The 144,179-nt window shown below is 44.4% G+C and overlaps 1 protein-coding gene across 1 annotated transcript; it reads right to left on the reverse strand.

Annotated features, from left to right (window-relative positions):
- Positions 1 to 8,040: 8,040 nt before the first annotated feature.
- On the reverse strand, positions 8,041 to 101,856 carry GRAMD2A (GRAM domain containing 2A). The gene is made up of 11 exons (XM_078684538.1): positions 101,741 to 101,856; positions 97,706 to 97,816; positions 87,263 to 87,320; positions 70,975 to 71,047; positions 63,737 to 63,840; positions 61,952 to 62,050; positions 53,740 to 53,811; positions 53,181 to 53,243; positions 52,943 to 53,099; positions 9,804 to 9,915; positions 8,041 to 8,152 (listed from the first exon to the last, which is right to left on the reverse strand). Exons 1-11 carry the CDS (start codon positions 101,854 to 101,856, stop codon positions 8,041 to 8,043), a joined length of 1,077 nt encoding a protein of 358 aa, XP_078540664.1.
- Positions 101,857 to 144,179: the final 42,323 nt, after the last annotated feature.

The following is a 144,179-nucleotide window of genomic DNA, read 5'->3' on the forward strand; positions in this document are numbered from 1 at the left end:
AAAGAAAAAACACACAAGTGTAAAGAAGAGCTGCCAAAATAAGAGAAGACAGAGAGCAGATAGGGTGGCCAAGCGTCCATTGTTACTTCACAGGATGCTTTGCATGTGTGGTCACTTTGCATTCAGGGAAACATTTTGGACTCACGGACAAATCAGAAGACGTTTATCGAGTGTGATTACTATGTCATGCTGTATTCGAGTTCAAACTCATTTACCACTTCTTCAAACAAGATTGACTGCTTACTGTTTGCATGTTTGGATAGACGCATTCACAAAATGAATAACTCTGTTATCGAAATGGAATGAAATAGTCTTAAGACCTGAAACACAAAAATGAAGGAAAAGGTATTCGCCTGTAATCATAGTTCTCTTCCAGGGGAATTCTCGTCAGAATCCTATACACTGAATAGTCCAACCCAAAGATGGTCATCCAGGAGTACACTACATATATGTGTGCAGCCTAAAGAAAGGCTAACAATGGCCACATTTTGTTTAATTTTCATTTAAAAAAAGAAGTAAATTACATAAAACATATTCACTGATAAAGAAGTGCACGTAGAAAATCTTTCACAAACATTTTTTTAAAGAAAAGTAAAGGGCATAGGCTACAAAGGACAGGAGAGAAGAACTGGCACTGTGCCTTTAAGAACATCACAATGCACCCTTTATTCCATCATGTCCCACAGGTGCCAGTTAGATCAGGCCATTTTTATGAAGATCAGAGCATCCTGGGTAAAAATTGCTGTAATTTGTAGCACGTCTTCTCCGGGGATGTGGGAGTGTTGCTAATGACTTTAATTAGGAGTCCTGTGAAGGAGAACTAGGATTACAGGAAAGTAACTTTTCCTTCTCCTCCTGGTGATCCTCATCAAAAATCACCAAACTAAATAGCAAGCCCATCCAATAAATAAAAGGATACGAAACCTAGCTGATATGAAAGTAGTATGTAGAAAACTACCTATGTATACATGGACTGCTTTGTTGAAGGTACGCCTGTTCCCACTGGACTGTAGTGTACGATTCTCTTTTATCTTGAGCTTTGTCTAAATAGAATTTTTGAACTTTTTCTACATCTAGAGAATGTAAATATCTCTACTGAAGTTGACAGGCAAGGAAAGAACGTAGACAAAGAGCTGGCTTGGTAAATGTGAAAATCTGACACAACCTTAGGAAGAAAACTGGGGCATGTTTGTATTACCACTCTCTTTCTGTGGAATACTCTGTATGATTCAGTAGCGCATAAAGCGCGAATTTCCGTATCTCTGCATGCAGAGGTGATAGCGACTAAGAAAGCTGCCTTCCATGTAGGATGTTGTAAAGAACCTTTGTGAAAACCTGGTTACTTAAGAGGCTAAACCATCACAAAACCCATTTTCACTCACCTTCACTGAATGGGAAGCCATGATAGCCATTTACAACAACAGTCAGCCGAACTGCTCAAACTCCACCCCATTAGAGACCCGTCTACCTGATCACACCGGCTCCACTGTAAAGCTAAACAACTCAGAAGATGCCTGGGTAAGTTTGCTAAGAACACTGCAAATAACAGTAGACACCCTCAACTACCAGTCCACGAAAATGGACACCCAGATCAAGCTACTGAATACATTGGCACTCTTCACCTCAGGGATTGACACAAGGATAGCCAGTCTCAACTGTCTCATAACCAAAGTTCAAAAAGTGTCTGAAGCCATGGGGCCGGAAGGTCCCTGTGTGTGCTCGCTGATCCTAGGCAAACTGGAGACACTTCCTTCAATCCTGGGCTACATCCTACAGGACTAAAGGAGGCCTAGAAGCCGGCAATCTCAGCAAATGACCACACACTACATGCCTCTAAGGGTCCTACTAAGTTTGCTCTCCACTTGACACAAGACGACACAAAGGGTACCTCAAGTACCAGACAGGGCCAAATGTCCCAGATTCCATCAATGCCAACAGGGTTAATAGCCCCCCAGTGATTAATGTAGAAGCTCCAGCCAACTGCCCGCTCACTGAAGGGCTGATCTCTAGACCTAACAAGTTGTAGATTTCCTGAGGTTCATCCAAACACCCAACTTTTTCAGATTGTTGAGGCATATTTGAAAATGTTTCAATGTCTCCTCTGAAGTTCTACCTTTTATTAGCCAGTCATCTAAGTAAGGATAGACAAAGATCTCTTATTTCCTTTGATGTGCTGCAAAGACGGCAATTTATTTTGAATATGTTTGAGGAGAAGACTTTAGTCCTAAAGAAAGGACTTTTTATTGAAGATGTTTGGAGCCTACTATGAATCAAATACATTTCTGATACTTTGTTATCATTAGAATGTGGAAGTAGACATCTTGAATGTCTATTACATACATCCAGTCTCCTTGATGTGCATGAGGATAGACCTAGTGTAAAACCAACATCTTAAATATTTCTTTCTGTAGGTACTTGTTCAGTACTCAATGATAATGGAGTTGTTAGAATTCTTCTTTTGGTCCTTTTTGAACCACAAAGCATGAGGAATAAATTCTTAATCCTTTTTGGTGATAAGCAACCTCCTCTACTGCATTCTTCTCTAGTACAATGCTGCTTCCTTCTCCAACAGATTTTGCTGATTAACCAATATTTTGGCTGGTGGAACAGTACGATGGGGGGACTTGAAATTCAGAGACTATCCATTCTGAACAATATTCAAGACTCATGTGTCTGCAGTTATGAAATTCCACTCTTTTAAATGTTTAACAATACTTCTCCCCACTGGAGTGACTAACAGAGAAAAGTGATGTAGTGTATCGTTGTTTGGTAGGAGCCTTTTCTGCAATGGCTGATTGTTGATGTTGGCTTCCTTTTCCTCTGGAGGGTGTATCAGGGTGGTAAGGCTGCTTCTGTTGCTAGTGCTGGTGATGAGACTGTTGAGGAGTTTGAAACCTGAGGAAAATATCTCCCATCATAGGGCCTAAACCTCCTTCGATATTCTTTCTTTCCCCCAAACCTACAGCCTTTAAAGTGCCCATTTCTGTCTTCATGCAAGACATTTTGTCATCTATTTGGGATCCAAATAGAGTGTTTCCTGAAAATGGCAAAATGAGAATGTGATTTTGTGCTTCTGGTTTGATTCCAGTCAATGTGAGCCAAAAACGTCTCTTTGCACAAATTCCGTGGCAGTAGCCATAGGCAAATAGGTCTGATGTGTCAGCTGCTGCACTTATTATTTTACAAGAGACTAGGCTGTCCTGATTAAGGATTTCTTGAAACTCTTCTTTGTCCTATTTTGGGAGTTTTTCAGTAAATCTTTGGAGAAAATCCCAAAGAGACCTATCATATCCCCCCAAAATGTTGGTAGCACTGGAAGCCTTCATTGTAGATACACACGAAATGGCCCTTCCCCCTTCAGTTACTCAACATGATATTTAGGTATTCTTGACAAGAATCATGTAATACAATAATGGTTAACAATTTTCCCAAGAAAAAGTGAAAGGATGGCTCTACAGTTGTGTTCAATTCTTTATTTAATTTTCTGTTTAAAATGGATAGCCAACGCGTTTCGTCCATTACAGGACTTCTTCAGGGCTATAAAACTATACATTTTTTTTTACTCCTAAGCACACGTTTTAAAGTAAGACAACGTTTCCCTTTAAGTGATAAACATAAAAATTAATACAAAGACACATTTGAACAGGTTTTCTTTCTGATTCTCCTGATCACGTTTTATTCAGATTTTTCCAGCAACAGCCAACGCGTTTCGTCGCAACAGGGTGTGATCCTGCGACTTTCTCAAGGCTATAATGTCCAGAATTAAGATTTTTGTGTGCAGTGACACTTCCGACCCACACAGGGGTTCTGATGAAAGCAATAGTCGCTACATGTGCGTCAATCCTTTTAAAATCAATCCAGGTTGTCCACCAATTGTTTTGTTTCTCTCGAATCGCCAAACAGAGTACTGCAAAACGTATCTCCTCTCAGCTTATCCCGTGTTCATATAAGATGGCTGCCTTATCCCCAATGCTTTTAACTTTAAACTTTATAGTGGGCTATGGTCTGTACATGACAGGGTTATGATAGGAGACACCCACTTATGTATCGATAATTTGTAGTACAGGAGCGGCTCCAAAGTGAGGTGTGACTATGGATATAGTGCGGTTTGATATCAAGCGATTTGCAAATATGGTTGTGATATATTTATGGCCTTATATGCTCCTAAACACCTATGTGCATTTATTTTCTTATCTCACTTAGGATCGATACTTCATTTGAGAAACTGCACCTGAACTTTATTTTGTCCTTTGAGAAAGATTCTCTTGACCACTTATCTTAAAGTAAGTTTGGGGATAAAAACTCAATACATGGATAATGATTGGCATCATTTTATTTATAGATTGACTGATTATTTCCAGCAGCTAAAGATTTGAATCACGGCTGTCATGATGCCAACAAAGGTATATATGTTTCTTGCCTAAACATGTTGAGTACATAAAAGGCTTTGAAATGTAAAAAATAAATTAAAAAAATTGAAAATCTTTGTGTAATATGTTAATGATGTTTTTTGTGACATAAATAACTGTATGAGCATAACAACTGTGTATATAGGGTCCCTGATGCCAACAAAGGTATATGTCTTTTTTGCCTAAACATGTTGAGTACGTAAAAGGCTTTGAAATGCAAAAAAATTGAAAATCCTTGCGTAATTTGTTAATGGTGCTTTTTGTGACATAAATAACTGTATGAGCAAAACAACTGTGTATATAGGTTCCCTCGTGACATTTTTGGATTCAATGTCTACAAAAATTTAGGACAACAGTTTTTGACTAAATCTATGTGGATATAATTGTTAGGTAAAGATGTTTTCCCAAGTAAGATAAAAGACTTGTTGTGTATTATGTGACTATGGACATACATTGTAACATTTATTTCTGTTTTTTTGGTACAAGTTTTTATAACAATGGTATATGTATGTCTGCACTTTTGTAAATAGCACTTTCGTGTTTTATATTTTTATAGCCCTGAAGTCCGGTAACGGGCGAAACGCGTTGGCTATCCATTTTAAACAGAAAATTGAATAAAGAATTGAATACAATTGAAGAGCCTTCCTTTCACTTTTTCTAGGGAAAATTGTTAACCATTGTTGTATTACATGATTCTTGTCAAGAATACCTAAATATCATGTTGAGTAACTGAAGGGTGCAGGGCTATTTCATGTGAATTTTGCTGTGGGGATAGGGGTGCAGTCACCTTTACCCTTATTGGAGGTATAGGGATTACGTCCCTGACCATTAGCACCTTTTTTGAGATTCATACTTGTGGAACTTCAGTACTGGTGCAGGCCCTCTAGCCTTGATCTCTAATTTCTGTTGGCTTCATTGTAGATACAGATAATCTACACATCATCTTCTCAGGCGAATCTATCTGCTTACTCTCTTTATCCAGTCGTACTGAAGAGGAAGGAGCAACAGTAGTAGACTTCTTCGCTGCGGCTACAATTACAGAATCTGGAGGAGGGTCTGCTTTTAGGAACAGAGAATCCTGATCAGGTGGTTTATTTTTCTTGAGCAGTCTAGATAGAGCAGACTTCACAGATGCAGGCATGATACATTCCTGCATTGTAGGCTCAAGTAGGCCTGGGACTAGAGGAAGAAGAGGTATTGCTGTCACTCTGGTATGTAGTTTCAAAACTAACAGAGGCTGATGTAGCTGGAGTAGGCATGGTGATATTTAATTTTTCTAGTTTTGGAAGTCCTCCCAGAGTTAAATCGAGATCTGGAGTGTTGGTGCCTTCTTTGAATTCTAGATCTTTGAGACTGTCTAGTTGGAGGCGTAGATTGTTGTGAACTTCCCAGAGGTCCATCTGGAGTAGTAGAAGGAGCTTAAGGCTTCGTAATAGGTAGTGTGCCTGAAGAACAATGAGCAGATGTTGGTCTACTAAGTGATAGAGTACTTGAAAGCTGGATGTCAATTGAGATGTAGAATAGGTGCAAGAATAATTTGAATGTGATGTGTGTGGCAAACTTTTCTCTTGTAAAGTTTGAAGCCATCTTGGTGACATATTCAAAGTAGATTGTAACCTAGATCTCAACGTAAAATAAGTCTCAGGCTCTGTTTGAGATGGTAATGTTGATGTTGAGATGTCCTTTGACATTGAGATGTGCTTCAACGAAGAACACTGTGGGACTTTCAACGTCATTGGAGACTGTGACATTCAGCTGTACTTCAACAGAAAACTTTGATGGGCTTTAGGCATCACTGGTGGCTTTGACGACGACGGGTGCTTTGATGGCGAAATTCGAGAATGGTTTGACGTCGAGTGGAGTCAGTCTCAACGGCATCTTCCACGATGTAACTGTCAGTAGCGAACAAACCAGTAGTTTTTCCGTTCTCTATGTCATGTTTCTCAATGTCTAATGGGAGCGTTGACTCTTCCTCTGGTGGTGTTTCTCTCTGGATCTCTCGTCTGTGAGTGTCCTTGGAGTGAGAGGAGGAAGGACGCTCTGGAAGAAGGTTTAACTTCCCAAAGGCTTCTTGTTGACACAGTGGGTACAAGTTGCTGATGGTCTTCAGGAAGGCAAACAATGCAAACAGAGTATGGATCTCTCTAGGCCTTCTGTTTCCCACAAGAACTGCACTTCACGAATAGTGAAGGCATTTTAACAAGAAAATTATTTATTTTCTTTCAGCAAAGGTAGGCCCCGTAGAAAAAAGCCAGTTTGTTAGTTGCATACAAAATGTGGTCTCAAGGGAATCTGATGAAATTCGCGAGGGAGCACATTCCAAGCTTTGGTGGTACGATAAAAAAAGGCTTTGCCGCTCCTCCATTCACGAAGAGTGTTATTGGGATCCAATTTGGTTATCCATTGTGCCAACATAAATTGTGTGAACTTGGGATCCTAAGAGTGCCCACACGAAGTGTTTAAGTACAGACACTGACTGCCTGATTCAAAAATGTGACTTGTGTAAGTTACATTTTTGAGAAAATTTACTACTTTTAGGCTCAAAATACATGTGTAGATTTACTCCAAATTGACAGTCCTTGGAGCTACACACTTTTGAGTAATTTATAGTTTTGAGTACATTTACTACTTTTGGCTATTCACAAATCCGAGTGTAAATTCACTTCAAAAGTATAATTTACACTCGGATTTTGTGAATAGCTAAAAACTAGTAAACTTACTAAAAAAAAGTAAATTACTAAAATGTGTAAGTTACCATTGTGAATAAGGCCCTTTGTCTGCTGGGGTGGTGGTGAGTCTTTTGGCAGTGGTTCGAATGTTGTGCTTGCTCGAGGAATTTTAGGAAGCATAGGCATTGTTTTTTTGCATCCTGTGGATGATAGATAGAGACATTAACTCACTGGCATTGAGTGGTGGGTAGTGGATAAAAAGATGTTTAAAAGAAGAGCTGGTGGTTGATTTTGGTTTGGTGTTTTATGTGTCCACGGAAAAGATTGCACACTATTTGTAAATGTAACCATTAGTTCTGAGTTAGCAGCTTGTTTTGTAGGGGTTGGAGCGGTCTCTGAGCCATATTTCTGGACGTCCGAAGTGGTGGAACTTATGAATATTGATAAAGTTGAGGGTTATACGAGAACAGGGACAAAGGAAGAAGGAAGGAGCTGAGGAGACAGAGAGCAAGAGAGAGAGAAGCGAGAGGGAGATGTGATAGAGAGTAAAAAAAAAGATAGACTAGAGAATGGTGACAGTTGGAGTGGAGGACAGGGGAGACATGAAGTACAGGATGAATGCGGGCAGAAGGACAGACGAGGAGAAAAGGGCAGAAAAGAGACAATAAATGGTTGATAGAGGGACAGAGGGAACAAACAGAGAGAAAGAAGACAGAACAGGTTCAGAGGAGGAGAAAGGATATAGAAAGGAGGTGATGATAAAGACACAAAATGGAGCTACGCGGAGATGGGGAAGGAGAAGACTTGGACAGGAGATAGAGGAGGAAGCTAGAAATAACAGATAAGAAAGAGGAGGGCAGAGAAAGCGAGTCCATATGCAATAGTGGGACTGAAGATGATGGGGTATGGGGGTAGGAAAGAGGATGACAGCACAGAGTATGATGATCATGGTGTTTATCGTATTACCTGTTGTGCTGTCTCGAGTGGTATCCCTGGTTTAGAGAGTAAAGCTGCTGCTCAAGATTTAATATCCGAAATGCCAAATAGAAAGAGGACACGACCAGGATGCAAACGCTAGGAAGAAAAAAAAGCGACAATCACACAAAGGACTAGATGACATGAACACGTGTCAGAAATGTATCCGAGACAGACCTGGGCACACTGCATCTTAAGAACATGGATTACAGTGGCAGCAGGATGTGGATTCCCCAATAAGACTAGAGAAACATGAACAACTATTTCCAAAATGTTAGTGCTGTTACTCCGTTTTGGGCTGTGTTGCTAAATAAATCAGAAGGAAAATGATGACACTAGTTTTATTTAAAGATATCTTCATCTCATGCAAACTTAAGGCTAGAGGTACTCCTTACAATCTCTCATTGGGACCAAGAAGCATGGTTGTAGAGTGACCAAGAGCCCATAGACCAGTTAACCCCCCTCACAAGTTTATAAACAGGAAGAAATTAAAAGTCCTATGTACCATGCAAAAGGCTTTCCATGCTACCTACAGAGGTTGCCTTCTTTCTATATACCGACTCTAAACCTCCGACATGAGACCCTAACAATTTATCAACCCATGTTCAAGTCACAAAAACATGGAAAGGCTACAGTCCGGTGGGGAGAACCCTCAGACTACGGACTACCCTCTAGTACATGCAAGATGGAAATTATGTTGATGATGTGCCACCAAACATCTCATTTACAAAAGACAGAAAACTGATGTACTGATTTTTCATGAAAATGAGAAACTATTATTTAGGGCATCTGAGTTTGTTTTAACAAATGAAAAGATTCTATTTGATTGAAAAATATGTGAGTTTTCATAAACTGAAAGCTGATATTGGATGGCAAAATGAATAAACTAATGCTGTCTGAACCGCTAATATGTGAGATCAGTGTAATCGGTCTGTTGTTGAAGCCTTTAATGGAATTGCACTTCCTGAGATTGCAAGATTGTGTATTTTTTGCTCCTCTACCCCTTTCAAGAAGATTCTCGATTACAACATATGATTGAGAATCTTCTTGGCAGGTGCATGAAAGGAAGCAACTCATATAGATGTAGTTAGACGCTAAGGTAAAGGCTAGGCCAATGAACACCGCATTTTCTGAGGTATCACTTGCAGCTTTTTAGAAATTGTGCTAACCTTTCATCACCAAATCTGACAATTGTGTAGGGACGAATTAAATCTACAATTCTTCTATAGGTGTCAGGATTAGTGTTTCAATACATTGTGGTACTGTTCATTTTTCCAAAGTCATCCCTGGCGTTTTTTCTGTGTTTTATGCTTTTACATGCTGCTATATACACACCGGTACAAAAGGGGGTGGTGATGGACGGAGCATCTGAACCAATCAAACACTCACACCCAGTCAAAAGATCTGGGTTTGATCCATCACCGTTCTTTAGCCCACTCTGCCACCCAGTTCAGACATGGCTATATGCAAATCAGTCTGACCCTGTGCCTCATGGGAACAGTTCAGCCCGAACTGCCAATCCATGCCTTCCCTGGAGCGGAAACAAGCTTCCGAGGACCGGTTTCTGGCATTACAGCCGTCTTCAGCCCGGCTTGCTTGAATCCAGTGCCAAAGTGAGCAATCACCCATCATAAATACGAGGGAAACAGCAATAAAGAGAATAATATGATGCATGAATGGGAGCAGACATCAGTAGTGCTCATACTACTGACAGATAACGCAATGCAGCGAAGGAGGCGCGCACACTCACAGGGCGATGAAGACCTTGAGGAGCTGATATTCGGAAGGCCTCAGCTCTGAGGTGCAGTCCATCTCCACCTCTTGGTCTGGATCGGGCTCTTCCTTTGTGGTTGCTGCATTCTCTGTAACAGGAGATGGGGACACCCTGATGAGCACCTCTAAGTTGAGCAGCACAGTGCAAGTCATCCAAAGGTGAGCAGTACAATGCACAGCATCCTAAGGCGAACAGTACAGTACAAAGCATCCTAAGGTTAGCAGTACAGTGCACAGCATCCTAAAGTGTAAGGCATCCTAATGTGAGCAGTACAGTGCAAGGCATCCTAGGTGAGCACTACAGTGCAATGCATATCTAAGGTGAGCAGTACAGTGCAAGGCGTCATAAGGTGAGGAGCATAGTGCAAGGCATCCAAAGGTGAGCAGTACAGTGCAAGGCATCCTAAGGTGAGCAGTACAGTGCAATGTATCCTAAGGTGAGCCATACAGTGCAAAGCATCCTAAGGTGCATAGAACAGTGCAAGGCATCCTAAGGTGAGCAGTACAATGCAAGCCATCCTAAGGAGAGCAGTACAATGCAAGGCATCCTAAGGCGAGCAGAACAGTGCAAGGCATCCTAAGGTGAGCAGAACAGTACAAAGCATCCTAAGGTGAGCAGTACAGTGCACAGCATCCTAAAATGAGCAGTACAGTGTAAGGCATCCTAAGGTGAGCAGTACAGTGCAAGGCATCCTAGGTGAGCACTACAGTGCAATGCATATCTAAGGTGAGCAGTACAGTGCAAGGCATCCTAAGGTGAGGAGCACAGTGCAAGACATCCTAAGGTGAGCAGTACAGTGCAAGGCATCCTAAGGTGAGCAGTACAGTGCAATGTATCCCAAGGTGAGCCGTACAGTGCAAAGCATCCTAAGGTGCATAGCACAGTGCAGAGCATCCTAAGGTGAGCAGTACAGAGCAAGGCATCCTAAGGTGAGCAGAACAGTGCAAGGCATCTTAAGGTGATCAGTACAGTGCAAGGCATCCTAAGGTGAGCAGTACAGGCACGGCATCCTAAAATGAGCAGGGCAGTGTAAGGCATCCTAAGGTGAGCAGTACAGTGCAAGGCATCCTAAGGTGAGCAGAACAGTGCAAGGCATCCTAAGGTGAGCAGAACAGTACAAAGCATCCTAAGGTGAGCAGTACAGTGCACGGCATCCTAGGTGAGCACTACAGTGCAATGCATATCTAAGGTGAGCAGTACAGTGCAAGGCATCCTAAGGTGAGCAATACAGTGCAAGGCATCCTAAGGTGAGCAGTACACTGCAATGTATCCCAAGGTGAGCCGTACAGTGCAAATCATCCTAAGGTGCATAGCAAAGTGCAAGGCATCCTAAGGTGAGCAGTACAGTGCAAGGCATCCTAAGGTGAGCAGAACAGTGCAAGGCATCTTAAGGTGATCAGTACAGTGCAAGGCATCCTAAGGTGAGCAGTACAGTGCAAGTCATCCTAAGGTGAGCAGTACAGTGCAAGGCATCCTAAGGTGAGGAGCACAGTGCAAGGCATCCTAAGGTGAGCAATACAGTGCAAGGCATCCTAAGGTGAGCAGTACAGTGCAATGTATCCAAAGGTGAGCCGTACAGTGCAAAGCATTCTAAGGTGCATAGCATAGTGCAAGGCATCCTAAGGTGAGCAGTATGGTGCAAGGCATCCTAAGGTGAGCAGGACAGTGCAAGGTATCCTAAGGTGGGCAGTACTGTGCAAGGCATCCTAGGTGAGCACTACAGTGCAATACATATCTAACGTGAGCAGTACAGTGAAAAGCATCCTTAGGTGAGCAGCACAGTGTAAGGCATCCTAAGATGAGCAGAACAGTGCAAGGCATCCGAAGGTGAGCAGTACAGTGCAGTTCATCTCTAAGGTGAGCAGTACAGTGCAATGTATCCCAAGGTGAGCCGTACAGTGCAAAGCATCCTAAGGTGCATAGCACAGTGCAAGGCATCCTAAGGTGAGCAGTACAGTGCAAGGCATCCTAAGGTGAGCAGACCAGTGCAAGGCATCTTAAGGTGATCAGTACAGTGCAAGGCATCCTAAGGTGAGCAGTACGGTGCAAGTCATCCTAAGGTGAGCAGTACAGTGCAAGGCATCCTAAGGTGAGCAGCACAGTGTACTGCATCTCTAAGGCGAGCAGTATAGTGCAATGCATCCTTCGGTGAGCAGCACAGTGTAAGGCATCCTTAGATGAGCAGAACAGTGCAAGGCATCCGAAGGTGAGCAGTAAAGTGCAGTTCATCTCTAAGGTGAGCAGTACAGAGCAATGCATCTCTAAGGTGAGCAGTACAGTGCATTGTATCCTAAGGTGAGCAGTACAGTGCAAGGCATCCTTAGGTGAGCACAACAGGGCAATGTATCCTGAGGTGAGCAGTCCAGTGCAAAGCATCCTAAGGTAAGCAGCACAGTGCAATGCATATCTAAGGTGAGCACTACAGTGTGAGGCAGCTCACAGAGCAGAAGAACGGACAATTCAATGGACATGCCTTTCCATAGAGATAAATATATTGACAATGGAGTCCTCCTTTACCAGTCTTTATTACAAAAAAAGCTAAGTGCAACAAGGGAAAAGTGAAATTACAGCTGGCTTTATAACCGCATCTTAAAAGTGTATGAGGTGCATATGTTTGTCTGTGGCTTTTTAACTGCACAGGTGGTCTTATCCTCTGCTACAGCCAGTTATTTGTATGTACTTAGTAAAGGGGTGTTCCTACGCCGATTCGACCTGGCAAGGGAAGGTGGATGAGACTAACCACAGACCAGCCTTCAAGCAGGGTCTTCGTGAAAATATAAGCTGAAGACACTATTGACCCCAGTATGCATATATGTGAATCGTACTTGAACCGCGTGTTCCTATGTAGACAGCAACAGAGCACTGTTGTTAGAACTAGTGGCACGTTTCTTCAGTAATAATTCATTTTTAACGGTGGGAAAATACTGGGAAAGAAATCCTAATTAGTCAGTTTTCCTTGGATCTCAGATTTCATAGGGTTTATGGACCTCAAGCTCCAGGTGTAGGAGGAAGCAGCTCCTACACCAGCTCCTACACCTAGCCCGCTCATTCTCACTTCTGGTACTGATATGGCAAGACCTGGCCATGTATTTACAGTAGGAATATGTTGCGAGAAATCCTAATTAAGCAAGGAAATGTAATATTGACTATATTTCTCAACTTGAAAGCAAACATCAGCCACCACTCAATATGCTGGATAGTGCTTTTTTTGTATGCTACAGTAATTGTGGAAATATGGTCTTTTCTTTAAACATGGTGTAGCATCCTCCCCAGCCTGGGTACCCACCAATGACTACGCCACACGGAGCTCAATATTACATGTCTCTATTTGTCTGCGTGTAACGGCAAACTCACCACTCTAAATCTGTCTTCATTGCATTCCGCTCTAACACTTACAACACAGTTCTACGTAGTCTATCAGGAGACAAAAGGGATCCATCATTCCTACTTCGAAAAACACTACACATAGCAGGTCTTAAACATCATGGGTATACAATGCTCTCGATTTTTCAATATTTAGTTTTGTTTTGGTGACAGTGCAGTGGTGCTTTTAATTCAAATTAAGTACACCAAAGCCTGAACATTTCCTAACACCTGCTCTTAATTGGGCTATATTTTTGTTCAGAAGGTGGAACACAATTGCAGAAATCCTCATTTAACTTGTGGATATTGTGAAAATACAGTGCCTTTCATTCTCCTTTTTCAAAATTGAGTGCTGACCTATCGCATATGTACACAACATTTTGGTACAATGTACAATAGAGTGTCCTTTGGCTGAACAAAGTTACAGCCTACTGAACATTTACAACAAATTCTGATAGTCAGAGGAAGGCTTGCCTTTCTTACTACAACTATTCCCAAAGAAGATAACCTTTTACATTGTATTTTATTTCTACCTTGTAAGCTCTATTTAGCAGAGTCATTATTATATGTTCACCACTGTCATAATCGAATGCAGAGAAAAAAGAGTACTTCTAACTCAATTGAATCTTCTTACAGAAACCACCCTCACAGGTTTCTTTAGTAATCTGATAGAAATATGCCTATATTGAAGATACTATCACTATATGCATTTTCAAAAATCTAAATATTTCACTTCCATCACCAGAAAGAAGGAGGAGCAAAGAACTGATCCCTAGACTATATAGACCAAAAGCACTGAGTGTGAGGACGATATATACTGCTCTCCAATGATTTCCTGGGTTCTGACCTCCACCACAGTGTCCAATCTGTTTGTGTCCCTCCAAGTCCAGTCCTGATGGAAAAGCTGCTTCCTCGCATTAATTGGCTACCAGGTCCTCAGGTTTCCTTGGGCAGAGGGTGCCATTGAAGGCAGGTGGCAGATTGATGAGGTATGATTCGGAATAGAAACATTTATGAAATTACAGTTGTAGAAGCAATTGTCGTCTGGTACCACAAAATTAACATCAGCTACACACGTCCCCACCTCCGCATGGATTATCAATCAGATTCAAAATATATTATGAAAGTGCAATAATTTTGGCCCCTAAAATCAGCTTTGTTTTCTGAAAAACAAAAAAGTCTTCCCAAAAATACCAGCTTTCCATTTTCAGAAAAATCGAATCCCCAAATACATCAACATCTGCCTGCTATTTCCATTCTTCACAATCACATGCCATGGATTCCCATGTCATGCTAGCCTTAGCCACCAAATGTCACAAATGCCCACCTTTTGTCAGCCAATATGAGCTGACCTATGACAGTGCCATCATATGTCCTAAATGCCCATAATATGCCACACACTAGCCTGTGTTAAGTTCTCCATAATGACTAATATAATCACCACATGGTACCGATGCTGATTTGTTCCAGGACCACCAGAAGGTCCAGAATTCAGTTTCAAGTCTTTCTTTCTCAAACTTTCTTTGCATTTTTGTATTTCTATTCTGATTTTTTCTCCTTTCTTTTATCGTCATTTTTCTTTTCTGATATCTTCCCATATTTTGTTTCTTGTTTGCTTCCTTTTCTGTCTTTTCAATTTATTTTTCTATCTCCTTCTATTAATCACTTTCTATGTTTCATTCATTTCCCCTTTCTTTCCATCTCTTTCCTTCTTTTTATATTTATGTCTCAGCCTGCCTTATTCTTTCTTAGTTTCTATTTTTGTTACTACAGTATTTTCTTTTATCTCAACCTCTTTCTTTTATCTTCACTTCATTCCTTCATCCATCATCTTCATAATATTTATCCTTTCTTCGATTTTGTCATCTCGCCTAACACTCTTTACTTTTCTTCTTTCTTTAAGCTATTCTTGCTTTCTTCATGCTTTTCACCCTTGCTCCTTTCTTCATTTCCTCTTAACGTTTTACATCCTTTTATTCATGTTTCATTTCTTTCATCATTCACTTCTTACTTTTATCTTTACTTCTTTCATCCATTTTCATATTAAATATTTCCATTTTGTATCCTTTATTTTATCCTTCCTCTCTTTAACCAAATCTTTAATCAACTATGACAATCTTTCTTTCATCCTATCATTTTGTATTTCTTTTTTCTGTCCTTTGTTGATAGCGGCATCTCCAAGCAAAAGTTTAAAATGTGACAAAGATCTGTAACAGGTGGTCCAGCTATAACCCCCGCGGCCACTCCTCGGTCTTCAAAACAGCCTTGCCCCTGTGTTTAGTCTGTTAAATATGCCTGAAAGAAAATTGGACTACTGCTACCTTACCTATGCCTATTGTGTGTGTAATTGAAACTAGTACTGTTAGCAGTTTTTGGAGTAGTCCTCAAGTTACCAGTAGCAAATGGGATCTGGATGTGCCTATCCAGACTGGTAGAGAGAGTAGTTATTTTGTAATTATTATGTGAACCTCAGGCGAGTTCAAAATTATTATTAAAAAAAAAGAATTGCCTATCTACACTAGTAGAGATAGTAGAAGAACTGAATGTATTGTTCTGTCTTTCCAATTCAAGTCTGATAAGAAGATATTGATCTCAGATTGATGGTCCTTTTGCATATAGAACGGTGCCATTCATGACTTGGAAATTTGTTGTTTAAGTGCTGTAGTATAGACTGAAACCAAGCCTTTTATGATGACACTGATGTTAACTTGGTTTCTTTAGATGGGTAGAAATTGCCTACCTAATAATGGTTTGTATAAACAGTAGGTTTGTGATGGGCAGTAGTGGCAGGTTTGAGGTTTCCTTATTTCAATAGCGAGGGGATCTTTCCAGTTATTACCTTATCGGGAAAGATGCCTTGTGCAAGGGATACATTGACCATGTCGAGGGCTGTGAGTGTTTCTCTGTGGGCAAATGTTTAATGATGATTATTGGGAATATGTTGTGACCTTATGTAGTGGATTTGAATGTGGTAATGTTGTTATTAATTTCTGTTTGAAGAGGCAATCTTAAGGAGGTCCACATCCGTACATTGCATAGTGGAATGAAAGAGAATGTAGTTTTGTGTTGTATTAGATTTGGTCTTATCTTCAATGTTTGATAACATTGAACTGCAATTTCCAGTTGAGTACAGTATCATGGGGGTCTGGGATGAAATTGAGACAATGCCTCATAGTACACATAATTACTTTGATGGCACTGAAAATGCTGCAAAATGGTTTTCCTTACTGATTTCTTTGGTATTAGAGATATGTCTTCTGTGTGACGAGCAGACAGATTTCAGTCTTACAAGTAATGTGTTGTTCTTTCTTGCTCATAGCTAATTTGCTGTCAGTGAGCTCTTGGATGCACCATGATGGGGAGAGGTTTATTTACAGAGAGTTGATATCTGCTTTGAAGTCAATTGTGACTGCCAGGGTGATGAGTTCTGGCTTGAGTGTTTTCAATTGCAAGTCCAAGAAGAAGCTGTAGTGTGGCTTGGAGGGCTTAAAATGACAGTGATGGGTTGCTGATGTAGGGTGACATGGTCTAACCAATCCAATGTGATTTGGAAGGGTGCATGACTAACAATGTTGGTCTGGTGTTGTTCAAATGGTTGTTTGAGACTCTTGCGGTCAAGAAGCTAGAATAACGCTGCTTTCAAAGCCATGCTGGAGGAATCACTTGGGAGATTGAAGTCGAAGAGAAATACATTGTTGATTTGGATGATGCATGAGTTGGTGCTGTCAATGTAGATTTTGCTGGGGTCAGGTCTGAAGATGAGGTGCTAAAGTTAAAGGCTTATAGAGCCTCCTAAGTACACAGAGCAGCGGTAATAGTAGTTGTTTCTTAGACAGGACATGGCAAGGACAACATGTGGATGACCACAAAGTTGTGGAGATATGTATTGAAATAATGGATGTGGTGAGTTAGGGGTTATGGCCACATAAGACTTTCCAATTGTTGAGGCATGGTGTGAGGAAAAAGAAGTAAGGAAGGTGTGATGGATAGTGCCCAGCACATGAATGTAGATGCATGAAAGCAGTTAAAGTGTGGGTAAAAGTAGACCTGGGTCACTCAAACACTCTCTCCTGAAAGGTTAATAACAATCAATACACCAGTACTGCATTCATTTATTTCATTTTATGCTTAAGTCTCCGAAAGCAGCGATTGTGTAGATCAAGCACAGACAGATAAGGACATACGTGTGTGGATGCCAAATATATGCCTTTAAGTGATGAATGAAATATGTACAACTGGTTAAGGATTATGGACTTCAACTGAATACTGACAAAAACGAGGTGGGCAATAAGGGCAATAGTGGGGCCAACAGCTGGTGGCCGGGCAACATGGGGCAAGTATCCATTCCATCACTAAAATTGAGGAACCTGGGAGTGATTTTCATCTCTAAACTCACTTGGGCTTCCTAGATCACCAAACGTACAGCGGCTTGTTTCAGGCCACTAAGAACCATAAGGAAATCCTTCCTTTCTTGCTAACTGCAGGAAATTATAGCTCAAGCTACCATCATGTCCCACACGTTAATTATTTCTCTATAGAGCTACTAAACCATCTATTGGCCAGACTTCAAATGGTCCACAATATGGCAGCAAGACCAATTTTAGTGTTTACTATAACAGATTCAGTTAGCCAACATCTCACCAATTTGCATTGGCTGCCTGTCTAGAAACTTGTGATCTTCAAATGTCTCTACCTAGCATCATGCCCTCTGTATTTCAGACACTATTTACGTACGTGAAAATGCAATATATTCCTTCTTGCTGTTTTAGACCTAAAACTGTGATGTCTTTTGAAATTCCCAAAATTCAAAGGACTTGATCTAGTCGTAAAGTCTTTTCTATCAACAATGCCAGATTCTGGAATCAATTACCATTTCAGTTAAAAAAGGAAGTAAATAATTTCAAGATTTGGAAAATCTTCAACTACTTTGCAATTTGATGATTCTCACTGCAGATGATATTGTCTGTTTCCTCAGGTTCTTTGTCTCAGTTTTCTCACCTTGGTGTTTATCCTTTTTTAGTGGTCTTTGTTTTTCTTCGAGTATTTCGCCAATGCTAGGATGACCTTTGAGGCCACTGAAATGCTTTATAAACCAGCTTTCATTCATGTTGAAATCCAGCATTAGGAGTTCTATCTATAAAGTACACACAGACTTCAGCTGTTAGCTTGGCGAAAAGCTTGCAGGGAGTGATAGCATGTATTTAATAGTAACTGATAGGTCTTGGCATAAAGCAAACTTTCCATGAAGAAACCAGAGTTCCAAGACATTTTTCTAATCAGATATAGTGGTATAGCCATCTAGCTGCCCCAATCCCATTTTACATATGTGTATAGCATGGTATTTTACTGTTCTGTTAGGAAATAATAGCAATGGGCATATTATTGTGACAAGGCTTTGCTAAAGAAATAACAGAATAGTTTCTGTTATTTCTTTAGTAGCACTAGTAATATGATTTGCCCTTTTTCTTCTTTCTGAACTTTATTGTATTTATTTATCTATGTATTCATTATCTTTTATGTGTATTGATGAAAGTGCATGTTTTTGTTTCATTCTCATCTATTCAGAGTATAATCATGCTTTGGTTTAAATTGATGGCGCATCAATGATTCATATGGAATATATTTCTGCGGTGTGATTTATAGAAGGAAACACAATGCGGTTGAGTAAACATGCAAGAAAATTCACAAGTTTCTTTTTCACATCTTACATCACGTGTTGAGGCCCATTTTTCACACAACAGTGTTGGAAATCAGTATATATCAGGAACAAACAGGAATATCCCACATGACCGCCACCAAATAAATTGAGAAAATTACACAAGTCATAATAGGAATCTTGAATTCTGCACAGCTTACTTGCCACATTATGCTTGAGTGAAGCCCTTGTACTATTTGATGGTGCCCACCTTTTCAGGAAAGAATTGAACAAACATGTCTACAGGTATTTTACGTAGGCAGCAGGCGGACATGTTAAAGACAAATAATCTTCAAACATCAGACAAGATAAGCCTAGTAATTAGGGTTGTTCCTAGTACTTCATGGTAAACCTATGTAGTTTATAATAAGGAACAGAGGAACCCCTTTCCCCATAGCTTACACATCACATCACATTTGAACACATCTACCGAGGAACGATTTACTTAATTGAGACCATTCTCACGACTGCACTGTGGGCCATTTTGAAGGCGCATCCTTTCGGTACAGTGAAAACAGATTATCTCCATACCTACACTTGAGGTGGGTACTAAAACAAGCATCTCCAATTTGAATGCATTACATGTGCACATAGTACAATAGGACTCAAGACCAAATTATAATGATATAACATTTGAGTATGAGTCCACACTTGGAACACAGGAATGTTTTCCAATATCAACAGGCAATCATCCAATTCTACATATGTTACCCATGTACAAGTATAACAGCATATTCTTTATTGACAGTTCAGCACAGCTTGCTGTTGGTACTAAACAAAAAGTTTCCACGGCATGTGCTGCAATGCATGGTGACTTTCAAGCTGTCAACTTCAAGGCACTACTTACTTACACGAAAACGTCAGGGGATTAGACTGCATAAATAGTTGAGATTCATGCCACTAAAAAGTCTTATTTATTGTCTCCCACACTCATTGTGACAGATTCAGTATTCTGTGTATAGTCATACCACACTGGTGTTCACATGGACTCAAGATATTTAAAAAGAAAGTTGATTACAACTAAGCAGCTTTGGGGAAAGATTGGTGCCTTAGAAGACAAGATACCCTTGGCCCACATTCAACATACAACCACTCATAAATGTGACACAATTCACGTGAAAGGGAACTGTGTAAGAAATATAGCTGCAAAGACAGCTGTATAAATATTTAAGGTGACTGCTGCCACTCAATCTCACATGAAGATCAATTCAGATATTATGGTGGCAATAGAGGCACCACTGAAAGGGGAAATGAATTCTGAAGAATTCCCTTCTACATAAGGAAGCATTCTCACCAAAGATAATGTTTCTATGTTTTTATCCCAGGGATAGGCACATACCTAATGAGAAAGTTAGGTGAGATTTATGTATGGCAGTTCATGAAAGGATAGCCTCTGCTGATACTGGCATCAGTGCTACAATATCAATGTTACAGCAATGATATTGGTAACCATATACACCAAGAAATGCTAAAATGTATGTCAACAAATGAAACAGCTAATTTTAAAGACCAGTGTCTACTCCCTTTACAAAATCCACTAAGCCCTTTGTTGTTGTGTACGTTGACCATGTTGGCCCATTGCCAACTGTCAATTAATATAAATATATATTAATTGCAGTTGATTACAAATCTAGATTCCTGAGGGTTTGGCCACAAGAGACTACCTCTGCTTGAGTGGTTGTAAAAGAATTATTATTTTACAACAGTGCCAACTGACAATGTGAGCAGTTCAAATCTTGCATTTGTGCAATGGACCTGCACTAGCCTCTAAGATATTAATGGATGCTATGTCGAGTCTGGTACTATCATTGGTGTTCTTGCATCGATTCCATCCATAATCGAACCGAGTAATCGAGTGAGCCAACAAAACCCTTAAACAAACCTTGACTGCAAGGGCACTGCATTCAGGATTGACTTGGTACCATAACGAATACAGATCTCAGCGAGCACTCGTTAATTTGCCTAGAGAATTACTAAATGGTCGTACACCGTACGAAATGCTCTTTGGTGGGAGAATTATCAAATTATTGGATACAAAATATCGTGTGACATGAACGTTGAGTCAAAAATATTCTGACTACCAAAATATTATGTCACAGAATATCTAAGGTAAAAGTGTTTTGTTTTTTTAATAGAATTCTATTTGTTTGATTACGTAAATTCATTATATAACAAAAATACAATCAAGAGGACAAATCGCAAACATTTTGCAAACATATTGAGAGGATGAATTTCATGTATAAACTATATTGACGATTGAAAGAATCATAAAAATCATAAAAACGGGGGATTATAGTTAGATTCGACAGAATATCTATGCCCCATTAACTGCTAACTTAGATAAACACACCCAAAACGAATAATTTGTTTAATAAAAAGTGGTTGTACCAGTGCATAGATAAAGCGAAGCATACTAAATGTTGTAAGGGCCACGTAAATCACTTAACATGACACTCCAATAATCTAAATAAAAAGTACATTGTGCTATTATTATCTCTATTGAAACTAATTATGCAGTTAGCCAGCCAACTGAATAAATGCTAAAACTTTGTATAATCCATATGAAATCGAAAGTTCAACTCACTTTGAGTCAATTTTAAAAATATTAATGGCCTGACTACCATTTTGCGTTCTGGGAGTGGTCAGCCATGCTACCGCCTTGCTCCCACACCAACAAACTCGACCACCCGCCAGATATGGTGTTTTCTCCTGGACTGGCGGGCGGTGCCATGCTAAGGCTCCTATTTAAGCCTTAGCACGGCATCGATGTGGGACCGCCAACGCAGGTTCCTGCACGGCATTGACTGGTGCATTCCATGCCTTGCAGGAACATGAGTGCATAGAGGAACAGGGGTGCACCCTCATGCACATGGGCAACAGGGGGCCTGTAGGGCCCCCTTAGTTTACTGACTGCCACACTTTTCATGACGGTTTCACCGCCATGAAAATTATGGAGGTCTTGAAACTCGGAATATACTTGCCGGTGCCACAGCAGTACTGCCAGCATAGTACTACCCAGGACCGTCGCGCTACCGCCGAGGGATAGTGGATCCTCAGCGTTTGCAGCGGTACTCTGGCATTCCGACAGCCATACTAACAATACAGCGGCCAGACCACCGATCCAGCGGTAGCTGTCCTGCCAATGCGGGTATAAACTCCTAATCAGAATCTAGGTCTGCAGTGTGACAAGAGAGTGTGCTACAGAGAATAAAAGAAGCTTTTCCAAATACGACACTTACAGAAACTTGAGCACATGGGGATTGATTTGATTCTCCTTAACGTATTTATTTTGAATCAAAAATTCATCTCAGCTCAAATCTGATTTAAAGACATTAAGCCTCCAGTGTGTAAAAAGTAAATAGTATGGAAAATAAAAAAGGCTATATTGACTATGACAACTATATTGAGATGAACACATTGGAGACTGAACTGATCTAACCTGTAAGAATTTAGCAAAATTATGCAGTTCGGATATATCTTTGGTGTTCAGGCAGTGGGTTACGGCTTCCTTCAAGTGGTTAAATTGTTCAACAACATGATCTGTTTGATATACAGATTCCGTTCACCACTCACAACCTGACAGCAGCATAGAAGGCGAGCGAAGGACTTAAGTTGGTAAAAGTACAGCCTGCAACATAAATCAAAATACAAAGCTGAAGACCACGACGCTCTGAACTCTGTAATTGCAAACAACTGGAATCGCATTTGCACAATTAATTGCCCCGCCCAACTGTTTATGTTTGCATATAAATAATATTGCGCATGTAAGATTCTAGAATTGGCGATACAAACTTATCCTTGGTGAACTCCGCCAGGTCTTTTTCCTGACTTATTAATAACACTTAAGTATCCAGTGCCGCTTAATAAGACAGGCTTTTTGGATTCTTATTCCATATATCGGTGATTCTAGTGATTTAACTGCTTTGTTTTGCCATAGTTTAGAAGATGAGTTATCTCCACTATCCAAAAATGAGTTGACGATAGACTTCAAACTCCTCTGTTTTGCTCAGTGAACCAAGTAGCTGTATTTTAAAAAGTTATCTTTGCAGTCAAGCTCTTGCTTCAGTAAGTTTAGCTGGGAAGCAGAAATAGTTTCAAATGTATTTTCTACATTGTATCTGGTCAAAGGTCGAGTCAATCCTGCCTTGAAACCACTGGTGCCTATAAGTCAATGCTATCAATAGTAACACTCTGGTCATAGTTAAAATGGGGGCCTCTGATGGGCTAGGGAGTTTAGTTTGTTGTCTGCAGAGACCATAGGTGAAACTGGCTCCCTTACTCCTTAATTTTGCCAGGTGGAGTTTGGTTGACCCTTTCTCAGTTAACCAAGCTCCAAAGTAATTATAAGCAGCTGTATAGCTAGGGTAGCAGTTTTGTAATTTATGTTTATATATTATTTCTACATCAGTAGTGTGAAGTATTAAATACAAATTACAACTATATAACATTATATCATTGCTTAAAGTAAATTACTTTCAAGTCAGTATTTATTTTAAAACAAAAATATATGCTTACCCGTTTCTTGGCTGTATTTTCTTATACAATAACTTTGATACTATATTTTGATTGTTCCCATTCTAAGTATATGAATAAACACAAAATATGGTAAACAATATTTTTGACATAATATTTGGGTCTCTCGATATTTTTAGCCCCAATATTCAGTCAGATAACCCTCTGCAGTATCCATGTATGTGCTCGATCTTGAGTTCCTGGAAGGGAAGAGTAAACGATTGATTCATCTGAGCAGATCTCATGTGTCCATCTATTGCCCATCTATTGCAGTATTTCCAGGACGTCAGCAAAAACCCTGTAAACAAGAACAGCTTGACTCTGATGCTGAAGAAAAGGCTGCTGTAGATGACTGGCTGCCAAAATTGGGAGAACTAGTGCTGTGCAACTAAATTTCTAACCTTCCTCTAGACCACCAGTGCCAATTCCTTGGGGTAGAAGGCACATAAATTATAATCCAGCCATCATTGCGTGGCACAAAGAAAAATAGGAAGGTGTGACTCGATCACATAAAGAAATATCATGTGGACATTCTGTCCAACAGTCCCCAGCCAATGCCAAGTTATCTCCAGATTCCTCAAGAATGTCCTCTGCCTATCCAGGAGGTAATATAATAAGTGATAAGCCAAATTGAAATCATATGTCCTATTCTAGGGCCTTCCGAGACTGTAGCTTTACTACCATTTTCAAGTACATATCCAGTTCTGGTGCAAGCAACATTTTCAACAACTGACCTGCTGTAACATCGAATATGGCTGGTACAATTGTCACAACTCCAGAACCACTACCATTAAATGCATTTACATCTAGTATAGATGCAGGACCTTCGCAAGAAATTTCACTGTCAGGAGAATAAACAAGGGTTATTTTTATTCCATCTCTTCCACCAATATCTGAAATGAGTCAACACTACTGATAGATTCATACCAGTCGCTGGGTCTGTGACATGTATATTCCTCCACCATGGCTATGCATGTGAGTATTTACTACAACTTCATCCGTTCTTTTGTTGATTGCCACATTAATTATTGTTGTGCATGGGTACTATCTAGCTAAAATTTCTCGCTGATCTCTTCTGGAACAGGATTTACAGCACATTTTTTTCTTAGCATTAAATGAGATTATCATGCTGTTAACATTACTCCGTATACATTGCCTAATGGTGTTTTTCGGCAAAGTATGCCATATCAAATTATAGGTCCTTCAAGTCAAAGTAATTTAAATCCTAATTTTTTAATGCCTTTCATTGGATAAGATAATAACACCAGGTCCTTATACAAATTCATGGGATGTCAACATAGTTAAACAACTTTTGAATGATTTTCAGTCATATGCTTCATTAGCCAATGAAGATCCTTATCTGTATGTCAAAAACTATCAGGATGTTCTTGTTTTCTTCAAAATAGTCATCATTGTATCTGTAGATAAACTGGTCAGTGGTTAGGTAATACTGTCAGGTGGGTGCCTTCAATTGGCAGACCTAAGGCATTTTAAGAGTGTTTCAACTACGTTAACAATTAAAGTAAATCTGATCCATTATCATGTTATTATTTGAATAATCCCGAGAAATTGAAAAAATAATTAATAACCATCCACAAAGTAATGTATTCTCCACAATTTATTATATCATTGTGGTACAGTGTTACACATATTGGCAAGGCATAATTCAAGAAATTTTTTGTTTAGAGCAGAAGATTGTGGCAAATCAGATAATATGATACCCTGTTTCTTGCATGCCTGTGTCCAAAGTATTCATATTCAGTTCAGCAAACTTTGTTTCAAGTGCAGATTTGAAGAGACTTTTAATTACCAAAATTATTTTTACAAATTTTCCAGATTGGAAAAGGAAAAGTAATATATCTAATTATTCAGAAAGGTACTTTTAACATGACATCAAACTATTTAAATGGAATACTTTATGGCCATTGTATGATAATGTGTGTTTGAAAGATTCTTGTCTAGAACTATAGGTTCTTTAGCAATTAGACCAGACATTAGTGGCCTGATTACGATGTGAGTCGGACAGCCTCCAACCAGAGGCCGGAGGCTTTCCGACTCACATCATAGGTTTCACTTATGATCGCCACATTACTATACTGGCGGTCGATAGTTAAACCTAGCCGGTTATTCCGGCTAGATTCCAAAGGGCTCAAGGAGCCCATCGGCCTGTTGGAAGCCTCAGCACAATTACTAAAGACGGCCTTTCCGCCGTTGTAATTATTATGTCGGTTTCAGACCGGATTTTTATGTTGGGCTTTCTGACATAGAAAGCCTGTCGGAAACTGACTTTGGGGGCCCTGCTCCATGGCCTTCGGTTGGGGGCCGAGTGGGCACCTATGGTACATGCCATGCAGTGCAGGGATTAACAGAATCTCTTCTTTTTCTTTGGGATCTTGTGCTACGGCCAATTTACGGCCCATAGAGAAACCGGAGAATGCGACCGCACCATGTGCGGTCACATTGTAATAGTGGTGTTGGGACCGCCAACCAAAGGTCGTTTGGCCCCGAGACCACAACGTTGTCGGCCGACATCAAAATCAGGCCATTAGTATTCTACATATTCTCCGGTTATGAAGTTACAGTTGAGTCTCAGTTATGTGACATAGCAGAGGTTAAAAATAAGTAATGAAATGGATTTGATGATTTTCTTTTAGGTCCAAATCTCAATCTTTGCCAAGAAAAAAAGATCTAATGCCAAGGGAAATTACCACAGCCTAGAGGTATATAATTCATGGCAACGCTAATAGTGCAGATTTATTTGATGAGTATTACTGAAGCCTCTACAGGCCACATTGACACCACCAGAGATACAGGATATCTTGGCTGGAACTAACATACCAAGACTCTTGCGGGAGCCCATGGTGGGCCTGGAAGGAAACATTAATATAGATCGACTTACTCAGGAGGTCAGAGACCTGCAGCTGGGCAAGGCATTCTGCACCAATGGTCTACCACTGGAGCTGTATCAATACCCTGCAAATGTTTATATAGGCCTGTGCAGAGGACCTGCTCCCATACAACCTGCGCCACTGCATGATACTGATAATAACTAGAGAAGTTAAGCAGCCTGATGACTGTGCCATTTACAGACCTATATCTGTGCTTAAAGTAGAGATTAAGATTTTGTTGAAGGTAGGGGCAACGCGGTTGAGCAGAGTGGTCACTTTCCAAGTACACCTGAACTAATTGAGTTTTATGCCCAATAGAAGTATTTCATATTAATTTGCTGTGGCTGTATGGCATGCTCGAAAGGAGTGTTGAAACATTACTGGACATGGCCAAGAACCTCAACACTCTTTAATGGCCTTTTAAGTTTGAGTTCTTGGCTAGGATGGGATTTGGGCACTGATACAGACAATGGGTCAAACTACGGTACTAGAGACCACTGGCAAGACTGAAGATCAATGGCACTCTGTTCAAACCGCTCCAGCTGGCGCCCCCATCAACCATGATATTTGTGCTGACATGTTGGATCCAGGAGGAAACCCTGGTGAGTGGACTGCGGTGGGATGGTACATGGGATGAGAGTATCTCAATCTATGTGGATGATGTGCTTCAATATGTGGCACAGCGAAGCTGTCCATTGACAAACTTCTACAGTTTTTACGATCTTTGGTAAATATTCTGGATAAAGGATATACGGGTTGAAGTCCCTGTGGTTCCCTCTGACTCAATTATACAACTGCATACTGGTGGTTTCTTTGTGGGTCTTTCACTACCTGAAAAGCAGAGGAGTTTCTCAGACTGAACATGTACACTATATTAGAAATATTTAAGGATGATGTTAGACATTTGGGGTCCCTTCTATAGACCCTGCTGGGTCCAGAAACCATGTTTAAGATAGTAGTCTTACTCTAGTTACTCTTTTCTTCAAAAACCTAGAAGCAGACCTTTGGCTTCTACTCTGGAATGGGACGCCACTGCTTATTGCAGTCCATAAACTAACAAGTAACAACTAAAAAGAGTATAGCTGAGCGGAATTTAGCTCCCGGATATAAGAAACTACTAATCCTTGGCTCAAATGGTGGTGGTCAATGAATGGGAGTTCTTTCCACAGGAGAAGCTGGCTCACAGGGTTGACAGGCATGCAATAGGATCAAGGGGATACCCTGCAGGGACAAGATGGATGGGGGACGCCTACACATAGGGTATAAATCCTCAAAGTCTGGAAAGAGGCAAAAAGGTATTCGGTCTGTGATGAGTCCTGCTGGATGAAACACCACTTTGGGAAAGCAATGCATTGACGGAGGTGGGAAAACTGAAGGGCTCCTGAAAGGTGACCAAATCAGAATCAGTAGGTTAGGGAACCTCTGGAAAGAGTACCAAATTGCAGACCTGCAAAACTACCAGTATATTCAAATCAGAAGTGCTTGTGATCAATGTAGCTGTGGGCTCAACCATAGATGATAAGTCCCTGATGGAGGACAGGGTCCTCTCTGAACCTCTGCCCAAAAAGCCTTCTCCATGATTTACAGGAAAATAATTAATAAGTCCTCTAATATCGTAAAAAAACTGAGAAGCGACTTAGAGCGAGAGTTAGGCAAATAGGTAGAGACTCTCAGATATCCTAGGAAAATGGTAATTAGAGCAGGATTCCAAATCATACAGCTGCCGATATAACATATTCATAATATGCAAAAGACACTCCCCTGAGAAAGGGGAGGGTAGACACTGATAGGGACAAAGAGGATACATTCAGAGGAGCAGCTTCATGCACATACTATTGCCTTGTCCCCTGGTGGAGTGTTTCTGGAAATGGGTGTCAGAGTGCTTGGGGCAAGATCTTGGTTCACAGATAAATTGAGAAGCAAAATTATGACTTCTCTGTATAAGGGGAGATGAAAGCCAGTGGAGACATGCCAGAATTCTTGGCAATTTAGGCTTATTTATGGCAAGGAGAAATATCACCATATGGCGGCTCACCCAATCTTGCTGTCTCTGGTAAAAACAAATATGAAAAGATATGGTGGTATGAAATGTTTATTTCAGAATGTTAATAAAAAGATAATTTTAAAAATGATTAGAGAACACCAGTATATGTGTGAAATTATAAATCAATCACCATGAACCATCACACTTAAGCATTAAGTAGCTGTGGCAGGAGATGAAGGGCCTTTTTGAGAGTTTGAAGGAAGAGATATGCTGTCAAAATGTGGTGAATACTTATCCACCATATTACAAGTATCATAGGCTATAATGCCCTTTTAATACAGTGAATGGGATATCCGCTACTTTTTGACGTCCATAAAACTCTAAATAAGCCCTTTCTGTAGAAAAACATGCACAGTTTTGATTGCCCTCTTCACCCAGATTACAGAGACCAATTCAAGGCCCAGCAGACAAATCCTCTCCTCAATAAATTCCCACAGTCATCATCCTATGCCTGTCTTCTATGATCCCTTATTACCTATTTATTAACAAGCCTCATGATAGTCATCCCCTGCCAAATATATGTAAAGGGAAGGTAACATACCCCTAGAGCATGTAGTTAGTTGAAACTGTTTTGTAGATGTCCATCAAGTTGTTAAGTAGATCAAGGTCTTCATTTGGAGTTACTCGTCACAGATACTGATATGCTGTACACCATATTACAAGTGCCAAAGGATATAATGCACTTGTAGTATGGCGGGTGGGATATCCGTCAGTTTTATGATGGAGTAAACCATCCACCAAACTCTTCATCAGGCCCTAAGTCTTCTTTCTGTCATCTCACACTCGAGGATGGGTTTTTCCAGTAGGCCAGAGCTAAATTCCTATGGCCACATACCTATGCACCACCATGCTTAACAAAATTCATTACTTCCAGAGTAGTGGAGAGGGTAGTACAGGACTTTCAATAATTGGAAACAGTTCTGAGACTACATTAAAGCAATTTGAATTTACAAAAGCACATAACCACACAATCAGCCCGATTCACAAACTGCATGTTGTAGTACTTAAATTATCAGTACAGTAGTGCTATTTACTTACTACAAAAATAGAATTCACAAACCTATAAGTGGAAACTCTCTACCTCTACCTCTCCTATCTTTTTTATGGGAAGGTCTCCCCACATTTAAGTATGCGACTTATGGGTCGATTACGATGTCGTTCGGAAAGACACTTTTCTGAACAACAGACTACTGGAACTGGAAAGCGTTCGGACTGTCTGACTCGGTTCCGAAAGGCATTGGGAGTGACCAAGTCAGTCAGAGCCGAATCGTAGGGGTCTACGGACCACGTTTACAGCTGAGCGATTAGGATGTTAGATTCGGACAGCCTTTCCAAATCGATTGTTCTGACACAGATCGGCTGTCGGAATCTGACTCTTGGGACCTGTAGCAGGCCCCCTTCACCCGGGACCCTCTGAATCCAGGCCGTGGGTGTACCCATGGGTTACCCCTTCCCATGCATGCACAGTGTGGCATGCACCATGGGGTGCCCGCCACAGGGTGCATGGTTTTCCACATCCACCCTTTTTGTCAATGAGAGCCTGTGTTCTCGTTCGGAACACAGGCTCCCATTGAAGTCAATGCAAGTCCGACGACATCGTAATCGGTTCCTTAGTGGTACATGCGGGACTGACAGGGGAGAGAGTGGTGGGAAAATTGTATAGATCTACTACCAATTCAGAGGGACAAGTGAGTAAGAAGGTAAATAAAGTAAATAACATAAATGTTACTTTTATTATATACATACATAGTTTAATATTAAAAAACAATATATAATTATTAAACACATATATTTTAAATATAATAAACCTAATTTACAACTATAATTAAACATTTGAACTTTTGTTAAGAAATTACAAAAAATTAAATCAATTAAAGTCATAACTTTGAACAAAATGTAATATATATTAAATATAAATACAAATGTTCGGGTGGAAGGCATTTTAAAAATTATTCTTTAAGAAGAATTATCTATAAATATATTTATATGAATTAACCATTTATTTAATACACATTTACTTTAAGGAGTTACTTATCTGTAAAGTTGTATTTTATTAGCTCTACATTACATATTTATTACTATTTACATTTTAATTTATATTAAAATATTTGAAATTGTTTATTTTAAATAATAATAAGCTCTAATAATGTTTTGTATAGTTTTTGACACGGAGAGCTCCACGTACATGTGAAAAGCTACTAGTAGTAACTGTACACTCCTAAATTTACTTCTACGTATCCTCCCCCAGTTTCAAGAGATGGAAATACTTAAGTCTACACTCCAGCTTAAACCTACACTTCTAAATGGTGAAGAGCAAAAAATTGTAGATTATATTTAGGGAAAGTAGCGAATATACACAATTAAATCTGCACGTTTATATTTACCTTTATGAATTTGGCCCAGTGTTCGCAAAGTCTGCCTCCGAGCTCCCACGTCTCTTGCATGCCGTGTCCATCCTAGTTATATATGAGAAAATCGTGTACAGAAATACAGTTTGACAAAAATATTGTATTTTAAACATTGTTTACAAAATGTTTGTTCTATTAGGTATATATTTTATTATTAACTATAGTGATAGTTTTGTAAACAATTTTAAGGACCCAGAAAGCTTTGCAGACAACCTTCCTTCTACAATATTTAGGTACCACAATCTCATATCCAAATGACCTAACGCTCATTGTTGTACTGGAAAATCTGAGAAAAGACTTGAAAAAGAGCAGTCTGTGGCTGCTAGTCAGTGATATTTCCTTTGTGTATAAAAACAATCCATTGCTCATCAGTTATTTGGGGGCTCAAATCCACTCCCAGTGCACATTTCGACCCTGAGCCACCTACAGTTAGTAGCAAACAATAAAATGATAGAAGGAATGCTGAATTATGCCCAGTTACAAATCGTCCAAGGCTGCAATTCGGTCGTTTGTATTCTTGCCCTCTTTAAAATTCCAGACAGAGACCTGCCAAATACGAATCAGTTTTGGAACTAGTCAGCAACTTGTAGTTCCATTGTGGTGTTGTAAATATAAGACACCAATTTATTTTGTCGGGATTAGTGGTAGGCTGTCTATAACTCCCAGGGTTCTCTCACCAAGACACAGATATCATCTGTCTTGTCTCATCAAGACACCTGGAGAGATGATAATGAAAGGGTAATCTATGTTTGTGACACTATAAGTAGATGATTGTCTTCAGGATTCATGTAAAGGGTTATAGCCTCTCTATATATGTGCTTATGCTGTTGTCAGTTGTCGATTATATATATATGGTTTATGTAACCAGTATGGACTCACTGTCCATGTCTGATAACTGAGAGTCATTTTTTTTGGAAAACAATTTTTATTGCAGAATCAGAAATGAACAATCGTTTAGACAATCCCTCCCGTGTCCCCTTATTGCTGATTATCAGTCATAAACAGTATTGTACACAGCCATGTAGCCCACATCCCGGAGGTAGGGCGGCGACATCCAGGAATCCACACAAAGACCAGGTGGCAATGCCACAGCAACAATATTCACTTGACATCAATATAATTAGGCTTTGTTTAAAAGATCTGCTTTCTTCCCCCTACCTACCCAACCCCGAACCCCAACAAATAACTTGTTTCCCCCGGTTACAATAAGGAGCAGTGAGCAGGTCCCACACCCTCCGCCCCGCCTAGCAGGACCTTGCCAGCGAGCCTATCATCCTACTACTAGCTCTTGACTCACTCGGCTGTTAATGTAACTCTTCCGGAGATGGCCTACCACCCCCCCCCCCCACCCACCCACCCCCTGGTTTTTCGCCGGTGTGAGCCAAATTCAGGATTTAATCACGTCAATCAGGAGCCTATGGACTGATAACTGAGAGTCATGTACGCGCTTTCTAAAATGCTCAAATAAATAGATAAATAAATATGTGCCTCTAGGACTTGGGGTTCCCAGGCTAAAGTGGGGTAGAAAGACATGAACACCACTGAAAGAACAGAAATATGCCTAATGTTGTAACTCCTTCCATAGTTTTAAACTGTAGAAGTGGCAGAAATCTGCACTACAGGGCATCCACCATCCAAGACAGTCCAAACCTAGTCAACTACAATTTTGCCTTAGGCTCTGAAGTTGGATTATCTGTCAGTGGAAGCAGCGGGGAGTGCATTGATGAATTATATCTGTGCCAAGAGGTTACGACGGATTGCAAACATTTAGGTGAATAGTGTGTGATCCTTGTGCTTTCAGTCAGCATAATACTTAATGTCATGTTCAGGGAGTGAATAAACATACTCGTAGCCTAGACTACTGCGCTGTTTCCACACTTGGGGCCCCATTAGGATGTCGAGCGGATCACCTCCGCCCGCATGGCGGAGGAGATCCGCCTGACATCCGCCCCTGCCCACCACCTATTTCCCCCCGCCATATTACTATGGCGGGGACCACAGTGGACGGAAAGACCGTACGCCGCTTTTCCGCTCAGTCGACAAGTCGACCGGGCGGAAAAGAGTTGAATATGGTGGCGGTGTCTGCTAGACACCGCCATCCATATTATGATGGGACGGACACATTCCTTTACGTGGCGGCATTGCCGCCACAGAAAGGCATGCAGGAATCTCTTGCTGGGGCCCGTTGCGGGCCCCCAGCGATTCTGGGGGGTGCACATTGGGGGTACCTATGGTACCCCCTGCATTTCAAAGTACAATGTGGCAGGCACCGCACGGTGCACGTCACGTTTTGCATTGAAAAGCATGTCGTGCATTTTTAGCATTGCGGCGGGCGGTGCTTTTAAAATGCGTGATGCGGGCGGGTGATGTGTGGCGGGCGCATCCTAATGACCCCAATGGGACCCCTGCCCTTATGGCGGGTGGTCCCTTTTTAAGTCGGGATGGCAGGCGGACAAAGTACCCCCGCCATCCTAATGACCCCCCAGTAGTCATGTGCAAAAGGTGGCTGCGAGATTGTAGAATTCAGGGATGGGCAAAGGATATTAAAGTTGGGCTTTTTCTACATGTGCCTAACGGATGCCATGAGTTTCAGGAAAGATGGTGATCTGGCCAGAGAATGCTAGCTGAGGTTCCCTACCCAAAATGGCGTAGAGTATTTTAATGTGATATCAATATCTGTATGAATTACGTGTAAGGAGGCGTTTACTAGTGATGCATTTCTTTCTTTTTCGTTATGTTCTTTGCTTCCTTACTCCTATTTTTGCTCCTGATTTTTGTTGCTGCCTGACTTAGCTGTCTGCTGAGCAATGAAGGAAGGAGCTTTGTGGGATATGGTAACAGGGGCCCGGCATCCACGCTTATTTCGGGACATGGCTACAGAACCAAACGTACAGACTTAGCTTTACTTGAGTTCATCTATTAGTTAAAGAATGCTCAGAATCAGATACATTAAACCTGCTTGTGCATATCTGCACGGGTACAATCTGGTGGCAAGCTACATTGGTAACCGAAGGCAAGCACCCAGCACGGAGGGAGGCAGGCTGAGGCTCTCGCACAGGGGAAAAATTGAGGGCTCCCAACCCATGTAATTGCTTCTGAGAGTGATGCCTTTTTTGACACTTGTTCTGTGGGCTTCTAATGGGATTTCCCCATCATCTTGCCCATTGCTTCTCCTAGTTCTTCAGTCTACAAGGTCTCTCTTCCCAGATCATGTTTTTGCTCGTTGGTTATTGCAGCGTGACTTGATGCTATTGTAACACAAGAGAGCACAATCTACATTCCCTTCGCTGGTTTGGTGTTTGAATTACTGTCCCTTGAATCTCCCTCTTCATGGTTATATTTTTCCACACACTCTGCTGTATTTTCCTGTCCACGCCACTCCTAGTTCCCTGACTGAGATTATCCTGGAACCACTCCTAGGCCTCCTGATTAACACCAGATCGCTTCTGCAAATACATCACTGAAGTCTGATAAACCATCTCTACTCTCACCCTTGACGTGACCTTAATCACAGAGACCTGGCTCAACCCCTCTGCCGCACCAGACATTGCCACTGCAATGCCCAATAGCTACAAGATGACACTGCACCAAAAAACACAGAAGGGGCATTGCCCTCATCTACAAAGAATCAATCCACTGCTCCACCACCGAAGACGACAACACGCTAATCATGGAACAACTTAACTTCCAACTCCACACCAACGACAAAACACCCATCAAAGACACCCTTGCCTACAAACCCCCAAAACCAGGCACCGGCCTCTGCAATGCTATCACAGACTTCATCACCCCACTCACCATCGATTCCAAGCACTACATCTTCCTCAGAGACCTCAACTTCCACCTGGACGACCCCACAGACCCGAATGCCACCATCTTCCTGGAATGAATGGATAACATCGGCCCAGTTGGTTACAGACCCCACACACAGAGTAGGACACACATTGGACCCTATCTTCATGTCCAGCGATAGATTCAAAAACAGCCATGCCACAGAACTTACCTGGACCAACAACTCCATCGTCACTTCACCAAAACAGGATCATCTCACACCACCGCCAACCCTCCCCCTCGCCTCCACCTGCAGCTGTAGCAAAGTGACACAGACCCAATGGATGGACGCCTTCAACACCACCCAGCCTGGCGCCGCCACCAACCTGGAACAAGCGGTCGAGAACTTCACCATCTGGATCATCAACTGCCCTATCAAACCAGCCAAAACCTGTAGAGTCTCCAAACAAGCCAGCAGGTACACAGCGGAACTCAGCACAATGAAAAGCAGCTGCAAACAACTAGAGGAGATGATACAGCAACGGAGGCATAAAGACAGAGGCTCCTTCAAGTCAGCCCTCAATAAATACCACCTACGACACAAAGACGAGAAAAAGGAAGCCTTGCAGACCTCATTGAGGCAAGCGCCAACAGCACCAAGGAACTCCTCACCATCGTCAGAGAGTTCTCCTGCCCAAAAGCCTCTGAGAACACAATTCCTCCTTCACAGGAACTTTGCAACGCTCTAACAAATCACTTCCACAACAAAATATCCACCATCTACAGGAATTTTAATCCCCAACCCACCGACTGCCTCAGCCGCCTCTCTCTAAGGGAAACCTCCCCGATCAACAGCCATCATGATATCCACCCACTCGGGAGCACCCACCGCCCTCTGCCCCCACCGCCTCTTCAAACTATGAAGCAACAAGATCAGCCACCAACTCATCACCATCCTCAATGCATCCATCGCCACAGCCACCTTTCCCGATGTATGGAAACACGCAGACATCAGACCCCTTCTCAAAAAACCCTCTGCGAACACCTTCAAAATACAGAACTATCGCCCCATGTCGTGACTCCCTTTTCCTGCCAAAATCTGGAGAAAGCACCAACTGACAGCTCACTGAGCACATGGAGAGAAGCAACCTGCTTGATGCCTCCCATTCCGGATTCTGTGCAAACCACAGCACCAAGACTGCCCTGATCACCGCCACGGAAGACACCCAAATGCTACTTGATAGTGGAGAATATGCAGCCCTGATCCTCGTCGACCTCTCTGCAGCTGCTGACTCTGTATCCCAACACACACTCATCAAGAGACTGCACCAGATTGGGATCAAGGGAGATGCACTCAGATGGATCGCTTCATTCCTCACGAGACGTACGCAGAGAATCCGGCTTTCTCCTTTCACCTCGGAACCCACGAGCACCATCTGCAGCATCCCTCAAGGTTCATCCCTTAGCCCCACCCTATTGAACACCTACATGATTCCTCTACCCAACATCGTCAGACACCCAGCTCATCCTCTCACTCTCAGCAGACCCCACCACCAACATGACAAACTTCCCCATCTGCTATAGAATGTCACAGCCTAGATGAAGGACAACTGTCTGAAGCTCAATATAGACTAGACCGAAGTGCTGATCTTTGGCAACAACGCCTCTGGCTGGAATGACACCTGGTGGACCGCTGAACTCAGATCCACCCCACATCAAAAGACCACGCCTGCAACCTCGGTATCACCCTGAACAGCAAACTCACCCTGAAAGGACAGTTTAACATAATCTCCTCTGTCTGCTTCCACACTCTCCGCATGCTCCAAAGAATCTTCAAATGGCTCCTCATAAGCACGAGAAAAACAGTCACACAAGCCCTGATCACCAGAGAAGTGGAAAACGACAACGCACCGTATGCAGGAACCCCCACCGAAAAAACGAAAAAGCTCCAGACGATATAACTCAGCGGCCAGACTGATCCTCAACCTACCCAAACAGACCCACATCACCCAACACCTGAGGAACTTTCACTGGCTTCATGTACAGAAAAGATGCCAATTCAAGCTACTAACAAACGCCTACAAAGCGCTCCACGACCAAGGACCAGCATTCATGAACCACCGCCTTAACTTCAACCAACCATCCCGAAACCTTCATTTCTCCTCCCCCGCTCTTGCACAGACACAGCGCATCCGCCGAGTGGAGACTGCTGATTTTGCCACCTTTCTGCCAAGTCCACGAACACCCTCCCTCTCCACCTAAAAACATTGTCCTCGCTGAAGGAGGTGTGAAATCTCTGCACTTCAACCTTCCTCACACAGCAGTTAGGGATGGACAAAAGACCAGGCGTGGCCCAAAAACTTCCTCTCAATGAACTGCAGAGGCTGTGGCCCCACCCTCACCTCTGCCACAGTGGCATAAAGAAACTTGAGGGGACACCCTGCAAGATATGCTGATTGGGACCCCCACCACGTCTCCTTATTACAAAAAATCCAGTAACCACATATATTTGTGGGATGAATTATAGTCTAAATATGGGATTGCCCACAGTGAAACGAGCAGGCCTAACTTCTATTTATTATATTTGTATTTTACTTTCAGGTACACAAACCAGAAAGGTAAATACTTTACTGAAAAACTATGATAAAAGTCCAATTTAAAACACATTACATCTTTAACCGCAACATATCATTTGAATATAAATTAATTCTTAACTAGCATAGAACCTAAAAATCGAAAACCTTTGGATTCCCAGTCCCTGCGATTCACAAAGTCATAGGGTTTGCAACCACAAAATGACTTTATAATATACACTACACCCATTTTGCAATTCAGTGAACCTTTCAGACTCCCCTTTCGGCAAAAATTACCTTACAACTGCCTGGCATTATCATCATCTGCCCAATAACATCATGTGCTAGGTCCCCTTCCTTGCAAGCCCATAGACAATGGCTCGGTATCACTGATTTCCTTCTTCTACACGAGAGAAAAGTGTTAGTTTGGAAACTAAAATTACAATGACTATTCCTCTAACTCCAGTATGAAAACACAAACGTACTTTGTGGAAACAATGAAGGAAAATGCTGTATATGTGTACAAAAAATTATCCATTAGACCCTACACAGTGACCTTGCATTTTTCCATTTCAGGTGTGAATAGTTGATACACTGCATTCTGGTACTTGTAGTCCTGTCTATAATGGGAAAAGCAAAATAACAAAAACCAGGTTGACAAAAAAAAGATAAATCTGAGCGGTCGAGATATCTGCTTTACAATACTGCAACTTTAAATGGATATTTAAATATTGAATTCACTGAATCTTTTTATATAACACAAAGGCAATCTGCTTTGTTGACTACTTTGGTTTAAAAAAATATACACAAAGCTATTGGAAATATTGATTTAAAGCTGGTCCCTTTTCTTTTTTTAACTGTTGTGCTTTTATTGGCATATATTTTTCAATACGTTTTAAACTATATGCATTAGTGTCCTGGCTGGTATTTTTTCCCTTATCAGTACATACCTTTAACAGTTAATGTAAGAAGAAAACACTTTAAACAGTGTTTTCAGCTATCCTAATGGCCCCTGACTGATAACTTAAGTAAACAAAGACAGAAAGGCAATGTTAAAGTGAATATATCATTTCATATAAAGTTCTACTTAAGAATCACGTGCAGGCCTTCGCAGAGTCTTAAAACATGAAGAGAGAGAGAGAGAGCTGGCATTCTTCTCTGGTAAAGGTGGCAATCCTCCCTCTGCTCCTGTCAGTTCTGTGCCACCTCTTCTTCAAAAGACCAGCAGTGCTCTGTCGAGGTTTCTCTCTCAGAGGGACCCACCCACTCATGTAAGGTGCCCGGCAGGCTGGGACTGGAGAGGAAGAAATACGTTATTTTGTTTCTTTTCAGTCCTGGGTCAGATCTGCTTTAGAGAGATGTGCTGAGGCAGCCTTCTTCATGTAGATAAGACTGGGGGCCACCAGCATTCTGGGGGTGCCATCTGCCAGGAGAGGTTATTGGAAGTGACTAGTCCGCAGCCCCTTGCTAGTAGGGTTCTTCTGGGGGTGTTTCTTAGAGTGGCCCTGTTTTGGCCCCTCCCACATCAGAATCAAGGTCCCCACCTTCCACCTACAGGCACACAGGCAATACATTTCCATCGTCTGTGAAGTCTCATCTTTCTCCTCATCTTGTGCCACTGTAAACCAGGGGTATCCACGTGGATCCCCTTTAATCCTGTGAGCCAAGCTTTAAGGCTGAACATCAAAATACATCTGTTTTAGCATGTGCAGAATCTCCTATCAATGGTTGCATTATTTACCCCTTATATTTTTCAGGTTGATCCGATCACAATGTTTCTGCTACTTTAAAGTGCTACGTAAATCTCATGATATTTCAAGTATATATGTCAAGTCTTTACTTTACACTTTCAACCCGAGCTGATCAGCTTTTCTTACTGAAGTGGTAGTCTAGTAGTATTTGAGCATTGGACATTAATCTGAATCTAGTGTCTATCAAAAATATCTGAGCAAGCACTATCTCACATGAAAATAATGTTTTTTCTTTCGACAGTGCTGCATCCTCAGATTGCATGCTATGTGAGAAAGACTCATCAATATTCCTAAAACCTTGCATAGAAACCGACCTTGAATTAAAATTTCTGATTGTCACCTATACCTTTTCCTTCAATTATAATTTGCTTTTTACCATCCTTGCACTCCTTCTTTCTCTGAACAGTCTACTCTGTCACACGTGTGTCTCCAGTAATCTCTATTATTGCATTTGTACAAACTGCCCACACCTTTTTTTTTAAATCATAACTAACTCCTTTGCATTACACCTCCATCCCCTACAGCTCATTTACTAATCCCACCAACCATCTGCAGGAACTCACATATACCTACTAATGATCACACCGACGTTGCATTAATTTGATCTACCACACAGAAACGTAGGTAAATCCATGGAATGGTTTCCTTGAGCCGTAGAAGAGTAAACCCAATAATAAATTGCAAACAATAAACATTGGACTAACCACTAACATTGGGTTTCCAGAGCAGCGTGCTCCCCAGCGTAAAGCAGTTCATCTCGTCAGGGGTAATAAGTGGTTTATAAATCATTTACAAATACAATTCAAAAAGCTGGCGCTTCTACTGGATATTATTGACTGGCTCCTTTATCTTCCCTGATGTCATAGGGAGTTTGGTGTCTTCGTAATAATTTCCTAAATAATCTGCATCTTCAATCAAGAGGTACCAGTCCTGCCAAGCGTCACGCAACAGGTGTGACGCTCACGCATTTCAGTGCGGTGATTCGATTCACTGCACTGAAATGCAATGTCACGCATTTTGCACCTGCTGCCAGGCGAGCCACCAGCGGCGCCTCTGTCACTGTGCCCGTGGCTCTCTGTTGCTCCGAGGTGCGCCTACTTCCGTGTGTCCCTAAACAGTTAACCAGACTGCACTGCAGCGCTCAGCTCTGAGAGCCGAGCGCTACAAATGTATGGACTGCACTGTCTCTGTATGCCAGGAGCTGCCTGTTGCCCTGGAAACAGAATGCAGCAATGGTGCGTCTGCGGCGCCAGCACCGCTCATGACACAGCAGGGGGCCGGGCTGCCTGCCCTCTCAGTCCGTATTAGCCAGCCAATCACCGACCGGGTCACCAGGTGGGCCGGGATTTTAATCCAGATGTGCGGCGGTAGAGTGCCGTCACGTCCGGCCCAGGAACAGGAAGTTAGTAAAGCGGCGGGGGATCTGAAAGTGCAGGCTGCCTGCCTGCTGCTCACAGCCTCTCTCATGATGGCAGGCAGGCCGCCGCGGCCGCAGGGGTTCTAGCCGAATGATCGATTCCCTTTTGCAGCAGCGCCGGCTTGCCTTCAAGAAGTAAGTGCCTGAGAAAGATAGAGCCAGCATTAATCTGTCTTAAAGTAAACTTCTGTTATACTGCTATGCTATACTTCTGCTGTTGGACCACAGGGCTCTCGGACGCTAAGCTATAATTAATGTTTTTTATTTTGATTCCTTGAGTTGTCAATGAGTGTGTATTTGAAATACCACAGCCTGTCGGGCTGTGACCTAGACTGTCAGCTGCCTATAATTACGATGGGTGACGCAGCTGAAATCAGTGTAGGGACTTCCTCCATCCTTCAAGACAGGACCTGGGTCCCACGTGGGTCAGAGAGTGCGGCCTGGCCACGGATGCTCCTTTCCATCGATTGATTGCCAGAAAAACAAGCCCGGGCCCAATGCGCGTACTAAGGCTTGTGAAAGCTTGCAGGTCGTTTCTGCCTGTGTTCAGTTGTTTTGAGCTCCCCGTCTATTTGTGCCCTTATAATACCGGCCCATCCGCCAACAGGTGACCGAGGCCCTAGCAGTATGACCCTGGATCAGTTTCCTACCTGCCCGGCCGGGCCCCCTGCGATTGTTGCTGTCGCCTTGCAACACTAGTACTTTGGAGCAGGTGGTGCTTATCTTCAAATACCAGGGCAAGCAGGCCTCTTTCCAAACAGCGCACAGTGCAGCCTCTAGTAAAGAATGACCCTCTCACAGTCCAGTGTGCCTTCTGATTCGAGACAGACTGACTTCAACAGCAGCTGAGAGACTGCATGCCGCCCGCCGAGCCAGTGAATGTGTTACAGTCACTTTCGCACCAACGACATCGACAGCTGCCTTATTTTTTATGTTTCCCCTGACCTCGCTACATACCTAATACATCAAGAATAAAAACTGCGTCATTTAGACCAAGTTTGTAAAATTACCCTGGCACCCACATTTTTTCACTGGCACAATTATTTTGCCACCCGATTAAGAACTGCGCATAAACAGAAGAAAAATCACCTGGGCAAATGGCAACTGTGCCCCCCCCCCCCTTTTAATATGATATTACCCTGTGCACACAAATCCGCACGTTCCTTTTAGAAAATTTACATCTGATAGTAAGCGGCCGAGAACCGGGTGCTAATGAACCACTTACTCAAGGGCTTCAGTAACCCAGTTAATGCAATAATTGACGAGCCATTGGTATCAAGAGGCTAAAAATAGGATGCTCTGATGGTATAAAATATGCACACATAACTGGGCATATCATTTATTGCTTATATAACCACAATATGACGTTCTCTCTTGCAATGTCTGATTGCGCTTTGCATTGTTAACTCACACTAAATGGTTTTCAACTTGCCCCTATGTCATGAGGATTTCTTTTAGTAACTCCTCGGGTGGACCAAGGAAACTTTGCATTGGTGTAAAAAAAACAGCACAAATCCTTATGAATGAGTTTTGCTGCATGTGTAATTCAGAAATATGCAAACAGATTTAGCTCCATCAGTCAACATCATAGAAAGAACTTTGCTCCACGGCTAGCATGGTGAAAATAATGGTGAAACCATAGGTGACACAGCTGTTGCTTATGAATCGTTTTTAGGAGTGTTTTAGATATTTTAACTAGTTGAAGCAGTTAACGGTATTGTGTTGTGCCTCTGACTTTACAAGGGCACTAGGTTAGTGCCCTTCCATTTCTGGTGCTTTGCAGCGGTTAACTTCTTAGTTTCTCGTTGCTCAGATGGGTGTAATTTCTGATATTTATGTTTCCCTCGTCTTCATTGCTTAATTTTGCTCGCCATACAGTGTCACTCATAGTTGTTGAAATGTCACTCATAATCGCACTACAATTATAGAAATGTCACTCATAGCCACCTGAAACCTTGGCAGCAGTGAGGTACAAGATTGTCAAGTAATTTTTTCTCCCCTTTGTTTTTTTCCTCCAAATTGCGACCCTTTCAGGAAGATATTTGACACCTAACTTGTTAGTGCAGGGTGTCACCTTGGCACCCAAGATACTGGGAGGAGTTACTCCTTTCTCGGGAAATCCAGAAGGGGAATCATCAAACCGTGTTGGCGTCCAGCATTTGATAACACTACGGGCTGATAGCCCCATCTCCACTCTATGGCAAAACTAGTGTTTCACAGTCAATGCAGGACTGCCTAAATTAACGTGAGCATTACAGCTGAAAGGTTGTTGAAAAAAGTCTGATTTAGAATAATGGAAATTTTTGTGAAAAGCTAGAGTAGCCTCAGAAAAAGCACCATCAGGGAGATCCATCCAGACACCAATACAGGCATGCTAAACAAGTGTTCCTCCTGGGCTCTAGGTTTTACGGTGCAATAACCTATAGTTGTCCCATTGCAGTACCTCTCTCTCACTGTATGCTGATTCACAAATATTTAACTCCTGGGGCTTTTTAAATTAGCGGATGCCTCTTTGTATTGAAATCAGGCACAATACTAAGCTGTTACCCTGTGACAGGCCACAGGTATAGTGATTAATAGGTTAGATTAACCTAATATTCCATTCTTCCAATTCAATTCTATGCAATGTGGTAAGCATAACAAGTTCTGTTCCAAAGAGTCTAAGGCTTTCTCCACTTCTGATAAGATTACAGCCCCCTCAAAACCTGGAGGCAGCTGATACAGCAGAAGAAGATTGTGTTGATGAGCATCTTGTGATGAAGCACATCTGATCAGGCAAAACAAAATGTGCTAGATAAGGAACAGACTGTTTGCTATTATCTTAGTTAATATTCTGGTGTCTAAATTTATCCGAGACAATCATCTGTAAAATTTGCATCTCATAAGCTAGCATATCATCATCTTGTTCAATGCGAGTTATCGCGCTAGTGTTTCACCTGGGCATCCCCCTCCCTATGGATCCTAGCTAAGAAGTTACCCACATTTTTGCTTCCTGATGTGACATCTTACTAATCTGACAATAATACATTGATGGGTTGCAGCATGGCGGTGTACTTGGTGTTCGAATACTAAACCTCTAGTTAATTAATGTCATTTTCCGGGCTGCTGAGGCAGGACATGATAGAGCCAAGAACTCCTGTTTTCACAGCACTGTATTTTCTCCTGATACATGGCCGTAAATGCTTCCTTTAATGTGCATGTCCTGGTACCTAACTTCCTCAGGGAAGTGAACATCCAAGAGTGCATCCTTCTGAAATCAGAGGAGTCTGCATGCTCTCCTCTGAGCCAGTGTGAGTAACGTAAGAGGCAACAATAAATTATCTGAAAACATAAGTGGTAGATAAGATATTTTCACATTCAGGTTCCAGGTGCTTTCCTCTCTAGAAACAAGCCAGTAGTCAATTCTCACTATCATTTCATATACCGGTGGCTAAAGGAGATGTCCTGTGCATTGGAGTGCCGGTGTTTCTATACCTCTTTTAGTTGTAAGTGCATTATACTATACATGATGTCAAGGGAGGCAGCCGTATGTAGAAAGGAAGCTGTTGTAAGGAACTTGAGAGGTAAGGCGTTTGATCTGTCCCAAATATAAGCTTTACTGGAGCTACAGCATAGAATGGACATCCCCTTGATGACCAGGTTCAAGTGACTCGCACATGGAATCTCCCCATGATGAAATTCCATTCCACTTAATTGCACAAGACATAAAGCATTATACCAGGATCCTGCACCAGACCTGTACACTGTGGGGTCCAGTACAGTGTAGAAGTCACCTCCTCAAAACAAGGCCTGTGGGTTAAAACACATGCATTCAGCCAGGGCATCTGCAAAGAACTGAGGGCAGTGTTGGTTAAGCCAAAAGGTGTTATACAGTGTACATAACATCCCACCTATGATACCCAGGATCATAACATAAAGACTTTCAGCATCAGCAATTGTACACATGTGAAGAAAAGCCATCCTTTGGTGAATTCGCTTGGTAGCATCCTTTGAGTGTATGAAACAAAGTAATGGAAGGGCCCTCACCCTGGGTATCCTTCAGAAGGGCTGCATTGATTTTAAACCTGTGAAAGTACACTAGTACCCCTCTCTAGTCCTCATATCGCAGGTCTATAGCCTTAAGGCTTTGCATGTTTAATTCCTCATCATTCCCCTGTGCATCCATATTGCATGGTATCACAATTGCCAATAATGGATGCATTATCATGGTGATTCCGCCATTGGCCCGCAAGGAGTTGTAAAGCCTAAACATTAACACTGTGTGAACTCCTATCCTCTCCCATCCCATATGGACCACCCAAACTATGAATGAAGCTACCTTTTCCTGCCCAAACAATATACAGTAATAATGATGAAAATGAAAACAGCCATATTATAAAAGAATAACATTTAGAGTAATATATGCTGGGTGCGTCAAAGGCCAATGCTCATGCCACACTGCAAACAAGACCCAGTGCCTCTGAATCTACCCACCATAATTAAGCTGGCAATATAAACTGTAGTCAAAAGTATAATGCCAACTTCATTGTTGCATCTCCTTGCACTATAAAAATACACACAAATAGCACTAAGCTTGCAACTGACCAACAGTTTTGTATAGTCAGCTAAAGGTATCTGCTCATCTTGGCTATGAAGATAGAGTAAACAAATCACTTATCGACCTATAGTAAGCAAACGAGCTATGATAGGGCCAGGCGGGCTGCCGTGCAGCGGCCATGGAGCCACCGACTGGTGAACCTGTTCCCCTATGAAACCACTTAAGTATTGGATCTGTCAAATATATCCAGCATCATATTTTCCATATATGTTTCCATTCAACTTTTATCAGTTGACTCACATACTCTCACAATTCCCGTATTTTTACGTCTGGACCTGGCTTCTAATCCCTGATTCTTAGCTTTAATCACTTCCAGCACTTTTTTCTATTCTGAGTAACATTTCGTTCTTGGATGCATTGTTCTCCAGGGCTGGGATGCCGCAATTCATCAAACTATGCACGTTGCCTGTTTGTTGAGCCACTCTGACTTAGATCCATGCAGGTGGTCATAGTATCATTTTTGAACATCAATGGAGTGCAGACTCATTTCAAACAGGATGGCCTTGACATCCAAGTACCCTAAACTCTTCAGATGCTCATTTGTCCATTTGTTGGCTCCTTTTCAGTTGACCTGGTGCAACGGTTGTGCTCAAAAGAGAGTTTATAATACCTAATGCTCTCCGCCTACTGAATATCACTGGCAAAACACTCACCTTGCCTTAGTGAATGGTAATGCTGTCATAATTATGAGCCTGTGTGACAGATTTTGAGATTTCGTGCCTTAAAGGAGACTACCTCTGATATAATGCTAGCCATTCTTAGGAAAATGAGGGCCATTCTTGGCATTATGTTTTTCTACCCTGTTATAACAGTGCCCTGGCACATGGTGCCCATTCCTGACATTTTGTGGATATTCTTAGAATGATCAGAGTTTTCCCTTTCCTAGTGATGAGAATCTGTAACATACTGTGGGACTCCCTGGCACGGTGGTTTCCAGCTATGACACAATGGTCCCCATCATTTGCATAATGTGGGAATGCTTGGCATTATTACACCGAATCTTGGTATAATGGTGGTCCTGTCATGCTGGCGACCATCCTCGGGATTTGGTGGCCATTCCTGAAATAAGATGCTAACATATGGGGATGAAAGGCAAAACATGTCTATGTAAAGCTGTTGTACATGTAAGCGCTTTACGAAAATTACACATCTATTTACTAAACAAATAATACTTGTATCTCAAGATTAAAACATTTTTCTTCCTCCAGAAAATGTTTGAGACCGATAAGTTTACATTTCATGCGTATTTTCAGAAACTAATAAGCTAATGTTTGGAGATAAATTATTGCAGTTCCAAAATCTGTTTGTTATGTTATGTTATGTTATTGGGTGTCTTATAGAGCGCTCAGCTACTCGGGCAGAGTGTCCCGGCACTATACAGATCAGCCGAGAGTCATCCAGGGAGACAAATGCAAACTATTGTCCGAATAACCAGGTCTTAAGCCCCTTCCTGAAAGACAACAGGTTGTCAAGTTTCCTGAGGGCCAAAGGAAGATTATTCCAGAGTTTAGGGGCCAGCAGTCTATAAGAACGACCCCCAATGCGTGCTCGTTTGGTTACAGGCACGATAGCCAGTGCTTGCGAGGCGGATCGGAGAGATCTGGAAGGAAAATAGAATTGTACTCTTTTCCTTAGATACTCGGCACCAGTGCCGTGTAGGGATTTGAAGGCCAAGATCAGAGTCTTAAAATGAATACGCTTCCGCACCGGCAGCCAGTGGAGTGAGTTTAGTAGAACCGAAGTATGGGCTGTACGGCTAAGGCCATAAATGGCCCGTGCCGGCGCATTCTGTACTGATTGGAGGCGGGTGAGAAGGTATTCCGGAAGGCCCAGGTATAGAACGTTGGCATAATCCAACCTGGAGCCAATCAGAGCCTGAACCGTTATCCTCCTGTGGCTGAGGGAAAGATAGGAAAGAAATTTCCTGAGAGTACGTAGCAGACCAAAACACTGGCCGACTACATTAAGAATCTGGGGTTTGAGGGTTAAACCGTTATCAATTTTCACGCCTAGATTCTTAGCCAGGGGTGCTGCAGAGGCAGGGGGGTACATATTTGAAGGCCACCAGGATTTCCAAAGTGCGTCAGGAGGGCAACCAAAAAAAAAGGATCTCAGATTTGTCCGAGTTGCATCTCAGCTGATTAACTTGAAACCAAGAAAAGACGGCCTCAAGACAGCTCCTAATGGAATCGCCTGCGAAATCGATGTTCTTATCGCAGGTGAACAGGAGCTGAGTGTCGTCAGCATAAGACACAATCCGGGCGCCGAAGGATTCAACCAAATCAGCCAAAGGAGATAAATAAATATTGAAGAGAGTGGGGCTCAGCACCGACCCCTGAGGTACTCCCACGTTTAAAGGGGGTATGGTGGCAGTGAACGGGGGGGGCCCATATCGATTGATTGCGATCCGAAAGGAAGGACACGAACCAATTGAATACCGTCCCTCTCAGTCCAATCTCCTGGAGTCTTGCAAGAAGACGCCCATGAGGGACGGTATCAAAGGCCGCCGATAAGTCAAGTAGGACCAGCATTGCCTTCCCTCCATTGTCCAGAACATCCTTAATTGACTCTGTGACTTCCAGCAATGCAGTCTCGGTGCTCAGATTGGAACGAAAACCCGATTGAGTGCAATGAAGATGGTCACGGGTTTCGAGGTAGCTCGAGAGTGTGGAGTGAACATGCTTTTCCACAATTTCAGCAAAAGCGGGAAGCAGCGAGATCGGTCTGTAATTAGAATGATCTAGAGGGTCCAAATTAGGCTTTTTAGGTCTCGCGACCTATCAATGCGCGCAAGCGCATTGAGCGGAGCGAGAATTCAAGTGCTCAAAATCCTCGTCAAACCAAGGGCTTCTTGCTGCGGTTTTGTTTGAGTTCACGTGAATCACGTGACCAAACAAGCACGCGCATCAGCCTCCCTCCCTCCTAATTGCATTTTTTTTAACGGCCGCACAGCACATCAAAGGGCTTCGCCCAGCGTGTGCTCTGCGGCTTCTCCTCCCCTAATTAATCATGGCTGTTTGGCCGTACTTTCAGTTTCCCGGCCACTCTGCATTATCAGGTACGTGTTGGTGACGCATCATGGCTGTTTGGCCGTACTTTCAGTTTCCCGGCCGCTCTGCATTATCAGGTACGTGTTGGTGACGCATTATTTCACTTTGTCTCCGTGCGTGGATTTATTTAATGTTATCCTCTCGTTCATTAGGTCCTATCTCTTACACTTAGGTCAATGTGTCTCTATCACACTCTCATTATTTCCCTTTCTTTTTCTGCCCACTTCTCCCTCCTCTCTCTCCTATCCTCTTCTCCTCATCTCCGTCTATCACTCATTCTCCCTCAGTCGCCTCTCTGCTTCATTTGCTACTCTTGTTCTCTATCTCATTGGATTCTTACCCCCTTGATTCTTTCTCTCATTCTCTTTCTCTAGACTCTCTCTCATCCTCACGTTTCCTCTTTCTGTCTCTCACGCACTGTTTCATTGTCACCCCTCAATCTCTCAACGTCTGTGTTCCGCTCTCTCTCTTCCCGCATCTTTCGCTCTAAACTTTCTGGCACACACACCATAATTATCTTTCTTTTTCCTGTGACCCTTGCTTCCTCTCCTGCGTCCCTTCTGTGCCTCTCTGTCTATTACTCGTTGTCACCCACACTGTCTCTTCACCTCTCGTTTCCCGGCCGCTCTGCATTATCAGGTACGTGTTGGTGACGCATTATTTCACTTTGTCTCCGTGCGTGCATTTATTTAATGTTATCCTCTCGTTCATTAGGTCCTATCTCTTGCACTTAGGTCAATGTGTCTCTATCACACTCTCATTATTTCCCTTTCTTTTTCTGCCCACTTCTCCCTCCTCTCTCTCCTATCCTCTTCTCCTCATCTCCGTCTATCACTCATTCTCCCTCAGTCGCCTCTCTGCTTCATTTGCTTCTCTTGTTCTCTATCTCATTGGATTCTTACCCCCTTGATTCTTTCTCTCATTCTCTTTCTCTAGACTCTCTCTCATCCTCACGTTTCCTCTTTCTGTCTCTCACGCACTGTTTCATTGTCACCCCTCAATCTCTCAACGTCTGTGTTCCGCTCTCTCTCTTCCCGCATCTTTCGCTCTAAACTTTCTGGCACACACACCATAATTATCTTTCTTTTTCCTGTGACCCTTGCTTCCTCTCCTGCGTCCCTTCTGTGCCTCTCTGTCTATTACTCGTTGTCACCCCCACTGTCTCTTCACCTCTCTGTCTCTCCCGCACCGCTCTCATTGACCTACTCACTCTCGTCTCTATTGCTCTCCCACCCTAGACATTCCCCTTCCACTCACTCCCTCGCTTTCCTGCCCTCACCCCCTCCTTACCTCTCGATGTTGCGTGTAATAGACCAAAGGAACATTAAAATAATTCTATAATAATCTGTAAAAATAAAAAATAACTAGAAAACTGAAACGCGAACAAACTCAAAAGTAACAAGCACTGGCGTTGCCAATAGGTCTCGCAGTAGGATAGTTGGAGCTATTGGTTTTGTAAATGACAAAGCCCTTCATGTTTTTAAAATGAAAAGAAAAATAAAAGGCATTGTTATTTGCAATTGTAATAGCTCCAAATTTCCTACTGCGAGACCTATTGGCAACGCCAGTGCTTGTTTAATAGAGGAAGGATGGGAGCCCTTTTCCATGCACTAGGAACTGTGCCCGTTTTAAGAGAGGCATTGAGAAGAGGATTAATAATGGGGTTTATCACATGTGCCAGCTTGGCCAAGATCTTTGCTTGACAGGGATCCGATGGAGAACCTGACTTTAATTTGAGCAATAGATCAAGTGATGATTGAAGGGATAAAGGAGGAAAAAAAGAGAGCATATGACTCTCCGGGCAGGAGCCAATAGGGGAGGAATCCAGGCCAAGTTCGCAACTAGGGTCAGCAGGAGAAAATGATGCCTGAATGTTCAAGATCTTAGTAGCGAAAAAACTGGCAAGTTGATTAACCCATGGCTCAGTGGGAGAGAATTTAACGGATAAGGAAATAGGGGAGGTGAATTCCCTGACTATCTTAAACATTTCTTTACTGGTGTTAGCAGCTGTTTCTAATCTTTTGGAAAAATGCAATTTTTTCTCTACCACAATTTTTAGTATGGTAGCCTTTGATAAGGGCCCTATATGTCTCTTTTAGTGAGGGGTTCATCATTTTTTCGCCACGCTCTTTCGGCTTTCTTGCAGAACCTTCAGCTCTCATGGAGCACCGAAGTGAACCATGGAGCTGACGCCCGCTGATCTTTTTTAGGCTGGATAGTCGGGGGGGCTAACTCATCGAGGCGCTGCGTGAGCCAGGCCTGGAAGAGAGCTAGGTCACTCACTAGCTCTCCCGTAAATTGGCAGGGGTGGGACACTAAGGACTGCTCCAACATGCCAGCCGTGAGACGGTGATAAGGGCGGGAGGTTGCGGACTGAAAGCCAGCACCCCCGCTGGCTGCTTTGGATATGCTGAAAATATCAAATTTTAATAGGAAGTGATCTGTCCAGATCAGGGGCAGGGGAGGGGAAGACATGATGGGCAGAGAAGAAAAGATCCGATTAAGGGTGTGGCCTTTGTTATGGGTGGCCGCAGAGATATAAGGTGACAGACTAAATGTGCTAGTGACATCCTCAAGTTTCACAGTATCAGCTGCGCAAGTATCATCCATATGTATATTGAAGTCCCCAAGTAGTAGACAGTGCTTATATTTCATAGATAGAGGGGCCAAAGCTGTTTAAAGTTGATAGGTCAGAGAATTCATGTGTTATGCGTTATCGAGACTTCCTGCTCACATTATTTTTTTGGTGCCAGAAAGTATTTGCTGCCATCTCTGTTGGTGTAGAGTTTCCGCCGGCAGGGCCTAAAGACAGCGCCAGACCATCATTGTCTTGTACAGGGTAACCTGCCTGCCAAACGCTAAATAGAGCCCTGCATTGGACCACTTGCTATATTCTGGTCTAAGTGCTAGATTCTGGTTCTGGTTCATGTTTGGCGCTAATTTGTCTAGCAATTTTCACACATCTTTGCGAAAATGTTACACTGGGATTTTGTAAGGAAAATGCAACCAGATCCTCCTTCAGCACCTATATGAGCTTTGAACTTCAAATTAAGTTGTAGGCGACCACCTATGGTGACGAAAGAGCTTGCGTCCGAAGTCTGCTATTGCCTTTTCTGCAACAAAAATATTACTATGGTGCAAAGATTATTTTAATTTGTAAAAGCCCCTCCTAAGTATTTCTCATCCTGCAGCATCAGTTCCAGCATTGACCTTGCATCAGCAGTGATAGTCAGTGATAAAGAACTAATCCATCTCATTCCATGCCAAGGAGCCTTTACACCCAAAAACAGAGGCTAGCATTTGATTTACGAAGAAAAATATCCTACAATAAGATCGATTGCCACTAATGAAACATATTAGGACTAGGTAATGCACTCACTTCACATGCTTGCCAGTCAAAAAATGGGACCAACAGTTCCTTGAGCATAATTGCAAAACATGTTCTGCAACGCTGGGGAGAGGATGTATCCTTACAGCTAAAGCAGTGGCCCCCGAAGCTGGGAAACCGGGTTCAACATCCTGTGATTCTGGGCAAATCACCTAATCTCTCCGTGCCTCACAGAAAAATAAATGTGTGCATCTGTAACGAAACTGGTGCTTACATAAATGTGTCCATCTGTACCGAAACTGGTGGTTATGTAAAGCGCTCCGATACCTGATATATTTGGGACTAGTTCACGCTATACAAAACTCAGAATACTCCTTGTCACATTCATTCTTTCTCCATTCTCCTCTTGGTCTGCTTGTATCCGTTTCATTCAGTGCTATCCAAAGAGATCATTGTCTTTTACTATGATTTTGATAGTTCGTCCTATAACATGCAACAAATCTGACAGAAAATATATAGAGTGCATTTGACAAATGTTAGTATATCCTGTTTTAAATGTATTATTTTTAACTGACCCAATGATCCATACAGAGAATCAACATTCCCCATCTTGAAAGTCATTTATTAATGTTAAATCCTCGAATATAAAATAGAGAAATGTCCTTTTGGTCAATATTGATCCTTCTGCTTTCTTCTGCAGTGTGATTATTGAAAATGTTAACACATATGTGTTAGAAGGCCTCAATCAGTGGATTGTGTACTATTAAACAATTTTTAAGTCAAGGTACCAAGTATCCAAAAACTTCACGTAATGCCAGTACTGAGGTTCCCTTCCATAGCCCTGTTTTTTAACTTGTGAAATCTGCCACCAGTTTTCTACATTCATAGCATGGCACCTGAAAAGACCAAGGGGACAACCTTTGCCAACGCTTTTAGAGCCAGCTTCTATGTACCATCACCAAATATTGAATTCAATTGAAATACACCTGAAGTAATGCTTTTAGCTCTTCTTATTGGTGTTTTTGTAGGGCATCCCTGTTACAAATATTATGTCAAGAGGTAATAAATTGCTTTACTCCTTCTATAGGCCCCCCACCGAAATACAGGCTAACCTGATTCAGCCTGTATAATCCTCAGCAAATCTCCCCAAACTCACCCTAATACCCCTGGAGAGGGTACAAACACTTCATAACAGTGGTGGGGGTAACAACTCAGTGGTGCTGCAGTCACTTTCTCCAAGACCAAAACACTTGTAAATGTAAATGTAGTTGAGCTTATATAGCGCACAGCTACCCGCAGTGGGTTTCCCGGCGCTTGCTTAGGGAACCCGTCCTGGTATTCCCCTGTGAGATAGCAGGGTATCCACAAGGTGAAAGTCAGGCATCCCGCCGCGAGGGGCCGTTGTGGAGATTAAGCAAGCTATTGCCCAGAGTCGCAGAGTGTGAACCCGTGAGTCGAGGAGGCACCGGGGCGAGAATTATCAAGTCCGTGGAATTTTTAGCCCAAGACCCGCCGAGGCGGGGAATTGAACCCTGTTCCAGGACCGATCTCACTTCTGTAACCCTCAATCCTTCTAAAGTCTTCTAGCCACAATATTTAGTGCTGATACATCACTTCTAGTCTTAAATCATCCCCCAGTGCCCCCTGTTGAGGTTTCCAACAAAACACTCCCCTTTTCCCATCAGCCCTGTATCCTATTTTTCATGATCAAGGTGTACCTGATGAGTGAGTTTCCAGCGATTGGAATGAGCTGTCCTCCAGACTCGTGCTTGGCGTCCTATGGACGATGCATGTGTAAGGAGACTCTGAACATGGGGCGGACAGGGAGACCAGGGACATCTGGTTCCTCCATTTCACCTCTGGGGTGATCTCCACCTGTGAGAGCAGCACAAGGAGGACACATGGATTACTTGTTCTATATAACCTGTTATCATGACCACATTTTTATTATCTTACCAATGGAACTGTATCCAGCTCCTCTGTGTATTCCTTGACACTCAAGCTCTTCTTACTCGAGACCTACAATACAAGACAAACCTATCCTAGATTTAGGAAGGATAGAGGCCTCACAGTTGAGGCTAAGAAACTGAAAAACATCAGAATAGGGATTTCTAGTTGTGAGCATATGGGCTTTAAAGACCTGCTATGGAAAACAATAATGTTAATGACCACATGAGGCCCTTGAAAGAGGGTTAGGAAAGGTTTTCTAAAGAGAAGAGGATAATGGGGAAAGCGGTTCAAAGAGGAGGATGGAACGAGGTGTCCCCCCAGGGTAGATGAAGAGTCTTATGGAACAGGATTAACAGAAGGGTGGGTGGAAAATAAACAATGATCAGCTAACAAACACACTAACAATAAGAAAGGTCTTGCAAGAGAAATTTGAGAATAGTGCCAGAAAAACATAAATAAGGCAAGAAAAGAGTTAGGCAATGTTGTATAATGATTTGAATATTCACAGTTATGGATAGAATAGAGTAGGACAGGGTGAGAATTTTAAAGAACAACAAAGATGTACCTGAAGATGGGTGCAGACTCTTCCCAATAGCTCGTATACACTGTCTCTGGACAGCAGGGACACGAAGACGTACTGAGAACACAGGAAAAAAGAAGAATCTGGTAACTGAAGCAGGGTGAGGACAATTTCCCCCTCACTTTTGCTTACAATTGGTCATCTGCCAAAGCACCCTTGACACTTCTGAATACACTATTGGGTTATAGAAATGAAAAGGGAACTAACGATGTAAAATAAAAAAAAACATGTTTGTCACCCAGAGTTTTTGTGCATCTAAAACTAATCTTTTACACATGGCTTCATCTCAACTAAGCAGATAAAGTTGTGGTTATCCACACACTTTTTAAAATATATATTTACTGATTTTACATTTTAACGTACAACTAGGCATGCTCATGTGATACATATCAGATATATAAATTATTAACTTTGTTATATGTATCTCTATTGTTATAGGTAGCCCACTCCTCAGTAGATACACACAGTGCCCCATCCTTAGTACAATCGTAAACCATTGTGGAGTTTGGCCTCTGAGAACAACTTTACAATTAGGGTCCTAATTATGTTGTCGTTGTGAATAACGGCACGTCGGTGTCGGTCCCACGACATCTGCCCCAGTGGACCGTTTGCTGCTGTTCTGAAGGGTTCCTTGAGCCAATTGGTGTATCAGAAATGCTCCTGATTCCTTAATGACTTTGGGGGGCCCTAGCAGGACCCCTTTCCAACCCTTGCCCTCTGCTATGGTGTGTGGGGGGCACCTTAAACATCCCTGCACCATGTGGCAGACACTGCATGGTGCCTGCTACAAGGTGCAACAATGTCCACAAACATCAATTTTTAAATGGAAGCTTGTAATGCATTCTTTTTCTGCCTGCCGCACAAGCTTCTTTTGGAGAATTGATATTTGCAACCCCCAAATAGGTGGTCACATCCTAATCCTGAGGTCGGAACCGCCGACCTAAGGTCAGGCAGTTCTAGAACGATACGGTGTCCCGACATCTTAATCAGCCCCTAAGAAACAACAAAGAAAAAGAAAGCCAATGTCCAGCCCATTACTGCAAAAAATCACCAGATGATTCTAATCAAATGAGATTTGTCTCATAATTAATAGGTGCACTCATTTATGCTACCAGCCGCGAAAGGATGTCTGCACATAACGTTATTATTAAATCACATAGACTGCCTCCGGAATCATGGTTTCTCCCTCTCAGTATAAAGTGCCAATATGCCCTTCCATTCATCTGCCGCCTGCTGCATAGGTACACCTCTGCGTTCCTCAACCCTTAAGGCTGCTCCTTCTGCGTCCACCCATTTCTCAATTTATATTTTCTACCTACTATGGGAGAGCCCTTTCGTGATTTTCAATACACTGCTATTGCGCGCTTTTCTATCACCAGTGCCAAGTCAAGGAATTTGGAGCTCACCTATAATTTCTTTGGGCAGGAGTGTAGGCCTAGTAAGCATGTCATCACTCTATTTAAGTGCTTTATGTGTACAGTGCATTACAAATCAGTTATCACTTTCAACCAATAGTATGCAATAACTGGGTAGGCCCAGACCATGTGCATGAAAGTTGTACCTGTCAGTGACCACCTAGTGACATTTTGTCCCCGGTTCCTGCTATCATATTTAGCCTGTGTGGCATCAGATAGACGTGAGGTAGACATTCGTTGTAGCATTCACTGACCGTGAGTATCCCCTTTTCCATCCACCTCTCCATTATCTGGGATTTAAAATATGCACCACATAGATGAGGGAAACTCATTAGGGGCAACGCTGCCGTATACAGCTGCCTCTGCCAAATTTTCTTGCTTATTTTATTCCAATTACTTAATGCTAAAGTGTGGAATGTATTGCTGTCCCCAGCAGCTGGTAATGAGTGCCCCGTCATTCAGAGTTTCTCCAATATATCTCAGCTCTTCTTGCCTCATACCACCCAGACATTTGGCCATCAATTGAGGTTGTACTGCAGTGTAATAAAGCTCAAAGTGGAGGACTCCCATCCCAGTCTCATTGGGGGGGGGGGGGGGGTTGCAAAATGAGGAGATGTATCCTCTGCCTTTCAGGGCCTGTAGTGCATCCCCCCAGATTCCCTTCTCTAATATCATAGCCCGTATGATAAATCTTGAAGTCCAGATACTTTAGTATCACAGGCTCCCATCGGATTCTTTTCCCAGACACCGCCTGCTGTGCAGTTGGGAGAACAGGGTTGTTCGGAAATGCACAAAACATTTCTGAATTAGTATATAGCTCTGGGACATCTTCAAAATCCTCCTGTAACTGTACACCCCATGCCGCTCCACCGACTGCATCTCTGAGATATCGAAGCATATCATCTGTGTAGAGTAATATACCATATTCTCCCTCCCTCAAGGGAATGCATCTGCCTCGCCCTTCCTTTCTTTTTAAATTACCAAACGATTCGATCATCAGTGCAGAATGCCATCAGTGATAATGGGCATCCCTGTGTGGTTCCCTTAAGTACTTCAAATGAATCTGATATGCACTGGTCAATTTGTACCCGTGCCTAAGTTGCAGCGTAAGAGTGTAACCCAGTTCTCCCAGTCCACTCCAGATTCATATGCCTCATAGTTGTTCGAAGAAAATCCCAATGCACAGAGTCAAATGCCTTTTGCAGGTACCAGGGAATTCGGGTACTGTCCCAAAGGGGTCTCCTGAAGGATTCCAAGCAACCCTCTAATGTTTAAGGAGATGTTGCCATCAGGTTTGAATCCATTTTGATCTCCATGAATCACATACTGCAAGCACATATACTTTTCTAAAGATATTGTCAACCAAATTCAACATAGAGAGTGGCCTATACAGTTCCACATCTGAGGGATCTCTCTCTGGTTTAGGGGGAGAAATCAGTAATGACTTGCTGGTTGCATCAGGAAGGAGGCCTCTGTCTAATGACTCTTTATATATTGCAGCCATACGTGGTGCCAACAGAGAGGCATATGTCTGGTAAAACTCCGTAGGGAGGCCATCCTTTCCTGGCGTTTTGGCCCATGATAATTTCCTTACTGCTGCCTTAATTTCCCTTTCTATGAGGGGGCCACCCAATGTGTCTCCTGCCTTGTCTGGCAAACGTGGTAGCGTGGTCATCTGTAAGAAGGACTCAATCAACTCCTTAGGTATTTGAGTCTGTCTACTACATAATCTTTTGTAGTTTTGAGTGTTTGAATAAATACGCCATGTATTTCGGTCTGTGTGTGCACTGAAGTCTCATCCCGGGTCATAATATGCAAAATGGGTTTACCCCACTATTCAGTTTGGGTTAACCATGATAATAACCTAGCAGCTTTCCCACCCACCACATGTCTAGTGTATAAGTATTCTTTATGAGTAAACTATCCCAGTTGGTCCAGGACTACTGTGTCTTCATTAAAATCTTTTAATTTTCAGTTTTCAATGTTCCTGAGTGTTGTTCAGACTTTGCTGTAAGAGTGGGTCTAACGGTGGGGTCAGTGGGAACATTCTTCTTATATGTACAGAGTTTGCCCTCTATCCCAGTCAATTCCCTCTCCAAAGTCCTCTGAATCCCCACTGCTTGCTTCATGCAGTGCCCTCGTGTTACCACATTGAAAGCCTCCCATACAGTAAATAAGTGTTCAGTGGTGTCTTACTGTTGAATTGTTTCAGCCAGTGGGTCTCAGAACACAGGACCTTGCAACAGTGAGGCTGGAAGTCTCCAGTTCGGAATGTGGGTCCATTTTTGACCCTATCGTACGCGCATTCAAGTAGGTTGTGGTCAGGTAGAGCGTGACCCAAATACTCTGTGTGGATGACAGATTCCCCAAACTAGAATGTACTCAATAGCTTGTCCAGTCGCACGTCACCGGGTGCCTTGTGTTTGTGAATCCGATGGGGTTGTGGGGTGCGAGTGGGGTTGGGATTTCTATATTGATGTTCATTGGTTGGTTCTGTGTTGGTACGGAGCGCAATTTACTTATTTTGCACAATGTGTACTTTTCATAATCCCGCGTATTGCAATGATCTACTTAATAGTGCTTAGATAACCCCTAGAAAAGAGCGTGGCCATTGCTTGCGCCTTAGAAGTCTACCCTGGAATATGCAGGGACTGTCCAATCCCAAGAAGGGCCGACAGGTTTTGGCATATTTGGCCAGACATTCCACTCAGATAGCCTTCCTCCAGGAGACACATTACGCACCACTACCCATGCATGGTTTCCCAGCATTATGGGTCAGCTATCGTTTTTTTGCCAATTATAGTATGTATTTCCGGGGGTTGTGTGTTTTGATTCATCACTCCCTTCCTTTTCAGGTCCCAGAGGTGATATCTTATGATGAGGGCAGATACGTTATTGTATTGGGACTGCTAGAGGGAGTATCGATTCTACTGGTTAACGTGTATGCACCTAATGTTGATACTGCTGATTTTTCCCCCAAATTCGCCACACTTATTGATCGCTTGGGAGCAGACAATATAGTCATGGGTGGTGATTTTAATTTCACATTGGATCCCACTGTCGAGACTACAGGGCCAGGCCGCATTACGAAGCCACTGCGCCTTACTGATCTATTGGATTCTCTGTTCCTCACAGACCCATGGCGTACGTCAGACCCGGGGACCCACAATTATTCATTTTACTCCACTCCACATGGCTCGTGGTCCCGGATAGATCACTGGTACCTTACCTCATGGTTATTGCTAGAAGTGCAAACGCTTGATTATCTTCCCCGTCCGCTATCTGATCATTCGCCTGTTTTGCTCTCGGTTGACTTCCCTACAATTCCAAGACAGCAACCTCTTTGGAGGTTCCCTCAATCAGCCTTACTTGATTCGGTGTTCCATGCTGAAGTGGACGATGCTATCAAGGAATATTTCTCACATAATGAAGGGACGGTATCTTCGCAGGCGGTGTTGTGGGATGCTTTTAAAGCATTTATTCATGGGGTCTGGATCACTAAACACTCAGGGGTGCTCCGCTCTATTCGTGGGGAACTGGGTAAAACTGAACAGAAACTAAGGGGCATGGATATATCCGCACAGACCACCTCCTTACCCGAATCATTGCATGTCCGTGCAATGCTAATGACTGAATTCACTGATGCCCATGAGATTAAATTTCTTGGCAAGTACGCACGTGGGCGGACATATGGGGAGGGTGAGTGACCCAGCTAGACATTAGCTCGCATTCTAAGGCCCCATTACCAGCTAGCGTTTATCACGCACCTTGACATGGACACTGATGGCACATTGACAAAAGGAACCAACACCACTGCAGCTTTTCTCACTTACTACACCCATTTATATAGGATATATGACCCTCCGACGGGGCAGGCCTTGCTGAACTATCTGCAAGAAGTTGCCATGGTCTGGTTGGAGAAGGATCAGTGTGAATTTTTAGCTTCACCGATAGATGTAGTAGAAATTAGGCAAGCGACAGGTGACTTGGCTGGGATCCTGGCCCCTGGGGCTAACGGCATAACTGGCGAATTTTATAAAGCCTCCCAACATGAGCTTGCTCCGAGATTAATTGAAGTATAGAACAAGGCACTACAGACCGGGTCTCTTCCCCCAACAATGCGCGTGGCTATTAGCACACTACTGCTTAAACCAGGGAAGTCATTGCGCCACTGCTTGTCCTTTAGACCATTGTCGTTACTCAACCATGATTATAAAATTCTCGCCAAGATATTAGCCACCCGCCTTTCGTTGCTGATGGATACCACATTATGCCCTTTTCAGGCAGGCTTTGTCCCGGGCAGGTCAACTTTGCTTAATTTACGGGCTGTCTTTTTAGTCATAAACCAAATTGAGCCCACATTACCGGCCGCAGCTGTCCTTTTGGATGCCGAAAAGGCATTTGATTAATTAGAATGGCCTTTTTTTATATGTGTTGATGCAGAAACTGGGTATTCCTGTTGGTTTTTCTTACTTTAGTGCGTTTACTATACTCTAACCCAGTGGCCCGATTGAAGCTCAATGGTGAACTTACAGCCCCATTTCCTCTGTCATGGGGCACCAGACATGGATGTCCTTTCACGCCTTTATTATTTATTGTGGCCATGGACTCATTGGAGCGACAAATATAGGAACAACATCCCCATCGTGGCTTACAACTTCACACGGGTCCACTTGTCTCTTCATTTTATGCCGATGATGTTAAGTTATTTGTGCGGAAGCCGGCAGAGAATCTCCCCTCACTTCTACGTGAGGTGGTTCGATTTGGAGTATATTCGGGGTTAGTTATTAATTGGACCAAATCCGAAATTTTTCCGCTGACCCCGGCAGCTTCCCAGGAAGATTTTGAGTTCCCCCTAAAATGGTGTTCAGAGTCCCCAAAGTATCTGGGTATCTTCTTACATTGTAATGCAGTGGAGGTTATTCGCCTTAATTATGGGCCAGCGATCGACCGCCCCATGACGCAGGTGGATAAATGGATTAAACTTCCCCTTTCTATGGCTGGTCGAATGTCATAATAAAAATGGTAGTCCTACCCCAGTTTCTGTACTTCGTTTCAAATATTCCCATTGCGTTAACCACGACATTTTTGACACACTCTGGTCTTTACTTATTCACCTCGTCTGGGCAGGCAAGCAGCCTCGTATAAGCTTGAACACTTTAATTATGCCATACGAACGTGGGGGCTTCGGAGTCCCTGATTTTTATTTATATTACCCTGTGGCCCAAATCCACTTCACGTATTATTGGTACCACCCTGATGCCCAACTCCAATATCTTAAACCTGACCGTTCGCAAATATATCTAAACTTGTTATCTTGTCACAGGGCCTGCCTCGCTGCCCCACTGGGATTCAAACGCTGCTGACTACATGCTGGGCTTGGACTAAATTACGGCGGTATCTGCAGAAGGAGGTCTTATACTCGGTGCATATTCCTTTGGCAGACAACCCGTGGCTACCCCCACCACTGAGACTCTCACCAAGCGCACATTACTTAAACATAGACTCCACAAGATTGGTGATTTATTTATAGGCTCCCGGCTGTGTTTGACAACTGAGCTACTCTCTCACGGGAATGCCACATATATGGACAGCTTCCTCCTACATAAAGTTTGTGGATCCCTACCTGACGCCCTACTGGACCCCTTGTCAAAGCCGGAAGAATTTCTTCCCCTAACACTTGTGATCACTTCACCCAATAGTACTCATCTGGTCACACGCCTATATCATTTATCCTTATCCCGTCACCCTGTATTTGGGAGCAAGGCGCGGGAGGCATGGGAACGGGATTTAGGTATCTCTATAATAGACACTATATGGCATTTCTGCTGCGCACAAACACGGTACATCTCAAACAATCACTGCCATAACTACTACATTTTAAATATTTACATAGAATATATGTGATCCCAATATTACTTACGAGGATGGACCCCAGCATATCGCATGCATGTGTCAGTAGCACTACCCCAGCTGCCGATTTCCCGCACCTTGCATGGATTTGTGCACCTGTGCGAGCATACAGGGAGGAAGTCTTTCAACATATATCCATCATGGTGGAATTGACTATAAAACCCACACCACTGATGGCACTGTTGTGGTATGTTCAGCCTCTTAAAAAAATTATCAGAATGTTCACTGTGATTGCCCGACTTATTGCTAAACGACAAGTATCAGGGCACTGGGGAGGATCAAGAGTACCTACTGTGATGGCTTGGTTGCGGGATACGATACACTGTGACACTATGAGTGACGTGTATGCCACGCTATTACCTCCCACCTCACGCCCCCGAGATATTTGGCAGCTGCTAAAGGCCTACCTAAGTACGCATCCACTAGATGGTGACTAAGAGGGGTCTGCAGACAATTATATATCGACTTTTCACATAGGGTCATCTAGGCATTAGACCAACCAGTATACAATTATTGACACAGCTACTGTACAATGGTTACTGCTGAAATTGCAAGAATAGATATAGTCAGATGCATTGGATTAAACACACGAAGAGTAGAATTGATAAAGTGTTTGTTAACTTCTCCCGTACCTTGTTCACTGTTGGGGTATTGTTATTATGTCATACTGGCACGCCACTGTGTTGAAGTGCGGCACATTATCATGTTGAGATAACATTATTGTTTGTCTTTTTATTTGTCAGGCCAATCTCAATAAAGAAAATTTACACACAATAAAATCAGGAAGGTGAATACGACGAATCCCATACTGTTCTGCTGCTTGCTTGATAAAATCGAACAACAAAACTAACGCCGGTAAGCAGACGTACCTTCCTGCTGGCAGTGGTAGTGATAGCAATTCCATTTGGAAGGAGCCTTGCTGTTTTGTGCTTTTTTACAAGCTGAACAGAGACCACAGGGATAACCACCTAAAAAAGCAACACATATTAGAAGACGTTATCAGTATACATACTTTCTGCATGAAGTACTTCTACTCACACATCGTCCACCCTACCACACGCACACCTCAGATCTCCTTCTAAAGTCTTCCAAGCTCATAAATGTAGCTATTGCTGAATCTTCACCAACACGTGTTCGTGGTTGACTTTATGTTGAGGTTGCCTCTGCTGACAGGCATGTGGACCTGACTTACCAAAATCTCTTGAACCTTATGCTACCATCCCCCTATCCCTCCTAGATCCTGGGCTAGGTTGTCCAATTAATGGTTCACAGTCAAAACCTGCTGCAAACGAAAGAAAGAACTACATAATATGTCATACATCTCATTTCATATACTTCTAGAACCATAAACTAATGGAGTGGTGTGGGGTGCATGATGCCTAGCTATGAAGCAGTTTCCTAACCTTGCCTTCGTTTCTAGCATAAACATTGCATGCATTATTAACAAACCAATCAAGGTTGTTTAGCGCACCTAGGTTGACTTCCAATAAATAATTGTAACCTATTCCTGTACTGACTTGCCAGATTCTAAAAATTCCAGTCTCCAGTCGACACTGCATGATACAAGACGTTTCAAGACTGGGGACCCGTGAGGCAGCCATGTTGGCAGAGTTAAGACGCGCTTTGTGGGGATGTGATTGGGGTGAACAAACGTGTAACTGTTGCCATGCAAGGTTACAAAAGATTGATAAGGATTTGGGTAGTAGTATGATCACAGGGAACTATGGTGCAGACTACAAATACTTTTCATGCAGTGTATGTATGAATCCTACCAAACTATCCACGCATACATCTACTGTTATTCTAGTAATCAATATATCCCCCTAAACATTCACTATCCTATATTCTACCTCTACTTACACGTATTACACGTTTGCACTCGTCTACCTATCATTATAGATAATCACATGCTATTTTTGCAAGACTTGTTAATCCTTTTTGGTTTCTCTGTCCATATGCCCCTTCTATTCATCCATCCATCCTCATCTTCCATGTGCTTTCGTTTACATTCTTTTTTTATATGCTTTTTCCCACATATGTTACCTTGGCTTGCGGATCCTGAGCATGGATAGTGCACAGTATAGTGTGAGCAAGGACTAGAAATGATGCTCTTTTTCTAGTACAGTAACAGTCTAAAAAAATGATTCATCGTAGGAAGGCTGCCTTATGAAAGGATGTAAGTGTACAAGTGCCTCCTGTGCTATACAGCATGTGACAACTTCACTATTGCCCTATACTCACACTGACCAGAATGTTCCTTTATACATCTTGTACAGTAGAATACACATCAGTCCACACAAGGCCCTGCCACGGCAGCAATGATAGGGTCAGACAAAATGTTTCTGTTCAGTGGGGCTAGGACCCATGCCCGCCTCCATCTTCTCACAGAGCAATAATGAAACAATGGCACATGCCTGGCCTTGTTATGGCTGAACTGAAGAAAAGGCTGCAACAAATATATGGCTTTTCTTATACTGCTTGTACATTCTTATATACTAAATCCACTTGAATATTATTGATGAATACCAAACAGAGACATAGCATTCTGGCTGGTTCAAAGGCAGTTTGTTTTGATATACATAATGATAGTTAACACCAGAAACATAGAGCAAACATTAAAAAAAGAGCAATTTTGAAGTGCCCAGGCACATTACCTTGATATCTTTCCCAAAAAGATTGGCATAGAAGCAAAGCCAATTATGGGAGATGTAGAGACGTCCTTGAATAAGTATCTCTCTCTGGAGGGCACAGGAGTATGCTGCAAAAAACACAGACCTTCTAGCACACAGGGCAGGATACAGCACATAAACAAACACAAGTGTACATTACACAATCCTGTTTGTGGGTCTCCTTAAAGAAGACAAATCAGAAACGTAAACTCTTCAGGGGAAAAAAGGGAAAAATCACTTACACTGTTCTACTACGTCCATGTACTGTATAAAACAGGAGGTAAACTGATGCAGATTAGAACCAGGTACATCCAGCTCTGCATGCTAGTCCCTTTTCTGAGGACAAATAAGTTAACTAGCCTGATATGAGATATTACCAGTTGGAAAGGTAATTTGCCGCCATGCTGTAACCCTGTGCATAAATCATACCAACCTTGTAATCTGGGCTCAAGTAGAAATGTCCTTGACTGACTATTGCTTAAGGTGGTCACATGTCACCTCCCCAAATCAGTTCTGACCTAGCTAATTGTGCAGCGATGAGGTAACTTGAGAGTGCTGTAAATTTATGGAAATTACACCTTCTGGAGAATTAGTTGAGGTCCCTATCTATTTCAGATGCTTTCATTCTTCTTACAGACCAGAAAGATTCTGCAAGTCTATTGTAACCATGTGGTGTTTTGCGTTTTTAGGGTATCTGGACTAAGAAGAATTTAGGACAACTGAATAACTACGGACATACAACCGTGGCCCTCCTTTACCAAAGTTTGGCATGCGAGCAGGCACGATTTAATGCAATGTATGTTTTTATGTATGCTTTTATGACTTAATTATCGAATAAAGTATGATGAAATGGCAATTTTGCATTGCACGCGATTCTCTTTAAAAAGGTAAGAAAATTGATGCTAATTGTGCATGTACGTCATACTGTGGAAAACTTTAGTTAGTGAGTGTATTCCAAATAACTGGACCTCTGTATTCAATAACCATCACTTTGTAAAAGGAAAGAGGAACATGCAGACAGGGCAAAAATACCAGATTGAGCTCGGTAGCTGGGAAACTGTGTTTTGAAATAATAATTCTTCGAATGAAATCTAATCTTTCTGATACAATAAACGTAATCCTAACCCTTATGCTAAACATAACCTTCTGCTTTATTAAATGTAATACTAACTCTAACCAAAACCTTATTTTCTGCATCTATTTGATTAAAATAAAACATTCCTGTAATGCTAACCTTTTAATGAATTCAATCCAAATAAAAGAATTTAAATCAAAATAAATGAGTTTACGTTCTACTATTAGGTTGCGCCACTTCGCCACATTTCCGCTGCACAGTGTTCAAATGGACAGCCTCTTTCTGATTGGTCCCTCCCTTGCTACGAACGCAGGATAGTGCATGAAGAGGTGTGCACAGGGCAGTGCACAGCCAGATACTATCTGGAATGTGCCAGAAGGTGTTTTTAAGCTTTAACAAGCCATAAAATCTCAGAGAGCACTGAATATTTGTGTCGGTCAGATGGGCAATATAAGTGCTTATCCCACACTAACAATCGCAAACACTTTCTAACCAATGGGACAATGTCAGCCTTTCCCATCACTAGTTGTGCCTCTGGGGTACCTTCTGTAGAACACCAGACAAAGCTGCAAGAGGGCAGTTAATATTTACACCAGCACAGACTTACCATCAAACAATGACTGGTCACAAAATCACAGGCTTTGCGACCACAAGATGACAATTCTCAATGTATTCAGAGCACACTGTGAGTCAGAAGGGTTTTTCAGACTCACAAACAGCACTCAGAACAAAAACCAAAGTAGAGGGGGCGTAAAAGAGCATCACTACGCTTTGTGATTTGTAATGCGATACCGCATTAGTTTTACATCCAACTCCCTCTAGGGGACAGTATCCATTGAAAAGAGGAAGCTGTCACTTGAGGCGGCTTCCATCTTGTGAAGGGCATAGCTGCCAAGGTTTCAGATTGCCATGTGTGACATTTTAAACATTTGAGTGAAATTATGAGTGACATTTCAACGACTATGAGTGACACTTTCTCGCGAGCAAAAATCATGCAATTAAGACAATGGAAAATTCTAAATATCAGAAATTACAGCCAATTGAGCAACAAGAAACTCCAAGAACTTCTTGAAACTGTTACAGAGCACCAGAAATGGGAGACTAACCCTATTGCTCCCGCCTGTAACCGGACTGTACTGTAAACGAATGCATAACCATGAAATTACACAAGTCACGTGGATGAACCGAAAGCAACCCGGCTGGCCACCTATTGTTGTGCTGGTGGTGGGGGCTGCAGGTGACATCACTGGGTCTGAGCTCTGCCTCTTCTCCCCTTGCCTTGTATCACGAGGCAGCCGGGCTAATGCTTAGCAACAAGATGCCATGGGGACCCCTGGCCTGGGCCTCGAGTCCGAGTCATGATGTGCAGGTCTATGTCCAGGCCCCAACAGGATGTGTGAGCTGGAGCCACTGACTGTCTGAAGTCAACAACATTTCGGGCAGGCCGGGCACAAATCAGAAAAAAAAAGACTGATCATGTGAAGAACACTGCAGAGAGTGTAAATTATGTCCACGCACTGATCCGACTTGATGATAATTATACCCACTATGAATGAGTGGACAGCCCTAGATGTGATAACACGTGCTTAGAGGTAAACAAACTAAATCAGGACTCAGGCAGGCTCTCTGACTCCTGAAGGATGATCAGACAGAGCAGCCCTGCAGATCAATGCTTTTTATTATGTTATTTTTTTTGGTTTCACATGTTGCAGCGCTCATAATTACTACATTATAGTCAGACTGGATTCCTGAATCCTACCTAACCTACAATACCTACCTGATTATAGGGGTTTCGTTTCCATTTAGTTCCCACTAGTTACTCTAACCTGTTGTACAATATTGTAAGCATAATGGCATTGATGCAGTGCACCAGAGCACGACATGCACTGCTGAACATTATAAAAATAAACTGTGACACCGGCCGTGTCGCGTGCGCAGCGCGGGGGCTGACTTAACTGGCTGTTGTACAATATTGCAAGCTGGCATAATGCATTGATGCACCAGAGCACGACATGTGCACTGCAGAACATTAATAAAAATAAACTGTGGACATCATCACCGGTGTCGAATGGGGGCTGACACTTACTTGTTGACCAGACCACCTGCTGCTGCCCAGCCCACGATGTGCAGCAGTGATGTCACTACTGCCAGGGCACTGCCTGTCTTCATGATCTCCAGGCAGAGCTGCTGGTCGCCGGACACTCCTCGCCTCAGCCGCGGCTCCGGCGCTCGACGCTCCCTCGTCCTCCAGTAGTCAAACAGCTCAGAGCTGACTTTCGCCGGCTGGTCCGTCGGCTGCTACAGCCTCAGGTGCGGGGCGCAGGCGGCCGCCCCGCCCGCGCCGCAATCGATTTGCGGCCCCCTCGGCCGCGGCGGGCGGCCTGCCATCAAGGCATGAGAGAGGCTTTGGCAGGCTGCAATTTACCCCGCCGCCGGCTTTAAGTTCCGGGCCGGACGTGACGGCAGTAACGCCGCCACACATCCGGATTAATTATTCCCGGCCCCCCTGGTGACACGGTCGTCCGAGATTGGCTGAAGTATAGCCGGTCGGAGGGAGCAGCAGAGAGAGCCCGGGCACAGTCAGTGACAGCCGCCACTGGTATGCGTGACAATGCATTTCAGTGCGGTGATGCGGATCACCGCACTGAAATGCGTGAGCGTCACACCTGTTGCGTGACGCTTGGCAGGAATGGAAGGACGGCTTTTGGCATTAGGCGGACATGACAGCGGTCTGGATGGGATGCTGCATGGTTCCCCCGTGCCATTTGCAAAATGCTGATTTTTTTATGTAAAAGGAACTCATATTACTTGTAGTCAAAAAGTAGTATTTTATGAAATCAGAAGATGATTGTAGTTCCACATTTAACTGTGGCAGCGTACTTTATTACAATCCGAGTCGTGCCAATGTATATGCAAAGAAGAGACCTCTCCACGAGCTGGTGTGAAAACCACTTTCAATTAAAAAAATATTTTAACAAAGTTTTACATTGAGTTTGGTTGTGCAGGGCTGTAGAGAGAATGCTATAATACCAAGTTAAAATCTGTGGCATTTAAGGGGAAATCATAGCTTCATATAGTTGATTTCTTACATAAGTTTACCAAGAGTAACTGACTTCCACTCATGGGTGGTTACAAAAATTAAGGTAACAATGTAACAAGGTATCTATCGTAAGGCTCTTTTCCACTTGAAATGTATTGGGGAATAACAAGGAAACATGGCTGCTTCAGCTCTTAAAGTTGGAAAAAAGTGACAGAAGTTACAATGGAAAACATAAAATTACTTTTAATCATTCTGTGATTTTATTTTTGCAAGCTATTGAGTATCCAAAAATGTGTTAGGTTAACATCCCCTTTCATGTGTCCTCAGACGCATTACCATTTTCTGAGAACACATCGCCGCTGAAGGATCTACACATACTATAGTTCATTTGACCCCTGAGAGCCAATGAAACATGTGTGCAGTGTCATTCATAATATCCAACAAGGTAGTTTCTGTCCCATGCTTGGGAGGAAGACTGACTGATGGGCGCTCAATCCGATGGGGAGCAACCTTCTTGGCATTGGTCCTGTGGTACTAACCCCTGATAAGGGAGTTTTCCCTGATGGGTGTATAATAAGTTGTTATAGTATCTGAAATGGCAACCCTCACCCACTAACCCATTCACAAATAAAAGTGTAAAAGAACAGGTCGGTTTCTATGACTGAACATACTGTTACACTTTTTGCCATTCACAAAACAGTTCGGATAATGCTCCTGATATGCCAGGTCAAGTGCAGGTTATCAGGCTTATTATTACACATGTGATAAGGCGGCCTTTTCTACATAACGTACAATTTTGCATACTTTGAAGAGCAGCTAAATGTGCAAAAGCTATTTTTTTCTCCTATCAGAAAACATTTGTCATTGTTGAGAAAGCCCCTTCCTTACTCCCCCAGCAAATCTGAGGGTTATCCTTTCCCCTTCCCATCCTGTAAGAAGAGACACTCCAGTCTTTCGCTGGAGAATGAATTCTGACCATGTCGAGGGTGGAGGAGGTCAGATTAGAGTTTTTGAAAGCCCACAAGCACACATTTTGTGGGCACCCATATACTTACAAAGCAAACCACTCCTTGTAACACCCACTCACCACCCCTTGAGTGGGATGTACTGTGGAAACTTGGCAGAGATCACTGTTAGCATGAGCTAAAACCATTTTGTTTGTGGCATCCATTTTAGTTAGCCATGTGTTTGCCATGTGCTTCCCCGTCTTCGCTGTTGCATGCTTCTCTATTTCGCCTGAGTCATCATCTATAGTTAACTCCTTCAGCACTGAGACTGAGCACTGCACATGCTCAGAAAGGCCTGTAACTGCTAGAATGCACCTGTTACAGATTTAACTGTTAGGCTATTTTAACTGATGTCAGCATTTCTGTAACTCCTCCCACTCTGTTGACTAAGTGATTCTTATGTATCTTTATATGTAACTAGCTATTTGTGTGTACACTTGTACTGCCTCTTTTTGAACCTCCATGCTTGCACTGCAACTATCACAGTATAAAAGGCCCATGGTTTTGTACTCCATGTGCTGCCTCATACATTGCCTGAGGGTTATGTATCAATGCAGTTCCACTCATGATTCCTAATAAACCATTTCTTTGATATTACAGCTTCCGTGCCAATCTCTATTTTGTCAGTCTAAAGGACCAGTGCGCAAAGAAGGGCGAACCCCTGCACCAGTGAGCCTCTGAAAAGGCTCACCCCCACAGTACCACTGAAGATCTCTGCACTAGTGGCAGCGACATTTGCAGTAGTAAATCTATTTACATCTAGCAGAAGTCCTTTTGTGAATTCATGGCAGGCATAAATGGAGATATTTTCAGTTGTAAACATACATTGTAAATCCGGCCCAATGTATGTATGAGCTACTTCCTATGGTCAGAATCTTCACTTGTATTTTGAAAACTGTTAATATATTGATTGTCTACCTTACCTAGTAGAATTTTTTCAGCACTAAATTTGTTGTGAGTGTAGTGTGCGGTTGAGGAAAGGCATCGTTTTCATTGCGATTTGGAACTTTACTGAAGTAGAAATATATTAACTCAGATTGCAGGTTCAAGCAGTGAACCAGGTTGATTGCCTATAATGACATCTGACAGCTGCACATTCTTCACAGACAATGTCCTACCAGGACGTGTGACTCCTTTGGTTCAAGTCCCTTGACTTGTCTATGGTCTACTGTGTTTCTTGGCGCTTAAGCTCGTCTAATTTAGTCTTTAGTGCTTAGAGGTGATTCACTGTACAGTGTACCTGTGAATAATTCATCACACATCACACACATTCATGCAATTCACTTTTTAATACCGTTAATAGCTCACAGTACATTTCACAATTCTAAACAAATACGAAAGTTAACTCCGTTTTTTTCACAACTCCAGCTAAATTATATTACAGTACAATACAAGTCAAAAAATATTACCCAAAAAATAAGGCACAATTCAAAACCAGAACATTTGTTGTGAAACATCACGTGGCATGGTTCATGCAATGTATCACATCACATCTGATAACCATCCACACATCTCACAGCACGTGACAAAACAAACGCAGAACTCAATCAAAATATATGCACAAAAAAGCCAAAGCACAACACCACACACAGACAAAAACATAAAATACATCATCACATCATTGTCGGAAATTTCCAATACTTAAAAAAACCATTAAACAACATGTCGAAAAGCCTACATATATCATAACGAAACAGAATTTTCAACCTGCGCTGTAGCATCCAAGCCCATACATTTATGGCACACTGTACCACAAATAACACAAATGGCATAATGTGGAACAGATTATCCTGTCATAGCCACCACAAGACAAAGCTCATAGTCACATGAAAAAACTCAAATCTCTCACCACACATTTCAAACAAGCGCACACAACTTACCATACACAAGGAAGAAGCAACCAGCTCAAAACACATCACACAACTCGCTGCACAAGACAGACATGAATGCACAACAGCAGCATTTGCACAGCTCAATACAAACATCACAATGCACATTACACCACTCACTTTGGAACAAAATGTACAGTTTATGACACCACAAAGGTATCACAGTACTCACAAAATAACTAATTTTAAGCATTTTAGCCTTTGGAACTCACCTTTCAATAGATTTTCGTCTCTTGGTAGGTCTTTGAACAGCTTGTGGTACAGAGTGTTGTATTTATTGGGTGTCTACGTGGAGAAAATAACAAGATAGAAGCTTTACACACACCCAGTCGAACATGACAAGATATACTCCACGATGAGTCGCAAGATACAGTGACATAGCTATACATTTTGTCCCTCGTGGCGGTCCCGGCGACGGCTGCCATATGTAAGAGTAGTGGCGGGGTTGCTGGCGATTCGAGGTGGAAGTCGCCACCCCCAAAACTAATGCCGCTTGGGGCAGACAGTCCTTCCCCTTGCTATGCCACTGGCAAGATACTCCCAGGTCCACAGATAACAAGCTGTACATCTAAGTGTGTCACCCCTTGACCTCGTATCCAAGGGTGTGCAGTTTGGGAGTCAGGATGGGCATTTTCTGTCTCTCATACCTGAGGCTAACCAGACCATCAAAGATGCATTTCACCATTGTCTGCTGCTTCTGGGCCCTGGAGCGGCCATGTCCAAACCGCAACCAGGGGGACATTCCAGAAAACACAATGTATCAAGGTTCAACAAAGGCAGCCCAGCACAGCCTTCCTGTTTTGAAACATACAGACCACTTCTCACCAGCTCTCAAGGTACGTCACTGGTCTCTGAACAAGGAAAGGGTTGGAGTAAGGACGCAGCCTACTTCGCAAGCCCATGCCTGCTCAGTGCCCTGGCTACCTCAGTGATCAGCTACTGGGAGACACCTGACGTTGGCTACCCAAAACAGAGCAATCACCCACCTAGTGAGAAATATGCATTTTAGGGCTTGAATATACATGTACCATGCTCCTTCACATGGAAATAGATGTTACATCATCTACTCCATTATTGGTGATTCAAATTTTTTGTTTGGGCCACCGGGGCCATAAAAGTCAAACATATAAAAGCATACAATAAATAAATAAAAATGCACTATGGAAAAGTCCAGTGGCACAGTTCATGAAAACTTAGATGTAAGTCAAAAACTGAAATTGTCAACAGTCGAAAAGGAGAACAGTACATTGACTTTTAAGGTTGGTGTGCACATAGGTGATACAGCAAAAATATGTGGTGCCTATTAGGTGGTACAGACAGCAAGCGACTATGGAGGGGGAAGAGCCTTCCTTCTTAGTACCCACATGATGCTTAAGAATTTGGCAACCGAAATGGCAAAAACCAGGCGACTGTCTGCTTTAAGAATACGCAGGGCAACAGAGTTGCTGTGCACACAGAGCAGCCTACATATAGGACCTAACCAGATACTTCGGGGGAGTCATAAGCTGGACACACAAAGAAAATGTGCGGATCATTCTCCTCTGGGGAGTTGCAAGCCAGACACCCAGCATCTCCCCCACCCACCCAGTTGGAAATGAACGCTCTCAGTGGTTGAGTGTTTACTCAAAACTGAAAATATAACTTGCTGTCCAAAGTGACAGACAACTGATGCCAGAAGGGTTCAAAGCCACAAATAGGCTTGAAGTAAGTCGATAATATCATTAGTTAGCTTAGAGCAAACAGCTTTTCAGGATTGATTGCCCATTGACTGTCCAGTTCTGCTGTTTTAGAGAATCCTAGGACGAGAAGTTAGTATAATCCAGATGGTCCCACAACTCAGGCAACGCAAAAAAAGTAAAATGCCTACTTAATTCTGGCGTGCCAGGAGACCTTGCTAAAACGGTCGTCATTCATGACATCCTTGAGGCATTCAGCACAGTGGACAAGTTTGGGTGTGGCCCATAAGCGTCTTCAGGACAGTAATGGATTCAGCCGAATTTTGCACGCCAAACCCTCTTGCACCCAAATCCACTATAAGTGGGTAAAGGGGAGTACTGGGAGGGATCAAGGCAAGATTTCTGAGGAATTTATTTTCAGATTTAGTTTGTTCTTCAGAATTAGAAAAACCCCACAGGTCCGTCCTGTAAAGGGCAGAACCAAGTGCTTTGACCTCATGGATTTTGAGTGCAGGTGTAATGGGTTTGGTATATGAAATAAAATATTCCTTTAGTAACGCGCCCGAAGTCTGCTTAAGTTTTGATGTCGCATTATGTACTTGGGAACACCAGGCCATGCCCCATAGAACGTCACACAAAGATAAGTAAAAGAGTTGACCCTTTCAAGGGGATCTCCTTCCAAGGTGATTCTCCCCTTGTATGATTTATGTTGATTGAACTACATCAGTTAGTTTTAGAAGTGTTGATCTCCAAGCCACGAGCAAGGCAAAACTCGTCAAAGCTGGTGACAAGATTCTGGAGGCCGCTCGGGGTCTTAAAGATCATCAAGGTGTCATTTGCAAAGAGGAGGATCAGAATTTTGGTTTGAGTGAGGAGTGGAGCATCCGTATCAGCCTGAGACAGGAAATTTACAATATAATTAATAAATAGCGTAAACAGTGTGGGTGCCAATACGCAGCCCTGGCGGATGCTTTTGTGAACTGGTACCCTATCTATCAACTGGCCCTGTTGCCCACACCTGATGCCGGCATAGTTGTCCTCATGTAGAAGAATTACTAGCGATAAAATATGTGGTGGAATTTCCAGGTCAGTAAGAACTTTCTATAGGCCAGGCCATGGGACCAAGTCAAAAGCCGATTTTAAGTCAACAAAGGAAACGTAGAAGTTGCCCTTGCTGATGCCAACAGTCCTCCAGTAAATCAACAGAAAATGAACGGCCTGGTCGATTGTTGAAACCTTCCTTCAAAAGCCAGCTTGGAAAGGGCCAATTACGTCTTTCTCAGATATCCAGTCTTTGATTTTTACCAGCACACAGTGACAAAATACTTTTTGGAAGCAATCTATTAGACTTATGGGTCTATCGCTGCTCAGTTGGGATCTATCACCTTTTTTTGTGAATAGGCAGTAATATTGCACCCTTCCAAGAGTCAGGATTGGGAGCCCTTTGGCAATTGCATTAGCAAGAGTTAAAGCCTCCATACCGGTTAAAAATATGTCGTCTTTTATTACACATTGAAGCTGTAAGTGTCTTGTTTTCAGCACTGTTTTGAGACTCCAAAGCTTGTTAACTCACTTAATGCTTCCCTAAAGAGAGGGATTAGATCCGTTGGAAACAACTGGCGGTAGTCCCGAAGTTTGAGTGCAGCACTCTTACATCTAATCCTGACGTTTGAATGTAGCACTCTTAAATCTAGTCCCGAAGTTCGAGTGCAGCAGTCTTACATCTAGTCCCGAAGTTTGAGCGCTGCACTCTTACATCTAGTCCTGACGTTTGAGTGCAGCACTCTTACATCTAATCCTGACGTTTGAATGTAGCACTCTTGAATCTAGTCCCGAAGTTTGAGTGCAGCACTCTTAAATCTAGTCCCGAAGTTTGAGTGCAGCACTCTTGAATCTAGTCCCGAAGTTTGAGTGCAGCACTCTTAAATCTAGTCCCGAAGTTTGAGTGCAGCACTCTTAAATCTAGTCCCGAAGTTTGAGTCCAGCACTCTTAAATCTAGTTCCGAAGATTGAGTGCAGCACTCTTAATCTAGTCCCGAAGTTTGAGTGCAGCACTCTTATATCTAGTCCCGGCGTTTGAGTGCAGAACTCTTTAAATCTAGTCCCGAAGATTGAGTGTAGCACTCTTGAATCTGGTCCCGAAGTTTGACTGCAGCACCCTTACATCTAGTCCCGATGTTTGAGTGCAGCACTTGTTAAATCTAGTCCCGACGTTTGAGTGCAGCACTCTTAAAATCTAGTCCCGACGTTTGAGTGCAGCACTCTTAAATCTAGTCCCGAAGTTTGAGTGCAGCACTCTTAAATGTAGTCCCAAAGTTTGTGTGCAGCACTCTTAAATCTATGTCCCGATGTTTGAGTGCAGCACTTGGTAAATCTAGTCCCGACGTTTGAGTGCAGCACTCTTAAATCTAGTCTCGACGTTTGAGTGCAGCACTCTTAAATCTAGTCCAGATGTTTCAGTGTAGCACTCTTTAAATCTAGTCCCGAAGATTGAGTGTAGCACTCTTAAATCTAGTCCTGAAGTTTGAGTGCAGCACTCTTAAATCTAGTCCCGGTGTTTGAGTGCAGCACTCTTTAAATCTAGTCCCGAAGATTGAGTGTAGCACTCTTGAATCTAGTCCCGCAGTTTGAGTGCAGCACTCTTAAATCTAGTCCTGAAGTGATGAGTGCAGCACTTTTAAATCTAGTCCCGAATTTTGAGTGCAGCACTCTTAAATCTAGTCCCGAAGTTTGAGTGCAGCCCTCTTAAATCTAGTCCCGACATTTGAGTGCAGCACTCTTTAAATCTAGTTCCGGCGTTTGAGTGCAGCACTCTTTAAATCTAGTCCCGAAGATTGAGTGTAGCACTCTAAAATCTAGTCCTGACATTTGAGTGCAGCACTCTTAAATCTAGTCCCGACATTTGAGTGCGCACTCTTTAAACCTAGTCCCGAAGATTGAGTGTAGCTCCCTTATATCTAGTCCCGAAGTTTGAGTGCAGTACTCATATCTAGTCCCGAAGTTTGAGTGTAGCACTCTTAAATCTAGTCCCGAAGTTTGAGTGCAGCACTTTTAAATCTAGTCTCGAAGTTTACTAAGATCCTCCTCTGCGTTCCTGGTGACGGTCCCCAGGATCAATAGAGTGAGGATGGGTGGCCGTGCTTTTAGTTTTACGGCTGCCACTCTCTGGAACACCCTCCCGCTGGCGCTGAGGTGTAGACAAGATTTCATTCCTTTTAAAAAGGATCTTAAGACCTTTTTGTTCCCTAGAGCAATGTAATGGTAGTTTGCCTGCAGGATAGACGCAGTCTCAGCGCCAGGATACCCTTTGGGTGGCAGCCGCGCTTAACAAGCAAATAAATAAATAAATTAATTAAATCTAGTCTTGAAGTTTAAGTGCAGCACTATTAAATCTAGTCCCGTAGTTTAAGTGCTGTGCAGCACTCTTAAATCTAGTCCCGAAGTTTGAGTGCAGCACTCTTAAATCTAGTCCCAAAGATTGAGTGCAGCACTCTTAAATCTAGACCCCTAAGATCCTCCTCTGCGTTCCTGGTGACGGTCCCCAGGATCAATAGAGTGAGGATGGGTGGCCGTGCTTTTAGTTTTACGGCTGCCACTCTCTGGAACACCCTCCCGCTGGCGCTGAGGTGTAGACAAGATTTCATTCCTTTTAAAAAGGATCTTAAGACCTTTTTGTTCCCTAGAGCAATGTAATGGTAGTTTGCCTGCAGGATAGACGCAGTCTCAGCGCCAGGATACCCTTTGGGTGGCAGCCGCGCTTAACAAGCAAATAAATAAATAAATAAATTAAATCTAGTCTTGAAGTTTAAGTGCAGCACTATTAAATCTAGTCCCGTAGTTTAAGTGCTGTGCAGCACTCCTAAGTGCACAGCATTCGCAGTGAGAGGTCCAGTGATGTGGAAGAACCTTCCTCAGGAGAAGAGCCGCTGATTCCATTATGCTGCTTCTGTCAAGGCCTTGCTATTCAAGAAAACCTTTCATGTGACCACTCAGACCTGGAACAGCGGATGAAGGTGGGGACATGCACCTGTGCGTTAGCGGTCCTCGGAATACCATACAACTGTATAAATAAATTACGTGTGCAAAGGTAGGTGGGTAAGAAATGAGGAAACAATGGGACATGCTAAGGGTCAGTGCTTAGTGGCTTAGATTAGTTACATCAACATAGTATGTAATCGCATGCACATAGCGACCAATGGTTGTCTTCACCTAGCCCGACCCTTGCTCCGCCCATACAGCTCCTGCTTCAGCAGCAGGACACCCTTCTGTGAGTGTTGTGCACTAAAAAAAATACACATGACACAACATAACATATTTTAGTATAGAATTGTGTATAGCAAGTTGGCACACGTAAAGCATTTCCCTGACGTGGAATAAAGTACCATCTTGATTAGATTACCGCCTCAATCAATTACAAGCTTTTGTTTAGTTGCAAAAGTTTGCATATAGGTGATCATATTTCATTGAAATTAGTTGTAGTGGCACTCTGATTTATTTCATTTAATACTTTTATGTGCAGCTAATGTTGCCTAAAGGCTTCTTTCAATTAATTTGCTTGTGCAAGGAAGTAGCTGTACAGAACGTTGTGAATTCACATTGTACTCGGAGACAACTGGTTCCTCAGATGACCTGTGTCTCCTTGGACAGTTAGCTCTCATGTGGTCCTAACTCCTGCTGGAGCGGCTGCTTTTTTCGGGGATTTCATGGACATCAAAAAGATTGAAAAAATTGAAGATATAGAATTATAAGAAGCAAATTCCAAAGGGAGGAACATTGGAGATGGAAAATTACTTCTCATAAAACATGTTTTTTTTCTACTGACCAGAGAGCCACTTGTGGCCGGCCATCCTTAGTCTACTCGGGTTGTCTGGCAAGGTAAGGGGGCGCTTGACCAGGGAGGGCCCTATGCAGGAGGAACTAGGGGGCATATTATCAAGGACGGGCGATACATTATCGCCGTTTTTATCGGCAGGAAACTGCCGATAAAGCGGCGATAATGGGCTTGATAATATGCTCTATGAATTCCTATCGAAGCCCATGTTAGATGCTTCACATCTAACATGGGCTTCTGCTTTCCCCTCAAACATTGTTCTTTGTTCTAGACGTGGTCATTTGTGGAATAACTCTACGGAGGTCGGGCCACCTGGACAAGATCAAGGTTCACTGAGAGGAAAATCTTGTTGCCTACTCATCCCTGACCTCAATCGAACACTTTTTATCTCATAATTTTTCCCGCACTGATATCACTTCACTGGCTCCCGACCAAACATCGGCTCAACTAAAGATCTAGGGGCATATTATCAAGGATGGGCGATACATTATCGCCGCTTTTATCGGCAGGAAACTGCCGATAAAGCGGCGATAATGGGCTTGATAATATGCTATATGAATTCCTATCGAAGCCCATGTTAGATGTCTTCACATCTGGGAGCCAGTGAAGTGATATGAGTGCGGGAAAAATTATGAGATAAAAAGTGTTCGATTGAGGTCAGGGATGAGTAGGCAACAAGATTTTCCTCTCAGTGAACCTTGATCTTGTCCAGGTGGCCCGACCTCCGTAGAGTTATTCCACAAATGACCACGTCTAGAACAAAGAACAATGTTTGAGGGGAAAGCAGAACATGCAAGATCCTGTAGAACGTGCATATATGTCAGAATGTATTTTAGTGACATTGATCACTTGTGTCATCAAAGACATGTTTGCGTCCATGCTGAAGCCCAGCAGCAGACTTCATGAGAGTTATCAGAGAGACTTTATTGGGCCTTGTCTAGCACCTTTATTACCTTGATATTTGTATGTATCATCATCCATGTGATGCCAGTGAACCGTAATGGGTCACAATTTGCAACCTATTGCATTAATATTTATGAAGTAGATCAAACTGCAACCTAATATGATTCAGTATTTTGTGAACCTATTAGTACATGGGTTAATTCGCAAATACAAATACATTCTGTAAACATGAGTGCACAAATTATGGCCTCTAATACTGAATGCATTCTTAGTACATCTCGACCCTACTTTGTTGAGCAAGGGTGACTGCATGCCTTTTAACTCTAAATCAGGTTTCAAATGTAAATATTTCTATGTTTTGAAGAATTATTATGCATTTGACTGCAAGAGATATAGTACTTTAGTAGAACTACAAAACTCCCTTGAATCTAAACACTTCCATACTCGTGTTAACACTACTAATTTAGTGATCCGCATAATTGCAGGTTCCAGTTGCTATACGTAATGTTATGTTAATTTAATTTGATTTTGTACATGAATCCCCTCGGGAGGGGTATCTCAGCGCTAGCACAGATCGCAGGCAAAGGAGAAATGCTGACTTAAAACAACACTGTCTTGAGCAGTTTCCTGAATTTGATATGGTCAGTACACATTCGAATATGATGTGGCAACTCATTCCAATAAAATGGGGCTAAATAATAGAAAGACCTACCACCCGCTCTTGATACGCGGGACAGTGAGCAAAGCTTTATCACTGGATCTCAAGAGCCTGACTACACAATATTGTTTGAGATTCAGATTTAGGCAGCTGGGTTTTTTCCCCGTTAACGACTTGCAAGGCAGCAGATTTGAAAGATTATACTTTTTCTTACAGGCAACCAATTTAAGGATCTCAGAAGAGGTGTGGAGGCAGAGCCAGATTGAAGGCTGCAAATGAGACGTGTTTGAACAACTTGTTTGGATAATAATGTCTCATTTGCAGAGGCTGGTAATGCTTTGGCACAGCCTAATCTGCTGATAATCAGTGCCTGAACCTAGGTTTTCCTCGCCTTAAGAGGAAGGAAAGTAAGAGCTTTCCTCATCAGGTGCATCATATGGAAACAAGCACTAATGGTAAACAGATTCTGCCCTTTCATAGTTGCTTGGTCCAATCAGACACCCGAGTTCTTTACTACCTGTTTGGTTGTTGGGCGACGCCAAGTTCTGAAGGCCATCAATCTGAAGGCAAGAGCTGTTGGGCCTTAACGAACAGCTTAATCTCGTTTTTCCTGAATTCAACTGTAGGCAGTTTTTGGTAATCCAGGCTGCAATAGCTTTCATCCCTGTCGAGAAATGTTCTTTTACTTTGACCAGATTTTTGTCAAAGGAGATGACCAACCACGTGTCATCGGCATAGGACAGTATTTCAAATCTGAAGGACTTGATAGTCCTAGCAAAGAGGGCTACATATATGTTAAAAAGTGTGGGGCTTAAGTATGAGCCCTGAGGGACCCCCTTGTCTATCAGCATGGTGTGAGATTTGAAAGAACCCAAAGAGATAGTTTGAATTCTGTTTTTTAGAAAATCACAGAACCACTGTAAAGCCATCGCATGGATTCCAACCTCATACAACATTTGGAGCAGCCTGGCTTGAGACACAGTGTCAAATGCTGAGGATAAATCCAACAGCAAAAGCGTAGATGCCTTTAATAAAGGTGAAACTGTGCTGATTGCTTATTAATTGTATATATATTCCAATGTAGAAAGGCATTTTGCATTGGCAGAAAAAAACATGACTGTAGTCCAAACAGCTGTTCTAAAGAAACGTCCATTGGCTCAGTGGAAATGCATAATTGTGGTATTTCCCATTCCAGCCTTAGAGGCTGTCACCAAGGCAAGCGTTCCTAACGCGAAAACCTTACATCCAATATGGATCCAGTGGGCCACTTCCTTAACAGCTACTGTTGTGCTAACTCCCTTGTGCTGCTGTCTTTCTATTCTTTTGCATTCACGAAAATGCATTTAACCAATTGGTGATACAATGTACTGACAATATTTTTGAACTGGTGGTGATGGGAAAAAGGGCAATGACATGCCATGTGGGGGGAACCATTTTGATTTAATGTCCCATGATCCTACGTTAAATTCTGTCCACAGAATAATGACAGAAGAGTGGGACATGACTTCTGTGACTCCCCAAGTCCAGTTTGTACTGCCTACATTTTATGTAAAGGTCTACAATTCTCTCATAAAAGGGAACAGTTGATCAAAATCTTTAAAAGTGTGATTAACTGCTCTCTTCGTCAAAATGTGACATATTTTATATATTTTTTAAATCATTGACGGGAAAAACAATTTTACTAGATATCCTTCAGATGAAAGAAACAGCCCCCATGCAGATACACAAACAAACATATCCCTGAAAGATTTAAATCCAGTGTTCCTAGCCCCAAGGACTTTAAGGGCCTCCGTGGTTAGCCCTTTAAAGGGGATTTTAGCCAGGCCCGCTTGAATTGTTCTATTCTGCATCTGTGACGTTTTCCACCTATTTGAGGATTTGTGGCACTTACAATATAATCGATCACCTGCTTTATATATTTGCAGATTTTAACGCAAAAATTGTTTCTAGATCAAACAGATCAAAATTCACTTTTAACACTGTCACATATCTTGCTGCGCCGTATCAGGCCCTTTGCAAAGGTTAAATTGTCGCTTCCATTTGCTGTAAACTGATATCAATGAAGTGAAACCTTGGCCCAGAATGTGACAGACATTTTAGTCTCTCCTGTCCCATAATTTTATCCTCCACTGCCACATAATTCCAAAGGCTCTGTTCTTAGGCAACAGTAACCTCTATGGTAAGGATCACAGGGATGAAAATCCAATTTACAACACAAATGACAGAAACAGTCCAAGTAAGAGGAGGCCAATATCAGTGTTTAACACACTCACTGCTGTAAGCGTCACCTCCCATTGCTCTAAACAGCAGAAACAAGAGGACGGTGCAATATTAAATTAACCCAGGTACATCAATTTGTCGAACCAAAGATTTGCTTATGTTTATAGCCAAAGACAAGCCTCACATTTCTAACGCATTGTGTAATTGAATATAGGATCATGCAAGGTGATATTCCCAGGTACTACAGGAATGACAGAAGGAATATTGACTCCGGCACTCACGAAAAGCACTGGCAGAAGTGGAAACCTCTGCTCTGCGTCTGCATCCAGAAGTAACATACTGATCTGATCTGGGGGCAAGGGCATCTTTTATGTAGGTCAGCTCTGCACTGGGTGCATTGAGCCTGGTTCTGGGGGTTGTTTTTAGGCTTGGAAGCTGTGCGGGGAGTCCCCTGGTGCAGTACGTAGGAGTTGGTTTCAGGTTATAAGCTTCTGCTCTGGTTTCACTTGGTCATTGGTTTGAATGTGGACTCGCTTTTAGCCTGCTCTGCTCTGCTGTGAGTTCTTATGAGGGCTGTTGTCAGTCCTGGGCATGTAAGCTTCCATTTGGGATCACTGGTTCTAGGTTTAGAGGTCACTGGTGCTACTGTCAGCCAGGGGTTGCAGGTGGGGAGCTCAGCCCTAGGTTGGGAAGCTGTGCTCTTAGTACATTCATTGTAGGTGTAGCAATCGCCTTAGTCGAGGACACTGTGCTCTGGGGTCAATGGATCTGAAACTAAACTTACCCGGCATTCCCTGGGATCGGAAACCATGCACTGAGATCAATCATTCTGGATGTAGCTGGGAAAATTTGCTCTTGGTTCTGGGTCCCTGAGTTCTGGGTTCCTGATTGTGGGTGTGGAGGTCACTGGTACGCTGGGAAGCTCTGCTCTGAAGCACTGGGTCTTAGTGTGGAGGGCAGGCATAGGCTGTGAAGCTCGATTCGGAAGCAGTGGGTCTGAGGGCGGAGGGCACCCACAGGATGTGAATCTTAGCTCTGAGGCAGTGGGTCTGAGGGCGGAGGGCACTCACAGGCTGTGAAGCTTGGCTCTGAGGCAGTGGATCTGAGGGCACCCACAGGCAGTGGGTCTGAGGGCGGAGGGCACCCACAGGCTGTGAAGCTTGGCTCTGAGGCAGTGGGTCTGAGGGCAGAGGGCACCCACAGGCTGTGAAGCTTGGCTCTGAGGCAGTGGGTCTGAGGGCGGAGGGCGGACGGCACCCACAGGCTGTGAAGTTCGACTTTGAGGCAGTGGGTCTGAGGGCGAAGGGCACCCATAGGCTGTGAAACTAGGCTCTGAGGCAGTGGATCTGAGGGCGGAGGGCACCCACAGGCTGTGAAGCTTGGCTCTGAGGCAGTGGGTCGGAGGGCGGAGGGCACCCACAGTCTGTGAAGCTTGGCTCTGAGGCAGTGGGTCTGAGGGCGGAGGGCACTCACAGGCTGTGAAGCTTGGCTCTGAGGCAGTGGATCTGAGGGCACCCACAGGCAGTGGGTCTGAGGGCGGAGGGCACCCATAGGCTGTGAAACTAGGCTCTGAGGCAGTGGATCTGAGGGCGGAGGGCACCCACAGGCTGTGAAGCTTGGCTCTGAGGCAGTGGGTCTGAGGGCGGAGGGCACCCACAGTCTGTGAAGCTTGGCTCTGAGGCAGTGGGTCTGAGGGCGGAGGGCACTCACAGGCTGTGAAGCTTGGCTCTGAGGCAGTGGATCTGAGGGCACCCACAGGCAGTGGGTCTGAGGGCGGAGGGCACCCATAGGCTGTGAAGCTTGGCTCTGAGGCAGTGGGTCTGAGGGCGGAGGGCACTCACAGGCTGTGAAGCTTGGCTCTGAGGCAGTGGGTCTGAGGGCGGAGGGCACTCACAGGCTGTGAAGCTTGGCTCTGAGGCAGTGGATCTGAGGGCACCCACAGGCAGTGGGTCTGAGGGCGGAGGGCACCCATAGGCTGTGAAGCTTGGCTCTGAGGCAGTGGGTCTGAGGGCGGAGGGCACTCACAGGCTGTGAAGCTTGGCTCTGAGGCAGTGGGTCTGAGGGCGGAGGGCACTCACAGGCTGTGAAGCTTGGCTCTGAGGCAGTGGATCTGAGGGCACCCACAGGCAGTGGGTCTGAGGGCGGAGGGCACCCATAGGCTGTGAAGCTTGGCTCTGAGGCAGTGGGTCTGAGGGCGGAGGGCACTCACAGGCTGTGAAGCTTGGCTCTGAGGCAGTGGGTCTGAGGGCGGAGGGCACTCACAGGCTGTGAAGCTTGGCTCTGAGGCAGTGGATCTGAGGGCACCCACATGCAGTGGGTCTGAGGGCGGAGGGCACCCATAGGCTGTGAAGCTTGGCTCTGAGGCAGTGGGTCTGAGGGCGGAGGGCACTCACAGGCTGTGAAGCTTGGCTCTGAGGCAGTGGGTCTGAGGGCGGAGGGCACTCACAGGCTGTGAAGCTTGGCTCTGAGGCAGTGGATCTGAGGGCACCCACAGGCAGTGGGTCTGAGGGCAGAGGGCACCCACAGGCTGTGAAGCTTGACTCTGAGGCAGTGGGTCTGAGGGAGGAGGGCACTCACAGGCTGTGAAGCTTGGCTCTGAGGCAGTGGATCTGAGGGCACCCACAGGCAGTGGGTCTGAGGGTGGAGGGCACCCACAGGCTGTGAAGCTTGACTCTGAGGCAGTGGGTCTGAGGGCGGAGGGCACTCACAGGCTGTGAAGCTTGGCTCTGAGGCAGTGGATCTGAGGGCGGAGGGCACTCACAGGCTGTGAAGCTTGGCTCTGAGGCAGTGGGTCTGAGGGCGGAGGGCACTCACAGGCTGTGAAGCTTGGCTCTGAGGCAGTGGATCTGAGGGCACCCACAGGCAGTGGGTCTGAGGGCGGAGGGCACCCATAGGCTGTGAAGCTTGGCTCTGAGGCAGTGGGTCTGAGGGCGGAGGGCACTCACAGGCTGTGAAGCTTGGCTCTGAGGCAGTGGGTCTGAGGGTGGAGGGCACTCACAGGCTGTGAAGCTTGGCTCTGAGGCAGTGGATCTGAGGGCACCCACAGGCAGTGGGTCTGAGGGCGGAGGGCACCCATAGGCTGTGAAGCTTGGCTCTGAGGCAGTGGGTCTGAGGGCGGAGGGCACTCACAGGCTGTGAAGCTTGGCTCTGAGGCAGTGGATCTGAGGGCGGAGGGCACCCACAGGCTGTGAAGCTTGGCTCTGAGGCAGTGGGTCGGAGGGCGGAGGGCACCCACAGTCTGTGAAGCTTGGCTCTGAGGCAGTGGGTCTGAGGGCACTCACAGGCTGTGAAGCTTGGCTCTGAGGCAGTGGATCTGAGGGCACCCACAGGCAGTGGGTCTGAGGGCGGAGGGCACCCATAGGCTGTGAAGCTTGGCTCTGAGGCAGTGGGTCTGAGGGCGGAGGGCACCCACAGGCTGTGAAGCTTGACTCTGAGGTAGTGGGTCTGAGGGCGGAGGGCACCCACAGGCTGTGAAGCTTGGCTCTGAGGTAGTGGATCTGAGGGCACCCACAGGCAGTGGGTCTGAGGGCGGAGGGCACCCATAGGCTGTGAAGCTTGGCTCTGAGGCAGTGGGTCTGAGGGCGGAGGGCACTCACAGGCTGTGAAGCTTGGCTCTGAGGCAGTGGGTCTGAGGGCGGAGGGCACTCACAGGCTGTGAAGCTTGGCTCTGAGGCAGTGGGTCTGAGGGCGGAGGACACCCACAGGCTGTGAGTCTGAGGGCAGAGGGCACCCACAGGCTGTAAAGCTTGGCTCTGAGGTAGTGGGTCTGAGGGCGGAGGGCACCCACAGGCAGTGGGTCTGAGGGCTGAGGGCACTCACAGGCTGTGAAGCTTGGCTCTGAGGTAGTGGATCTGAGGGCACCCACAGGCGGTGGGTATGAGTGCGGAGGGCACCCACAGGCTGTGAAGCTTGGCTTTGGGGCAGTGGGTCTGAGTGCGGAGGGAACCCACAGGCTGTGAAGCTTGGCTCTGAGGCAGTGGGTCTGAGGGCGGAGGGCACCCACAGGCTGTGAAGCTTGGCTCTGAGGCAGTGGGTCGGAGGGCGGAGGGCACCCACAGTCTGTGAAGCTTGGCTCTGAGGTAGTGGGTCTGAAGGCAGAGGGCACCCACAGGCTGTGAAGCTTGGCTCTGAGGCAGTGGGTCTGAGGGCAGAGGGCACCCACAGTCTGTGAAGCTTGGCTCTGAGGTAGTGGGTCTGAGGGCAGAGGGCACCCACAGGCTGTGAAGCTTGGCTCTGAGGCAGTGGGTCTGAGGGCACCCACAGGCTGTGAAGCTTGGCTCTGAGGCAGTGGGTCGGAGGGCGGAGGGCACCCACAGTCTGTGAAGCTTGGCTCTGAGGCAGTGGGTCGGAGGGCAGAGGGCACCCAGAGGCTGTGAAGCTTGGCTTTGGGGCAGTGGGTCTGAGTGCGGAGGGAACCCACAGGCTGTGAAGCTTGGCTCTGAGGCAGTGGGTCTGAGGGCGGAGGGCACCCACAGGCTGTGAAGCTTGGCTCTGAGGCAGTGGGTCTGAGGGCGGAGGGCACCCACAGGCTGTGAAGCTTGACTCTGAGGCAGTGGGTCTGAGGGCGGAGGGCACCCACAGGCTGTGAAGCTTGGCTCTGAGGCAGTGGATCTGAGGGCACCCACAGGCAGTGGGTCTGAGGGCGGAGGGCACCCACAGGCTGTGAAGCTTGGCTCTGAGGCAGTGGGTCTGAGGGCGGAGGGCACTCACAGGCTGTGAAGCTTGGCTCTGAGGCAGTGGATCTGAGGGCGGAGGGCACCCACAGGCTGTGAAGCTTGGCTCTGAGGCAGTGGGTCGGAGGGCGGAGGGCACCCACAGTCTGTGAAGCTTGGCTCTGAGGTAGTGGGTCTGAGGGCAGAGGGCACCCACAGGCTGTGAAGCTTGGCTCTGAGGCAGTGGGTCTGAGGGCACCCACAGGCTGTGAAGCTTGGCTCTGAGGCAGTGGGTCTGAGGGCACCCACAGGCTGTGAAGCTTGGCTCTGAGGTAGTGGGTCTGAGGGCACCCACAGACTGTGAAGCTTGGCTGTGAGGCAGTGGGTCTGAGGGCGGAGGGAACCCACAGGCTGTGAAGCTTGGCTCTGAGGCAGTGGGTCTGAGAGTGACACTGGCTGCAAAATCTCAGCTCATAGACAGGGGCTCTGAGTGTGTTGGGCAGTCAAGGGCTGGAAAGCTCGGTTCTGAGGCAGTGGGAGTACATCTGTTGGGTGGGAAGCTGCGTTCTTGTTCCCAAGGTCCATGGGTAGTGGTCCCTGCCAGACCAAGAAGCTCTGAAGCAGGGGGTTTGGGCTGCTCAGGGATCAGTGTGAAGTTTGGTCTTATGAACACAGATGTCATATGTGATAAAATACAAATCATTGTTAAACAGCAGGGTTCAGCTTTACAGCTTCAGCTTTACATGTATGAGTCCAGTCTAGACTCATGGGCTAAACTAGGCCACAGCCCTCTGTGCCAGAGAGGTTAGATGAAGATAGGAACACAAAAGGAGCTCCAGGGGGTACGTCAGGTTGCCCCCCACTCACTCATATATAAACACACTAGGGCCCGAAAGAGTGTGTGTGTTCTTATTTCTCAGAGGTGAGAAATCACAAAGAAGAATACATCTTAAAAAGCATGTGTAGATGTAGAGTGACTCAAGCACCGACAGTGCATCAACACATGCTTTTTATGATGTATTCTTCTTTGTGATTTCTCCCCTCTGAGAAATAAGAACACACACACTCTTTCTTTTTCTGTTACGGTCAATAAAGCTACTGATGATGATAAAGCGGGCAAGCTGGTGAGTACCAACCAGCAGCCCCCCAGGGCTGCTGGTTGGTACTCACCAGCTTGCCCGCCTTATCATCATCAGCAGTTGGTACTGTTAACGTGAGGTACTTTCTGACCTTTTCCATACTTTTGTTAGTTAAACATGTTTGTGATTGTAAAGGTTGCTTTTTGATGTGTGTATGGACTGTGGTGTATTGACGCTTTGTTTAAAAGTGAGCAGTTGGACTAACAGGCCAGTGGTCGTGAACCTAGCCTGTGAGGGAAGTTCAAAGGTTTTCCTGACGACCCTCAGATGTTTTTGAAGAAATACAGTTAACTGTTCAGTACAAGTCGGGACCTTGTGTGTTTATATAGATGAAGACGGGCACAGGGGCACCAACAATCACAACATTATTAGATGATGGCCCCCCAAAAGAAGGACCAGAGGCCCAGGGCGTCACACTCACCAGGTCGCTGTGATCCCTCTCTCTGTCGTCCTCCTTTAGACTCTCCTGAGTTACAAAGCTGCAATGAGAGGGAGAGAGGCTGGTGGTGAAAGAAGTGAGACAGCAGTGTGCCACATACAGAACAAGCTCCAGAGGGGCGCAGAGATAGAAGGAGCCAAGACAAAGAGAACTTGAGGGTACACAGGAACTGAAGGCATGGATGAACTGAGACAAAAGTGAAGACAGAGAACCGTTAGTGGGGGTGTCAGAAACCTCTACAATAGAGATCTGGAGAGGAAGCAAAGGAATATGGAGTGGGAGTGAACTGCACACAAGACAGTGAAGAAATTGAGTGCCAGTAAAAGCTATGCACTAAGACAAGAGATGAAACCGAGCAACGGAGACTCAGAGACCAATTTTTAAAGACCCTAAATTACTGTTGATTTCATTCTCCTCCCTCCTGTCCTACTGTACCTCGCCCAGACGTCCGCCCTCCATCCCAGGTGATAGCAAAATCCCCTCAGCTCCACTTACCCTCAAACACAAGCCCCCATCTCAGCCTTGGCCGGCATGTGAGACCCCGAGCATCCTTGGGTCACTCTAATATAATACTCTGAGGCGTTCGACAGTGTCTCCCACAACACCCTCAGCAGCAGACTCTACAACATAGGCAGACAGCAAGACGCCCTCAAGTGGATCGTCTCCTTCCTTACAGGACGCACACAGAGCATCCGTATGCCATCCTTCGCCTCTGCTGCCAAAAACATCATATGCGGCATATCACAAGGATCATCCCTCAGCCCCACCCTGTTTAACATCTAAATGACCCCGCCTTGAAGATGCCGTCAGATCCCATGGACTCAACATATTCTCCTTTGCCGGTGACACTCAACTAATCCTCTTGCTCAGTGAGGACCCATCCAACAGCAAAACAAACTTCTTATTTTAATGCATTTATTGGGTTTTTATGAAAATAAAATGAAAACAACATCAAGCATGTAGTTTGCAGACATTACAGACTAATACATGTCCCTCCAGGAGAACATGCATCTTTAACAGAGTTGGTATTCGCAATGCACTGTAGATCAATACGCTGTTGCATACATTCATGAACCTGAAAAAACACAAAAGGCATGGTATAGTGGACGATACATTATGTCTACTCCTCCTCTTAGGATCTGTGCGGCAGATTTAAATATACATCGAGGATCGAAGTTGAATAACACATCCGCAGGGAAAAATACAGCCATGACTGAGTTTGTTTACCCATTTCCATGTAGCCACACAGCCATCACAGTATGTCTATTACATGCAACCATCGTTCTGCCCACAAACAGTGATAACATTATATCAGCGATCACCCATTTGTAGCTATTGTGTCTGCTTGATGGGAGAGTAAGTAGTTCTAGAGAGGTTCCCATATAGCTTTTTGGTGGGAGGCCAGGGGGAGCAGTTCGGCATAAATGGACAGTTGATCATGACAGAAAATTAAGTCATTGATCCAATATTTGAACTTCTGAGCTCTCCCTCGTTCCCATCTACATGCAATACGGCGCTTGGCCATCAATAATGCCAAGGCAACATATCTGTGAGAGGGCATGTCTAAGTTCTGTATATCCAAGCAGCGCTAGTAGTGGGGTCATCGCTAAGGGCAGTGAAGTCATCTGTTAGAGACACAAAAACTTGACGCCATTATTCGTGTACACCTGCATGCTGAATGTAGAAATTGGCCCCCTCCACTCCGCATCTATCACATCTGTTTGTATCTCTAAGTTTGTATCTATGCAATTTGGCCGGTGTGTGGTATAGTCGGTGCAGGAATTTATAGTGTGTAATCCGCAGTCTGCTAGCTGCTGATACTTGCTCTGTCTGTTGGCAGCAGTACGCCCACTGCTTATCTGATATCTCGTAGCTGAACTCCTTGTCCCACTGTGTGCGAGTGTGGAACTGTTCTGTCATCTGTTTCGTATATATTGTGTGGTAGAGTGTAGAAACGGCGTGAGCAGGGGGTAGGGGCTTAAAGCATCGCATGCAGAGGGGTCAATACCGGGGGCTCCTGAGGATATTCAGGGGTAATGTCCCGTATGCCCTGCCGTACTCTTACATAAAGGAACACATCTAATGGCGAGATCAGTGTGTTATGGAAAATTTGTTCTAAGGAGAGAAACGTCCCCTTGTGATACAGGTCCCCCCAGCATGTAACGCCAGTCTTCGCCATGATTTGCTTACAACCTGTCTCCTGGAGCAGTTGCATACAGGGATGATACAGCAAAGGGAGCAATGGAGAGTAGAGCATAGGAGCCTGCCGCTGTTTCATAATTCGTCTCCAGGCCAGCACTGTACATGCGACTGTCGTGGTCTCTTTGTCTCGGGGATGAGGGTCGCTACATATCACACCAGTCAAGGGAATGGGGTCCTCAAGCCACTCCTCCCCCGCTATTTGTAGCAGGTATTTGGGAGGGTGAAACCCAACATAGGCATAGTGAGCCTGAGCGCATATGTTATATGGTTCAGGGTTCAGAACCTAAAAACCGCCCTGTGAGTATGGCCTAGTGAGTACGTCCCATTGTAGGCGCGGTATTTTGGCCCCCGATACCCCCCCCCCCCCACCCCCCAACCCTAGTCTGATCGTTTTGGAGCAACACCAAAACAAACTTCTGCAATGCCAGGACCAACGTAGCCAAATGGATGAGTGACAACTGCCGCCTACTCAACTCCGACAAAACCGACGTATTGTTCTCTGAGAAGAACACCTCCACATAGGACCACGGCTGGTGGCCTGCAGAACTCAGACCTACACCCACACCGACCGACTATGCACGCAATCTCTGCATCATCCTTGACAGCCTACTGACCATGAAAGACAAGTCAACGCAGTCGCCTCCTCCTACTTCCACACACTTGGCATGCTCAGCAGAATCTTCAAATGGATCCCAACCAACACCAGACAGACTGTCACTCAGGCCATCGTCACCAGCCGCCTGTTCTATGGCAATGCCCTCTACGCCAGCATCTCCACCCAACTCCTCACAAGACTCCAGACCATACAGAACTCTGCATCCAGACTCATCCTGAACCTCCCCAAATGATCCACATTGCCCCCCACCTGAGAGACCTCCAATGGCTCACCATCCAGAAGAGATGACAGTTCAAGATCCTCACACATGCCTACAAAGCCCTCTATGACCTAGGACCTACCTACATCATTCATCGACTGAACTTCCAGCGCTCCTTTTCACCCTGCATGCATCACAGCCGCAGCAGTAGCTGCTTCTTCTCCTACATCACTGCCAAGACCAGGAACGAACTACCCCTCCAGCTCCATATGGCCCCCTCAATGGAAGACTTCAGAAAGAGACTCAAGACCTGGCTCTTCGATGGAGACACAGCACCCAGATACCCATAGGAGTGACAGTGTTGCGCTTTACAAATGCTGATTGATTGATCAATCGATTGATACTTTAGAAATGGTGACAGCCTCTCCAATACAAGAGTGGGATGTCAGTGCAGGTGCTGCGTAGATCCTATCACTCTAGGGCCATGTTACACAAGATGGGAAAGGTCAGCACTGACAGATGAATCAGGGGCTGTGGCAAACTGGGGGAATTCATACACGGTATCTGTCTTGTGGGGAAATCCAGCATTTCTGGGCGGCGGTGAGAGATGGACTACTCGCAGCGACGAGGAGGAAAATAGGCCGCTCAGCCAAAACAATGGTACTCAATATAAGGGGAAACAATAGCACACCTGAATACACCAAGCTCTTTCTCGAGGTGGGGCTCATTGTAGAAAAAAGAAATATTGCAAGGGGTTTGGGGTGCATGAACCCGCAGACATCAAAACATGGATCGAAGACATTTACTGGTGCATTTTGGCGGAGAAACAAGTCTAAGAGGGGGTTGCTCGAAAAAATGAGAGACGGTTTGGTTGCCCTGGCAACGATTCATGGGGCAGTACTCCATGGCGATTAAGGATGCAACACAATCGGGGTCTGAACTGTGGGTAAGGAGGGGAGGAGACGACAAGTGGGTTAGAGGAGGAAAACGTATAATGGCATTGACTATGAGATGTAATTGTTACTAGACACATACTGGAACAACTGTGGTTGTCTATGTTGGCTGTTGTAAAATCAATAACAATATTTTTTCAAATAGTGGAATGTCAGCCCGCACTGATGCCCATGACTTCGCCCACCCGCCCCCTTCCCCATGCGAAGGAGCAGGTAAAGTAGCACATGGCCCTTCAACTCCTGTAGTAACTGGATGATACGCTCTCCCATTTGAGCAAAGTAACACAGTACTCACAACAGCACAAATCACTGCCAAACTTCATGCATCACACATATAACATTCAACAGAACATGTTAGACAGAACACTACACACACACACTCACCTTTGCCATATAGGTGGGTCTCACCACGCTCTCAACAGCATGCTTCTGTAATCAGACACAAAACATACAACAAAACTTTACACATGCATCCATGATCCGGCGCAGCACATATGTGCCCTATAAATGTGTTTTGCTTTGCTTGTGACACAACACACACAATCCTACTTCAGAACACACATAAAACTCCAAAGAAACATCCCGCACAAGCCAAATCTGCAGCTATTTGGCTGTTACGCCAGTAAAGAGCAGTGGGTACCCCCAGATAGATGCCTTTCAGACGTACATATCTCGTCTGCAGTGCTTAATTTGAGCCGGTGCTTTCCGGTGCTAAGCACCGGCACTTAATTGGCGTCCGGGGCTTGGCACCTGCACATTATTGTCAACACCCTACATAGAACAGTCTATCACATGGTGGTGCTGCTCATCTAATTTAGAGATGAGCTGAACAGCGGTTATTTAGGAACACAATATACATTAAAATTGCTAATTACCTGCCTCCCCAGCCATTTCTTTAGCTTTGGGGACCTGGAATAATCTGAACTGTCGCATTTACATGTGAGAGAGATAGTTAGTAGTTGTTCTGGCAGCGATGACAGGGGTGATGAGTAGTGCAAGCTGCAGTGGCCTCCTGGTCAGAGCCCTGGCACTTAATATTTTACAAATTAAGCACTGCTCGTCTGCCAGGCAATGGGCACACCTGCCACTCAGATGACTTCACCCATCACGGACAAGAACTCTCATGGCTCATCAAAATTGCCACATTTTCCGACCAGAAGCACTTTCCCATCTTCTCCACTGAGCGCCAGTCTCCACAAACCAAGTCAGAGGGTGGATCTACTTGGAGATTCACATTCGGACTACCGAGAGAGCCTCGAAGCCTTACCAAAAGCATGTTGTGCACTCTACAAAGACCAAGAAGAGTCAGTGGAGAAAAAACCCAGAACGCTTCAGAGAAATATACTGTTTATGCACTTGTATCGCATCCCCTCAACACGTGTCACCTGAACCGTCTACAAAGGCAACACGTGTTACGGTTAATAACAGACTCGATCACGCAATGCAGCTGTGAGAAAAAAAGACATGCAATGGTGTGGGGGCGGGGGGGAAGGAGAGGGGAGAGCAAAACTGCAACTAAAAAATGAGGAGACAAAGAAGGGTAACCATAGTGGACAGACAACAGGGCTCAGGGTGGGCGAAGAGCGGGAAGGAATCCAGGCCAAGCAGAAAGGAGACACAGGCCAGCTAAGCAAAGTAGAGAAGGGGATTCCGGATATAAGGAAAGGCGAACAACAGATAAGCAGAAAGTTCGAGGCCCTGATTAAAATAGTCAACACCGGCCTTTCATATCTGCGGGATCAATGTAAAGACACCTCTTACTTTTCAGCACCGCGTTTACTTTCCAGAGACCTTTAAGCATTCTGGGCCGTTAACACTGAGCTATAAGATACACTCAATACCGCTGAAAGCGAGCGCATGTCACCTTCTAGAATGAGGGCATGACACTGCCGGATGATTATTGACTACAACCAGCTAAATAAAGCATTTCCGGGTGTCTGGCTCCCCCTGCTGTCTAAAGCAGGAACTCTTAACGCACAATTGTACAGAATGTGTCATGTCAGACTTCCAATCACTCACTATCAAAGTTACGTATTTACTCACAAGTTCCAAAATGTTTATATCGGACGAGCATGTTAATATTCTTTCAAGTGTTCTTGGATATGATTACCTTCGCAATGGCGTCATATTAAAGCGCCTAAATCCCAGTCGTCACGTGTGTCACAACATATGGTCCTTAATCATACTCCCACAAAATGTAGACTGTCTATGGCTGCTTCTTTTCTTTGTTATTCCAGAGGCATTCTCATCCTCTCTTCCAATTGTAGAGGAGTAAGTTGCTACTTGCACCCTGCTCTCCTCCCGAGTGGCTGTGGTCTGCTTTCTACCCTTTGCAGATTGTTCACGTTTTATGGTGTTGTGCACTCTTCTCTCTGACGATCTAATGCAAAATGTTGTGAGAGGCCCCTAAAATGTCATTTAGACTGGTTGACTCATAAATGTATAACCAGCATTTCCGAAATCAACAGGTATCCCTTTAATGTGTCAGTGCATGTCAACACTGGCATCCACAAATGCTATTTAGAAGCATCACTTGCACAAATGCTGTTTTTCCACATTAAAGCAATCCCAGTTGGAAAAAAGGTAGTAAAAAAGGATTGCTTTCTGTCTACATTGTATATAAGAAATACATTTTTAAATGTGACAAACAATATGAAGATTGAGTATACGTTTCAATCAATCAGTGACACTTATAGAGCGCGCTACATACCCATAGGGTCTCAAGGCGCTGGGGGGGGGGGGGGGGGGGAGGGGGGCGCTACTGCTCGAACAGCCAGGTCTTCAGCTTCTTCCTGAAGGAGAGGTGGTCTTGGGTCAGGCGCAGGTCGGGAGGGAGGGAGTTCCAGGTCTTGGCGGCCAGGCGCCAAGCGTTTCAGCTGTAACATAGTCCATTGTGCATTACAACAGAAACACTTCCTGGTAGATGGAGCGATACACCACACAGGCAATAACACAAGGCGAGAAAATGCTACTCCTCTAGGCTAAGTCAAAGTTTACTTTATGTATTGTGTATGTTAAAGAATTGGTAACTGTGAGTCTGTAGCCGCAGCACCGCCAAGCCAGACCTAAAAAGACCCTTGGCAGCATGAGGAAGACCGCTCTTTCACAACTGCGTGGTACCAACAACATTGTGGTATACTAATATTGAGGACAGTATATCGAGGGACAAAATATCCACAGGTAAGTGTAATTAGGAAAATATTGAGTTATCTTCCTACCTCCACATCTACATACCTTGAAGATGTATGTACTGTGTAGGCACATACACGTGGAGTTAGGTATAGAAAATCTAGACTTACTTAACCTTTGGATATTTCATTGTTGATATTCTGTTCTCGATATTCTGGGCCTTCAATATTGCTGATTCGATATTCAGGGGCACAGCCCCTTTCCCAATCCTTTGTTAATGGCTTGAGTAGACTTTATTGTACCCTTCTCTATACCCTGTCATGACGGCTGGGGATTTGTAGGATGACTGCACTTTGCTCATTCGCCCAGCCCACCTCTTTGGGTTATGGTATTTCATGAACTCCTAAGTAGGTAGGGAGACATCTTTTCTCTGGTTTCTACAGTCTTACAGGGCTGATCAAAAATCTGTTGCCTTTATCACGGTCTATGTGTCCCACTGTCCCCTCTGCACATGACCAGACTCTTCCCCAGTGCAGGCCCAGCTCCCTCCAGGAATTTTTATTCGTGTGGGCCAAGGGTGCATTTGGGTGGGCCACTGCTGGCTGGATTTGTCGCATATATTTTTGGGCAGGCCTGCTTCAGGGCCCTCATTTATCTCTTCTTACACCAATAACCTCTTTCTCCATAAATACCTTTACTACCACCTTCCAAAAGTGCCCCTCATCCCTCCATAACCCCCTTATTGACCTCCTCCTCAGATTTCCTCACTGCCTAACGCCACAAGTGCCCCTCATATCCCCATAGCCCCTCTCCCCCATGAACTCCTCCTTGGAGACCAGTACCCCTTATCTCTCTGTAGCCCCTCCCACTCATGACCTCATCGTCTGACTCCCTCACTACCACCCTCCACCAGTGCCCCTCATCTCTCCCTATCTCCCCCTCCACCCCATGACCTCTTCCTCTGATTCCCTCACTGCCACCCTCCACCAGTGCCCCTCATCGCTCCATAGCCCCTCCCACTACCTCTTCCTCGGATTCCCTCATTGCCACCCTCCACCAGCGCCCCTCATCTTTACGTAGCCCTTCTCTCATATGCATTTAATTTGTTTTATAGCGCTACTCATATCAGTGTAGTGTGTGTCAGTACTTTACATCAGACACACATTATACAGAGACAATGAATCATACAAGTATGTAAATCAGCCTATAGGGAATGTCACATAAACCAATGAGGATTACAAGGTGTATGAATCACATGTCATCCATACTGGTGGGCAGTATATTTTATAAGGGTTTGGTATGGGGAAACACAACCTTAGGATTTAAAGAGTATTCCCTGGGGGTCAGCTTTACTGATAAAAATGTATATCTGTCCAAACATACTCATTTTAGCAACATTAGAATAATGAAAGACTGGGGAAGTTCTAACTATATCACAAAAGCAAAAAATGTAAAGTACTAACTATACCATTCATGTTTGTAGGCAGCTCTTAGATGACACTTCATAGGTCACTGTCCTATGATACGATTGTAACTTTTGAACCCCAAGTAACACAAGGATCTCTGTGACAAACGCAGTAACCCACTGAGCTATCCAGATACAATACAGTTCATCTGCAATTAAAAACTACTAACAGACAAATGATTGCTCTCCGGAAGGATCATTAATCACCAGCGTTATCTGGGCATCATGAGCAAGATAAAACCCGTTTAAATGAAGCTCACACGTATGTATCTTGCTGGGCCTGTGCAGATTTTAAAAAGAAAAAAATGTAGTAACACATTCTCTTACCTATTCTATTAGTCAAACTTTGTGTCACAGCCTGATGTGATAAGCCACTCCAGGGGTTAGGAAAGGTGACTAAGAATAAACAAACTTCTTTTGCCTGAGCTGCATAGAAAAAGAAATATTAACGCAGCAGGACAATAGGCAAAGGTTACCAAAGGTTACCGTTGTCAAAGAAAGGATTTGTCACCTTCTGCCATGCCCAGATGAAGGGGTGAAAAAAGTAAACAAAGCCTCGTTAACATATTATTGGTCTTTAAAGACCTGTGAAGTACTCGGGTGCAGGGCTGCAATAACCTCTAAAACTGTCTGTGTGTGCGCGCCCAGGAAAGCTGCCCCGGGCTGACACACACGACCTGCGCGTTGCGCGCCTGCCTTCCAGCCCTCACTGCTGAGGGCCAAGGCTCCTGTTTGGGTGGGCCAGGCTCATATTTGGGTGGGCCTGGCCCACCCGGCCCACCTGCTAGAACCGGGCCTGCCCCAGTGTCTAATCGAGTGCTGAATTTGAGTCAGTCAGTGGCTTCCGGTGCTCAGCACTGGTACTTAATTGTCAACAACAGCACTTATGACAGTCTGCCACATGGTGGCACTGTTTGTCAAAATTAGAGATGAACATAACAGTTGTTTATTAATTCAATATCCATTAAAAATGACTAATAGTTGCTGCCCAAGCCATTCTTATAGCTGTGGGTGCCTCAAAAGGCTGAATTGTTACACTTGTAGGGTGTGATGTATAGTAGTTATGTTGGTTCTGTCATTGGTGGTGCTGGCAGGGGCAATGGATGAAGTGCATACTGACCAGGGCCATTGCACTCAATTTTTACAAATTAAGCAGGGTCTAATCTGTGTCAGTGGTTGCCGTTGCTGGGCTCCTGCACTCTTTTTTACAGGAAGAAACTTGTTATTCATCCTCAGACTGACCTAGAGCAAGCGAGAGAAAGGCAGAAAAGGGAGAAAAAAGGAGTAAGGGAAAGATAGGAAAACAGTTACAAAGGGAGAAAGCAGTGACGAAAAAAGAACTTGTAAGAGTGAGATAAAGAGAGAGGAAATGTTGGGTGGTGAAAGAAAGGTGCTTAAACTGGCTTCCAGACTGCACCCATACATTCGGCAGCACCACAGCAGGCTCCTGAGTACAACTTTGGGCAATAACACTTAAGTTTTCAACAATTGAAGTAGTACTCTTCTCTGATCCATCACCTCTGTAGCCGGCATCGCCCCTCTGTTGGGACTGTGTGCCCTGCTCCTTTCTGTTGTAGGGTTGCTGTTCCTCCCTCTCTCCCCCTTGCCAGTTTAGGTTCCCTGCTCTTTGCTCTTCCTGCTCTCTTCTGTTGGGTTATTGTGCCTTGCACTATCTCCTCTTTAAGGCATTTGTACTCTGTTCTCTTCCCCCCTCTAGGAAGCTTTTCATGTTGATTTCCTGCAGGGGTTTGTCTTTTTATCCTGCTCTATGCTGCCTGTTTGAGAAGTTGTCCTCTATGAGGAGTCTGATGTTTCTGTATGTGAGGCCTTCTCCCTGCCAGCTGCCTTCCTGTTTTGTTACCTGGCCCTGGGGGAGTCTCCCAGGCTCTCCTCCTCAGTGGCTGTCTCCAGCCGCTCCTGGCTCTGCCTGGCACTGGAACTCTTCACGGCTGCCATCTTCTCACGCTTTAGTCTGTGAAAAAAGAAGTTACAAAATTAGACCATTTGGATTATGCATCGACAATGCCAAGGATCTGCCTCTTCATACAAGGGGCAAATACATTTTGTTAGGATGTGAAATGAAATAGCTTTGACCCAGAGTTCTCCTGGGAGTGGCTTGAATATGGAGCTTAAAGGTCTCTCTCTATAGACAAGGGGACCGCATGCGTCCAGTGACTGTTGTATCACTGCAGATGATGGCGAACAGCCTCCATGTAGAGTGTGACTAAACTGTGACATCAGGACAGTATGTAACTTGAGGGATAGTTTATAGTGGTGCATGATGGGAAATATCTCCTTAAAAATTATTCTGAATTGCCACAGGTTTCACCACAAATACTAGGGAGGGTGTAGTAAGTAGAAAGGTTGTCCCTCAAAAAGTAGTCTATTAGTAACAATCCCTCCATGAGTATTGTACCACGAGTGAGCAAAAGAGTGAGTGCAGACCTCTGTAGAGAGCACGGCTATGGAGTGAACCTCTCTGATCATTCATTCATCTAATCAATAGGATGGCATCATTCACGAAAGGAAAAAAAGCAGCTTAAAGTAATGTTCTTTCAGGGCTTTCTTAAAAGCCTTTTACATTTCTAGGTAGGTGTGAGCAGGCAGAAGATGGTGCATGGGGCACTGGCAGCGCCTCCAAGAGGAGGGCTGTGGCGATGCAGTTAGCACTAAGAGCTAAGGTTTAAGGGACATAAGTATGACCAATCCATTTTGGGAGTCGCAAATTACGTCGTTTTACGACTCACAAAATGGAATGTACAACAGTGTATCAGACACCGTTTGTGATTTCCAATGGGGTCGCAAACAACCTGCCTCATTACTATCCATAAGGCAGGTCGCAATTTGCAACCGCATTGGGAATGGCCAAAACTTACAGGGATGGTGGCCTGCTGGAGTCAGCAGACCACCATGCCTGTGACTGCTTTTTAAATAAAGCAGTTTTAAAATAAAAATGAAGCCTGTTTTCCTTAAACGAAAATGGGCTACATTGAAAAAGAAAAGTGAAACGTTTCTGTATCATTTATTAAGAGTAGGCAGTGGTCCGTGCGAAATAGGTGGTAAACTGCAAGTGTTTTGCGACCACAATTCTGGTTGCGAAACAATCATACATAAAAGTGCAGCTCTCTATTAGGAAGGGATGTCCTTGGCACGCCCTTTCCTAATAACGAGTCGTAAACCCTATTTTGCGAGTCTGTAAATGGTTACCAACTTTCAAAATAGGGTTTGTACATTGCACAGGCCTATTTTTGCTGTCACAAATGGGCCGATTTCCTGTTTGCAACCCCAAAAAGATGTCGTCCATCTGGCCCTAAGTGAGTAAAGGTACTGTGGTTGGCCACAGGCACCTCAGTATGAGCAGGAGATGCATACACTGTCCCAGAGGAGGTGGTGTGGCCGAAGAGCTCCAGGTCCAGATTGGGGGTAAAAGGAAAGGACTTCTGCCAGCGGTGTTGAGTTATTATCATGATCCCCAGCAGTAGACCTGGAGAACTGCAGAGGTGTCAGCACCTCAACAACTGAACAGGCTGGTGAGGTGATTCCCAAGAGCTGAGCGGGAGTCTCAACTGATTCAAGTTTAAAAAATGTGTATTTTTGGGGTGGCGACAGGTTCAGCGCGCAATGAGTGAAGCAGCATGGGCCAGAGTGGAGCTAAGAAAGTTAGGAGTCACCAGCACTTTAATCTTCTTACCTCTTAACTAAAAAATAATCTTGAACCAAATATACTTTTCTAATTTCAGGTCAATTACCAAGTTGATTGTGTTAGATAAAATCAAAGAAGAAATTGTGCTAACATCATTTCAATTAGACCTGCAAAATAATATGTGCTTGTTGCTCTTCCAATCAGGTTTTTGAAGTTGACCAGAGGTATTCAGAGTATGGCCCAGGGGCTACTTGTGGTCCTCCTGACCTCCTCATGAGGCCTCCTGTTGAACAGCAGCTCCGGGTGGCTGTTACTTGACTGACCACTAACATCCGGGAAGCTGTTATACTGGAAAGCATTTATTTACAATTTAACTGAAAGAAGGTGTCCTACACCACTTATCTTTACAAACACCTTCATTTCTAAATACATTGTACAACAACATATGATAAAGTCTCTTCAAATTTAAAAATAAAAATTCATGAATATGCATGTGTTTCACTTTAGTAGTTCAGATTATATCACCGCATTGAGAGGCATGTTGTAAAGTAATAGTTTTCAAACATTAGCTCAGAAACATTCCTGCCTTCAACCGCTCTGACAACAATGCCATTCGTGAAACAAGAGACAAGTCATTTGTCATGTACACCTTCAGGGTGGCCCAGGTATTATTCCTGGAACCACACTATAGTTCATTAAATCAACCACAAGAGAAGCTTTTGCAGCGCACATTCTGAACTCATGTATTCTAGGTGCTCACGTATGAAATAAGGAAGAAAAACAGGGCTAAGTAAAATATAATAATTCCCCAAGAGTATGCAATCTGGTGAAGTGGGCAAGCCAGAATTGACCCCAAGTGTTCTGTTTTTTACATTGTACAATTCAGCCACTAGATGGGTATCTCTTTCTATCTCTTGTTTTATATCGAGAATTAATGCTTTGTCTTTAATTCTTGCCACCTGAGGTTAGAGCTACAGTGACAGAGAGAAGTCATGTGAAGGCTCAGCTCGTTTCCGGCTTGAGGATCCAAGTGAACCTCGAGCTGAGCTATTGCCAAACCTGGCTCGAGCACCTAGTGCCTCCCCACCGCTGTCACATAATGGCAATTAAGGGGAAAATGCTTAGGAAGAATATGGTTTGACACACAACAAACAATTTGGTGAAGCAGAATTATCAGCACAACAGTGCAGTACTCCTTGATTCAAGATGTATGACTTTCTCACTACACCATATTCTAGTTAGTGGCCTATAATACTGTGTGGTCTCTTCTCCATGGTTACAATCAAAAGATCATTGGGTTACTGTAGGAAGCTGGCTCTGTATATGCTATACCAAAGAGAGGTACAGTGTTCACCGAGGACAGTGAGTTCCCAAAGGTATAAGAGAGGATAAAGTAGATAATACCTTATTCTTTATTTAGTGGTGGCTAGGCTGAGCAGTTAGGCTTATCAGAGGGCTGTGTTAAGCATTTATTGTACACACTCATGCAAGAAATGATGTCATACACTCAAAGACTGAATCCAGACCAATGGCTTGTACAAAAAGTTGTTGCTTTGTTATTTTATTCTAGAACAGAGAATTACTGAGTCAAGGTACATTTTACAGTGTTTTAAAAGTAGCAATACTGTTCAAGAATGCAGTAATGTATTGTAAATGCAGTTATATTGCCAGGGACCTAGGGCTCACTCAGCCAAGTTGGTATCAGATATCTGGCAAAAAGTTAGGGGGTAACCATGCAAAAAGGGGAACTTTCCTACAGTTACAACCCTATCTATACCTGTTAAAAAAAAAAGAGTAGAGAAATATATATTCAGAAAATGATTACTAAAGAGCATACAATTTACAACAAGTGGAGGCTGAGATTAATAAAATACATGACTTCTGTTTCCATAGCTTCCATATTGCTCATTACACAACTGGAGTGTTAGTGGTTCCAATAGGAAATTAGGGACTACTCTAAACAGATTTTTTTTAAATCAAATAAACAGTAGCATTGTTATGCTTTACAGGACAGTTAAGGTAGGAAAGACTTAGTTGAGCAAGCAAGTCCATATACAGTGATGACCAATGATAGTACATCACCTGTGACAGACTATCCATATTGTTAAACTAAATAACATGAAAAAGAAATATGCCATTTCAGGATAATAAGGAAAAATATGGCTGATAATAAGTCCAAAGTCCAATGTAAGCCAATAACAAAAAATGCTCAAAACCTCCATGGATTATTGATCAACAATGGACTACTCTTACCCAAGAAATGCCACTGTGCTGTGGATTCTACCCAGACCTTTAATACAGTGTTCAGAATCAGCATTTTCTGGCAAAGTGCTAAATGCAAGGTTAAAGATCAAGCTTCCTCGTGCCATGGCTAAAATCTTCCCACTGTCCCAAGTCTAGAGGTGGAGGCTTGGTATTTACCCACCTCAGTGAATCGCCTTTTCGAACTGACCTGCTGCCTGTGAGGATTGTTCCTGGGTGACCTGTCTCCACACCTCGCGGTACCCGCTTCGCGGGTCCCGCATCGTTTGTCACCGTTTGTTGTGGGCGAGGGCAAGGACAGAGGGGCTGCGAGCAATCGAACCGGGACTCGCTTTCCCAGGAGTCCCGGTAATTCAGCGCCTGATCCACCTGGCGGGCTCTCCCCAACTGCCCCGCCCAACTGGACTCCACCTCGTCAAAACACCTGGGCTTCTGATACTGTGTGGGACGCCTTTTCGAACTGACCTGCTGCCTGTGAGGATTGTTCCTGGGTGACCTGTCTCCACACCTCGCGGTACCCGCTTCGCGGGTCCCGCATCGTTTGTCACCGTTTGTTGTGGGCGAGGGCAAGGACAGAGGGGCTGCGAGCAATCGAACCGGGACTCACTTTCCCAGGAGTCCTGGTAATTCAGCGCCTGATCCACCTGCCGTGCTCTCCCCAACTGCCCGCCCAACTGGACTCCACCTCGTCAAAACACCTGGGCTTCTGATACTGTGTGGGACGCCTTTTCGAACTGACCTGCTGCCTGTGAGGATTGTTCCTGGGTGACCTGTCTCCACACCTCGCGGTACCCGCTTCGCGGGTCCCGTATCGTTTGTCACCGTTTGTTGTGGGCGAGGGCAAGGACAGAGGGGCTGCGGGCAATCGAACCGGGACTCGCTTTCCCAGGAGTCCCGGTAATTCAGAGCCTGATCCACCTGGCGTGCTCTCCCCAACTGCCCCGCCCAACTGGACTCCACCTCGTCAAAACACCTGGGCTTCTGATACTGTGTGGGACGCCTTTTCGAACTGACCTGCTGCCTGTGAGGATTGTTCCTGGGTGACCTGTCTCCACACCTCGCGGTACCCGCTTCGCGGGTCCCGCATCGTTTGTCACCGTTTGTTGTGGGCGAGGGCAAGGACAGAGGGGCTGCGAGCAATCGAACCGGGACTCGCTTTCCCAGGAGTCCCGGTAATTCAGCGCCTGATCCACCTGGCATGCTCTCCCCAACTGCCCCGCCCAACTGGACTCCACCTCGTCAAAACACCTGGGCTTCTGATACGGTGTGGGACGCCTTTTCGAACTGACCTGCTGCCTGTGAGGATTGTTCCTGGGTGACCTGTCTCCACACCTCGCGGTACCCGCTTCGCGGGTCCCGCATCGTTTGTCACCGTTTGTTGTGGGCGAGGGCAAGGACAGAGGGGCTGCGAGCAATCAAACCGGGACTCGCTTTCCCAGGAGTCCCGGTAATTCAGCGCCTGATCCACCTGGCGTGCTCTCCCCAACTGCCCCGCCCAACTGGACTCCACCTCGTCAAAACACCTGGGCTTCTGATACTGTGTGGGACGCCTTTTCGAACTGACCTGCTGCCTGTGAGGATTGTTCCTGGGTGACCTGTCTCCACACCTCGCGGTACCCGCTTCGCGGGTCCCGCATCGTTTGTCACCGTTTGTTGTGGGCGAGGGCAAGGACAGAGGGGCTGCGAGCAATCGAACCGGGACTCGCTTTCCCAGGAGTCCCGGTAATTCAGCGCCTGATCCACCTGGCGTGCTCTCCCCAACTGCCCCGCCCAACTGGACTCCACCTCGTCAAAACACCTGGGCTTCTGATACTGTGTGGGACGCCTTTTCGAACTGACCTGCTGCCTGTGAGGATTGTTCCTGGGTGACCTGTCTCCACACCTCGCGGTACCCGCTTCGCGGGTCCCGCATCCTTTGTCACCGTTTGTTGTGGGCGAGGGCAAGGACAGAGGGGCTGCGAGCAATCGAACCGGGACTCGCTTTCCCAGGAGTCCCGGTAATTCAGCGCCTGATCCACCTGGCGTGCTTTCCCCAACTGCCCCGCCCAACTGGACTCCACCTTGTCAAATTGACCCTTTATAAACAAGTCACTTTTACCGCGGTGCGGTAGCGCGCGGGAGCGCCCGGGGCTAAGCCCGGGCAAAGGGCGGGCCCTCTGTGGCCCGAGAAGGCCCGAGGAGACCGGACTGGGCATAACCCCCTGTTCCAAAGTCACTATTGTGTTAAGGTTTGTTTGATCGATTACAATTAGTATTCATTGTTGCTATATGTCATCTTCCCAGTCTTGCTCTGATCCAGTTATGGCGGACAAGCAAGGGGGTTTGTTAAATAGAACTTTGGATTATTATTTTTCTAAACCTGCTGTTAACATCACCGAGGGATTTACCCTAGAAGAGCGACGAGCGGAACGTCGGCGTTCCGTAGAAAGCATGAAGAACAGGCAAGCGAATGTTCTATCCCTACCCTTATCTTCACCCGTACCTTCTCCTGTAGAGGGCAGCCAGAATGTGAATGTTAATGACAGTGTTCTTTTACTGGAAAGTCAACCAATAGTTTCGAAAGACAACTCACACATACATAACACTTGCTCCGCATTGATCATGAGTGGTCCTCTGTCAACTAGTCATACTAGTACCCCTAAAATAACGAAGTCACCCACTGCCACTGCCCCTATTTCAGTCAAAACAATACGCCATAGGGGGAAAAAAGCAATGCCTTTGTCCAAAATACATGGCCCACCCCCGTATAAAAAACGGCGGAAAACGGGGGAAACACAACAAATAAAGTTGAGCCATTCAGACTTTGGAAAAAAGCCAAAAATCTCCGCTGAAAATGCTACGGCGATAACAGTTATAACAGAAGGAACTAATATTCTACCTCCATCCTCTTCGAGTATGTTGATCGATAATGAGGACAGTCTAGAGATTAGTGCGGTTGATAATGTGCCCCAAGTAGCTCAGGAATCAGCCACATTGCACAGTATAGAGAGTTTAATTAGAAACTATTCAGCCCAAATCTTAGAGAGACTCAGCAAAGTAGAGGATAGATTGGGAAAAATTGAACGGGAATTGGGAAGCAGAGGAGCAGGTATTAAATTAGCTGCAAGTAATGTTCCTCAAAAATCTGTACTGCTAACCCAAGCTATTGTAACTGCCCCGAAACTTGCTCCCAATACCAATCCATTAATTCCAAAAAACTCTGAAAACAAGTCTACTAAACAACTTAATCCACCCCCAAAGCTTCCCCAAGATAAACCCGACGGGATCTTGGTTATCCCAGTCACTAAACCAAATGAGGGTACAGCGAGCTTACCATTGGGGAGACCAACAAGGGAGGTGGATGGTACCAGGAATAACTGGGGGAAGCAGAAACGGGTCCCACTCCCAGAACTCCCACCAGAGGCCGTACCTTTTGTTATAGTTTTGACAGGGGTGCCTGTGTTGGAACCAAACAAAAGGGAGGGTTTTGCACAATTGAAGAACAAGATTATCCACTGGTTGAGTCTATTTAGACCTCTTACAAATAATATAAACGGCGACATTGTTCATGTTCGCCGTCTTCAGTGGTTGGGGGGCAGACCCAAGGACGCCGAGGGTGATGTGGTGGTAGTAAACTTCAGGGATCCAAATGCTGTACATTTTATACTAAACTGGCCAATAGGTAATAGCAATAATTGTATAATCCCCAGACCATTGACATATTTTTATCCAAGATCGGTGGTCTTTCCAACTCAGTACCAACCGCACAATCCTACATTAACACAAACTTATTTGAACCCCCATCCGCCGACTGCACCAAGTGCCAGGAATTCTCATTATGTGCCCCATCCTATGTTAATCCCAGACCCCTACGGGTGGAATTATGTACCAGCTAGATCCAACAATGTAAATAATAGGAGAATGGATCACTTACACCCATTCACACCTCTAGAGACTATGAACAGATTTGATATATTTAATGGTCTAGATGATTGTGATTGACGCTTCTCAGGCATGGGAAATGAGGAAATTGGGATAAGCACTCTTAGTGTAAAGGGTGTTGCAAATGGAGCTGAAGTGATGGGGAATCCTGGGGTTCTGCCTTTGCCTAACCTGGTTGTGAGGGATGGAATTACTCAGGGGGAGGGTTGTTCAATGTTGATAACTGGGGAAACACCATTGGCAATACAACTTGCGACCCCAGTCAGGGAAAGAGAGCTACCTAATTTGAACCCTGAGACCTTAGTAAGAACAAGAGAACCTGTAAAACTAGTGTCTTGGAATATAGCTGGAGTTACAAAAAACTTAAGGGACCCAGAATGGGCAAACTTTATCGATGGGTTTGACTTCTGCTTGCTACAGGAAACTTGGGCTGTAGACACACCACATAGACTTGGTTATAAATCTTTTGGATTAGGTGCTATTCAATCTGGAAGTGGAAGGCCTTCGGGTGGACTTTTAACTTGGGTGAAAGTAAATATAAGGGTACAAATCGAGGTGTTGGATGCAAATTCGCCTGATATATTAGCTTTAAAAATTACTGCATATGAAGGGAAAAAATTTGTCCTAATAAATGTTTATAATAGACCATCACCGTCTTCGAGAGACTCACTAACATTATCAAAATTACATTGCTTTTCAAGTACACTAGTTGGCAGGGAGGATCATGTTATTCTGGCAGGTGACCTAAATTGTAATTATGAACCGATCTTGGGCCTATGCGAAATTTTTGAAGAGGAAGATCAAGCCAACAATATCCCTGCCTTGGAGAATGCGAAACCCGTAAAATGTTCGGTTTTGGCTCTCCAAATGACAAAATTATGTACGGAGTATCGCCTTAGAGCGTGCAATGGACGTTTCCCGTCCGATAGCTTGAAAAGACCAACTTTCGGTAGGAACAACTGCAGAAGTAACTTGGATTTTGTGATTGCTTCTATATCTATCTGGCCAAACATTTTAGATCTTGAGGTAAAGGATAGGCTAGAAAGCGACCACTTTCCTATAAGCCTCTTAATGGAAGCCTCCTTATTTGAAGGAGTAATTCCCTCTCTTCCACTAGATGATAGCAATATTGATAAAGTTGAGATCCATGTAAACAACAATAGACGTGCACTAAAATGGCCATTTATATTAGACCATAATGAGATCTTGGCAGAAATTTATACCCTTTTTGCAGACACTTTTGGCTTATATATAGGGTTCATGGATGAGGAGGTAAATCAACTCACCTTACGTCACTACACAATACTTTTTTTAATGAAATAAAAGTTTTAGTTTCTAAAATGCCCAAAAAGGACCAACAAAAGACACAGAATCTGTCTCATAGTAAACCTTGGTATGGCAGATCCTATAGAGAATCCAAAAGGGCTCTTTTATCGGCAATTAAATCCAAGTCCCCTTCGGACATAAAAATAGCAAGAAACAACTACAAGATAGCCCAAAGGGTATCTAAAATAGCCTGGGAAGAAGAAAAATGGGCTGACTTGTTGCTGGCGGCCAAAACAAGAGATAATATAGGTTTCTGGAGGCTGATAGCCAATGGAAATCATATAGGGAGAGTGGCCAAGGACACCTATCTGGATGAGCAGACATGGACTAACCATTTTATTAGTCTCTATAAAAAATATGATGATGCTCACATGGACTTGGTTGTCCCATGCTATGTTCAACCCACAGATGGCCTGGGTTTTACATTGGGAGAAACCGAGCTGGCAATTAATCAAATAAAGTCCGGTAAAGCGCCAGGTTTAGACAAAATTCCAGGGGATTTATATAAGCATGATTTAAAAGTATGGGCTCCATATATTAATCTTCTGTTCAATAAGTTATCTCTTACTTTAGATTTCCCGGAAAGTTGGAGGGGCGCGGAAATTGTTTTAATTTTCAAAAAAGGGGATAGAAATGATCCCTCAAATTATCGGCCAATCAGCCTGATGGATATCCTCCAGAAAATTTACTCACGTCACATTCTATCCCGCGTTAGTGATTGGATGGAGGGTAATGCAATTTTAACCAAATTCCAAGCTGGTTTCCGATGTAAAGTAAGCACAAGCGACCAGATATTTAGATTTTGTTGCCTTTACTGGAAATATGTTTTAATTAAAAAGGGTCATCTACATGTCGCCTTTGTAGATTTAAGGGCGGCATTTGATTTAGTGCCACGAAATCTCCTTTGGAAAACGTTGAGTGAAGTGGGGATTCCAACTAGCTTATTAGTTCAGATTAAAGAGTTACACAAAGGGAATTTTGCGAAAATCCGATGGGGCCCAAATGGGGAATTAACCCAAAAAATCCCTATCGAGCGTGGGGTTCGCCAAGGTTGCGTATTGGCACCCACGCTCTTTTCCCTTTTCGTAAATGACATCCCGTCTCACTTAGAGGGATGTAAAAACGACTCTCCAAAACTGAATGGAGAAAGGGTTACAGCTCTACTTTTCGCCGACGACACTATATTGATTTCCCAAACCAAGAAAGGACTCCAGGCACTCCTGAACTCTTTTAGTGAATACTGTAGTAAGAAAGGACTGGAGATCAATGGGAAAAAGACTAAATGTATGACCCTAAATCCAGCAAAATCTGAAAAAGGCTGCCTATTCTTGGAAGGTGTAAGACTAGAATCAGTTTCTCAATTTTCATATCTAGGGGTTACATTAGATTCCAAATTCTCATGGAAAGCACAAATGGAAAAAAGCAAAGTGGCATTTACTCAGAATGCAAAGCCAATCCTTAGGGAGCAAAACTTGAGCACTAGTAAAGCCGTGTCTCCGGCGATTGAACTTTTCAAATTTAAGGTACAACCAGCAGTGTTATATGGCGCAGAAATATGGGGACCAGGGACTAAGGACACCTTTAATGTCCTAGACAATAAATTTATGAGAAGCTTAGTGAGGGTCCCAAGAGGCACCCCTTTGGTGCCTCTTCAATTAGACCTAAATTTCAAAAGAACCGACCATTTTACTATAATCCGGCCACTGATGCTATGGGTTAGACTATGGCGGGTCCCAGAACTACATGATTATAGGGACGGGCTAAAAGAAATCATGGAGCTAGATTACTTAACAAGCATTTGCAATGCAATAGGTCTCGCATTATAAAAGTTTGAGCTATTGGCATTGCTAATAATAATGCAACACCAATAACTCAAACATTCAGTAATGCCAGACCTATTGCATTGCAAATGCTTGGTTTGTCTTAAAATGGAAGATGGATTTAATGAATTTGCGAGATGTGTAAAACTGAACTTGTAGCCTATGTAGGGTTTATGGAATGTATGCCATTTTTAGGTGTGATATGTCTATCTTAAAATTAATAAAGAAGTTTAAACAAAAATAAACAAAGTCACAATCCAAGGCAGCACACAATGTTGTAACCGCAAAGGATTTCCAGGAATATGAGTAATGAGAGACACCACTTTATCCCTCTCTTTTCTCTGAACAAAAAGGAAGGATTCTTCTGCTATTTCCATGGTACTCGTGAATAGCCCATTTCGTACTGTTGTTTTACACATGCATTCTGGTACTTGTGGACCTGTGTTAACAATGGGAGGCAAATTCAAAACCAATAATAATATTATGTACTGATACTGGAAATAATGCCCCTGAGATCTCTGCACACACACGAAGGCAGGTCCTCGAATGGTGCACACCCTTGGATGTACACACTGAAAGGCGGAAGCACCAACAGCACTGTGATATGTGATTGTAAATGACATTCTGGGTCACCACTACCATTATTTCTTAGCACTGCAATGTGATTGAACACAGCTCATCACAGCCACACAGGGCCATCTTTAGGGCAGTGCGACCGGTGCGGCCGCACAGGGTGCTGACCTTGGGTGTTTAGCAATAACTTATGACTGGAGAGATGAGGGGCACTTTTGCCTCGAGGTAGTGAGGGAATCCAAACAGGAAGTCCTGGGTGTGGGGGCACTGAAAATGACTGTCGCACCGGGTGCTAAAGCTGGCCATCAGCCACGGATACTGAATTCTTTAGGTGGCACCTAGAAGGCCTCGAGAATGCACAGAAAAACACATTGTGGCACAGTGGGTTGGGGTGAGTTGCAGCGCTCCTTCGCTAATTTGCAGGTCAAGGGTTTCCATCTCTGCATTTTATCGTCTCAATATCGATGACATGCAGAGGCTGTGCTTCCATTGTTGCAGCAGGTGCAGTGGCACCGAGCCAAAGACCTGGAGGGCCACGGGCCCTGAATATTGCACTGAATATTGCTGTATTTTATCATTTAAACAGCAGCCGGGGAGTGGGGGAAGGGTATATTTCCGTCCTTGCATACTGGACACCCTAAACGATGATAACCTACCCAGTACTGTTATTAAGGGCTGGTCCGAGCAGGGAGCGGGTCAGGACCCTAAGTGCGCTGCACTGGGACGGGTATGGGGTCAGCCCTTACACAAATGCACACACACACATACACCAACGACCCAGATTTAGCGCCTCATAACTTACCTAAAAGGAGCAGCGCTACATCTCTCGCCGAGAAGAGCATTGTTGCAGTACGGGGACTGGAGCACGGGGCTGTTATGTTGTGTTTCATTTAATTAATGCATGTAGCTTTAAGGCTCGTGTTAGAGCGAGCTGTTCCATGGAATGCTTTGCTCCTTATGTATTCACATTCTATGAATAGTCAGTTGCAGCCTGACTGAATGCGGTATAGTTGTGTTTCCTGACTGCACCTGTTTATTCTTATAACTTGAATAAACCTTCTTGAAGAATCCTGCCTCCATCCTTACTTTACAAGTGGCGACGATCGGGATCAGGACCGGGATTTTCACGAATTCAAAAAAAAAAAAAAAAAAAACATTTTTTTTAACCTCAAGAAGAAATTAACAGGATCGGATTGGATTTTGAGGGATTGATTTTCTCCTTGCCGGTTATCAACGGAACACAAACCTGGTTCGTATATAATTTTATTAACTTTCACCAACACTTACTACGAGTTGCCGTTGAAGGCGCCCTTTGACTGAGAGCGGCATTCCATGCGCGGTCCTCCGACGCGCGACCTTCGCGCACCATTGACACATCATTCACGCATTCCCAGCTATCGCGTGATGACGCGGTTGCGCAAGGTCACGTTGCGTGACCCAGCCTAGCGGCCATTTTGAATTGGTCGCGAAGTCTCTCCTTACCTTTTCAAATACCGAGGCAGCAAAAAGGATTATCGAACCAGTGCAGAGTCGCTTATCACAAACATCCAGCGACGCTTCTGTTGAACAAGGAGGAATAGAATAAACAGGTGAGACTGTCGGGGCACTTAATTTACAACCAATATCTTACTACTGGGAAGTGAGGTATTTTAATTTGAAAAGACGATATTAGTGTATGGATTCAGGAGATCAGTCTCAAAGTATCTCAGAAGTAGAAATGGCTCAACAAAGTTTTGTTATCAGCCCTCCACAACCATTTTGGGCTACTGGATCACAACCAGATATGAAATGGGTGGAATGGAAGGAATATTTTAATAATTACATCTGTGCTATAGATGAAAATGCCAAAATGAAACCTGAACAAAAGAAAAGGTTACTCCTACATTCCCTAGGACCCAAAGGGTTAAAAACATATTCACGAATGCAGAAGTTAATTAATGCCGATTTAAGTGAATTTGACAACGCCATCTCAGATATGGACAGGTATTTTGCACCTAAAGTATGCATAGGTGTGGTAAGACACAAATTCTTCCAAAGGAAACAGAAGAAGGAAGAAGTAGTTGATGAATGGGTGGATGACCTTAAAAAACTTGCTATTGACTGTAAATTTGGAGACTTGCATGATGATTTTATCCGGGACCAACTCGTAATGCACAATGACAATTCTCCAATTCAAGATCGCCTTTGGGTAAATGGGGATGCACCTCTTGACGACGTACTTGCTATAATGAGGAAGTCAGAAATGTCAGGGAGATGCGCCACTGTAATAAAAGATACTGTGAAAGAAACGGACAGAACATCGTCCGCCGTCTTCAGAATTCAAGGAACACCGAAATATCAGAATAAGCAAGTTCCAAACAAGAATTTCAGTCAAATAGTTAAAGGTCAAGGAATGGATAAGATGGAAGATAAAAGATGTTACCGTTGCGGTAGCAAAGAACATATGGCTTATTACAAGTCATGCCCAGCCTTGCGTAAAAAGTGCAGTGTTTGCGGTCTTACAGGCCATTTTAGCAAAATGTGTCGCAGGCGTACTAATGTCAAGTGCATATGGAATGATAATGCGTATGCTAGCGGAAGTAGTGAAGATGAGGAAGGTTGTGTGAAAAATGTGAGGGGTGATTACATGTTGAATATTACTGATGAAGCAATGGAGGGCAAACCTATTTGTGAAATTTCCTTAGGAGGCGTCAATGTCAAAGTATATGCAGATTCTGGATCTCCATATACAATTGTCAATGAAGAAGTATGGAAAAAAAAGTTTACACAAAGTATAGGAGATAAGTTAAATGCCTCAGATGTCAGTCCTGTGAGTTATACAGGGGAAAGAATTGGCCTTTTGGGTTTCAGATGGCTTACCTTCATATTTAAAGGCAGGATGTCCAGAGGCAAGTTATACATAGCAAAAAAAGGGCCTTCAGTTCTAGGGTGGTATGACCAGAAGAATCTTCATATCATTTTAGACCCCAATAGCAAAGAAAAGGTTTTAATCCTAGATGAATGTAGCAAATTAGAGGATATTTTGAAGAGTAAATTCACTAAAGTAGTGAGTGGTCAATTAGGCAAACTTAAAGGTTTTGAGCATAGAATCATGCTCAAAGGTGATGCACAACCCAAAGTGCATAAAGTTAGGCCTATTCCTCTGTTGATAAGAGACGAAGTCAAGAATGAAATTAAAGGTCTCTTAACTAAAGGCATTATCGAAGAAGTAGACTCTTCGGAATGGATTAGTCCAGTGGTCGTAGTGAGGAAGTCTAATGGCAAAATTCGTTTGTGTATTGATTTACGCCATCTTAACCAAAACATTGTTGTTGAACGTTTTCCTTTGCCAAAAATTAACGAGATGGTTTCTTCCTTAAAGGGTGCGACTTGGTTCTCCACAATAGACCTTTCTGCAGCCTACCACCAGGTAGTTTTAGAGCCTAAGTCTAGACACCTAACGGCTTTCATTACACCTTTTGGTTGTTTTCAATTTATTAGGATGCCTTTTGGCCTTGCATCGGCCGCAGCCGTGTTTCAACGGTTAATGCACAAATTATTTGGTAATATGGAAGGAATTTGTTTTTTTCAAGACGATATTTTAATTGCAGGTACTGACAAGAAAGATCATGACACAAAGCTTTGGGAAGTTTTTGACACACTCAATTCGGCTGGTTTAACAGTGGAGTTATCTAAATGCAAATTTGGGGAAAGAAGTGTCTCATACCTTGGTCATGTAATTAGTGAAGAAGGTGTCAGACCAAAGCCTTCATTAGTAGAGAATATAGTTACTTTAACTTCACCCGAATCTAAAGAGGAAATTAAATCGTTTTTGGGCATGGCAGAGTACTGTGCCAAGTTCATTAAAGATTTTGCCTCAAAAATATATAATATTAGATCATTGTTGAAGAAAAATGTTAAATTTGAATGGACCAAGGAGTGTGAGAAAGAATTTACTGAACTCAAATGGGAGTTACAGAGAGTGAATGCTTTGTCTAGCTTTGACCCCAATCTGAATTGCCTTTTAACAACTGATGCAAGCGACAAAGGTCTGGGCGCAGTCTTGTCGCAGGTAGGAGAGAATGGTAAAGAAAGAATCATCTTGTTTGCATCCAGGGCATTGTCACCAGCAGAAAGCAGATACCCCATTATAGAAAGAGAAGCCTTGGCTTGTGCATGGGCTTTGGAGCATTTCCGTGCTTTCATTTGGGGAAAAATGGTTGACATCAGAACGGATCATAAGCCATTAGTCCACATTTTATCCACTGATGGAACTGCAACTGCTTCTGCCAGGTTAGCAAGGATATCAATGCGTATGAAAGAATACATTTACAAGATCACCTATGTACCTGGGAAAGACAATGTTGTAGCGGATTGTCTATCAAGGCTTCCTTCTCCACTAGAAAATTGTGTAGATGATCCTTGGGCGAACTTTAGTGTGGCATTGGTACATGATTCTGGTTTCCCAGCCATCAGTAGGGATGATTGGTTAAGAGAACATAATGCAGATGAGGTTTTAGTAGAAGTCTCAAAGTTCATTTGCCAAGGTTGGCCAAAGGAGAAATTTTTGTCAGGCGCTCTAAAGTCATTTTGGGAGGTCAGATCTGAGTTATCTTTTGAGAAAGAGGTTTTGTTGAGAGGAGACAGGATTATTCCACCTTTAAGGTTGAGGAAAAAGATCCTACAGTTATGTCATGAGGGACATTTTGGCATAGTTAGAACTAAGTTATCAGTAAAAAGTTTGTTTTGGTGGCCAAAGGTCGACAGTGAGGTTGAAGCCTTTGTCAGAGGTTGTTCAGTTTGTAATTCCGCAGATAAATCTTTAAGGACTTTGAGGCCAGCAATGAGTGATGGACTCATTCCGAGCATGCCTTGGGAAACCATTGCAGTAGATATATTTGGTCCAGTTGGAGAACCAAAGGAATATGGATTAGTTGCAATTGATCTGTTCACCAAGTGGCCTGTAGTTAAATTTGTGGATAGAGTAGATACACAGGTTGTGTTAAGATTTCTGGATAAAATCTTTATGGTGGAAGGGCTACCCATAAATGTGTTGACGGACAATGGTGTTCAGTTTCTGTCCAAGGCTGCTAAGGAATATTTTGGGAAATGTGGTATCACACACAAAACAACATCATTGTACAATCCTAGTGGGAATGGAACTGTTGAACGTTTCAATAGAGTGATTAAAGGTGTTTTGCAAGCAGCCAATTACAAAGGGATGGACTGGAAATTAGAGATACAGAAAGCTGTGTGGTCTTACAAAGTGACTTTGAATAATTCTACAGGAGTTTCTCCTTTTGTAATGATGAGAGGTAGATTACCTAGGTGCAAGTTTAACCCTAGCTGGATTTTCAAGGACAATGTTCAACAATGGTCACCTGAGGAGGTTAAAAAAAAATTAGAATTGGTACATGACAAAAGCAAAACTTACTATGATCAACGTCATTGTGTTAAAGATGTCATTGTAAAAGCAGGGGACTGGGTTAGGATCAAAAAGCCTTATAAAGTTTTGAAGGGCGAGAATAAGTTTGATTCGCCTAAACAAATTCTAGAAGTTCTTAAGAATTCAGTCAGGCTAAGTGATGGTAAGGTTTGGAACCTAAAAGATGTTGCTTTGGACATTTGCCAAAATCATGACAAGGATAAGGTCGTGAGAAACGAACAAACCAAATTTGATTGGGTTGAAGATCATTTTGATGGCAGTGAATTACAATCTCAACTTGCACCCAGTGGTTCTTGTCCTCAATTAAAGGGAGGGGATGTGGTGATTGATTCCTCTAATTGTCCAATTAATGAGTCGGTGCAAAAACCTTGCAGTTTAGAACAAGAACCTTGCCTTGTTGACATTGACTACAAGGGTGGTGACGTGAGTTCTTCTTCTGATGTAAATTCCCTTCCAGTTAATAGAGACACAAGTTCTGTACCCTCTTTACCACCTATTAAGGGTTTCCAAAGGACAAGGACTTTGCCTTGTTGGTTAAAGGATTATGTTAGATAATTCATCTGTTTTTTTTAGTTTCCCTTTCCTTGTTTTCCATGTCCCTTTCCCTTGGGGTTCTTAGGGGGTTATTGTGAGGGAGGGGGGATGTGTTATGTTGTGTTTCATTTAATTAATGCATGTAGCTTTAAGGCTCGTGTTAGAGCGAGCTGTTCCATGGAATGCTTTGCTCCTTATGTATTCACATTCTATGAATAGTCAGTTGCAGCCTGACTGAATGCGGTATAGTTGTGTTTCCTGACTGCACCTGTTTATTCTTATAACTTGAATAAACCTTCTTGAAGAATCCTGCCTCCATCCTTACTTTACAGGGGCTTCCTCCTGCTTCGGTGCAGATCAAGCGATCGCTGCTGATCGCGGGCGGACCCAAAAGGCATCCGCTTCACCTGGTGGCCGGGGCGGGGCGGCCCATGCGCACCGGTGCCGGGCATGTTTGGCGAGAGTTTCCAGCCTTTGGTACGATCCCAGGAGATCAAAGTTGTGGAAACTATTTTAAAGAATCCATATGAAAATCAACCATTAATGAGCGCTGCAAGCGCAGGATGTGAAAGCAACAAGCACGCGAGTTTACGAATTTCTAAAGGCACTGCAATGAAAAACTATAAAGAAAATCTGTTTTTAGGTATATATGGAAAAGTGCTGGAAATAACGTAAAATAAATACATGCCACAGAGGTGGATGAAAGTAAAGTTTATATTGCCTCGTAGTGCTGTCCACCAGGCCCAGATTCCGGCATAAGCGGGATCAGCTGCTTCAGGTGAGAACTCTTTCCTGTTGGGAGGTGGCATGACGTCAGTAGTATCGCCTTTCTTCGCCTCGGCTAAACATGTTGCTTTCCATATTGGGAAGGGTACTCTGCACAGAGGAATGCACCGAAGCCCAAACAGGCCGACAGAGGACACAGAGACACACAAACACATCAAACACCATAACTCAGACAAGGGAGATGGACGGTGCAAGTGGTGATGCATGTACATGACACACCACAACCAGATTATCTTACATCATAGGTGCTTTGTAATGGCAACAGGGATTTATATAATGCTGTGTGCCGTTATTATGCTTCGCATCGCTGTGATGTTTGGGTAACTTTACATGGGATTTGTGTGCAGTTTTATATGCAACAAACTTTGCCCAAAGGCACCAGAGCACTTTACATGAGGACCATATTACACAAGATAGGCCACACTTTATTACAATCAAGACCAGAGCATGGCGGCGCACGGGATCGAGATCGGGCATGTGCAAGCGGTATAATGTTGGCTCCGAGAGTGAGGCCGGGCCCTATAATCTAGTAGCGTGTGCCTTAGGGCGCTGGCATGCCCCTCTCTGGCGCAATGGGTCCGGAGCTTGCCTGGGTTTCAAGCAGGGAAATGCAGCATCTGTTCCAATATGGGCGCTAGTGGAGCCTATGGAAAGTTTTTTTGCGAGACTGTGCACCCCCCCTTACCTACAGGATTGCCGGTTCGAGGGCCGAGGCCCTCGGGGAGCGGGTGGAGAGCATGGGTGGAGGGCGTGGGCACCGTGTGGTTTCCTTGCCGTAGCGGAGCAGCTGACCCGGCTACCCTGTCTTGCGTTGGGAAGATGCTGCGGGTCACTCGGGTGTGGAAGCAGTGTGAGAGGAATTTGACCACATGTTAGACGGTGTGGCGGCCGGGCCCATTGCGTGGACACAGGTTTCTTATACATTTCGGTAGCTTTGAGGATTAAGGCGCCGACCGCAATTCCTGCGTCTCAGACCCACGTGAACTTTGCAGCCTGCTGGTAGTTTAATAGCCCAGAGCGGTATCTGGGTTCGGGGTCCCATCCTGACTGCAGAGACGCTTGGTAACCCGCATCTCGATCCCTCTACCACAGGAACTGCACGCAGTGAGTGTGTGACGTGCTTGCCCCCCACCCCCTGCGTCAGATCACAGAGCAATGTAGTCTAGTCAAAGCCATAGTTACTGCTTTTTCAGCTGGTGCAGCATCAACCATTGACAAAGCAATAGTGCTGACTTGTTGTAGGTACGATGTTACGTATATCTGTGATTGGACATTCCGTGTGGTTTTTGTTTTACATCTGTGTGCTCCGCTCGCACTCTGTTTCATGTTCTTCAAATGCGTGTAAATAAAACAAGTTGTCCTAACCTGCTTTCGATCCCCGAGCTGACAAAATTGCAGTGTGCCAACGCGGGACCAGCACCTGGCTCCTTCCCCCTCTTCCCAGCAAAACCAGCTCCGAAAGCGAAACCTTCCTTGGGGCGGGACTTCCGTCTTCGGAAGCCCGCGCACGCGCCCACGGGAAAGCAGTGCTGGTGACGCGGGGCTCATGCCCGAGGGAGAGCCCCGCGGAGGCTGCAGGACCTTAGAATCACAGTAAGGGGGGGGGCGCTTGCATGTATGGTGTGGGGGGGGGGCACTTGCATGTATGCGGCACCTGGGGGGGCACTTTTATGTATACGGCGGTGGGGGGGGAACTTCTATGTATGCGGCGGGGGAGGAGGGGGCTTATATGTATGCGGCGGCGGCCAGGGGGGGTGTGGGGTGGCTTTGTATGTGTGTAGGTGCGCTCCTGTGTGTGTGTGCCTTCTTGCCTGCATGTGTGTGTTCAGTGTGCCTTTCTTTGCATGGGAATATGAGGGACGGCGACGTGCGCGCTCACGAGGTAGAATCTCCGGCTGGAGACGCTCGTGACAGTCTGCTGTCTACATTCCCCTGAAAGTGATTACATTAGTTGTCTCGCTAGACGCAAAAGCTTTGTTTTTGCACGCAAAAGCTTCGCTTTTGCGTACGTCTAGCGAGACCTAAAAACGATTCCATGGTTAAAGCACGTGAAACATTGGTTCAGCAAAATAGGCCTAAAACACTTCTGGGAGAATCCTGAGCATTTACCGCTCAATTCGAAAATAATTTTAAAAAGGGCTTTTTGGAGTTGTATTACCAATATGATAACAAGTGCCTTAAATGCCGGGTCTTTAGCTACTAACTTTCTTAGCTTTAAGAATGACCCACAATTTGAGATCTTTATGGATGAGATTGAGCCCCCCCTCGCCAAAACCTTATTCCTTAAATTAAGATATGGGAATTTGTTATTAAAAACAACTTTGGCACGCTGGGCAAAGAAGTCTAAAGATACATTGCTAGTGACTGATGAGACTTGCTCCATGTGTGAATCCCGTCAGATCGAAAATGAGCTACACATTCTCTTCTTTTGTCCCGCCTATGCATTGGCCAGGAAAAGATGGATAAAACCAATATGCTTATTGTTAGGAGTGAGATCGTGCACACAGGCATTGAGAATCCTTATAACTAACACAAATCAAACAATAATATTTAGTGTTAGTAGATTCTTATATTCAATATTTTTCCTAAGGAAAAAAGGGCCAAAGTCTGTAAAAATACATACCATCTATAAAAAAAAAATTAAAAAAAAATTGGATCAACATTGCAATTAGTTGGGTTTTTCTAAATATCTCGTTGAGGTTCGAGGTTTGATCTATTTTAGTATGAATATTTGTATATTCTTTATGTCAAAAATGTTTTATATTGTATGTATGTGTAGTGACTCTTTTATGGCAATCATGCCGAAATAAAGACTTTTGAATTGAATTGAATTGAATTGAATTGAATCGCACATCTTGCTTGGAGGGTCTTTGTCATGAATTTTATTATAGCACTTGCTATCTGGCCTGTTTCTAAGCACTACTAATGTTTACAGATAGCACAATAAAGGCATAATAAGATTGTGAGACCTAATATTCTATTTTATTCCAATTCAATAAACAAGTAACTTACTAGACCCTACGGTGACGGCGACTTGGAGGTGCCTTGGCTGCATTCATATTATTCTAAATTGGGCACTCGCCAGATATTTTAATGGAGGGGGCTAGGGCACACCATATGAAGTGCGGCAGACAGTGCAAATTTGGCAGTGCTTTGTCACCACAGTTTGTGTCATGCCCCATTCCATCGGGAGTAGCCTGTGTGGATAATGGCACTGGTCCGTCAAGTGGGGGCTTATATGTCCTACCAGGCATGGAGAGACTGAGGCTGTGATATATTGGAAGATTAGTGCCCAAACGAGAACTGTTTCACCTTCGAGGATGCTCAGGTGGAGTTTTTGCTGGGGACAGGACAATTCTTGCAACACACGGGCCTGGTGGAGGTTGCCAGCCAAACTTGACCCTCTCTTACAGCTGCGCCCAGGGCATCCAGCGATGCGGGCACCCTGTTGAACTGCTGGTCAGGCAGGCATTTGATCTCCTTGCTCCATAAAACCATGAGGGCAGATGCCATGGGTGATCGGCTATGGGCCCATGCAGCCTGGGACGTGGACCTCGCACAATGTCTAGAAGATGGCGACTGGGCACGTGTTTGTGAACTCATGCAAAAAGCTACTTGCAATGCCCAATTCAAGCGGATACACTATAATTTCTTACACTGCACTTATCTAACCCTCTAAGACATTTAATTGCATCTCTCATGCCTGTGCTAACTGTTGCCCTCACTATGGAACCCAGGGGGCTGGCTTCCTCCACTTGGCCTGGGTTTACTGGGCTGTGCAGAACTTTTGGTACCATGTGGTGGGAGCGCTATCATGAGTCACTTCCCTGCACGTGGTTGTGACCCCGCGTTGTTGCATGTAAGGAAATATCTAGAGGCCCAGAGGTTGTAAGATGGATTCTACATTTTTGCAGTTAACATTAGTACTCGCCAGACGTAGGGTGGCTATCACGTGGATGGGACAGTGTGCTCCTGAGGTGGCTCACTGGCACAGGGATGGGACGGAATGAACGCTAGTTAAACAACACCACATGAGGTTAAGCAGGAATGAGGACATGGTGGGGGAAGTTCTCCTTGTCTGGCTGAGTTTGTGTGACAAGCTGTTGGATCCAGATTCCACAGTGACAAGTGACCATAGCGATGATGGTGGGAGAGGTTCTGATGGCTCAGAGGGCCCGGCACTGCCTTTTTCAGCTGAACAGTCTCTTTGGGAAAGGTGTGGATGTGCGTGTTGAACATTTGGGATGCATCAGTGGGAAACTGCATTCCTGATGGCCTTGATATTGCTTCTATTTGTATCTGTTAGTTGTACTCTGGAGGGCAGTCTCATGCTCCACCCACTGTGTACTGCACGTGTTACTCTCACCACTGCAATGTTTTGTTATTTTAAACTGAAAAATAAAGGGCCAGATGTACAACCATTGACTTTGGCGAGTTGCAAATTGTGTTGAATTGCGACTCGCAATTTGCGACTCGCAAAAGTGAATGTACAACAGTGTCTCAGATACTGTTTGAGATTCCAGTGGGGTCTCAAATTTCATGCCTCATCAGTATTCATGAGGCAAGCGCAATTTGTGACCCCATTGGGAATGGCTAGCACTCCCAGGGATGATGGCCTGCTGGGGTCAGCAGACCACCATGTCTGTGACTGCTTTTTTAATAAAGTAGTCTTTTTTTCTTAAAGAAAAACGGGATGCATTTAAAAAAGAAAAATTATACTGTTCAGTTTCATTTTTTAAGGGCAGGCAGTGGTCCCTGGGATCACTGCCTACCCTTATAAAATATTTTCGCACCCATTCACAAAGGCAAAGGGGTCTCCTGGGGAACCCTTCCCGTTTGCGAGTGGTTTACCACCTACTTGAAGTAGGTGGTAAACTGTGAGTGTTTTGCGGCTGTAAATGCGGTCGCAAAACAATCATATATTGCATTGAAACTCACTATTAGGAAGGGACACACGTGGCATGCCTCTTCCTAATAGCGATTTGCAAACCATATTTTGCGAGTCTGTAATAGGTTACTGACTCGCAAAATATGGTTTGTGCATGGGGCAAACCCAATTTTGTGTTCGCAAACGGGCCGAATTTCTGTTTGCGACCGTAAAAACGGTCGTACATCTGCCCCAAAGGTCTTAAAACAATAATCAAGTTGCTACTTTTGTACACTTGACTCACCAAATGTAGAGATGGCAAGCAGAAAAGGCTAACATGAGGGTACAGTAGAGGGATAGCGACTCATATACAACATAGCACAGATCATCAAATATATGACTCTTCGAGGGACCAGGGGCTTACTTTAGAAAGCAGTATGGAATGAATTCCTCATAATAACTCCATGGTTCGCTGTCCACACCATGTACATGCGGCACTTCCTCTATGCCCACCTTAAACCGGCTCTTGCTGGCATCAGTGTGGCCTTTGGCCATGCCACAGACTATACTTTCTGGCCCCTGGAAAACTGTTTCCAAGTGCCCATGAAGGTGTCCCTTCCTGTACATAAACAAACTTTTTTAAAAAGGCCATATTATCACTTTTATGTGTGCTGCGTGAAGCAGCACGCATGAAAGTGACAGGATGGCATTTCTAGGATTGTTTATATGCAGGAAGGGACACCTTCCTGTACATAAACAATCCTCCCCTACCCAGGCACCCTTGCACTCTGGTGCAAGGGGACCTGCGTTGGTGCTAAGTTGCTAAACTTAGCGCCATCACAGGGGACACGCAAGGCTGCACCGCATTCTTGTAAATATGGTGCAGCCCTGCATTTCAGAAGTGGAGGAGAGAGGCGTTAAGCCAGGAAGGCTAATGCCTCCCTCCTCCACTTCCATGTACATATCCCCCCTAGGGCTCTCTCTAGCAGACCTCTGCTCCTAGTCCGACATCCAGAGTAGCCCTCTACACTAGCTGGACTCTGATACATACTATACTATGTGCAAGAGACAAGCAGGGGTGAGCTGTGCATATCCAGAGAGAGAGACCTGCATCATCACTACACCTTGAGACATCACCTTTGTGACCCCCACCAGAGATCAGCAGCTGTTCAGCAACACTCTAACAACAGTCAAACAGAGATGCACAACAACATCTTACCTACACCCAGAGATATACAGCCGCAATCCATGACGAGACATACGGCAGCACTCTGAGCCAGAAGAAGACAGCATCAGTGACTCTGACCAGATCCCTGCAATAGCCCTCTAGCCATCTCCAGGAAAGCACAGCAGCAGCCTGCCCTGGAGCAGAAAGCAGCAGCGGCAGCCTCTACCCCTGGCCAAAGACCTGCCGAAAGGTCTATACTGAAACCTATGCATGACTTTGAGTCTAAACTGACCTGCACAGGGCATCTCACTTCTTTAAACTTCCACCCTCCTGTCTGCATTGCAGGAGGTTGGAATTGTTGCAAGAGAGTGATGGAGTTCGAGCTCTTGGGGGGTGGGGACATCTTTTAGAGTCTAGTTGGAACTACCCTACACTATGGCTCTGGAGTCCATTCGTCAACTTGTTCACTTATCTGCTCCTGGTCGCCAAATCAAGACCCGTTTAGGATTGCGGTGAAGCCCTCCTTCAGCTCCAGCCGGTCACACCACGGCTTCTACTCCGGAGTCCTTGTGTAAAGGCCCCCAGAGACTCCCTCAGGACACTGATGCTAAAGGGCTCCCTACGGGCACTTGATGCCACACTTGGAGGGTGTTGAATGGATCTCATTTGTGATTCCCTCAAGAGTCAACATCAATGAACAAATCTCAAATTAACTGGATAGAAAGCTAATGTGAGGGGGGATTTAGGGAGTGCATGGATTCTGCAGGGTCTCAGTATCTGGGGATTCGTACTCCTGGTTTACTCAACGCTTACTAACTCCTGCCTGAAGGCCTCAGTCACATGTCCTCCTGTCCTCCTGTCCTTCGGTTTCTGGGTGCACAGTCAAGGAGAACAAAAGTGTATTGCATGCGTCGTTTACGTGCTATTTGTTGTGACAGGACTGACCAGATTCTTAGTGTCTGCTCAAAGGTGTCTTCCGAAAAGAGACATGTTTTTGCAGCCTCTCTTCGGGGAAGGTGATTGCACAACAGTAAAAAGGCGCAACTGCGATGTGTTATTTAGGCACAAATAACAGACACACAATTTGCTCAGCACTGGAGAGACATATTCTTTCTGATTTCTGTATACATTCCACAAGCCCTGGCTAGTAGCACTGTTTTTTTTTATTGTTGTGATGTGGCAGCCCAGCTGTACGTATTTTTCTTAAACTTATTTGGATACATATTACTTTTTATGTTACACTTTGTAGGATTATGTTTAAACCGTGTTTCATGTTTTTAAAGGATTTCTTGTGAATCAATACAATAGACTTGATACAGTCCGGGCTGCTGACACTTTGATTTCTTGGAATCTGGGACCTCAGCCTGAAGTGTGTCCGTCCTCACCACCTGGGTCTGAAACCTGTCCTGCTGCACATTGTGAAACACTGTGAAATCCCGCGTTTCATTGTTCTGTGCTCTTTGAAATGCACACATCTAGGCCTCCCGCACAGCAGGGGGCTGAAAGCAGGTCAATAGCAGGGCTGCTGGTGTAAGCACTGGGCATTCATTCAGGCAACCAATGGCAGGGTGCTGACGATCACACGGCAGAACCGGAGGGGCGCTCTCTCTGCAGCACTCACAGGCCATGGAGTTTGAGGCACTGTGATCGGGCAGCGCCTGGAGGGCAGCACACTCTGAATAACTAAGGGGCATATTATCAAGGACCGGTGTTAAAATTATCGCCGTTTTATCGGCAGCACACGGCCGATAAAACGGCAAGAATGGGCTTGATAACACGCCCTTGTTAATTCCCATAGAAGCAAATGTTAACATCAGAACATGGGCTTTTATGGGAATTAACAAGAGCGCATTATCAAGCCCATTATCGCCGTTTTATTGGCAGGAAACGGCGATAATTTTAACACCGGTCCTAATATGCCCCTTAGAGTCTAGTGTAATCAATGTGCTGCAGTGAGAGGGCACCGATAGTCTAGAAGCAGCAATAAGCAGTCATGTGCAGTCTATGTGCGGCACTGAAAGGACACGGTCAGTCTGAGAGCAGCATTCAGAGCCCTGTAATCAACGTGCTGCAAGGAGAGGACACGGACAGTCTGAGAGCAGCATTCAGAGCCCTGTAATCAACGTGCTGCAAGGAGAGGACACGGACAGTCTGAGAGCAGCATTAAGAGCCGTGTGTACTCAATGTGCAGCACTTAGAGCACATGGTCAGTCTGAGAGCAGCATTTAGAGTTATGTGTAATCTACATGCTACACTGAGAGGACACGGACAGTCTAAGAGCAGCATTAAGCGCCCATGTGTAATCTATGTGCTGCACTGAGAAGAATCGTATAGTCTAAGATGAGCATTAAGAGCCGTGTAATGTAGGTGCTGAAGTGAGAGGACACGGACAGTCTAAGAGCAGCATTAAGAGTCACGTGTCGTCAATGTGCAGCACTTAGAGCACATGGTCAGTCTAAGAGCAGGACTAAGAGTCATGTGTCGTCAGTGTGCAGCACTTAGAGCACATGGTCAGTCTAAGAGCAGGACTAAGAGTCATGTGTAATCTATGTGCTGCAAAGAGAGGACACGCCACGGACAGTCTAAGAGCAGCATTAAGAACCGTGTAATCAACGTGCTGCAAAGAGAGGACACAGACAGTCTGAGAGCAGCATTAAGAGCCGTGTAATCAAAGAGAGGACACGGAGAGTCAGCATTAAGCGCCCATGTGTAATCTATGTGCCGCACTGAGAAGAATCGGATGGTCTAAGATGAGCATTAAGAACCGTGTAATGCTATGATTACGTTTGGTAATCCCCATTACTCTTAGTCCTACTCGTCCTCGACCCAGTCATCACTCATGAGGTATTCCACAGACAGGAAACAAAACAGGAAACGCTTTTAGGCTCCACCTACCCTCCTGCCAGGTGCTATGTCAGACCTAACCACCAGAAGCACATCCTGACACACCGAGCAACAAAGGCCTGGACAGGGAGGGATGGTGGGAAGTATGACTGAGTCGAGGACGAGTAGGACTAAGAGTAATGGGGATTACCAAACGTAATCATAGCATTACCTCTACGTCCCTCGTCCTCGACCCAGTCATCACTCATGAGGCATACCAAAGCAACGCCCAAACAGGCCTTTGGCAACCCAAACACAGCAAAACACAGACCAGACACAAAGGAGTGCAGCAAGTGAAAGTTTTAATAAACAAACAGAATCAGAGCGGAGGGGGAACCCCCACAGCCTGCAACACCCCACGACCAAAATTGGTCCGGTCAGACAGGGCACAATTCAACCTGTAGTGCCTCACAAACGTGGACTCGGAGGCCCAGGTCCCAGCCCGACAAATCTCATCAAGAGACACACCTTGGTAAGCAGCCTAGAAGGCAGACACGCCCCGAGTGGAACGCGCCTGGACACCCGCCGGACAAGGCAAACCAGCACCAAGATAGGCAAGAGTGATGACAGCCTTAATCCAGCGACCCAAAGTGAGCCTGGAAGCAGCCTTACCCTTACCAGCCAAACCAAAGGTAACGAAGAGAGAGTCAGAAGAGCGAAACACCCCCAGAACGAGCCACATAAATGGATAAGGCACGCCTTAGATCCAAAGAATGAAGCAACAGCTCAGAAGGAGAAGAAGGAGAAGGACACAAAGAAGGAAGAACCAGCTCCTGAGAGGAATGGAAACGGGAGCGGACTTTGGGGACAAAACCCGGATCCAAAGAGAGCACCACAGCGTCATCCAGAAAACGCAAAAACGGGGGGGAACAACGCAAGGCCGTAAGCTCCCACAGCCGTCTCGCAGATGTAATAGCCACCAGAAAAGCCACCTTGTAGGACAGAAACTTAAGGTCCACAGACTCCAAAGGCTCAAAAGGGGAAGACTGCAAAACACCCAACACCAAGGAGAGATCCGAAGGGGGCACCAGAGAACGAACAGCAGGGGAAGAGAGAGAGAAACTCCGAAAAAGGCGAGAAACCAACAAGCCATCCGAAGGAAGAAAGGAATCCGGGTCCCGGAAGGCACGGATAGCAGCCCACTGGCCTCGCAAGGTAGACAAAGCAAAGCGCTTCTAAAAACCATCCAGAAAAAAACTGAAGAACAGAAGACACAGGGCAAGAGGTAGGAGACAGACCAGAGGAGGAACACCACCCCGAAAAAGAAGACCAGTGCTTCGAATAGGAAGACAAGGTAGACTGCCTACGAGAGGCCTGCATTACAGAAATGATGTGGTCGGGCAGACCACGGACCCCAAGAGACAACCGTTCAACCTCTAGACCGCCAAGGAGAGGGGGACCAGAAGGGGGATGGGGACTTCAGAGGAGAGGGGAAGAGTGGCAGAAGCCAAGGAGAGCCCACCGCTAGGCCCAGCAACAGAGGAAACCAAGAGCTCCTCAGCCAGTGTGGAAGAACCGCCACCACCTGAGCCCCCTCCCGCTGAACCTTCAGCAAAAAGGCAGGAATCAAAGGAAAGGGAGGAAAGGCATAAAGAAGCCAAGGAGGCCACCAGCAGGAACAGACATCTGGGCAGCAACAAAAACAGGAAGACCCGAGAAGCCAAGCACCCCGGTTCACCTCAGCCCAGGAGGAGACAGGGAAGCCCAGCAGCCCCACTCCAAGGAATCCCACGACGGTCCATGGGAGCCCCCCAGAGCCTAGCAGAGGAGGATCCACAGGACAAAGAAGCAGGTAAGTGCCCGGCACTCACCCCAGCGTCTCCCATCAAGTAATCCATCGACAGGAAACAAAACAGGATGTGCTTCTGGTGGTTAGGTCTGATATAGCACCTGGCAGGAGGGGGGGTGGAGCCTAAAAGCGTTTCCTGTTTTTTTTCCTGTCTGTGGAATACCTCATGAGTGATGACTGGGTCGAGGACGAGGGACTAGAGGTAATGTATGTGCTGAAGTGAGAGGACACAGACAGTCTAAGAGCAACATTAAGAGTCACGTGTCGTCAATGTGCCGCACTTAGAGCACATGGTCAGTCTGAGAGCAGCATTAAGAGTATAATCTACATGCTGCACTGAGAGGGCAGGGACAGTCTAAGAGCAGGGCTAAGAGTCATGTGTAATCTATGTGCTGCACTGAGAGGACACGGGCAGTCTAAGAGAAGTATTAAGCAGGCATGCATAGTGTATAACCCAGACTGAGAGCAGCATTAAGTGGGCTTGTGTAGCCTATAAGCTGCACTGAGATGGCTCGGACCGTCTTAGAGCAGCATTGAGTGGGCATGTGTTATCTGTGAAGCACACTGAGAGGACATTCTCGGAGCAGCATTAAGCGGGCATGTGTATTCTATGAACAGAATTAAGAGCAGCACTAAGCGGGTATACTCTATGAGCTGCACTGAGAGTGCACGGACAGACTAAAAACAGCATTAAGCAGGCAGGAATAGTCTATAACCAGCAGTAAGAGCAGCATTAAGTGCACATGCATAGCCTATGAGTTGCACTGAGAGGACACGAACTGTATGAGAAGAAGAAAGAGGTCATGGGCAGTCCGTGAGCAGCAGAGAGAATAGGGACTGATTAGGAGTAGCATGGCGAAACCAAGAACTGTTTTTGAGCAGCACAGAATGACTGAGGACATTGCTTAAGCAGCATTAGGAAGGCAGAGACAGTCGTGAGCAGCACATAGAGGACAGGGGCTGATTAAGAGCAGTACTGAGGGGGGGCGTGACTTGAGCCGCCACAAGATGGCCTAGACTCTGTAGGGCTCTGCGCTCCGGCAGAAAACGTTTTTATACCGGAGCGGCTATTTATTAGTCCCGACCCAATGAATGAGGAATATTGGAGCGCTGGTAGCTGTTCTTCTTTCTATTTTTTATTCAGCTTTTAGCCTGTTTTCCCCCAGGTTGCATTCTATTCACAAATGCTGGTTCCGGCCGTCATTTTACATGCAGTGTGAAACAATGGTTTTGGTCACTGGCGAACAACAGCCACTTCCCTGGCCTTCGGCAATGCCTTGGTTCTAGGTAATAACTGCTTCCTTTTATGTTTTTGGCACCTTTTTCAATGTTTTCCTGCTTCTCCACATAAGCGTGGCTCTCCACTTGTCATTTGGTAAGAAGAGGTCTGTGAGCTTCTACAACTGTGATCTGAGAGCTAAGAATCAGCGGTGGACCACGGCAGTCACACTTCTCTGCCTTCTTCCTTAGTAAATGTTGCAATTACTCAGAAGCAGGGTAAGGAATCCTTCCTACGATCTGCGCCCACGGTTTATTAGCCGGGTCTTTATGAAGGTGGCCAATTTCGAAATGTGAGTCCTACACTGAGAGGTGAAAACTAAGTCAACTTGTATTAGTGTTGTTTTCGGTACTGAAATTTTACTTGGGAGTCTATTGCTTCAAATTTGAACTTACAATTGGGACTTGTTTTTACATGAGTTATTTTTTGCTCGCCGGATATACTTCAGGTTTGAGGCAATACAGTGGTATTTCCCCTTTGCGTATCTCCGGAGCCTTCCTCCGTCTGTAACCAGAAGGGTGCCTCTATAAATATGTCTTCCCTTCACAAAGACTCTCCTACTGCTGCTTAGGAGCATCATGAGAAAGACCCCAGTTCTCCTACAAAATCTCCACTACCCACCACGCTAGAGGACCTAATGGAGGAGTTCAAACTTATGAAACCTTTCATACTTGATACCCACGCTGCCCTTCAGAGGCTTGAAGAGAAATGGTCGAATCTAGAATCTAGGGTATGGGATGGGGAGCAGATGATCAACAATGCTCAGGTTGTCCTCCCAAGAGTTGAAGTTATGTCTAAGGCAATCGCACTTGTCAAACAGCAGATGGAGGACTTGGACAACCGCAACCGTCGCAACAATCTTAGAATTTACGGTATTCCTGAAGGTGATGATGGTTCTGACATGCTCACCTTTCTCAAACTTCTTATACCCAAAATAGTTGGCCTAGGATGCTTGTTTCCAGTCCAGGGAGAACCAGGCTTGGCAGTTCGGGCTGGACTGGTCCCATGAGGCACAGAGTCAAGAATGATTTGCATATGGATGGGTTCAAACTGGAATGGCATGGTGAGCAAGAAAACAATGGATTTAGGCCCAGATCTCTGTACTGGGGTGAATGTGTGACATTGTTCTGTTCATCAACTGTCGTTTCTGCAATACTTCACTTAACCTGCAACAAGCCCATCCTATGGGTCCCAGGTTGGCGGATTTCCCTCCACATCGTCAGTCAACCGTCCCAGATGGATTATCGTCCTTTTTTTAGAATATACTGAGTTGTTAATGGTCCTGTCTGAGACTAAGTAGAGAAAGCAGATGTTGTGGTCTAGCCAATAAATGTTTCTCTCTCAGGATGTGTCCCATGCTACTGCTGCTCCACGCAAAGAGTTCCTTTCATTTCGCCCTGCTCTTCTTCCATGAACGCTAGATATGACCTTATTCATCCTTGTTTTTTTAAAGTTACTTAAAAGGAAAGTTCTTACTCTTTTGATCACCCAGAAGACTTAAGACAGTTTATTCTTCGTCACAAAGGAGAGGAAATGGTGCTTGGGAAAACATAAATAATGACTGCTCCATCCTGTTATACTTCTTTTTGCTCAACTCTGAATTCCAGCTTTAGCTCATTTTAGGCTTAACCTTTTTCAATTTAAAGGTTTTTGCCCAATTTCTTGTCGTTATTCGTGTGTCTTTATCTCCGTTTGTCTTATATTTATCTTTTCACTGGTTATTATCTGGCCTCTCAAATTACTGGTTTTCTAATGATTGTTTGGTTTTCTTTTCCACAGATATATTTTCTCTAGTTTGGATACCTCTCCCTGATGTTTTTCTCATCATGGTGCCTCCCCTCCTACTCCCATTGTTTATTATTCTTCATGTTTTGGTGAGTTTTTCTCTCTCCCTAAATGTATGAACGCAATTTCTATTGTTCTCTTTTTCATTTCTCGCTTTATGGTATTTTGTTCCATTACGCTGTTGCTTGACGGTCGCTCCTTATTATATTTTTCCTCTATCATGTTTTTTGGTCTTTGTCATTTCTCCTTGACTTTGCGGTATCTCGGCGGTCTTTTCTTCATGGTTCCTTGAGTCTTTATGTTACTCTTTTCTCTTTGGCTATATGCTCTGCTCTTTTTGACTGATGCCCCTAAGCTTCTTGTCAACTTTCTACTACCATTTATTCCTTTCGGTTTCTTTTTTCCTATCTCCTGTCTTGCGTTTCTCCTTTCTGTTTTTTTTCTTTATTCCTTAAATCTCTTCAGCATACCTTCTCTGATTATTTCCATTTCTTTCTCTTTTCTGCTTCATTGTTATTTCAATATTCCTTTTTCCTATTGGTTTCTACTATTTACTTTCCCGTATTCCAGTTTACACGTTTCCTCATGCTTAAATCTCAGCTGTACCAGTTTTATAATGCATATGTTGTTGCTTAATGTTTTCTTCTTTTTACCATGACTGATAATGTTCACAGTCTTTCCTGGAATGTGAAGGGACTTTGTAATCCTGTTAAAAAGCACAGGGTACTTACCCATTTATCTAGGCTGCGCCGTAAAATTGCGAAGCTTCAAGAGACTAATTTAAATGACTGATATCAATTCTCTCAAAAAACAATGGGTAGGCCATGTTTACTGTTCTCCAGCTAAGGACAGGGTAAATGGAGTGGTGACCCTATTTTTTTTAAATCTCTTTCTATTAGTTTAGAAAAGGAGGAGAAGGATGTTGATGGCAGATGGCTCCTTCTACATCTCACTGTAAATGGTTCCCCTTTATCTCTTCTAAACATATACAGCTCTACTGGAGTCGACTCTCAGTTTTGGCAGGCCATGTCACATACCCTTCATTCATGTCCCAGTGCCAATTTTTTGGTGGGTGGTGACTGCAACCGGGTAATGGATCCCTTCATCGATAGAAAGTCCACTGCTAGATATGTCCCCAATAAAATGCAAAAACCTTTCACAAACACAATTAGCTCCAGTTGTTTGGTGGATGCCTGGAGGATATCTCATCCGGACACCTTAGAGTTCACGATCTATTCCTCTACCCACAACTCTTCATCTAGAATAGACTATATTTTTTCGAGCCCCCATCTCCTTCCCTATCTAACCAATGCTGACATTGGGTCCATTCGTCTCTCCGATCATGCCCCTGTTCTGATTACTTTAGATCTCCCTTCCGAGCCTTCAATGCCTCGTAGGTGGCGTTTTAATAACTACTTACTCAAGGATCACACCTTTTTGGAACATTTTAAAGAGTTTATGTCAGACTACTTCCTTAGAAATGCTAATCCCGATATTCCTTTCCACACTATCTGGGATGCCTTTAATGCGACTAACAGAGGATTTATTATTGACTATGTTGTGGCTAGAAAGAAACAATCCATCAAGGACTCAGCTTCCTTTTTGGCCTCCATTAAACATCTTTAGCATTCCTACTTTTCTTCTAATAATGAAGACACATTTAAGAAATTAGTTCAGGCTAAATTATGTTTTAATAGAAAATCGACGGAGGAAGATCCCGGGACCCTACTTAAGGTTCATTCTAAATTTTATGGCGGTCGCAACAGAGCTGGCATACTGCTCGCTAACTACTTGAAGGTAAAATCCCAAAGATCTAAAATTGTTAATATCATAGATGATAAGGGAGTTAATCACTTTAAGGATGAAGAAATATTAAACTGTTTTATGGATGTTTATAAGACACTAGCGCTTGGACGCCCCTGGGCAGCAACTGCGCTTAATAAATCGATAAATAATAATAATAACTATACACTCCTGAGTCTTGTCCTTCTGACACGGTACTGGATTATTTTTTTGAGGTGCTACCCCTGTTCTTCCTCCTCTCCTGATTGCTCTATCTTAGAAAAAGGCCTATCCCTTTCTGAACTTAAGTCAGCCCTAGCTTTACTGCCTAAGAAGAAATCTCCCGGCATGGATGGTTTTACTGCCGAGTTGTATTCTTGCTTCTCCCAGATTCTTCTTCCTCATCTTTTATCTTTATTTCAGCATTTCCTTCCCCATAAGGAGGCTCATGGCTCCTTTCTTGAAGCCATGATCTGTCTAATTCCCAAGAAGGACAAGGACCTCTCTTCTTGTGCTAATTAATGCTCCATTTCTTTAATTAATTTAGACTGCAAGATCTTTGCTAAGGTTCTCGCTCTTCGTATTAATAAAGTTATTTCTGATTTGATTAGGTATGAACAGACTGAGTTTGTCAAGGGTAGGACTCTTGCAATTAACTCTTAAACATTATTCATCTCGCTTCTAAAGTTTCCTCTCCTCTTGCAACTATTACCCTGGATGCGGAGAAAGCCTTTGATCGCATTCACTGGCTTTTTATGATGCGCTTTTTACTGTTATCTTTCGCGTCACGCCTTCTGCTCCACCCACTGCTACGCCTACTGCAATGTAATGCTATGTGTTCGCGCTATGTATATATGCTCGTGTATTGTTATCAAAAGTTAGCGCGCTCATCCCAGACCCAGCCCCAGCAGCTGCTGGGCCCTGCCATCCTATTCCCGTGCAGGTTGTCCTGTTCCTGTCCTTATGCTGTATTAAACCTGCAAAACTCCTACTACCTCGAATCTTGACTCTTATTTATTGAGCTATCTGTTATGATATATGTCTAGTCAAAAATAGGGTATTATTTATTTATTTACCACACCATGTAGGCTGGTCCTTGGCTTTGCAGTGCTTTGTAGGTGTGGATCAGCATCTTGAATTGACATCTCTTCTGTATTGGGAGCCAGTGGTGTTTCTATAGGTGAGGGATGATGTAGGTCTGTTTGGGGAGGTGGAGGATGAGTCTGGAGGCTGAGTTCTTCAGGAAGTGAGTGATGAGTCTTACGTAGAGTGTGTTGCTGTAGTACAGGTGGCTAGTGTCTAGGGATTGAGTGACAGTTTGTCTAGTGTTCATAGGGAGCCAGCTGAAGATTTTCCGGAGCATGCGAAGAGTGAGGAAGCAGGCAGAGGAGACTGTGTTGATCTGGGCTTTCATGGTGAGTTTACTGTCCGTGATAATGCTGAGGCAAGGGTAGTCTGTCGTTGTGGGTGAGGGACCTTGTGCGGAGGGCCACCAGGTGTCATGCAATGGGGAGGTGAGGTTTCTGAAGATCAGCACTTCCATTTTGTCTGGTTTGAGTTTCAGGCAGTTGGTTTTCGTCCAGTCGGCTAGTGAGAAGTTGGCCTGGTGCTAGTCCAACAGCAGCATTGAGAGAACGGGGACAGACTGAGAGCAGTGCTAGAAGGCTGGCCCATGCTCCGAGCAGTACTTAGAGGACAGGGATAGACTGAGGACAGTAGTGAGAGGTTGGTTCAGACTCTGAGTATTAGTGACAAGACAGGGAAAGAATAAGACTAGTACTAACAGTTGGTCCCGTCTTTGAGTAGTGCTGATAGGAAAATTGCAGACAGGGACAGACTAAGAACAGTACAGAGAGGCTGAGCCACTATCCGATATGTACTAACAGGGCAGGGACAGACTGTGAGCAGTACAGTAAGGTTGGGACAGTCTCTCAGCAATACACAGTCCTTGGAGAACAAGGACATACTAAAAGCAGTACTGAGAGGTTGGGCACTATGAGGACTACATTCAGTGCTGGGACATTGAGCCAGCATCTGAGTACCACTATGAGGGTAGGGAAGGACTATAGACAGTGCTGGGAGTTGGTCTAGTCTTCGAGTAGTATTGGCCATACCTTGGTAGACTAAGGACAGTACGCTGAATTTGGACCAGTTTCTGAGTAGCACTATGGGGACAAGAACAGACTAAGAGCAGCATGGAGAGGGTGTGCCAGTCTCTGAGCAGCATTGAAGTGATAGGAACTGACTAAGAGCAGTACTGAGGGGTTGGGTCAGTCTGTTAGCAGCATTGAGAGGACAGGAACTGACTACAACAGTACTGAAAAGTTGAGTACGTCTCTGAGCAGCACTGAGGGGACAGGAACAGACTATGAGCAGTACTGAGAGGTTGGGTCTGTCTCTGGGTAACAATTCTGGGACAAGAACAGACTATGAGAATAAGGGAGCATTTAAGCTGGTCTCTGCGCAGCATTGTGAGCTCAGGCTCAGACTAAGACCAGTACAGAGAGGTTGAGCCAGTATCTGAGTAGTACCAACAGGACACGGACAGACTATGAGCAGTATGGTGAGGTTGGGGCAGTCTCTGAGCAATACACAGTACATAGAAAATAAGGACAGACTAAGAATAGTACTAAATGGTTGGGCCAGTCTATGAGCATCACTGAGAGGGCAGGGACAGACTAAGGGCTGCAATGAGAGGATGGTCCACTCTCCAATTAGTACTGAAAGGACAGTGAAAGAATTGTAGTTCTGAGAGGTTGAGCCAGTCTCGAAGTAGGACTGACAGGACAGGGGGAAAGTAAGAGCAGTTCTGGGAGGTTCGCCCTATCTCTGAGTAGTACTGAGGGGACAGGGGCAAACAAGGACAGAACAAGAACAGTACTTATGGATAGGGCCAGTCTGAGTAGTACTTTGAGAACAGAGGCAGACTAAGACCAGTACTGAGAGTTGTAGTAGACTTTGAGTAGTGGTGACAGCAAAGTTGCAGACAGTGGTAGGCTAAGAGCAGTAGTGAGAGGCTAGGCCAGTCTCCGAGTAGCCCAATGAGGACAGGTAAGTACTATGGGCAGTGTTGGAAAGTTAGTTCAGACTCTGAGTAGTATAGAGGGGACATGGACTGACAAAGAGCAGTACTGTGAGGTTAGACCAGTCTCCGAGTAGCACTGTGGGAAGAAGCACAGGCTAACAGTATTATTGAATTTTGGGCCAGTTCCTGAGCTGAACGGAAAGCTCAGGAACAGTCTACGAGCATCACTGAGAGGTTGGGCCAGTCTCTGAGTAGTACTGACAGGACATGAACTGACTAAGAACAGTACCAAGAGGTTGGGACAGTCTTTTAAGTAGTACTGACAGGACTAGGCAAACAGAGACAAACTTGGATCAGTACCGATACCTTGGCCCAGGCCCTGACTAGCATTATGAGAACAGTGACAGACTGTGGACAGTACTGTGAGGTTGGGCCAGTCTCTGAGTAGCACTATGGGGGCAAGCACAGGCAAACAGCAGTACTGAATTGTGAGCCAGTGCCTGAGAAGCGCTGCAAACTCAGGAACAGTCTACGAGCATCACTGTGAGCTTGGGCCAGTCTCTAAGAGCAGTACTGAGAGATTAGGCTTGTCTCTGGGTTGTACTGACCGGACACTGGCAGACTATGAGCATCACTGAGAGGCTCCGAGAGGCCACTCTCTGATTAGATCCATGAGAACAGGTATTTACTAAGAGAAGTACTGAGAGGTTGGACAAGCCTCTCAGGCATGCATGTAATGTATCAATGTGTTATGCCACTTTTGGAGGACCACCTTTGTTTCCTTTCCACCACGGTGTTCATGGAGGAGGAACCGCAAAACAAACAAGATGATGGACGGAATGTTGCACAATGGCAAAACATTCACCCCCAGTCACAGATCTGGGTTTAATCCATCGTTATTTTGCTCACCAAGCCACCCCAGTTCAGACATGGCCATATGCAAATCAGTCTTGGCCCTGTGCCTCATGGGAACAGTCCAGCCCGAACTGCCAAGCCATGTCTTTCCTGGACCGGAATCAAGCATCCTAGGACCGGTTTCTGGCTATCAGCCGTCTTCAGCCAGGATAGCTTGACTCCAGTGGCGTAGTGAGCACGGGACCCACGTCTGGGCATACCCTTCCCACATAGGGTGAACAGCAAAACAAACAAGATGATGGACGGAATGTTGCACAATGGCAAAACATTCACCCCCAGTCACAGATCTGGGTTTAATCCATCGTTATTTTGCTCACCAAGCCACCCCAGTTCAGACATGGCCATATGCAAATCAGTCTTGGCCCTGTGCCTCATGGGAACAGTCCAGCCTGAACTGCCAAGCCATGTCTTTCCTCGACCGGAATCAAGCATCCTAGGACCGGTTTCTGGCTATCCAGGCTGAAGAAGGCTGATAGCCAGAAACCGGTCCTTGGATGCTTGATTCCGGTCTGGGAAAGACATGGCTTGGTAGTTCGGACTGGACTGTTCCCATGAGGCACAGGGTCAGAACTGATTTGCATATGGCCAGTGTCTAACCCAGGGTAGTGTGGAGTGCAAAAAAACGATGGATTTAGGCCCAGATCCTTGTACTGGGGTGAATGTATGACATTGTTCTACATTCTGTCCATCAACTGTGTTTTTTGCATGGAGGAGGAACCTCCATGACATCGCTAGTGGAGAGGAAACTCGTAATATGCTTGGTGGGACCGCATTGGTCCCACCAAGCATATTGCGGCCTCAGACCGCAACAACACCGAGAGGGAAGGGCAGTTCCCTGGCGGCTGTGACGGGGCTGTGGAGGTCCCACCGCCTGACTCATAATCATGCGTTTGGGAGACCATCACCGCCGCGTCCCGGCAAGCCTGGAAGTCCCTGGACCGACAGACTCGTAATAGGGGCCATAATCTTTTATTATTTTCAAAGGTAAGAAACTGGATGAAACAGATTTGCGAGTAACTACATGTGAGTACATTTTTAGACTTTCATCTCCTTTTGATGGTTTTGATGCTCTGAAATGCTCACAACTTGCTCTCGATCTTAAAGATGTTGCCTGTGCACCTGTAGGTGTACAAGGGCTTTGTAAATCAGACTCTAATGGCCCTTTTATGAGTTGTCCAGAATGCTATAACCTGGGGGAAGACCACTGTGAGCAACTATGAGTGGTTGGGTATTTATGGACTCAGTTTTACCCAGTGCAGATCTCTAATCAAAGGAAGTAGAGGGATATGAGCTGCAGGCAGAGGGACAGCCGGCCGCCTCTCCGGCCCTCTGCCCCCTGGGAAGCAGACAATGTTGCTCTGCATCAGACCACAGCCTGGCATTTCCTCACATTCTTCCTGCCTCCAAACCCTGATCTTCAGTGATCTTCACTGCCTTTCCCCACCACCTCTGCTACCATTTACCACTTGGTAAATGGGAGAATTTAACACCCGGAAAAATCCAATCCTGTGAAAAAGTATATTTTAATTCTAGATCTGGCAGTCTATCCCCAGTTCTGTGTAGTTGAAGTCATGAACCTCATGGGAACATAATAGCCTAGATCATTAAGTCTATCCCTTGTAACATCCTATGGACTTACACACACCTTGTTATGGGGCCCTACATGTTTTGGTGTACTATATAGGATAAAGCACCCCCTGCTGTACATTACCAGATTCTGCAAGTCGTCAAGGAGTTCCGTGACCATACAGAGTTACAACACCGAAGGCTAAGTTCCTTTATAAGGTCATAGAACTCTGAGATGACTTGCAATATCCTAATAAGGTACGGCAGGTGACACTTTATTCCTTATAATACTTAATCACACTGTATCCCTTCCCACAGATAGATTAAATCTTTGGAGGGGTGCTCTTATGTATTAAAAACATGAAGATTAAAATTGAATATCTAGTGCAAAATTAAACACATCAGCAAGTGGTTAGATACTTGTTGCAAAAAAAAGATATTACAATCAGTTTATTTCAAGTCAGATAACAAATGCTGTAGCTCAGAATGTGTAGAAACATGTAGAGACGTTCTATCTTTCCTATTATTACATAAAACGTAGAAAACCTGAACAGGTTGCCATAAATATTTGCTTTCTGCTTATCGCTGTTCATCTAGAAAACAGAGCTGAAGAATGAAAGTCCATTATGATGTGTCCTTCCTTTACCTCGGCTGTTCGTCCTGGCAGCAGGCACTGCAATAATTTGTTACAGTTGAGCTGCTATGTCATTTCCTAACACAGGCAACTAGGGACTTCAAACAATTGCCTGTAATAAGGAAATTAGAGACGGGCTTCCATGCTTCTATTTATTATACAGAAAAGTATAGCACCATATAACATTCATATCACATTAAAATGTGATATGAATGGCAGCTTCGAAATTTTCACTTTGTCATATCTGGCCCCAGGGCACAACAAGCAAAGCAGGTTTGGCAACCTATTGTTGTCTAAAATGTTCACCGTCTAGAGCTCTCCAACAGTATCTGCCTGGATCATCACAGAACTCATTTGCAAATGGTAGTAAAACACCTCTCCCGCGGTTTCTCTTCCATCCTACATGTTTATGTACTGTTTTTACAACTTTCTCACTATTACAGAGCAAAGCAACAACCCAAAGCGTTAGTACCACCTTCAGAGTGTAACATTTTCTCACGCAAATAAATATATCCTAAAAGGTACATCTTGCATAAGCTACAAATGCTCCTGATTCACAAGGGCCAATGCAAACCCAAAGCAGCAGGTCGATGTGCGCCACTTACAGTACACTAGCACACTGCGCGTGCGCAGAATGTGGCTACGAGAAAGAAGGCGGGTTGAAATTGTATTGAAACAATAGCTATGCCCGAGTAGTGACAGGAATCCAAATGAGGAAACACCCAGAAAAGAGATAACCCCACGGAAAGATTTGCTGATTTACAATGGAGGACTAGATTTGGTAAAATGTTCCCTGGTTCTGGTTCAAAACTCAGCTTGTTCGAAGCAGATATGCATACTAATATTATAAAGAGAGAGCCCAAAACTTTGAGGCCGGTAAGCTCAGGAACTACAGCGCCAATCGGAACACCCAATACAGCAGTGCAAAACACAATATCAGCAGATGGACATAGGCTATACAGCAGCCCACCATATATATTATAAGGGGAAAAGAAAGTTAGGGGCAAAGTAGTCCATTGTGGGCGTGTGCGTTGTGCTGGGGGCGTGTGCATAGAGCGATGGGCGCGGCATTCGTCAAAACCCAACCCTGCTGAATTATACCGCTTGCGAGAAGCGTTCTGAGTAGTCCGTTGTGGGAGTGTGGGTTGTGCTGGGGGCTTGTGCATAGAGCGATGGGCACGGCATTCGTCAAAACCAAGCTGGATTGCACCGCATGCGAGAGGCGTTCTGGGTGGGACTAGCGTTCCAATACGAGTGGGCGGTGCATTTGGCATTGTTGTGGGCGTTGGCCGTTGACGCCATGTGGGGCATCTAAGTGGCGCTACAGCGGACAAACACGTTCGCGGCTGACACCGTTTGCATGTTACAGTGGCGTCAGGTACAGCGGACAAACATGTTCGCGGCTGGAGCCGACAAAGACGTTCCCAAAATTGCTCGGGTGCTGAGGCGATTCAGCGTAGCAGCGGGGCTAAAACGCAGTCACTGTGGCGCTTCCTCACACTGGCTGGACAAGCGGAGGCACATGTTCGGCTGCAATGGACAACTAGTGTTACCAAGTATGCACTGCTCAACTACACAGGTAAAAAAGAACTTTCGAGACTTTCATTTTCATTTGCAAAGTTTTAAGACACATCTTACAATGTGTCACGCACAGGCTATGCCTGAACACACGGGGTGCCTGTACCTTTTCCGTTTTCATATAGTGTTGCATGCTCCCGTCCAGCTATGCCCATTTTCAGCATAACGTCACAGACAACCCACGAAAATGTTTTAATTTGAGCACATGCCCAATTTGCTCTGGCTACGTTTTGGAGTGAAAATTATATATAAAATCCCTTGTGTTGGTAGTAGGAAAATTCATGACACTTCAGTAATGGTTAGAGCGGCAGACCCTGATGCAGAGGTCCAGCCCGGGACCAGGGTTCAATTCCCCGCCTCGGCGGGTCTTGGGCTCAAAAAATTCCACGGACTTGATAATTCTCGCCTCGGTGCCTATTCCAATCATGGAGTCCCACTCTGCAACTCTGGGCAATAGCTTGCTTAATCTCCACAACGGCCCCCACAACGCTAAGGATGCCTGGCCTCCACCTTGGGGGTGCCCAGGAGTGGACACCTCACAGGGAAAGCCAGGATGGGTTCCACAGCGGTATTCGTACAAGTGCCTTGAGACCCTTGCGGGTGAGTAGTGCACTATACAAGTATCAATTTACATTTTTTACATTTAAGACGGTCCTCTGTGCTTTTACAAAACTATCCCGAAGCCTTTGTTAGCTGGTCAGCAGCTTGTTGGCCAGATTCTACCCTAGTACACCAGGTACACAGCCTTAGAGTCAATGTTGATCCACCCTTTTCTCACTCCACACATTGCAGCAATAGTCACAAGATGCCCCTCCCACGTCTACATCTTGAACGTGTTCTGTCACTTCTACATCTTGAACGTGGTCTGTCACTTCTACATCTTGAACGTGGTGTGTCACTTCTACATCTTGAACGTGGTCTGTCATTTCTACAACTTGAATGTGGTGTGTCACTTCTACATCTTGTACGTGGTGTGTCACTTTCTCTCCTTTTCACACCCAAATAACACCAACCTGTCAACATATTCATTTTTGTTGCGTTTGAACTACTGCAACTAACGACATTTTGGCTTCCTGAGGGTTACATTCTAAAGTCTTAGGAAAATGCAAATTGTAGCAGAAAGAATCTTGTGAAAACTCTGCTGCTAGGGACATATCTAACCTTTTTTTGTGCTCTCTTCTTTGGTCCCTCTTATGAGGCGAGAACCCACTTTTAGTCAGTGTGCATTGCACACAAAGGCTACTGAGGGAAAGATGTGTGAATGATACGACTGTTCAGTACACTGCAAGTTCACCAGTTCCCATCAATCATGTACCCCGCATCTTCGGGGACATCCTAAAACTCTCTGGGATGGTCTACAAACAAGCATGGAGGAAACATCAACCTACAGAAATTCTTCATCCATAATATCGACCTTACCACTGTATAAGATAATTGGCTTTGGATTTAAGTTTCTTACACGTCAGAGCCGGATGCAAACTTATTCAACAGTCAGAATGCAGACATGTCCTTGTAGCAAAGTTAATAGAAAGTAACTCATATTTCCCTATACTAATCCACCACTAATTTATTTGGGTTCCGGAGTAGAGTGCTATTCGCCTTAAAGAGCTTCAACACCTTGTCTGGGGTAGTAAGCGCTGTATTAATACAATTACAGGTACAATAGAGCTGCAGTGATCATACATGGGGAGTTGCAGAAGTGGGGAATCCTGCACTTATATCCACAGGCGGTCGCTACAAGGTTCTTACGAATTCATTGTGCCAGGTAGTATCTGCCTCTCAAGCTGGCCCTATACTATGCAGCATTTGGTTTCTCTGGCCTGTTGAATGTTCAAATATCGTATACATACCTTGAACATATACATCTCATCAAGTTACAGAGATGTGCAGTTAAGTTAGTACATATGTACTATTGTTACCTGTACATACCCGCTTGCTGATATTTTGGTAGACAGGATTGATAAAAGCATCTACTTAACTGACATACCCAGCTGTGAGCTGATGAACTTTTAGGGTGGACCCAAGAACATCTTCTCTCCTCAGCCTGTGAGAGATGTCTGTGGCATTTAGACTGACTGAGAAATGCCTCTTGCGTCACAGATCATAGCAGTTTTTTAAAGACCTATCTGCTTCTCTGGTCTTAGACATTCTCAGAAGACTTCTATGGTTTCAGTAAACCCCCGAGCGGGAAGGCTGGTCCACACCCGTTTATTTAAATATACTTTTATTATCAAATGGCATTATTCTTTTTCAATTCTTTTGTAATGCTTCCTTTATGCACACCCCAACCATACTGTGCATGTTATATTATGTTATGTGTATTTGTACAGCACTCAAATCACCCGGGAGGGTAGCCTGCCTGCGTATAAATATATTCAGACACAAGGAACAAAAACATAAATGCGTGAGTATAACACTTGCTACAGCCATTTTGAGTCACTGCAATTGTGTATAATTAAATATATTTTTCAAAATGCGAAAATGACCTTACATCTAGTTTGAGAAGTGTTCATTCTTGCATCCCAATAAAGTAAAGCCCTGGATTATTGGTTAAAAGTATTCCATATACACTGTAAACAATAATCAGAGCAGAATATGGGAAGGGAATTTAACTGGAATACACATAACTTTACTATATGAACAGACACCACTCAGCCCCTTGTTAAAGTATAACAGAATTGGGAAATTGATTGTAACACCTGATTCATGGAAAAAAGTAGGAGGACACATTCATTACTTATACTATAGCTTCTAGTAATGCTAGATTCAGAGTGATTCGATTTAACTTTGCATATAGGATGCACATAACCCCAGTGATGCTACATAAAATAGACCCACAATGCGAATAGGATGCAAGTGGATGCAACATACTAGCACTTGACGATAAATTATTTTTGGAAACAAGTAGTGCATAGATATCAGGAAAACACACATATAGAATCACGGACAGAATTTCGGTAACAAAAATATTGTGTGGACAGCATATCATGTCAAAAATATGGAAGGCCAAAATATCGAGAAAGTAAGTGCAAATAGGTAAGTATAGATTTACCACTCTTAATTCCACATCTACCTGTCTTGACGATATATAGGTAAATATATCTATATATATATTCACTGAAAAAGCCATAGGTTTCAGGCACGTTATAGTTAGAAATTAGCATGTTTTTTAAATGCTAATTTCTAACTATAACGTGCCTGAACCCTATGTTTTTTTTAGTGAATTTCAAAGGTTTTTTAAATGCTAGTTTCTAACTATGCCTACAGAGGTAGGACATGTGAAGAAAGAAGAAAAAATGCACAGAAAGAAAAAAAAGAAATGCAGAAAGAAGCAACAGAAGTCCACAAAGACGAAGAAAAGTGCAGGAAGAAGAAGAGATGTACAGAAAGAACCAACAGAGGAGAAAAAAGTTCTCCTGTAACCACAACTTTTTCTGATGGGTACTGATGATAACTGAATCTGACTAACCAGGCCTAGAGCCAGTGCTATGCTAAAAGACACTTAGAAAACAGTGAAAACACCTACATACACTAGGGAACACTATGCGTTGGGGTACCCCTGTGATTACCATGACCTCCTTTGTAAGACCCTAGTACACAATAGGGCAGGGGGATTAAAACTACCTCTTAAAACGCGCAACGGGCGCGTTTGCACACCGGTGAAGGGAGGGGGTGCCTGAAGTGACATGTGTACAAACACGCCATGTGGCCTTTTTAATTTGGGGGATAAAGTCCCCTTGAATCCTGAGTGTCCCTTGCGTCCAACTAGCCCACCAGGTATCTCCAGTAAGCGCCACAGATCTGTGTTGCAGAGAGGTGTAAAACAGGGCACGGCCTGGACCACCTCTCTGAAACGCAGCACAGTGGCGCTTACTGGAAGCACCTGGTTGGCTAGTTAGCCCCCAGGGGCCCTCAGGATTGCAGGGGAATTATTTCCCCAACTTAAAACGTCCCACAAGGTGTGTTTGCACATGTCACCTCAGGCCCCGTCCCCTCTCTTCCCCACTGTGTAAACGCACCCTGTGGCCATTTTAGTTTGGGAGATTAAGTCCCCTTGAATCCTAAGGGTTCCAAGGGTCCAACTAGCCCACTAGGTACCTCCAGTAAGCGCCAAAGAGCTACGTTGCAGAGAGGTGTAAAAAGGGGCATGGCCTGGACCACCTCTCTGCAACGCAGCACAGTGGCGCTTACTGGAAGTACCTGGTGGGCTAGTTAGCCCCCTGTGGCCATTTTAATTTGGGAGATTAAGTCCCCTTGAATCCTGAGGGTTCCTAGGGTCCAACCAGCCCACTAGGTACCTCCAGTATGCGCCACAGAGCTGCGTTGCAGAGAGGTGTAAAAAGGGGCGTAGCCTCTGAACACCTCTCTGCAACACAGCTCCCTGGCGCATACTGGAGGTACCTGGTGGGCTAGTTGGCCCTCAGGGACCCTCAGTATTGAAGGTGAATTAATTCCCCAACTTACAACTCGCCAGGGGGCGCATTTGCACAATGGTGAAGGAAGAGGGCGGGGCCTGAGGTGACATGTCTGCAAACACGCCCTGTGGTGCGTTTTAAGTTGGGGAATTCATTCTTCTTCAATCCTGAGGGTCCCTGGCGACCAACTACCTCCAGTATGCGCCAAGGAGCTGCGTTGCAGAGAGGTGATCAGAGGCCACACCCCTTTTTATAAAACTCTGCAACGCGGCTCCATGGCGCTTACTGGAGGTACCTGGTGGGCTAGTTGGACCCAGGGGACCTCAAGATCGAAGGGGAATTAATTCCCCAACTTAAAA

This window comes from Lissotriton helveticus, chromosome 3_2 (genome assembly GCF_964261635.1).
Source record: "Lissotriton helveticus chromosome 3_2, aLisHel1.1, whole genome shotgun sequence".
NCBI classification, from domain to species: Eukaryota; Metazoa; Chordata; class Amphibia; order Caudata; family Salamandridae; genus Lissotriton; species Lissotriton helveticus.

Bases quoted from the DNA above. Each gene is read 5' to 3' on its own strand.
- GRAMD2A (XM_078684538.1), bottom strand. From the start codon at position 101,856: ATGGCACGAGGAAGCTTGATCTTTAACCTTGCATTTAGCACTTTGCCA. The intron at 62,051-63,736 runs GTAATGTGCCTG...TTGCTTTTTTAG, and splicing joins TTTTTGGGAAAGATATCAAG to GTGGTTATCCCTGTGGTCTC. The intron at 53,812-61,951 runs GTACGTCTGCTT...CTGTGTTCTCAG, and splicing joins CTACCACTGCCAGCAGGAAG to TACGTCTTCGTGTCCCTGCT.